General features: G+C 43.4%; 4 protein-coding genes and 1 long non-coding RNA gene across 14 annotated transcripts; 1 reads left to right on the top strand and 4 right to left on the bottom strand.

The window, feature by feature from the left end:
* Positions 1-5184: 5184 nt before the first annotated feature.
* On the bottom strand, positions 5185-9656 carry LOC308664420. Its single transcript, XR_014025668.1, has 3 exons — positions 9342-9656; positions 7634-7756; positions 5185-5377 (listed from the first exon to the last, which is right to left on the bottom strand). It is a non-coding gene; the product is annotated as an uncharacterized lncRNA (long non-coding RNA).
* Positions 9657-22175: 12519 nt separating this feature from the next.
* Positions 22176-38114, top strand: LOC308661880 (C-type lectin domain family 2 member D-like). Of its 4 annotated transcripts, XM_081317102.1 has the most exons (8): positions 23323-23440; positions 24024-24234; positions 28271-28331; positions 29618-29731; positions 31003-31095; positions 32773-32957; positions 33569-33672; positions 37495-38114. In XM_081317102.1, the coding sequence occupies exons 3-8, from the start codon at positions 28313-28315 to the stop codon at positions 37646-37648; spliced, it is 669 nt and encodes a 222-aa protein (XP_081173228.1). In that variant the 5' UTR covers positions 23323-23440; positions 24024-24234; positions 28271-28312; the 3' UTR covers positions 37649-38114. The 4 variants fall into 4 exon arrangements, with proteins under 4 accessions (XP_081173227.1, XP_081173228.1, XP_081173225.1 ...); XM_081317101.1 differs by lacking the exons at positions 23323-23440; positions 24024-24234 and adding an exon at positions 22176-22237; XM_081317099.1 differs by lacking the exon at positions 24024-24234.
* Positions 38115-40541: 2427 nt separating this feature from the next.
* LOC308662200 (C-type lectin domain family 2 member D-like) lies at positions 40542-64730 on the bottom strand. 4 transcript variants are annotated; one of them, XM_081317753.1, is made up of 8 exons: positions 64438-64730; positions 57595-57699; positions 55277-55357; positions 52261-52445; positions 47338-47441; positions 43715-43832; positions 42752-42837; positions 40542-41220 (listed from the first exon to the last, which is right to left on the bottom strand). In XM_081317753.1, the coding sequence occupies exons 1-7, from the start codon at positions 64508-64510 to the stop codon at positions 42763-42765; spliced, it is 741 nt and encodes a 246-aa protein (XP_081173879.1). In that variant the 5' UTR covers positions 64511-64730; the 3' UTR covers positions 40542-41220; positions 42752-42762. The 4 variants fall into 4 exon arrangements, with proteins under 4 accessions (XP_081173879.1, XP_081173881.1, XP_081173880.1 ...); XM_081317755.1 differs by adding an exon at positions 58493-58553 and having other exon boundaries at positions 40542-42837; positions 64600-64725; XM_081317754.1 differs by adding an exon at positions 58493-58553 and having other exon boundaries at positions 40542-42837; positions 64438-64486.
* Positions 64731-76093: 11363 nt separating this feature from the next.
* LOC308663274 (C-type lectin domain family 2 member D-like) lies at positions 76094-101616 on the bottom strand. 4 transcript variants are annotated; one of them, XR_014025342.1, is made up of 8 exons: positions 101303-101616; positions 95417-95475; positions 90767-90877; positions 87892-87984; positions 83837-84027; positions 79025-79128; positions 77715-77830; positions 76271-76371 (listed from the first exon to the last, which is right to left on the bottom strand). XR_014025342.1 is itself a non-coding variant. In XM_081319568.1 (7 exons), exons 2-7 carry the CDS (start codon positions 95433-95435, stop codon positions 76248-76250), a joined length of 630 nt encoding a protein of 209 aa, XP_081175694.1. In that variant the 5' UTR covers positions 95436-95475; positions 101303-101604; the 3' UTR covers positions 76094-76247. The 4 variants fall into 4 exon arrangements, 3 of the variants coding, with proteins under 3 accessions (XP_081175694.1, XP_081175693.1, XP_081175695.1); XM_081319568.1 differs by lacking the exon at positions 77715-77830 and having other exon boundaries at positions 76094-76371; positions 90779-90877; positions 101303-101604; XM_081319567.1 differs by lacking the exon at positions 77715-77830 and having other exon boundaries at positions 76094-76371; positions 101303-101602.
* An 8426-nt stretch (positions 101617-110042) lies between these two features.
* LOC308664159 (killer cell lectin-like receptor subfamily B member 1B allele C) lies at positions 110043-125079 on the bottom strand. The gene is made up of 6 exons (XM_081321180.1): positions 124987-125079; positions 118900-118998; positions 117068-117244; positions 114367-114521; positions 113744-113853; positions 110043-110464 (listed from the first exon to the last, which is right to left on the bottom strand). Exons 1-6 carry the CDS (start codon positions 125075-125077, stop codon positions 110353-110355), a joined length of 744 nt encoding a protein of 247 aa, XP_081177306.1. The 5' UTR covers positions 125078-125079; the 3' UTR covers positions 110043-110352.
* Between the last annotated feature and the right edge of the window lie 3786 nt (positions 125080-128865).

Here is a 128865-nt window from a genome sequence, read left to right as displayed (position 1 = left end):
ACATTGGAGGGAATTCCCTCATTGCATAACTATTAAGCATGCGGCAGCTTGGTCCCCTCTTTCTGCCTTACCACCCCCCAGTGGTGTGATCATATTTTGGGTGCTGGGCAACCAGCTCAAAATATTTGAGTTTAGAAGAAGACATAATGGCACAGTCCTTCTCCATCCAAACCTTGAATCATAAGATGCTGTGTCGGTGTCAGATAACTTCGCCTATTCAATGTCCGTCAATTGAATTACCAACCTTGATTGAATAATAATTAAAACGTTGACATTCATTTATCCATGAGAACAGAACAGAACAGAATAACAGAGTTGGAAGGGACCTTGGACATTTTCTAGTCCATCCCTCTTACACAAGCAGGAGACCCGATGCAGGGGTAGGCAACCTCGACTCTTTTATGACTCATGGACCTCAACTCCCAGAATTCCTGTCAGCTATCCTGACTCAGGAATTCTGGGAGTTGAAGTCCATGAGTCATAAAAGGGCTGAGGTTGCCTACCTCTGCTACCATTTCTCCAATCTCTTCTTTAAAAATCTCCAGAGTTGGAGCACCCACAACTTCTGAAGGCAAGCCATTCCACTGGTTATTTGTTCTCACCGTCATGAAATTTCTCCTCAGTTCTACCTTGGTCCTCTCCTTCATTAGCTTCCATCCATTGCTTCTTGCCCTGACTTCAGGTGCTTTGGAGAATAGGTTGACCTCCTCTTCTTTGTGGCAGCCTTCAAATATTGCAACACTGCTCCAATGTCTCTCCTAGTCCTTCTTTTCATCAAACTAAACATACCCAATTCCAGCAACTGTTCTTCATATGTTTTATTTTCCAGTCCCCTAATCATCTTTGTTGCTCTTTTCTGCACTCTTTCCAGAATGCCAACATCTTTTTTAAATTGTGGCAACCAGAACCGGATGTAGTATTCCAAGTGTGGTCTTACCACAGCATTATAAAGCGGGGCTAGCACTTCACAATGATATTTGGACTCCTGCCCTGGGCAGGGGGTTAGACTAGAAGACCTCCAAGGTCCCTTCCAGCCATTCTTTTCACTGCATGAAGTTCCTCCTCACGTTTCACCAAGCCTGGCTTCCTTGCTACTCCCGACTGCTGGTTGTTGATCAGCTCTACAGATTAAGGACACTCGAAATGGACACTTCACATTGTTTTTTTGTGAATTCTTCCCTCTTGCTTCTTTGGCCTCCTGAGAAAATCCTGGTGGTGATCATGTCTAATGTCTCTCGTGGCAGCTCCAGTCGATTTGGAGAAGGCAGAATTTGGCAGAGACTATACGGTGCCCAATATCATCCGGCTGAGTTTAGCTGGCCTGATTTTCTGCCTCCTGGGATTCATCATAGCAGAGGTAAATGGCTGTATGCTGTGTTTGTCATGGTTCCGGCAGATGAAACCCTTCAAAGAGCTTTGAGGCATTGTTTACCTTAAAAAATCTTTATTTGAGCAGCATGGCATCGGCACATACAAGCCAAAATCTGAATTCCCCTCCCCTTAGCACATAGTATCAAGCACAATTCCCTCCTCTAATTAACAATCATAAATCACATCCTCCAATTAGTTTGAAATGCAGGCCTTCCCTCCAGTTCTCCAACCCGCCATTTCTTATCATCTCTTATTTCAAAAACCCTGAGTTCACACACTATTACAATATTGTTGTGTCTAACTAACTCCCATCACATTCCTCCTCCTCCTCCCCCAGTATCATCTAATTCTAACTCTAATTCTAAGTGTAAAGCATGAGAAAGAAAAAGGCTGCATCTGCACCTGTTGTCAAAGCAAGAACATCCGATATTAGCAGCGTTGACAGGGTTTCTCCTCCAGCCCTCCGCCATGTTGCTTCTCCAATTTGCTGAATGGAGAGTTAAAGATGACCTTGAGATGCTCTTTCCTTGGGGGAAAGAGACTGCAGGTAGTCCTTGACTTATAACAGTTTATTTAATGACCATTAGAAGGTATAATGGCACTGAAAAAGTGACTGATGACCGTTTTTTACACTGATGACCATTGCATCATCCCATGGTCACGTGATCAGAATTTGAATGCTTGGAAGTTCTAGTTCAGATTTATGACACTCCTGGGGTCCTCTGATCACCTTTTGCAAACTTCTGACAAGCAAAGTCAATAGGCAAGCCAGATGGCAATAGCACTTAGACTTATATACCGCTTCACGGTGCTTTACAGCCCTCTCTAAGCGGTTTACAGAGTCAGCCTATTGCCCCTCAACAATCGGGATCCTCATTTTACCAACCTCAGAAGCATGGAAGGCTGAGTCAACCTTGAGCCAGTGAGAATCGAACTGCTGAACTTCTGGCAGCCTGCCTGACTCTTGAAATTCAGTCACTCCATCTTTCAGTCACACTAGATTTGGGGGTGGGGTGGGGTTTCTAGATCTCAGCTGCATCTTGATTGCTGTAGCTAATTGCAATGAGAGTTAATGAACTCCACAGCTCAATGATAGAAGACGTGCCTTTCCCTCTTATCAAATCCCATGAAGCTCAAGAAAATGAATGATATGCATTTCAACAAGAATATTTTATTTATTTATTTTATTTTAATTCCATTTATATCCCGCCCTTCTCCGAAGACTCAGGGCGGCTTACAAGCTTAGCAGTAGCCTTCATTCTATGTATATGCCTGCTTATTAGGGCTTTCACACACACCCCAAGCGGCATTATTACAAAGTCAGCTTAATTGCCCCCAACAATCTGGGTCCTCATTTTACCTACCTCGGAAGGATGGAAGGCTGAGTCAACCTTGAGCCTGGTGGGATGTGAACCTGAACTAATTGCAGGCAGCTGGTGTTACTTAAGGAGGCATTTGGGGTAAACACAGAATCTTGGAAAACTGTAAGATAAATTTCTCCGCTTCACGGAGTCTCTTTGAAATGCTTTTAGCTGCTGTATTTCTGGAAGGGTATCCCCAGAAAGGCTCAAAAGAAGCAAGATGGTGGTTATAATCATGCATTTGAGATCACCGTCTTTACTTTTTTGACCCTACTGCTATGGACTTTTCTAAGAAAAGGGTCTGTCTTAAAGATATGATTTGTCAATTTTCTGTTTTAATTAATGAAATCACCAAGGAAATAGATTCCAATCTAGATATTTATCTATCTGTGCATATTGGGAAGGGGAATCCCCCAAGGTCCTAGTGAAAAGCCAACATGTGATGCTTGATCCAAGAGATTAACGCCTCCTGGACAGAATGCAAAGGCAGCATCTGTGACTTCCTTGTGCACCCTCAAGGCAGGCAGATGTCAAAGTGGTACTTATGGACCACAACCTGTAATGTTTTGGGGTTTTCCTGCCACCCAGCATCCTTAGGGAGGCAACCTTCTATTGCAGCTTGGAGAGGATCTAAATAGGAGGATGAACTGGTTTATTCCACCTTTCCACTAGGCTGGAGAAAAAAAGGGCTGAATGCAAAGCCAAGCTAAGGTTCTGTGGGAGATATGTAAGCTTCTGCTGATTTGCAGAATCAGCATTGATCTAATACACTTTCATAAAGATGCAAATATGAAAACAGACAAGATTAGCCTTCAAATGCTTGTTCCTTCCACTTGCCAGGTGTTGAAGAAAGTCAGGGATTGTTCTTCTTTTCACAGAACGTTGCCTCCTCTTACTCCAGACAGCGAGAGACAAGGGTGAATCAGATGGAAATTCCCTTCTCCTTCTCCTCTGTTGAGCAATGTTTCCTGACTTATGAAAATTATCCAAGTTAGGTGATGTGGACAAACAGCTTTGTAAAATTTGTTGCTGATCTTCTTCAGTCCTTCTTCGCAACGGGCCAGATCCTTGCCCTCTCAGCCACTAAAGTGTTTGTATGGGATGACTCAACGCTAGGAAGTCTACCATTGCACCACTTTGCCCTTGCTCTACAGCTTCTGGAATGGGATTGTATGTACACTGCTGGCTAGAATGCACACATGAATCATTTTTGGCATTAAGAGCATTGGCACGTGACACAAGGGTTATGTGCTTAGAAGACTGCACTCTCAGAAATGGGAGTTTGCTAACCTGCTACCCAGAGTCCTAACCACTCAAGCCACTGTGCTCCTCCTCACTGGGGGTGACATTTAGTATTTTGAGATGAGGGCAAATGCAGCTCTGGGATCCAAAGTTGTGCATTCTGACCTAAGCCAGAAATTTTTCCTGGTTTATCTCGGTATCAAGTTTCAGCCTGGTGCTTTATGAATCTAGCCGATTGTGGCTTATTTGGTGAAGCATGGTGAAGCAACCTGTGGTTTATTGAGATATGAGAATGTGCTTATTATTTTCCATTGTTTAAACCCATTATCATAGATTGGATTTAATTTTCTGTAGCCTGTCCTTCTCCACACTAGATGAGAGATTTCAGCACTGTTGATTTATTTTAACCATAATTTGTTGAACAAGCTATAGTCTCCAAGTTCCTACCAAACAAATCACGTTATGGTTTAGTGCACTGTAATTAAACCATTATTTTTTCATTTTCATCAATGGTTTTCCAGTTTATTGCACAACCTTGGCCTCCCATGTCCAATGTCTATTTCTATTTTTATTCTTCGGTAGCTCACCTCCTGCTTCAGATTGCCCCTTTCCTTCCAAAGTTTAAGGTTGCAATTGCAAGTCTTATGACAGTAACTGAGTACAAAATTGTACTCATGTCAGTCATTAACTGGGTCATCAGCTAACTGATCTGATTTTATGACTGTCTATGATGTTCATAAAGCAAATCACCATGTTTGTTAAGGAAAACTGCGGTCATTAAGCAAACCCATTTTAGCCAATGGACATGTTTTTGCCATAAACCAGTACCTTTTGTTGAGTCCATTGCAACGTTGCATTATTAACTTGTTGATGTAGCTCCAACACTGGAAGTTTTTAAGAAGAGACTGGACAGCCATTTGTCCGAGGTGGTATAGGGTTTCCTACCTGAGCAGAGGGGTTGGACTAGATGACCTCCAAGGTCCCTTCCAACATTATTATTATTAATATTATTATTATTAATATTACTATTGTTATTGTTATTTGCTGAGAACTTATATAAATAAGATGTGCATCCTGAATATTGCACTTTGGGAGGAATGGTGATAAAGGAATTGGGGTCATCTAAAGTGTGGAAATGGTAATTATTAAACGTTAAATTTAAATATTAATGGAAAATTAAAACTGAGAAAAATTGATTTGATCATTGTCAATGGAAACATTTTCTTTGAAACGAGTAAGAAATGGCTTGCAAACTCTGTGAGAAAAAGAGCAGAGATCTTCCCAGTTTGATGTTTCATTGTTCCAGATGCAAATATCTTCTATTGTTCCAGAAGCATTAAGGGGTATTTTCACTGATTTTCCTTCTTCCACGGATATGGTCACATGAGGGCAGTCATTATGATCTGTTAAGAGAATAAGAAATTCTTTATTTCCTACCATCTGAGGCAAACAAACCTGTTTGGGTCAAAATTATACAGCCTTTGGCCTGGAAGCAGCAATGTCTGTATTCATTTGGCAAAAAGCAACAAATTAATATTTGAGAAAAAATAACTCAGCTTCAAAAGAAGGGATGGATCTGTATAAGAGGAGGTTAGGACACTGAGCTTGTCGATCAGAAGGTTGGCAGTTTGGCGGGTCGAATCCCGAGTGCCGTGTAACAGAGTGAGCGCCTGTTACTCGTCCCAGCTTCTGCCAACCTAGCAGTTTGAAAGCATGTAAAAATGCAAGTAGAAAAATAGGGACCACGATGGTGGGAAGGTAACAGCGTTCCGTGCGCCTTTGGCGTCTAGTCATGCCGGCCACATGACCATGGAGACGTCCTCGGACAAGCGCTGGCTCTTTGGCTTTGAAACGGACTTGAGCACTGGCCCCTAGAGTTGGAAACAAGTAGCACGCATGCGCAGGGGAACCTTTACCTTTTTTACCACAAAAGTAACAATTCTATAAGGCAGAAACACAGAATAAGAGGCCCCCAAACTGCACCCTAGAATAGGGTATTGAGACCTCTTCAAAAATTATCACCCAACTGTATTTGTGAGTTTAATAAAAGAAGCAGTAAATATTTGACAGAAGAATACTTGTAAAGATAGAAAGATGCAGTTTTGGGTACAGAGAGATGTAGATTGTAGATAAATTCCTGTCTAATTTAAATGTTGACACAGTGGTAGCTGAACATTGATTTTAAAAATTAAAAACTAAGCAGTGTTCTACCTCTGGTGCTCTATAATATTGAACAGGAGGAAGGAAAAGAGACATACGTTAGAAATACGTACAGCCTTGTCTTGCAGGAAGGGAATCCTGGAAATAATCTATATACTTTAAGGATAGGAGGAGTCAAGTAATTACAGGTGATCCTCAACTTCCAATCATTCATATAGGGACTGTTTGAAGTTACAAGAGCACTGAGAAAAGGGAATTAGTACTTATAGCTATTGCAGCATGCCCACAATCATCAAAATTCATATTCTCAGAAACTGACATGTGTTTACGATGGCTGCAGAGTCCTTTGGTCCTACAACCATGTATACGCTGAGATTGGCTGAGCCTCCCTTCGTGCCCCCATCCCCAACTCACAGTGACAACAAACCCTCCATCTTATTACATCATGTGACCTAATTGCACAACACACCGGCCTTACAAGTCAATCATACATAAAGTTTATAAAATTATTTCCCATTTAAAAGCCTAACAGCCCATGGATAAAAGCTGTTCTTCAGCTTGTTGGTACAGCTGGCTTTACTCCTATATCTCCTACCCGATGGTAGGAGAGTAAAGAGGTACAGACCAGGGTGTGAGTCGTCCCTGAGAATTTTCCTCACTCTTCCAAGGCAGCGAGCCCTGGCGATGTCATCCAGTGGTGTCAGGGGACAGCCCACAATGTCTTGTGCTGTGGTCACCACCCTCTGTAATACTTTCCTATCCGCGGCTGTCAGACCAGCATACCAAACCACAATACAATACGTGGCTGTCTTTTGCCACCTTCTGACAAGCAAAGTCAATGCGGAAGCCAGATTCACTTAACAATCATGTTACAAAATTTAACAACTGCGGTGATTCACTTAACAAACGTGGCAAGAAAAGTCCTAAAATGGGGCAAAATTCACTTAGCAAATTTCTCACTTAGCATCATAAAATCTGGGCTCAGCTGTGGTCATAGGTTGAGGACTACGATTCTTCCAGTTCCAGAATTTAAAATAAAGAGGCATTATCTTTTGCCCTGCTGTTAATTTCCTGAACAAACTCTTTAGTAAAATACAAGCCATTTTGCCAGGCCCCAAACCAAGAATAACACATGGCAATTCTTCCAGTGTGAATTCTTTTCCCACCTATGGACAGAATCTTGCTAGATGGAGGATTATTATCTGCATCTACCATATACTGTGAGAACTATTAGGGAGGGGCTGTCTTCACCCTCTTTTTCTTATACATGAGATTTGGCTGAGTTGTATCTTATTCCTCTGGAATACACACCTAGCCTCCTATGAATCCCCTCAAGCACTACATTGCATTACACATTTTAAGAAGAAGTTGCTAGATTTGATTCTTGGTATCTCAGCTAGAAAGATCCTTAGAAAAAGCCGCCTTGGGGGGCGAGGGGGGAAATAACAAGACCACAATAATCTGTTCGTTAGTGATGGCAACTGGAAGTGAATACTTACTTTGTTTAGTGTCGCAGGCAAGAGACAAGGAAACAGTGAAAACAAAAATCCAGATGAGAAAAAACCCACATTCATTTCCTTTCCTGAGTAGCATTGCCAGTAGTGCAAAATTCCTTGGAGAACCTGAAAGAAGTTGGTTCACAAAATCAATTTTTCAAAACACACGAATGGTAGCTCTTTTCAAGCCATCAGGGCAGATACGATGTTCTTAGCCCAAGCTGGCTGGTCCTTGCCTTAAAACTAGCTTGTCTAGAGAAGAGAGAGACAGATGTGCAGAACAAATAAATATGAAATCCATCTGTTGCAATGATACAGAACGTTTGATACTTAAGCACATTCTTTCTTTTAGGTTGGAGATGAATTATTTGTTAAATACTTTTAAAAAAAACAAAAACAAACCAGAAGTTAAGGAATTTAGCCAGTCTATTGAAAAAAACCCATAGCTATACAGTACTAAAACTCTCTCTGGATCTGTAACCTTCAATTAGCTGTAAGAGGGCAATATTTGAATCAAGGTACTTCAAACGGGCTAACTTAAAGGTGTCCTAATTTGGGATAGAGTAGGAGGTCTTCCTCAATGGAGCTGAACATTTACTGGCTGGATGCCATGTGGACTTCACAGCAGATATTTTTTTCTTTGTGCCCTAGGAGAGAAATATCTGCCGCTACATAGAATTGAACTCTCAACTTTCCAAGTGAGAGGTGAGAATCTTCACCACTAAGCCACCGTGCCAGTCAAAAGTGATTCTAAAATACACGTCAGAAAACAGGTCTTTGGAGACTTCCTCAAATGCTACACTTCCTCAAAAAACAGAGCCTTGGTGGAGCAGTGGGCTGATGCCTCCTTAAGTAACACCAGCTGCCTGCAATTAGTGCAGGTTCGCATCCCACCAGGCTCAAGGTTAACTCAGCCTTCCATCCTTCCGAGGTAGGTAAAATGAGGACCCAGATTGTTGGGGGCAATTAAGCTGACTTTGTAATAATGCCGCTTGGGGGTGTGTGAAAGCCCTAATAAGCAGGCATATACATAGAATGAAGGCTACTGCTAAGTTTGTAAGCCGCCCTGAGTCTTCGGAGAAGGGCGGGATATAAATGGAATTAAAATAAAATAAAAAAATAAAATAAAAAAACAAGGTTCATATTTATGAGCTGCTTTGTGGCTTAACTCAAATTTTGTTGGATGAAATAAAATTGGGTGAGTTTGCTGAGTGATAACTGACATTTTCAAACCACTCTGGCTGGTTTCACAGATTTTGCTAATCAAAGTCTTACAAAACATATGTTGCTACTGTAAGTACAGAACAATTTCCATGTTGACAAAGATCTAAGATGTTAAGAAATTTAAGAAATAGCCAAATCTGGAGCGTTAGAAATCAATGAGCAGGAAAAAGAAAAACCACAATCAGGTGTCAAAACTGAAGTAAGAATTCAACAATTACTTCTTTTCTAGAAAGCAAAAATATTTTGGTTTCATTAGTGATTTTAACCAGGGCATTCACTCAAAAGCTGAAAGGAGGAACTGGATGAATGGAGAAGGAACTCCACGGCACATCTACTTGCCTACATTTTTAATTCCTCATCAAGAAATTTTGCAGAAAATCCTACATCTTGAAGATTCGAACGGTATGGTACGCTAAGTGAACCCTTCCATTTCCCCTTCTCCTAAATCAGAAAACCAAAATGTCTGCAAATACTTTCCATTCCTCACCTCCTTGAAATGGCTCCATCAACTTCCAACCGAGGACAGATGACTCTACAGTAGAAACAAATTCGAACTGTCCTTCAAGTAGAGAGAACCACTCTTTAATACCGGCACACGAATAGCATATGACATCACCGGAAAAAGAGAAAAAAAAGAAAGCTGTGTTGCTCAACAAAGAAGTCACAAACTCTTCGAGAAGGTGTTTGATACAGTTTTTCTGTTCAATTCCTCTCTTCACATCTTTCCCACAACTATGCTGCAATCTGCTTGCTTTGAGGGCACAGGAAATCCCCATAACCAGATGCCCCACAGTTAAATCTATTGAGCCTTGCAGAGTAAAAAGGGTCGGATCTGCTTACCGTTGGAATGAAGACCACTGGAGCATCCAGACTGGACTGGACCATTTCAGAAAGGGGGCAGGGCATATGTGCTTCAAAATCGCTGCCAATTGGCCAAGTACAATTGGGAGATGGCCATCCTAATTTGGCAATTAGTTCCTCCGTTCAATTCTTTACTGGCAAGAAAAGAGGCTCCACAGAGATCAAAACAGAATAAGGTCTCTAGGCATACAGAAACCGCAGATGAAAAATTGGCTTTTCTGTACTTTCAATTATTCGTAGAAGCATTTACAGTAAAACTGAGGTACTTAAACAAAGAGGAACCACCATTTGAATCACAATTTCATATGCACGGATCACGATTGCAAATTAGGACATGTTTATCGAACAGATGTGTTAGGCTGATACATGAAGGATGTGATGAAGTCAATTCTGTTGAGGGTTTTCTCTAGATTCTCTGGAAATTGGGTAGCAAACATCACTTTCTGCAACATTCACTTCAGTTTCTGTCGGAAATCTTGCAAGCATTTTAATATAGAACAATTAACCAGTGGAACAACCTGCTTCCAGAAGCGGTGAATGCTCCAACACTGGAAGTTTTAAAGAAAAGACTGGACAGCCATTTGTCCAAAATGGTATAGGGTTTCCTGCCGGAGCAGTGGATTGGACTGGATGACCTCCAAGGTCCCTTACAACATTATTATTGTTATTTAGATATAGCTTCAGCAGAATAAGAGAGTGAGTAAACTTTTACAGTGATTCAAGTTCAAGCAGATGGCTCCAGCCTATCAAAAAAAGATCTCAGCACTCTGCAAATAGAAATAGTTGGATTATAAAGCAGCGTATTGAAGAAAAAAAAAGGTTCCCCAATTTTTACCAATTGGGGGGCTCCATGCTGGGGCAGTTGGTTGATTAACAACAGATGCCACCCTCTCCCCCTCTCAACATATTTCCCCCCTCCTCTTTTTAGCTAGGTTAACTTTATGGTATTTATAATATTGCATTTATATTAATATAAATTATATACTTTTATCTTCAACATTTTAAGCCAGCCAAAGTTACCATGTGGCAAGATGGGTGGCTAATAAATTTTTACAAAAAAACCCAAACAAATAACATGTCCAATGTACCCCAATTATATACAAGTTTATAATCTCCAATGAAGCAGGATAGATTGGAAGAGAATGGATTTCGAGAAGATATTTGTAAAATATGAGGTTATCAATGGCTATTCAATAGTGACTATATATTGTTGCGCTAGGGACGTGGTGGCTCAGTGGCTTAGGATGCTGAGCTTGTCGATCAGATGGTCTGCAGTTTGGCGGGTCGAATCCCGAGTGCCGCGTAACAGAGTGAGCGCCTGTTACTCGTCCCAGCTTCTGCCAACCAGAGCAGCTTGAAAGCACGTAAAAATGCAAGTAGAAAAATAGGGACCACTACGGTGGGAAGGTAACAGCATTCCGTGCGCCTTTGGCGTCTAGTCATGCCGGCCACATGACCACGGAGATGTCCTCGGACAAGCGCTGGCTCTTTGGCTTTGAAATGGAGATGAGCACCGGCCCCTAGAGTCGGAAACGACTAGCACGCATGTGCGGGGGAACCTTTACCTTTATTGTTGCGCTAGTTAACACGACAGTACTGAACACCCCAACCCAAAAGGGTTATGGAGTGAGTGTGGAGAAGAGAAGCAAAGATGTTGAAGGGCCTGGGGACTAAATACTTTGAAGCGCTGTTAGAATTTTGTGTCTTTAGCTTAGAAGGCTAAGGGGAATTATGATAGCAGTCTTCCCAATGGATTTTACCAGGAAAAGGGATTAGATTTATTCTTCCTAGCAACTAAAGGTTTTTTGTTTTTTTTTTAATCCCATTTATATCCCGCCCTTCTCCGAAGACTCAGGGCGGCTTACAATTTAAGCACAAACCAATGTGCTTAGCAATAGCCTTCATTCTATGTATATGCCTGCTTATTAGGGCTTTTGCCCCCCCCCCCCCAAGCGGCATTATTACAAAGTCAGCTTATTGCCCCCAACAATCTGTGTCCTCATTTTACCTACCTCGGAAGGATGGAAGGCTGAGTCAACCTTGAGCCTGGTGGGACACGAACCTGCACTAATTGCAGGAAGCTGGTGTTACTTAAGGAGGCATTAGCCCACTGCTCCACCGAGGCTCTTTGGTTTGACACAAAGCAGTGGGCAGAGGTTTTACAATGAGAAATTGAAACCCTGAATTAGGGAGGGATTTCTTGATTGGGTTAGCTGTTAAGCATGGAACCGACTGCCTCCTGAGGTTGTGGGTGCTCCATCTTTGGTGGCCTTCAAGAAAAAAGACAACATGGAGCATCTAAGCATCTTTGATGGCTTAGAAAACTTTGGAGCTATGAGGTATCAAAATGGCTTGAAATTTGGTCCTAAGGACATTAACTAGAACTGCTCTTCCCAACACATCTAGAAAGTGCCAGTTGGTGAACGTCCTAGAGATTACACGGTGAGACTTTTTGTTCCCTCTCTTTGTTTCTGCATTTGGAATGAAGACACGAGATTCGGCGTTTCTTCGCGCTCACTGATCAGCGCGTGCGGAGAAACGCCCATTCCCTCTGCTGAGCCATCCCAGTTACTTCCCTGGAGCACCTCCATATCTTGCAAGGGCGCACAGGGAATCTGCGTTCATCCCAAATGCAGAAAGCAAGCTGAAACACAGAATCTCGAGTCTTCGTTCCAAATGCTTGCCTTCTGCAACGCAAGCAACTGGGACGGCTCAGCAGAGGGAATGGGCATTTCTCCACGCGCAGGAGAGGTCTGTTAGGGAGCCGGTGGTCTGGCGTTGTTTATCTCCCTCCTGTGTGTGTGTGTGTCGGACCCCCGGGGAACGGCTGGTAGAGGTGACTGTCCGGCGTTTCCCCCCCTTCCTGTGTGTGTGTCGGGCCCACGGGCTCGACACACAGAGGGACACAAACACCAGACTGCCGCCACCTCTACCAGCCGTTCCCCATGGATCCGACACACACACACACACACACACACAAATGAGAGGGGGGAAAATGCCGGACTGCCGCCTCCCTACCAGCCATTCCCCGTGGGTCCGACACACACACACACACACACACACACACACACAAATGAGGGGGGGAAATGCCGGACTGCTGCCTCCCTACCAGCCATTCCCCGTGGGTCCGACACACACAGACACAGAGAGAGAGAGAGAGAGAGAGAGAGAGAGAGAGAGAGAGAGAGAGAGAGAGAGAGAGAGAGAGAGAGAGAGAGAGAGAAAGGGGGAAAAGAAGGAGGGGATCTGGCAGCACCCGAGACTCCATATGCTGCTCAGAAACACCACCACCACACCCGCACGCCCCATCCGACCGACCCACTACTTACCTTTCCAGCATTCCTCCCGTCTCTTCCTCCGCTGCCGCCATGTGCAGTCCAAAGAAGAAGAGGTTTGTGGGACTTCAACCAATCAATTCAAACTTCACAAGTTTTTTTTTCTTTTCCATGAGAAGTTTGAATTGATTGGTTGAACTTTTTTAGTCCCACTTTTTTTTTTTTGGACTGCACATGGCGGAGGACTGGGAACCATAGGAGACAGCTGAAAGAGCCACATGCGGCTCCGGAGCCGCAGGTTGCCGACCCGTTCTCTAGATGATTTTAGGCCAATCAATCTGTCTCAGTTCAGCCTACTTAAAAAACTTGTTGCTATAGGGGAAAACTAGGAGGAGAGACCTTTATATGTTGCCTTGTGTTCTTCAATGACATCTCTGCAGTGTTTGTCAACCTTGGTAACTTGAAGATATATGGACTGTGACTCCTAGAGCATACTGGCTGGGGAATTCTGGGAGTTGAAGTCTACACTTCTTCAAGCAGCCAAGATTGAGGAACGTGGATTTAATAAACTGACAGAATGGTGAGTCATGCATGCACAGAAATTTAAAGGACTGAGTAAATTCATGCAATGTCCTTTCCAGTGATTTTGTTTTATTGCCACATATTCTTCATTGGCAGAAAAACATTTTTTAAAAAATCTGAAGTAGGCAAATTTTCTTCAATCTTAAACCCTTCAGATAGATTACAGATTCCCAAACTCTTCAGCCAGCCAGCATGGTGTTGTGGGATTTGGGAAGTGCTCATGGCTGTGGGTGCTATAGAAGGCTGGTCGAGGGCCTAAGTCAATGGGGAAGCCAGCAGGAATTTGCAAGTCATTCCCACTACCACTGTTTTTTTTTTGTCTACCCACAGTCATTCTGATTCATCTCTTTAAGTAAACATTGACTTATTATTGAAGTCTGTTTCTCACTACAATTATTTTTCTATTTATGATATATACCGTACTTAGATGAGGAAGGGACATCTAACAATTATGGGAATAAAAAATTGGTCAACCTAAAATCTAATGTCCATTTTTGTTAAATCAGACTGCACTATTTTTCTCTCAAAGGTTGACCCAACAAATCACAGGATTGTTTAGTTATTTTTATTCTTATTTTCTGTTCACAACAATGTGAAGTCATAGCTGTCAGTTCTTTTGCTGGTGTTGGCCTTCGTATGCACTGGTTTCTTACCAAGAACCTTGATTGTTGTATAGTATCAGTGTAGTAAAATATGTGCAGATGTGCAGATTCTCTAAGTGCCTGCCAAGATTTTTTAGTATGGCACTCAGTGTGCTAATAACCAGGACCACCGCAGCTGGTTTATGCCATAATCTTTCCATTTCAGTTTTCAGATCATGATACTTTCTGATCTTCTCCAATTCTTTGTCTTCTATTCTACCACCTCTTCGTATTGCTGCCTCAATTATCCACACTTTCTTCTTTTTAACCACAGCTAGATCTAGTATGTTAGGAGCCAAGACTTTTATCAGTTTGCATTTAGCAATCTCACAATGTTTTAATCTGCTCATTTTCAACTACTTTTTCAACTTGAAGTTGCCACCGATTTTTCATTACTGGCATATAATAACTATTACAGGTGTTATTTTTGTTTCCAAGAAATTGTATTGGAGTTTATTATAATAAAAATACAAATGAAAATAAAGATCAGAAAAATGGAAAAGGGGAGTGCAAGATGAAAAAGGAAAGGAAAGGGAAAAAGGTAGTGACTTCTTATTCTTTTCAGTGCAGTAAAATACTAAATAGAGTTACAGCCTCATCTTTTTGCTTTTCATTTTCAGTAACTACAAGCCACTTCTGTAACTACAAGATTAATCCAATCCTCAAGACTTAAAGCCAAAGTTTCCTCCCCCCCTTCTATTTCAAACAGGAAGTCCAGAAGCAATTTGTAAATGGAAACAAACCTGGATAAAACTTTTGTTTAAATATGTCCACTAAGTCCTGTACTTTTTCCATCCATACTTCCATTGTGGGAAGTAACACGTATTTCAAATTTTCAAATACTATCAGCAAATGTAATGACAGTTTTCCTTCAAGTTCTGTAATGCTCTCTACATGGGGCTGCCCTTGAAGACCACTCGGAGGCTTCAACTGGTGCAGAATGCGGCCGCGCGAGTTGTAATGGGGGTTTCCCGATACTCCCATGTAACACCTCTACTCCGCGAGCTGCATTGGCTTCCGGTTGCCCTCCGGGTGAAATTCAAGGTGCTGGTTATCACCTATAAAGCCTTACATGGCCTGGGTCCGGGGTATTTGAGGGAACACCTGCTGCCGGCATCAAACGCCCTTCGCCCAGTGCGCTCCCACAGGGAGGGTCTGCTCAGGGTCCCGCCGGTAAGAGATTGCCGGCGGGTGACACCCAGGGATAGGGCCTTCTCAGTGGGGGCGCCTGCCCTCTGGAACCAGCTGCCGGTGGAGCTGAGGACTGCTCCCGACCTCCAATCATTCCGCCGGGGCCTGAAGACCTGGCTCTTCGAGCTCTCGGGCCCAGGCTGAGGAGACACTCATTTTAATTGGGGTTTTTAATAGTACAGGGTTGATTTAATATTTTTTAAATTGGGTTTTAACTTTTGTATGGTTGATTTTTAACTCCCTGTAAACCGCCCTGAGTCCTCAGGGAAAGGGCGGTATATAAATGCAATAAAATAAATAAATAAATAAATAAATTTAATAACCCCAAAGGGAAAAGTTCTAATTTCAGTTTGATATTCTTTTTAAAAACTTTTCATATGATCCGGTTCGCTTGGCTCCCATCTTTGTGATTGTTCTGATTTGATGTTTATCATGTTTATTCAGAAATTTAATACTCAAATGTGGCTTACACACTGTTTTCTAATCTTTGACTCCCTCCTGTGGTCAAAGAGCAGAGCTTTTAAATTACACACTTGCAGGTCTGAAGACTTGTATCTTAGTTAGCTCAGGGGTCGGCAACCTTGGCTACTTTATGACTTGTGGACTTCAACTCCCAGAATTCCTCAGCCAGCCTGGCTGAGGAATTCTGGGAGTTGAAGTCCACAAGTCATAAAATGGCCAACTTTCATTCTCCCACAACAAGCACCTCAGAGCCACAAGTATAAATTGCATTATCAAACAAGAATGGCTGACTATATGATTTACTGCTTCTTCTGCTCTTTGCACAACCTGCACTTTGAATCATTTGATGATTGTTCAATTCTGGCCTTGATTGCATTATTTCAAATCGGTTGTTTTTAAGCAGACAAAATCAAGCCTTCAGTTTCTTTCTGTTTTAATGTTCCAGTTGTAAGCCATTGCTAGCTTTCATCTTTATCCGCTTTCCAAATGATCTTTTATAGATATTGACCATATAATGCTTTCCCTTACCAGCATTCAGTTCGTGTTTTTATTATATTATTCTGATATTCATGTCTTGTTTTCTGCATATCCAAATGTTCAAATTTTTAACTTGTATTGGTGCTTGCTCTTGGCTATCTTTTATGTAATCGGTCAATGCATGCTTAACTAATTTGACACTTTGACTTGAAAGTAAACCTCTGCCTCAGTACCTGCAAGGGAGGTATAAATATCACTACAGGAATGCAATGCATAATGAATTCTCAGTAGCTTTCTTGTTTTTTGGTTCACACTGTCCTGTTCAGCTAATGTCCAGTTAATAATTCCAGCTGTGTATCATCTCACAGGTATAGGTAACTTTGATAGTGTTTCCACCTTCAATTTTACCTTTAGCATTTTTTTAATCCTTTGGATACATTTTTTTACTAATCACATTTTAAATTGTCTATGCTTAATGTTATCCGGCTGCAAAATGTTCAGATACTTGCAGGATTCACCCTGATGGCTCCTATTGGTTTTGCCAGTTGCCATTTCAATTCCCATTACTGTTTGGGATTTTATTCCAATTTGTGCCTATTGTCACAAATTTCTCTAAGCCGAATTCCCATTGTCACATCTGTGCTAAATATTCTTACAGTATTTATTAATGACTGGATTTCAATTTCTGATTTTCCATAAAGCATCAGATCATCAATATAAAGCATTTTTTGCTGTTTGGTAGCCAAGATTTGTTTTCTTCCATATCACTGAAAGTGGATCATAGCAACTGTCATCCTGACAGTTAGAACAATTAACCAGTGGAACAACCTGCTTCCAGAGGTGGTGAATGCTCCAACATTGGAGGTTTTTAAGAGGAGACTGGACAGCCATTTGCCTGAAATGGTATAGGGTTTCCTGCCTGAGCAGGGGGTTGGACTAGATGACCTCCAAGGTCCCTTCCAACTTCTTCTTCTTCTTCTTCTTCTTCTTATTATTATTATTATTATTATTAATAATAATAATAATAATAATAATAATAATAATAATAATAATAATATTGACAAATAACAAGGAAGGTGCCTCAACTAAAGTTGACAAGCCCATATTTTTCACTTCCAACCACAAATTCTATCTTTCCTTCCTTCATTATTTACTATTATTATTATTATTATTATTTGTCCTCCAACCTGGCGCTTCAGGTGTCCAGCAGTATATCTCTCATTCCTGTGAATCCATCTGTCTCGTTGCTGGTTGTCCTCTTCTTCTTCTTTCCTTCCAATGTTCCCAGCATTATAGATTTCTCAGGAGAGCTAGGTCTTCACACATTATGCCCAAAACATAAGTATATCATGGTGACTTGTACTTCAACGGCGAACTCTGGGTGGATTTGTTCTATGATATATTTCTTAACTATACATGGTGTTCTTAGGAGTCTTCTCCAACTTCAGTATTTGAAATCTTCAATATCACTCTATCCTATTTCTTCAAAGCCGAACTTTCATAGAGCATTACAGGGAAAAAACCATTGCCTGCACATTTCTGATTTTTGTAGGTGTAGCTAACTTTTCTAGGTATTGCATCTTGATTTTTTTTCCAGACCTTTCATGGTTGCCCTACCCATTGCTTGTCTTCAGTGCATTTCTTGATCAGTACATAATAATAATAATAATAATAATAATAATAATAATAATAATAATAATAATAATAATAATAATAATAATAATAATAATAATAATAAGTTGGAAGGGACCTTGGAGGTCATCTAGTCCAACCCCCTGCTCAGGCAGGAAACCCTATACCATTTCAGGCAAATGGCTGGCCAATCTCTTCTTAAAAACTTCCAGTGTTGGAGCATTCACCGCTTCTGGAGGCAGGTTGTCCCACTGGTTAATTGTTCTAACTGTCAGGAAGTTTCTCCTTAGTTCTAGACTGCTTCTCTCCTTGACTAGTTTCCATCCGTTGCTTCTTGTCCTGCTTTCAGGTGCTTTGGAGAATAGCTTGACTCCCTCTTCTTTGTGGCGGCCCCTGAGATATTGGAACACTGCTATCATATCACTTCCTTTGTTGAAAGTAGATCCTTAAAAAGGCAAAAGCTATTCACCACTTCAATAACTTCGTTGTCAGTTCTGCAGCTGGTTGTTCTGTCTGTTGTCATTAGTTTGGTCTTCTTTGTACAGAATTTCATTTTAGTCCAATTATTTCACTTTACCCCTTAACTTTTATTACCAACTTTTATTATTAAAGCATGCAGATCCTTTACATTTTTTGCTATCAGAGCACTATCAGCAGCATAGCAAAAGTTATTGCTACATCTTCCTCCGATTGCTAAACCACACTCAGCTTCTTCAATTCATTTTTTCTTGTGAACAGGCATAAATGTATATAAGATATAATCTTCAATTTACGAAATTATGACCAAACCAGAAAAAGATTACAGGGATTCGTATTTGAGGTTCTGACAGTGTGCCCTCCGTAAAACGTGACATTTCAGGCACTTGACAATATAATTTTGCAATGTCCTGTGGTCACATGAAGCTGTTTTATGATGATTTTGCAAAAACCTGGCACGTACTTTTAGTTTTGGGCAAAGCCACAGCCCTTGCGAAACATTAGTTCACATAACCAGGGCATTAGCTTAACAATTGTAATGATTTGTTTAATGACTGCAGTGATTTGCTTTAAAGATCACTGCAAAAAGGGTTGTAAAATTGGGTCGGTCATATGACCGACCCATTTAACTACTATTACGATATATACCAGTAATGGGCAGGCTGGATTCCAGTCATATGCTGAGGGCCACCTTAAAGACTCTTTCTTAAGTTTATAACCCTGGAAAAAGTCAAAGGAAAGAGAAAAAGAGGATGGCTATCAACAAGATGTACAATGAGTTATAGCAGCCACTGGTCCCCCATTGAAAGACCTCCTAGAGAAAGTGAAATCTATGTGATGCCAACATTAACCTGATGCCATAAAACCAAATAAATACATTATCTGCATAAAAGCTGCTACGACCATTTTTGTTATGTTGATGAGTCATTGATATTAATAAATATTTAAGGAGGGGTGTCATTATGAGTAAGACAAACTCATATATTCCTGCTGAATGCTGTGCAATGCACTTTAAATTTAAATAGAAATACGACTACGTCATTGTAGTAAAAAGTTTAATTTAACAAGACTTTCTTTAGTGGATTTTGGACGCAAAAGACCCAATTTCTGTATACATATCTCCCCAAAGCAATGGACAAGCCCACTGTCTCTAAAATAGTTCTGCAAAACAGGTACATATACATTAATTTAATTAATACATTAATTTTACTTTAATTTAATGATCTTGTATAAATAATAATAATTTGACAAAAAAGATGTATTTTGGCATTAAATAGTCAAGCAAAAATAACAGAAACTTTCTTCCCCCAATGTTAAATGAGGATTTTACTAAACATTTTCTCCCTTCTCGTAGGATTTTTGGGTAGAAATTTTCCCTCCGATTCATTACTGGTTTGGTCTCTCAAGAGACGTTAACAAGGTCTGGAAATGGTCCCAGTGGCGTAGCGTGGGGGGTGCAGGGGGGGCCGGCCGCACCGGGCGCAACATCTGGGGGGGCGCGCTCGCACTGAGCTGCTCAGGGAGCCCCAAGGGCTGCACAGAGTCGGCTTGGCTCCGCTCTCGAGCTGCTCTTTCTTGCAAAGCGAAACGAGTCCGGCAGGTGAGATGGGCGGCCACATAAACTGAATAAAATAAATAGAAGCGCCCAACTCTCCGCCCAGGCTCAGGCCAACCGCAAGCGCCCCGCAGGCGCCCCGGCAGGCTTGGCCGAGCGAAGACGGACCCGCCGGCCGGCTGGCCTAGCTTCGTGCGCATGCGTGGCTTTATTTAGCGGGGCTCACGTGCGAGCTTGAATGCAGCGGCTCTTGCAGGTCGGAGCCCCGCCCAGCCGCCCTCGAGAGGGACCCGGAAGCATCCCGCATGCGCGCGACTCTTCTTGGAAAGTCTACGCCGCTGCGGGGCGCGTCTTTTCGGCGGTGCCATGACGTCACCGGGTTAGGGGGTGCAAATTGCCCCAGGTGCTGACAACCCACGCTACGCCACTGAATGGTCCAATGGCAGAGAGTTTAAAAACCAGTATGATTTGTTTGTTTATTCATTTATTTATTTATGAGACTTATAGAACTATTTACCTATTCAAGCATTTATGTACATCACATTTCACCTTGAGTGGCTGAAAGAATAATAAGAATTGAGATAATTTTTGGCTAATCTTCTCTCCCCAAAATATGACACAGAAAGGGAAGGGGGGAGGGGGGGGGAGAGAAGAGATTTGCTCAGGCAATAGTATGTAACAACTGGTGGTCCTGCACTACAGCCAGCTGTGATGGAGTGAGATGCTCAGGATGGCTGAGATGATACAACATCTCCAAGAGCAGATGGTTCTCCTGCCAATTTTGATATTTTTGTAAGCAGGGAGGAACAGCCCCAGTTGGTCATAACATTGCAGAGTTCCCCCCACACAGACACACTTTCTATAAGGCAGTGTTTCTCAAATTTTAAGAACTCTTCAAGGATTCTCCAGTGAACCATGCTGGCTGGGGGATTCTGGGAGTTGAAGTCCATCCATCCCGGATTGAGGTATGCCCCCAAATGGATGCTTTCTGCTTTGTGTGCATGCATGGGTGCACACAAGAGGGAGTCAAGCTATTCTCCAAAGCACCTGAGAGCAGGACAAGAAGCAATGGATGGAAACTAATCAAGGAGAGAAGCAACCTAGAACTAAGGAGAAACTTCCTGACAGTTAGAACAATTAACCAGTGGAACAACCTTCCTCCAGAAGCAGTGAATACTCCAACACTGGAAGTTTTTAAGAAAAGATTGGACAGCCATTTGTCCAAAATGTTATAGGGTTTTCTGCCTGATCAGGGGATTGGGCTAGATGACCTTCAAGGTCGCTTCCAACTTTTTTTTTTTTATTTTATTATTATTATTATTATTATTATTATTATTATTATTATTATTATTATTATTATTATTATTATTATTATTATTATTATTATTATTATTATTATTATTATTATTCCTCAAACCATGTATCCTCCAGACATGTTTGTCAGAAAAAACTAACTCCAGACTCCATAAAGACTGAACGGGCTGCCTGGATAGGTGTGTCTAGACCGGGGATAGGCAACCTCGGCTCTTTTATGACTCATAGACTTCAACTCCCAGAATTCCTAAGTCAGCTGACTCAGGAATTCTGGGAGTTGAAGTCCATGAGTCATAAAAGAGCCGAGGTTGCCTACCCCTGGTCTAGACTTAGGGCCATCCCTCGGCCACACCTTATAAGAGATAGATAAGACAGGGTTGCCTGCCAGTGATCTCGCAGAGAGACAGCAGTTCCACGTGGGAGAAATACGCGCGGCAAAGAATTGACCCCCTTCGTAGCGTGAACGATCTCGGGCGTGCGACGGAAGTGACCTTGTGGGGACCCAAAAGAGCTGTAACAAGTTAAGGCAGGTGGTGATTTGGGCTCTGTCAATCTGAGCCTCTCAGCCGATGAATTCTGGGAGTTGAAGTCCACCCATCTTACAGTGGAACAAAGTTGCGGGATCAACTTTGCTTCTACGGGTTTTTTTTTTTTGTGCGGTTGGCCACGGGGTTGGGTTTCCCTTGCGGGCAAAGTCATCGGCTTTTTTCAAATTAGCCACGCCGATTTGATTGGATGGGGCGGCGACGGCGGAAAAAAACAACAATATCGCGGGAGGCTGTTTCTCCAGTAATCGCGGCCTCGGCGGGCTCCGCCTTGCCCCTTTTGCTGGCGACCCCGATATAGGCTGCCGTTTAAGGCTCAAGGCTGCAAAACGCGGGGAGAGGCAAGAAACTCTCGGGCGCTGCACGCTCAGGTGGAGCTCTGGGTCTGCCTAGGATGGGGAAGCGTCCCTCGCGGTCGTCGGAAGGCCAGCCCCGATCATGGCGCCTGGGGGATTTCTTCGCGTTTTTTTTCGGCTGTACCCTGCGAGGCCACCAAGCCGGAGCAAGGGAGAGGCAAATAATACCTGTTTCTCTTTCGCTACCGTTGTTAACTACGTTGTGATCTGCTGCCGGTGACACGCGAGGAGTAAAAAAAGCAGCAATTGCGGAGAGCTGTCCAATTTGGGGCAAAGCGCAACAGGAAAGAAGGGAGCTGGTGATCTATGGAGATGCTCAGTTATCCGGGTCATGGTTCTCTCAAAGGTGCTTTTTCACCCGGCAACTGGACTTTTGTTTTTCTTGGAATACGTTTGGCTTCACATTCCAAAAGCTTCTTCAGCTCTGGATGGTGGGGAATGGAAGAATTTTCAAAACTGAACATCCCTCTCTCAACAAGGGAGCAGGGACAGGACATCGTCTGTTTCCAGTCTACAACACAGTCCTTTCAACAGCTCCAAGAAGGCTCCACACCCATTTGCATTAATCAGCTGATCCTGAGGGCACAGATAAACCTGGAGGAGGCCTGAACGACTCTAAAAGAATGCAAAGGAGTATAAATCCTTCCATTCCCCACCATCTAGTCAGAGCTGAAGAAACTTACTGGGTGAGAAGTGGACCGTCTTCAAAGAAAAACCAAGTCCAGTTGCCTTGTGAAAAAGCACCTTTGGGACGGAGGGAGGGGTGGGTTACCTTGGCGGCATGAACAGTTGCAAGATGTGGAGGCCACAGTTGCAAGGTGTGGAGGCTGAGACAGTGGATTGCTTCTCCCGGGACTGGGAGTAAATACTGTGGAAGAGGTGGGATAATTATGCAAGTGTAGGTGGGCTCCTGGCTCAACCTAAGAAGGCTGAACGGGCTTCCTGGACAGTAGTTCGGCCTCCCAGATTTTTGCATACCGATAGTCCTCAGCTTAGACCATAATTGAGACCAAACTTTCTGTTGCTAAGTGAAATGTTTGTTAAAGTGAGTTTTGCCCCATTTTACAGTCTTTCTTGCCACAGGTCTTAAGCCAAATCACCGCAGTTGTTAGTAACACGGTTGTTAAATGAATCTGGCTTCCCCATTGACTTTGCTTCTCAGAAGGTCGCAGAAGGGGATCAATCACATCACCCCGGTACACTGCAATCGTCATAAATGTGAGTCAGTTGCTAAATGTCTGAATTTTGAACATGTGACCATAGAGATACTGGTCATTTTTAAAAAATGGTCATAAATCATTTCCCCCCCCCCCCCCGCCCTTTGAGGCTTGTGCAGAAGCATGCCAGGCTCCTTTGCCTGAGAGTTGCTTTCCAACAACAGCTTCACACTGGAGAGACTAGAATTTGTGCAGGGGCCCTCCGTGTTTGCAGGCTTTATTTTACAAGCAGGGTGTGCACTAGTTTGGGTCACACGTTTGCTAAGGATATTGTGGTGGAGTGATTAGTGGAACTAGTTTAGTGCATTTTGGTGAGTACACTAGGTGTGTTCTGTAGTCTTGTGATAGGATTCCTGCTGTAGGCAGTGTGAAGAAGCACAGCGCTTTGTGACTTTGAGGCATTGTGACTGTGAGGACTCCTGCTGCGGTGGAGAAAAAATAGCTTTCCTTGGAACTCTTTTGTAATAATTTTATTGAATGTTAAGAGTTAAGAAATAAAACCAAACTAAAAAAAGTAAATAAGAAGTGCAGAGAAGGAAGGAAAGAAGAAAATATAGAAAGAAATGACATCCCATTTATTGCAGCGGGAGACTTTAACCAAGTGGATTGGAAAGCTACCCTGCCACATTTCCATCAGTATATTTGCAACCAGAGGGGACAATACACTGGATCTTGCTTATTCCAACATGAAGAAGGCTTTCAAAGCTATCCCCCGCCCTCACCTGGGCTCCTCTGACCATCTCTCACTGCTGCTTATTCCAGCATATAAACCTTTATTAGTCAGAGTGAAAGCAGGTGAGGGTTTGGACAGAGAGAGCTATAGAAGCATTACAAGACTGCTTTGAGTGCACAGATTGGGGCATGTTTAAGGAAGCAGCTACTCATAACCAACATAACCACATAACCACTCGGAGGCTTCAACTGGTGCAGAATGCGGCCGCACGAGTTGTGATGGGGGTCTCCCGATACTCCCATGTAACACCTCTACTCCGCGAGCTGCATTGGCTTCCGGTTGCCCTCCGGGTGAAATTCAAGGTGCTGGTGATGACCTATAAAGCCCTAAATGGCAAGGGTCCGGGATATTTGAGGGAACACCTGCTGCCGGCATCAAGTTCCCTTCGTCCAGTGCGCTCCCACAGGGAGGGTCTTCTCAGGGTGCCACCGGTAAGAGATTGCCGGCGGGTAACACCCAGGGATAGGGCCTTCTCAGTGGGGGCGCCTGCCCTTTGGAACCAGCTGCCAGTGGAGCTGAGGACTGCCCCCGACCTCCGTTCATTCCGCCGGGGCCTGAAGACCTGGCTCTTCGAGCTCTCGGGCCCAGGCTGAGGATTAATTTATTTTAATTGGGGTTTTATTTATACAGGGATAAATTTAATCTTTTTTAAACTTGGTTTTTTAACTTTTGTATTTTTGGTTTTTAATTACCCTGTAAACTGCCCTGAGTCCTCCGGGAAAGGGCGGTATATAAATGTAATAAAATAAATAAATAAATAAATAAACATACAAATGTTGAGGAGTATGCCACCACGGTGTCCGCATATATATTCAAAAGTGCATAGAAGATGTCTGTGTCTTGAAAAAGCACTGTTGTGAGGGCGAATGAAAAACCGTGGCTGACTTATGAGGTCCTCAAGATGCTGAAAGCACGGAATGTGGCTTTTAAATCTGGTGACATGCTGGCACTTAGAACAGCCAGAGCAAATCTGAAAAATGCCATAAAAGGTGCAAAGCAAGCCCATGGCCAGAAAATTCAGAACTTTTTTTCAGGACCCAACAAACACCAGGCGAATGTGGCAAAGGATCCAGGCCATTACGGATTACAAGGTGACTCCATCGAGATGCAAGGGCGACACAGACTTCCTAAACAAACGGAATACATTTTTTGGTAGATCTGAGGCATCAAAAAGCACTCCTGCTAGGAAAGCTGTGCCCCATCCTGATGAGCAAGTGCTAAGCTTTGATGTCACCTCTGTCCGGAAAAGACTGCGGAAACTTAACATTCGGAAAGCAGCAGGCCCAGATAACATCCCTGGACGTGTCCTCAGGGAATGCGTAGATGAGCTGGCTTGTGTTCTCACAGATATTTTAAATCTCTCTTTGCAGCAGGCACTGGTCCCATCACGTTTTAAGATCATCTTGCCAGTGCCAAAAAAATCCACAATTACAGGCCTCAATGATTACCGTCCGGTTGCGCTGACGGCCACCATTATGAAATGCTTTGAGAAGCTGATAAAGGACATTATTGTATCTAGCCTCCCGTCAGCATTTGACCCGCTTCAGTTTGCCTACCGACCAAATCACTCTATGGAGGATGCTATTTCTTCCGTTCTCCATCTGAGTTTGAAGCACTTAGAGGAAAGAAATACTCAAGTGCATTTGTTGTTTGTCGACTTCAGTTCGGCATTTAACACAATCATTCCCCAGCATCTAGTAGACAAACTGGGCCTTTTAGGCTTAAACACTCCTTTGTGCAACTGAATTCTTGATTTTCTTAACAAAAGGCCTCAATATGTGCAAGTTGGAAGAAATACCTCTAATACCATGTTCCTGAGCACAGGTTCTCCTCAGGGCTGCGTCCTAAGTCCACTGCTGTTCACCCTGTTGACCCATGACTGTTGTACTAGGTTTGCCACCAACCATATTGTGAAGTTTGCAGATGATACAACAGCAGTGGGCCTTATTCATGATGACAAGGTGGAAGCTTATCGCAAGGAGGTTGAGGGGTTGGTGAACTGGTATAAGGAAAACAGCCTAGTTTTAAAACCAGAAAAACCAAAGAGATCATTGTCGATTTCAGAAAAGGCAGCCAAAACCACACTTCTCTGTGCATTAATGATTCACCTGTGGAGAGGGTTAACAGCATCAAATTCCTGGGTGTGCAGCTAACGAGTAGGCTGGCTTGGTCTCTCAACAGTGAGAAACTGGTGAAGCGGGCACAGCAGCGCCTGCATTTTCTGCGTTGCATGAGAAAAGCACATCTTCCTTCAACTGTCCCGACCACTTTCTACAGGGGGATGATCAAGAGCATCCTCTCACACAGCATCACAGTCTGGTTTGGAAGCATCACTGCTTCAGACAGGAAGGCAGTGCAGAGTGGTGAGGATGGCCAAAAAGATCATTTGGCAGTTCCCTCCCTCCCATCCAGGACATACTACATAAGCGTTGCTTGAGCAGGGTCCGTAAGATTATCTGGGACACTACTCATCCTCTTCACAACCTGTTTTCCTTGTTACCTTCTGGGAGGAGGCTTCGTGGTATCCGTAGCAGAACATCCAGATTCAGCCATAGTTTCATTCCATACAGCATTAACCTTGTGAACTCTCAGGCTTCCTCCTTCCGTTATGTATTCAAGATGGACAATATTTAATATTTATTTATTATGTATATGTAGCGATGTGGGTCTATACATATGTAGTATGTTTAGGTGTGTGTCATGTATGTGTTTCACTTTGAGAGCGGGCAACTAAATTTCGACATGCAGAAGATACCACTCTAATGGCAGAAAGTGAAGAGGAACTAAAGAGCCTCTTATTACGAGTGAAGAAGGACAGTGCAAAAATTGGGTTGAAACTAAACATTAAGAAAACCAAGATCATGGCATCCGGCCCTCTCAATTCCTGGCAAATAGATGGGGAAGAAATGGAGGTAGTTGACAGATTTTATTTTCCTGGGCTCCAAGATCATCACAGACGGGGACTGCAGCCAAGAAATTAAAAGACGCTTGCTCCTGGGGAGGAAAGCCATGGCAAATCTAGACAGCACACTAAAAAGCAGAGACATCACCCTGCCAACAAAAGTGTGTATAGTCAAGTCTATGGTCTTCCCAGTTGCAATGTATGGCAGTGAAAGTTGGACCATAAGAAAGGCTGAGCCCCAAAGAATTGAGGCCTTTGAACTATGGTACTGGAGAAGACTCTTGCGAGTCCCTTGGACTGCAAAGTGATCAAACCGGTCAGACCTAGAGGAGATCAACCCTGACTGCTCTTTAGAAGGCCAGATCCTGAAGTTGAAACTCAAATACTTTGGCCACCTAATGAGAAGGAAGGACTCACTGGAGAAGAGCCTAATGCTGGGAAAGATTGAGGGCAATAGAAGAATGGGACGACAGAGAATGAGGTGGCTGGATGGAGTCACTGAAGCAGTAGGCGTGAGCTTAAATGGACTCCAGAAGATGGTAGAGGATAGGAAAGCCTGGAGGAACGTTGTCCTTGGGGTCACGATGGGTCAGACACTACTTTGCAACTAACAACAACAACTAAATTTCATTTTTGATGTGTGCTGTTGTGCCCACAGTAAAAAAAAATGACAGTAAAGGTTGTCTTGTCTTGTCTCTGCATGACAAGTGTGAACAGTTTTAGTAAATTATCACTTTCTCTTCTTCCTGTATCCTGTATCTCTTTTCTATAAACAAATCTTTAAAACCTCTTCACTCAATCAGGTTAGCAAAAGTACATTAAAGGTTACCAAAGATAACATCTAGCCTTCATTGAATAAACCAACTTTTTACATTCCTTTTACTTTTAACAATCTTGATCCCTCCAAATAATGTCCTAGAAATTGATTTCTTGTTTTATTTTTATGGGACCTTGATGTCTCTTCTACCAAGCACTACTCTGATTAATTTTTTGACTGCTTGTTCCTTTTTTATTAATGGTTAATCCTAAAAGGCAGAAGCTGTCCATAACTTCCATATGTTCATTGTCAGTACTAAGGCTGTTTCTGATACCTGTTGTTATTGGTCTTTACAATTAATTTTTATATTAAATCTTAAGCATGTCAACAATATTGTATATAGGAATGAGTGATACCAATTTCTTTTCTTTCCATGCAGTTTGAATCCTGATTCCCCCAGCCCAGCCCATCAGCTTGGAACATGCCAGGAGAAATTAAAGGTGAAGCATTTCAGATCTTTTTTTCACCTAGCTGAGAATTAAAGCAAGAGCCAAGCCCTAGGGCACTGATAAAATCAGAGGAAAACTCTTATTGATTATATGGCTAAAAACATTGATTTCTATTCTAAGCAGCAATAAGTAAGGCAGACATGAGTTAAAAAAGCAAACTTTTTATGGATGGGTAAAAGTTTCAATCTGGGGATTGACTGTATTCAAGTTAGAATTCAGGAGAACTGGTTACCAGCAGGATTGTTTCCTTCAGTCATCTTTGCTTCTCATTGTAGGAGATGTATTGGAAGCAAATATTCTAAATCTGATGAACCAGGAAGAACATTTGAGAGGATTCTTCCAGATGATCTTCTAAGCTTTAAGCGGGTCACTGAATCAGAGACTATCAAACCTGGGATTCCGTGTGGAGTGTTAATTTCAAATAGAATTTAGATAGATAGATAGATACAAAGATACCTAGATATTCTTGTGCAAAAGCAAGGAGGTCTTCCAATGTGTACCAAAAAACCCCCAATGGAAATACTCCAGATATAGGCTCGTTCTTATCCTATGACCATGGTGGTGAACCTATGGCATGCGTGCTACAGGTGGCACGCAGAGCCCTCTCTCTGGGCACGCGTGCCATCACACCAATCCTAGGCCTTCAGCTGGGTTTTATAAAACCTTTTCGCTTTAGGCCTCCACCACCATGTGCAAAAAAAAAAGGTTCAGTCAATTAATCAATTTCAACTTCTCGCAGGAAAAAAAATATCTCTCAAAATTGGAATTGAACTTTTTAGTCCCAGTCTGCCATTACCAATGCAACCACGCCCACCCAATGGGCCACACCCACCCAGCACCCGACGATACATAAGTGGGTTTTGGGTTGCAGTTTGGGCATTTGGTCTCTCAAAGGTTCCCCATCACTGTCCTATGACATAGGCACCGCCCCTAATATAATCACCTGAAATCTTGCAAGATGATCAACTCTCATGAGATTTTTGGCAGTCCTCTTGAATTCTGCCTGGGAACATTCAGCAGTGCAAGCTTTGGGGAGAAGTTTCAGCTACTTAAAATATTTCTTTAAATTGTTTTGACTGAGAAAGATAAGGAAGGCCTGGTTGGGTATTGGGGGCAGTGTCTTCCCAAGAGCAAAACTAGAGCACAATACACTTGTGTATTGTCATTCTTGGGGTTTTCTGCCTTCCTTTACGGGCAGAAGGAGATTCTGGGTGTTGTTATCATTTGACTCCTGAGGTGACAACTGCATCTTCCCTGTATTGTCTTCTGCCTTCCAGTACTGGTAGAAGGAGTTTCTCGATACTGTGATTGTTTGACTCCTGAGATGACAAGTGCATCTTCCCCTGGAAGCTATGATGCAAAGAGTGCAAGAAATGCTGGTCAAAACAAAGGTGAACGCCTGTCTGGGGCCTTTTGTTATCTTTGAGGGGTGAATAATAAAACAAACTGGGTGGAGCTGTGCCACACCTAAGTAAAAGGATTCTTTATTCCCCCCCCCCTGGTTTTATGGAGAAGACGTTGGGTCTGTGCCTTCTTTTGAAAAGGAGCACCTCGCACAAAACTGACTTTAAGGCCAACACTGTACCTTTGGTGGGTTTCCCACATCACCTTGGTGGGTGTTTCCCATTTCCAGGGCAGAAACCCTGCCAGTGACTTTTGGCCATTAGGGTTGGAGAGAGAGGTCCAGATCATCCATCCGAGGGGGAAGGAATTGATGTTGATACCCTTGTCTCAGGGACGCGGTGGCTTAGTGGGTTAGGACGCTGAGCTTGTCGATCAGATGGTCAGCAGTTTGGCGTGTTGAATCCTGAGTGCCGTGTAGCAGAGTGAGCGCCTGTTACTCGTCCCAGCTTCTGCCAACCTAGCAGTTCGAAAGCACGTAAAAATGCAAGTAGAAAAATAGGGACCACTACGGTGGGAAGGTAACAGCGTTCTGTGCGCCTTTGGCGTCTAGTCATGCCGGCCACATGACCACGGAGACGTCCTCGGACAAGCGCTGGCTCTTCGGCTTTGAAACGTAGATGAGCACCGGCCCCTAGAGTTGTGCGGGGGAACCTTTACTTTTACCTTTACTTTACCCTTGTCTCAAAGAACAAGATCAGGTTAATTTTTGTAAGATGAGGAAGCTGGGGTGGCATATTCTATTTTTCACTGTGCTGTCCTATGTTTGAACTATGTTGCAATATCCCTTTTAGGACTTGAACATGATACTCTCCCGAGTGTTGTCAGCTTTTTCTTCTAGCAGGGCTGTTGGGCATTTAAGAGCAATGGGATTGAGATTGGCTTTGTGTCTCCCACAAATGCAAGAAGGATTTGGCTATTAGCCACTCCAAAGCCACTTGATATGTTCTGTGGGAAAAGAAACAGGAAAAAAAACCCCCACCAAGGCTGTGCTTCTGGAGCTCCTTGGAAGCACTTTTGACTGCCTTTTGTTTTTCCTTATGGAAAAATGGGGAGGAGGATGAGGGATATTCAAGGTTTGTCAGGGTTTATCCACGGTGGGGTCAGCAGTTGCAAGTCGGACCACAAAAATCTAAATATGCTGTAGCCTGACTACAACCCAGAGTGGTTTTATAAATCAATGAAAACATTAACAAAAATTTAAACAATCATAATAAAATCATGAACGTCATCTCCTAATATTTTCTTGCCTGTTTTTCAGCTCTCATACCTAAGTGCATTTCAGACAAACTATTCACTGTAGGAGCTGTTGTTGCAATTGCAGCTTTGATCATTATTATAATTTCATTGGCTGGTAAGTAAGGATTTAACTTTCTCCATTGTTTTATTGTTATTGTTTAAATCAAAATCATCCCATGCACTAATGATTACATTTAAGGCACAGAATGATTTGGAAGGAACTAGCAGCAATTTGGAGTGGTGAGTGTCAAATAAGTCAAAATGATGTTTGGGCCGGTGCAATTGAATCCCAGTTGAATCCCAGACTATTTGTATTGAAAGTTAGGGCAAGTCAACATAGATATAGCAATAGCAGATTATATACCGCTTCACAGTGCTTAGACTTATATGCCACTTCATATTGGTTTACAGCCCTCTCTAAACAGAAGGCTGAGTCAACCTTGAGCTGGTCAAGATCGAACTCCTGGCAGTCGGCAGAATCAGCTTGCAATACTGCATTCTAACCACTGGCCACCATGGCTCTCGGAAAAGGAAGAAGATAGCACGTTCCAACAAAAACAAGTTTGCATTTGATTTAATGGCTTTTCATTCCTGACCATTTCTCTTGTTTTATTGCACAACCTAACGACCTCAATTGAGTCTCAGATTTACGTTCCCAAGTGAGACGTTTGTTAAGTGAGTTTTGTCCCATTTTGCGATCTTTCTTTGTCATTGCAGTGTTAAGTCAGTAACATGGTTGTTAAGTGACTCTAGCTTCCCCACTGACTTTGCTTGGTCAGAAGGATCGCAAAAGCTGATCATGTGTTACCCTGGGATGCTGCAACCGTCTTAAACGTCTTAAACCAGTTGCCAAGTATCCAAATTTTGATCACATGACCAAGGGAATGCTACAATGGTTGTAAATGGGAAAAATGATCATAAGTCGCTTTTCTCAGTGCTGTTGTAACTTTGGATGGTCACTGAATGAATTTTTGTAAGTCGAGGACTACCTGTATTAGGTTTCTGCTGTAGGTGGGTGAGTGGGTGGCCTTTGTGTCAATTGTGACTGCTAACAACTGCCTGGACTAGTCCCTGTCATTTTGGGGGCAAGATTTTGGAAGTGGTTTGCCCCTGCCTCCTCCTTCTTAGGCCTGAGAGATAGATGGTGACTAGCCCAAGGTCACTCAACCATCTTATTTATCTCTTGAGAAACCTATATGCGGGTCAAGAAGCAACAGTGAGAACTGGACAAGGGAACCACTGACTGGTTCAAAATTGGGAAAGGAGTCCGGCAAGGCTGTATACTGTCGCCCTGCCTATTTAACTTATATGCAGAGCACATCATGAGAAAGGCAGGGCTAGATGAATCAAAAGATGGAATTAAGATTGCCGGAAGAAATATCGACAACCTAAGATATGCAGATGATACCACTCTAATGGCAGAAAGTGAAGAGGAACTAAAGAGCCTCTTGTTGCGGGTGAAGAAGGAAAGTGCAAAACTTGGGTTGAAACTAAACATTAAGAAAACCAAGATCATGGCATCCGGCCCTCTCAATTCCTGGCAAATAGATGGGGAAGAAATGGAGGTAGCGAGAGATTTTGTTTTCCTGGTTTGCCTCTGCCTCCTCCTTCTTAGGCCTGAGAGAGAGATGGTGACTGGCCCAAGGTCACTCAACTGGGGTTTGTGTCTAACCCAGGATTAGAACGCACAACAATTTAAGTGAGGTAGCTTAATGTTAACTATTCAAACCTTGTTGTCAGACCTGTAGTTGATTCTGAGTTCTGTAATCTGTCCATTTTGCTTCATTTCTAGTTAAAAAGACAGAAACGTGTCCCCCTTGTCCTCCCCTTGTAAGCGTTGCCTGTCCAGATTCATGGATTAGATACGGTGGAAAATGTCTCTATATATCAAAAGAAGAAAAAAACTGGTCTCTCAGTTTAATGACCTGTTCCTCGTTTAATGCAACCTTGGCTGTGATTGACACTCAGAAGGAATTGGTAAGCAATAAGCAGTAATAAGCAATAATTGGATGATTGTCCTGGCATTCACAAATATAAAAACAGGCATATTTATTAATATAATAATAATGTATATACTACTAAAACTCATTGTGTTTATCTGTTTGTACTCTCATGTTAGCCCAAGGAATTTTTGAATCAAGATAACTAAAATCCTGGGGAAGAAATTGAGGTAGTGACAGATTTTATTTTCCTGGGCTCCAAGATCACTGCAGACGGGGACTGCAGCCAAGAAATTAAAAGACACTTGCTCCTCGGGAGGAAAGCCATGGCAAATCTAGACAGCACACTAAAAAGCAGAGACATCACCCTGCCAACAAAAGTGCGTATAGTCAAGGCTATGGTCTTCCCAGTCGCAATGTATGGCAGTGAAAGTTGGACCATAAGAAAGGCTGAGTGCCAAAGAATTGAGGCCTTGGAACTATGGTGCTGTTGTCATAAGTTTGGTCTTCTTTATGCAGCATTTAATTTTAGTCCAATTATTTCATGATGTATTTTGGCATTCAACAGACAGTCAAAAATAACTGACACTTTCTTTCCCCAATTGGTATTTTAAATGAGGACTTCACTAAACATTATCTCTCTTCTAGGATTTTTGGATGGATATTTTCCGTTCCTCTCATTACTGGTTTGGTCTTTCGAGAGAAGTTAACCGGGTCTGGAAATGGCCCAATGGCACAGAGTTTAAAAATCAGTAAGAAAGGTTTTATTTATTTGCTTATAGGATTTATAGAGCTATTTAACTAAAATATTTACATACATCCTACTTCAGTTTGAATGGCTGAAACAATAATAAGAAGGTAGTTTTTACCTAAGGTTCTCTCTCCAAAAAATAAGGCACGGAAAGAGGAGGAAAAAAGAAGAAAATTGCTCGGGCAACAGTGCATCCATCTGGTGGTCCCTGCACTGCTGACCAGCTGTGATGGACTAGATCAGGGGTGTCAAACTCGATTTCATTGAGGGCCACATCAGCATTGCGGTTGCCCTCAGGGGGCTGGGTGGGTGTGGCCTGGGTGGGTGTGGCCTACTGGGTGGGCATGGCTAAAGTGCGTATGGCCTACTGGGTGGGCATGGCCAGCTCTACATCGTTCGCATCAAGGGTGCCTATGGGGGCCTGGGCAGGAGTGGGACAGATCTGAGGGTCTCTGGCTGGAGGAGGGTCTCTGGGCCAGGGCCAAGGCAGTGGGGGCCGTTCCCTCACTGTTTCCAGGACGGCTTCACGGGCCGCATGAAACCACTTCGCGGGCCGGATCTGGCCCCCGGATTGTGTTTGACATGTCTGGACTAGATGTTCAGGATGGCTGAGATGATACACCACCTCCAAGAGCAGATGGTTCTCCTGCCAATTTTGACATTTTTGTAGCAAGGAGGAACAGCCCAGTTGGTCATAACACACTATACGTGTGATCTGATTCAAATCCTTAATTCAAAATGTTGGTTTAGCTCCCTTTAGGAAAGGATACTTATTTTTTTTTAATCCCATTTATATCCTGCCCTTCTCCGAAGACTCAGGGCAGCTTACAATTTAAAGCACAAATAAATGTGCTTAGCAATAGCCTTCATTCTATGTATATGCCTGCTTATTAGGGCTTTCGGGCCCCCCAAGCGGCATTATTACATAGTCAGCTTAATTGCCCCCAACAATCTGGGTCCTCATTTTACCTACCTCGGAAGGATGGAAGGCTGAGTCAACCTTGAGCCTGGTGGGACTCGAACCTGCACTAATTGCAGGCAGCTGGTGTTACTTAAGGAGGGATTAGCCCACTGCTCCACCAAGGCTCTTTGAAAAGTAATCGGATCAGATCAGGACAGTTGGATTGGGTGAAGGGATCTTATGCTCCCTCAGCATTTAATAGATTATTAAGTTACAGCTATTTCATTTATTCATCTAATTTATATGCTGCCGATTTTTCTCTCCAGAGTGACTCAGGGCAAATACAGGTAGTCCTCCACTTAAAACAGTTTGTTTTAGTGACCATTCAAAGTTACAACAGCACTGAAAAAAGTGACTTATGACCATTTTTCCCACTTATGACCATTGCATTAACCCTAACCCTGTGGTCATCTGATCAAACTATGGATGCAACTGGTTCATATTTATCACGGTTGCAGTGTGCTGGGGTCACATGGACAGCTTTTGCATCCTTCTGACAAGCAAAGTCCACAGGGAAGCCACCTTCACTCAACAACAACCATGTTACTAACTTAACATGACTCGCTTAACAACTTTGACCAGAAAGGTCATAAAACGGGGCAGAACTCCCTTATAACATTATAAATTTTGGGCTCAGTTGTTGTAAGTCGGGGACTTCCCATATAGCAGACATGTCAAACACAAGGCCCGGGGGCCAGATCCGGCCCGCAAAGTGGTTTCATGCGGCCCGCGAAGCCATCCTGGAAACAGTGAGGGAACGGCCCCCACTGCCTTGGCCCTGGCCCAGAGACCCTCCTTCCGCCAGAGACCCCCAGATCTGTCCCACTCCTGCCCAGGCCCCCCATAGGCACCCTTGATGCAAATGATGTAGAGCTGGCCACGCCCACCCAGTAGGCCATACGCACTCTAGCCACGCCCACCCAGTAAGCCACGCCCACCCTGGCCATACCCACCCGGACCCTTGAGGGCAACCGCAATGCTGATGCGGCCCTCAGTGAAATTGAGTTTGACACCCCTGTCATATAGGGAAACCAAGTACCATAGCCAAATACCTACTATTTGGGAGGTGCTCACAGCTTGTAACATTCAGATTTAAAATGTATAGGGGGTTCTGAGGACAATTTCTGGGAGGCATTTCAAGTGTCATTAAGGTTTGATTAGTCGTCTCTCAGGTTCTAGATTTCCCCTGAGGATTTAAAAATATTCTGAAATCTCTTCTCATAACAGAAACTAGAAATAGCTGCCACGTTTCAACTACTATGTGATTTACGCTTACTTTTTAGTCCTCTGTGCGGTGGAGAATATGACCACCGCATGCTGAGCAGTTGTGATATGCAGGTTCTGAGGTTTTGCTGGTAAAAAATACAGGAAACCAGAAGTTGCCTTCAAGCTTTACGTTTTTTATTCAGCTGAACAAAAAGACGGGCTCCTCTGAATGAGAGCAGCCCCTAAAGACAAGAAATCCTTGTATTTATTCTTTCTGGTTACATAAGCAAGCCAACCAGCAAAGCTGACATGGATATGATAAAGATTTCACCCAGTAGGTCTGGCATACTGTAGATAAGAGAGCAGAAGTAACAAACATGTTCCCTTCTGGGTGTTTCTCTATAGCAGGGCTTTTCAACCAGTGGTACGGGTACCACCTGTGGTACATTGGCACCTGGCAGGTGGTACGTAACCATCCTAGAAAAGTGGTAGCGGGGGAGGGGAATGAGCTGAACCGGTGGCAGCACTGCACAAGCCTGAGTGAGAGATGGCTGGAGCTGCAAGGCTGTCAGGGCTCAGCAGAAGCGCCAGGATCAGCGCTTCTTCGGGGCTGTCAGGACTCAGTGGGAGCGCCAGGATCAGCACCAGGCTCCAGCTGGAGCTCAGTGCTGATCCTGGTGCTACTGCTGAGCCCAGAAGAAGCACCGATCAGCTGGAATGTTGCAGCATCTCCAGGGTCTTGTGTTTTACCTTCAGATGCTTGGCAACTGGTTCATATTTATGACGGCCACAGTATCCCAGGGTCAAGTGAAGTGATCAAAACCACTCAGGAGAGGGGAGGGAATAAAAACCAACACCCCACCCCCACTGCCAATCCTCAACAGAAATGCTCACAACAATGAAAACCTCGGACAGGAGGAAGAGCGCCACCAGGTGGGCAGGCAGGTGTCTTGCTCGGCTGAGGCTTGGGGGGCATTTTTTTCAGTGCCATTGTAACTTTGAACAGTCACTAAGCAAACTGTTGTAAGTCGAGGACTACCTGTACTTCACTTTTTTTTTTTGGTCATCACATCAAGTTTTTGACACCTTGCTAGGCGACTGGTGGTACTTAGATGTTGCCATATCCTAAAAGTGGTACAATGGGTGAAAAGGTTGAAAAGCCCTGTTCTATAGATATCGTATGTTCTTGGGTGGGTTAGGACATTGAGTATTTTCCTTGCTGGCTTTTCATGACCCTCCATCCAGGACTTTGCAAGAGCCCAAAGACAGTAGGGCCATCTGCACATTCACAATTGATATTTCCTATACTGTCCCCTAATTCCGGGTCAACAGTTGTTCCAAGAATGAAAAAATGCCTTCAAATGAATACTTTCTGCTTTAGGTCTGTGTGTGTGTGTCTGTGTGTGTGCGTGCGTGTGTGTGTGTGTGTGTATTATTTATACTCCAGCTTTGCTCAGTCATGTGGCCTCCAGACTCCAAATCTGTTGGAGAAAACTATAAAGGCCAGGCTTTATAATTAAGCTGATCCAGCGCATTCTGGAGGGACAGTGTTGGCTGGTGTTCCTTATGCTTTAAAGCTGGGAATCTTCCCGAAAGGATCATTTTTGCAGTGCCAATTTCTGCCCGTGCAGATAGTAATTCCTTGTTCTTTTCCAGATTTCCACTACAAGGAGGCGGCTTCTGTGCATATCTAAATGGAAAAGGGGCCAGTAGTACCATATGCTCCATGGAGAAACGTTTTCTCTGCAGCCAGTCAGAAAGTTTCACCAAGGCTGGAAGAGAAGAGAGCTCATGGCTTGGAGAAATATGAGGGGAGGGGGAGGGCAGAGCAACCTGGTCATCAAGTGACAGCATTTCAGTGAGCGATTAACTTTTTATCTAAGCTTTTAGTAATTTTTGCTTTAGAATTCAGAATAAGCCAGTATTTTTAGAGCCTGGAGTCCAATAGCACTTCACGGCTGCCAATGATGTGAGGCAGCAAAACTATAAGACAAAAAAAAACAACCAAAGAGAAAAACAAGCCTGAAATGCCACAAAGAGAAAATTTCAAACATTCTGAACATTCTAAATCTCTAGTGTATTTTTTTTTTAATTTTAATCCCATTTATATCCCGCCCTTCTTTGAAGACTCAGGGCGGCTTACAATTTAAGCACAAACCAATGTGCTTAGCAATAGCCTTCATTCTATGTATATGCTTGCTTATTAGGGCTTTCGGCCCCCGCCAAGCAGCATTATTACAAAGTCAGCTTATTGCCCCCAACAATCTGGGTCCTCATTTTACCTACCTCGGAAGGATGGAGTCCATCTTGAAGTACACATTCTGTATGTTCCTGTTTTGGATGGCAAACAGACAGGGACTGCAAAGGATGTGTACAGAGTGGGCTTGAGATAACATGCAAGAAACAAGATCTTAAATTAGAAAGATAAGCTTATGGAATGCAGGAAACTGGATCCTATATTAATCCTTGTGTTAATTGAAAGGGATAAGCAGTAGATAAGGAAAAACAACCAATTTCGGGATGGCATGTAAACTGTTAATGCTTAAGTGCTAAAGCTATTGTTTAAGACATACATACCGTATTTTTCGGACCATAAGACGCACCGGACCATAAGACGCACCCAGTTTTTAGAGCAGGAAAACAAGAAAAAAATTCTTTCTCCTTCTCTCTCTCTCCCTCTCTTTCTCTCTCTCTTTCTCTCCCTCCCTCTCCCATTGTCCCTTCCTTCCTTCCTTCCTTCCTTCCTTCCTTCCTTCCCTCCCTCTTTGTCCTTCCCTCTCTGCCTTAGAGCAGTACCCGTGGAGGCGGCCCTGCAGCCCGGCTTTCTCTTGCAGAAAGCAAGCTGAAATGGAGTGAGGGAGATTGCCAGAAATGCGAATCGGCCGATCTCGCGCTCCTGCAAACTCCCTCGCTCGGTTTCAGCTTCCCTTGCTACAAGAGAAAGCAGGCTGAAACGAGGCAGATTGCAGCAGCGCGAGATCAGCCGATTCGCATTCCAGGCAATCTCCCTCACTCCGTTTCAGCCAGCTCTACATCGTTCGCATCAAGGGTGCCTATGGGGGTCTGGGCAGGAGTGGGACAAATCTGAGGGTCTCTGGCAGGAGGAGGGTCTCTGGGCAGGGGCCAAGGCAGTGGGGGCCGTTCCCTCACTGTTTCCAGGATGGCTTCGCAGGCCGCATGAAACCACTTCGCGGGCCGGATCCAGCCCCCGGGCCTTGTGTTTGACATGTCTGGTCTATACTATTCCAGACAAATGGGTGTTCAATCTCTTCTTGAAGACCTCCAGTGATGGAGCACCACAACTCCTGAAGGCAAGCCATTCCACTGGTTTATTATTATTTCCTTAATTCTAGGTTGGATCTCTTTGATAATCTTCTACTTCCCACTACTTCCCCTGCTTTAGAGAATATCCTTTTCTCTGTGACAGCCCCTCAAGCATTGGAAGACTGCTATCCTGTCACAGTTCTTCTCTTGGTTAGATATACCTAGTTCCCACAACTGCTTAGCTTGAGTCTATCTTCTGAAGTTATTTTACCCGTCTTGATGTCGACTGCAAATTTATGAGTTCTCCTCATACCCTCTCATCTAAATTAGTTATGAGGATGCTGAAGAGTTCTGGACTAAGGCAGAATCTTGGGGTACTCCCTTGCATGCTTTCCTCCATTTAGATGTAGTGTAGTGTAGATTACACACTTAGTGGGTCGGCTAACCAGTTGTGCATCCATTTGGTGGTGATACTGTCTAGCCCACATTTTTTCTGTTTTACCAAGAAGTAGGCTGTGGTTTATTTTGTCAAATGACTTACTGAAGTCATAAGCCACTTTTTTCAGGGCCATTTTAATTTTGAACAGACACTAAATGAACTGTATTAAGGATTACCTGTAGGTTTCTTCTAGTCTATCATGAAAGGTGAGTTTCCTTGAAGCATCCTGGGAAACAAAGCAATTTGTCACAGTAGTTGGTCTTCTGATCTGCTCCATTTAGTTTAATCATTAATACAGCTGCTCCTCTCTTACAAATGATACAAATGGCTTTGGGTGGCTTACAAGATTAAAAACAAACAACCCTCCAAAATATAACACCGCCCACAAAAACATGCCCAAAGACAAACTATTAACTAATAAGCATCAATAGTAGCAGAACTCATCTCTCCCCCCACCCCACCCCCTGCAATGCTTGGGGAACAGATGCGACTTCATGCCTTGCAGAAGTTTTAACAGTTGAATTCTTCCTATATTTTTATAATATTTAATTTTGAAGACAACAGCATCAGATTGCAAAGCATTTTTTCATTCTGGAAAGGCAGCTTATACAGTATAAGGGTTGTTCAAATCATCCCAGTAACATGTCTGTGAGCTATGTTGGGCTTGGAGTGAGACACCTATCATGAACTTCCGTGATGGAGGTGGGATTTGAACTGGGATATCTCACCCAGAATTCAACATCTGAACCACTGCTCCATGCTAATTCACTTTATTTACCTTTGTGAGTCTACGACCTGGATTTCAAAATGTGATCTCATTTTTGTTTCTTTATTCTGGGTGAGAACATTTAAGATTTACAGTGCTTTGGATATGGTTTGCTTTGCAATACTGGAAATAAAATCAGCTACTTTAGTTATGCAGTGTTTTGGATATGCTTTGCAGGCAGATTCCATGCTAGCACTTCTCCACCTTCCTAATAAAAGTCAAAACATTCTCTGGTGTAGGAAATATAAGTGTTATTTATTAAAGTTATATGCCAGCCATTTCAAACAAAGAAAAAACATTAAAATAATGAATATTCATATTACAATAACTTGAATATTAGCAAAGATGGCAAGAAAGGGAGTAGAGGTAGAAAGAACGAGTAGAGGTAGAAAGTTCTTCCTTCAAATCTTCTCAGAAACACCTGTCAGTCATGCTGAGCTTAGAGTGAGGCTCCCATCCTGAGCTTCCATTGACGGAGAATGGATTCAACCTGGGATTCTCAACCAGAATACGACATCTGAACCATTGCTCCATGCTAATTCTCATCATTTACCTTTGTGAGGCCACAACCTGGATTTCAAAATGTGATCTCATTTTTAGTTTTTTTTATATCGGGTGAACATTTCAGTTATGCAGTGTTTTGGATATGCTTTGCTTTGCAACCCTGAAAATGGAAGCAGCTGCTTTAATGGGTTGCAGATGCTAATTCTCATCATTTACCTTTGTGAGGTCAGAACCTGGATTTCAAAATGTGATCTCATTTTTGTTTTTTTATATCGGGTGAACATTTCAGTTATGCAGTGTTTTGGATATGCTTTGCTTTGCAACCCTGAAAATGGAAGCAGCTGCTTTAATGGGTTGCAGATGCCATGTTAGTTCTTTTCCACCTTCCAAATAAAATTCAAAACATTGTCTGGTGCAGGAAACACAAGAATTATAGGATTATTATTTATTAAATTTATATGCCAACCATATCAACCAATTATCAAATAATAATCAAACATTAAAATCATAAATATTGACTTTAAAAATAACTTTAAAGTTAACAAAGATGGCAAGGAAAGGAATAAGGCACAAATGGTGTAAAGGCAGAATCTTTCCTCAGACCATTAAGAACCTTCAGTATGCTCTGAAGAGAGTAGAAGAGGGGGAAGGAAGCAGGAAGGTTGGAGGGAAAGAGGAGGAGAAGTGGGGAGAAACGGGAGGGGAGTGGTGAGGGAAAAAGGAGAGGAGAGGAAGAAGAGGGAAGTAGGAAAGAAAGGAGAGAGGGAGAAAGAAAGTAGAGAAGAGGAAAGAGAGAGAAGGAGGGTGGATACAATGAAAGGGGAAATGGACGAGCAGCACCCAAACTTACGTGTATGTACAGTATTTATGTATGGCGATATATAATACCTACAGCATTACTGATATAACAAATGTTAAATACTTGAAAAAATGTTTATATTTCATTGTTTGGTTTGTGGTATATGAAAGGAACTGTGAAAAAACACACACACACAAAAACAACCTTCAGTATGAAATGCCTCCATTATGGTTCCAGGCCAATCGGCACAGATTATAACACCCTGGAAGACAGTGAGAAATCACTACCATTGTCCTGATACACAACCTGCATGATTGTGTCCATGAAGTCAGCAGGAATCAATCTTGTTCAAAGGAAACTTCTATATGACAGTGTAGAAGCTGGCCAAATAGCAAATTCAATAGGATAGTGAATAAAATATGCAAAAGACACTATTGTCTTAAAATTACAGACTGTAAAAAAGGATCATTAAAATAAGTTGGGTAGTTGAAGAAATAAGTGTTGAATTAAAATGCATGTTAGATAAAAAGGTTTTTAGGAGGGGCTCATAATGAGGACTGTAACATACAGCAAATGTAAATATTACATGTAGTTTTATATTTGTTACATGTGAAAAAGTGTACCGTATAAATAATGTAAAAAATAATAACAAAGACAAATAATTAGTGTAACATAAAAGGAAATAAATTCTTTCTCCCAAAGTGATGAGCAGATCTGAGTGTAGAGAGCTTGTGAGCACTTTTCCCAGAAAAGCAAAAATAAAATGTTGGGTTGCAGTAGATGAAATGAATCATTTTTTTGCAAGGACAAAATAGGCCCATCCAGTCAGTTTCCAATCTTGATGTGACTCTCAGCTTCTTTAGAAGATTATGGAGGAAGAGTTTTATACAGATGCAAATGTGACACAGTGAGAATCAGTGATATAACATGGGCCTATCAGGGAAATATGAAATTGCCCCAAAGGGTCAATAGATGGGGATAGGACAACTCATCACAGCCAACTCTCTATGGCTGTCTCACCGGAGCTGACTCATCCTAGCCGACTCACTGCAGCTAACTCACCACAAGACAGCTTGCTGTGGAACAATTCAACACGGGATAACTCAAAAGAGAGACCAGTAAAAAAGCAGCTCATCCCAACCTCAAGGAATGTCATGGCTCCATTGGAGGAATGACCGGAGGAGCAGGACGAGGCAACCCGGTTCCTCGGGCCTCAGAAGGATTGCTAGAGAGGAAGAGAAGGCACAGAATGACAAGAGTGAGGGGGGAGGAGATGGAAAGGGCAGGCCGTGGAGCAGAAGAGTGATGGAGCTCCGGAGATGAGCAATTTCGCCCCCCCCCATCCCTAAGCACAGAGAATGGAGAAGGCTCACCTGGAGAATAGGATTTAAGACACCACGGTGAGGGACTTTTGTCGGGAACAAGTGTTGTATTTGCCAGCAACACTTGCCATGATTCAAGACTTGCTGTTTGCTCTGCTTTGCCTTGCCTAGCCTTGCCGTGTACGAGTTCACAGTGACCCAGCTCGGCTCTGGCCATGGCCCCGGCGAACTCTCTGTGCAAGAGACTCATGTGACCGAGTTTCCTGAACTGTTTTTGCTGTGTTTCTCTCTGTGTTTCTCTCTCTGTGTTTCTGTGTTTCTCTCTCTGCTAGCTTCAAGGAACTGCTTGAGGTGTGTGCATATGTTAGAGCCTTGCTCTTGGGCTTAAAGTGAAGTGTGGGGATTTGGGGGAAGGTTGGTTCAATAAAAGGGATCCAAGCCTTCGCATTCGCGGCCGTTTACTTATGTGCCTCGCCCCGGATCATAATAAGGACTTTTAACCTGAGAAGATTTAAACCTAGATGAAGACGAGGCGCTGAATTGTCCTGCGGTGAGTTGGCTGGGGCAAGTCAGCCATGGTGACTTGTACTAGTCCCAGAGGAGGAACAGAGCAACTTTGTTAAGCTAGGATTTCAAGACGGATCCTCAGATTTACAACTAAAATCTATGTGGCAACTAGCAAATCTGGGTGTGACAGAAGATACTACGCACACAGATGCTTCTCCAATAAACTCTGCTCAAGCCAGGAGCTCCCTTTATTTTTTAATGAGGTTGCATTATCCGGGCTTGTAACAACTTTCTGGCCGGCTGCAGAGAAAACGTTTCTCCATGGAGCATATGGTACTACTGGCTCCTTTTCCGTCTACATAAGCACAGAAACCTTCTCCTCGCACTGCAAACCTGAAAAAATACAAGGAGTTACTATTTGCCTGGGCAGAAAATAGCATTTGGAAAAAAAATAGCATTCCAAGAACGTTCCCATATTTAGAGAATAGGGAACATCTACCAACACTGCACTTTCAAACGCACTTGATCACTATTTCTATTTTCTGTTATTTACAGGGGTGTCAAACTCAATTTCATTGAGGGCCGCATCAGCATTGCGGTTGCCCTCAGGGGGCCGGGTGGATATGGTCAGGGTGGGCGTGGCCTACTGAGTGGGCGTGGCTAGAGTGCGTATGGCCTACTGGGTGGGCGTGGCCAGCTCTACATCGTTCGCATCAAGGGTGTCTATGGGGGCCTGGGCAGGAGTGGGACAGATCTGAGGGTCTCTGGCAGAAGGAGGGTCTCTGGGCCAGGGCCAAGGCAGTGGGGGCCGTTCCCTCACTGTTCCCAGGATGGCTTCGCGGGCCACATGAAACCACTTCACGGGCCGGATCCGGCCCCCGGGCCTTGTGTTTGACATGTTTGTGTTATTAGAAGAGATTCCAGAATGTTTTGAATTCATCAGTGGGTAGCTAGAACCAAAAAGACAATTAGCCAAACCTTAATGAAGTAACTTCCATGAACTGTTTTCAGAATTCAGTGAACACTTTAAATCTGAATATTGTAAGTTGTGAGCACTTCCTAAATAATAGAAATTTGAGTATGATACTTGGTTATCCATATATTTGCCATTTAATAATCTGAGCTATTTAGTATCAAGGAAGCACATATGGATTTTGTTGTTGGGTATCTGTGAAAAACTTCAGGAAGTTTACAGCATTTCGTCTTTGAAGTACAAAGCGCAAAAGGAACTTTTTGGTTCAAAATTTCAGTGATCAACTAGACCAGGGGTAGGCAACCTTGGCTCTTTTATGACTCGTGGACTTCAACTCCCAGAATTCCTGAGCCAGCCATGCTGAGGAGAAAGGGAGATGTTTCCATTCTGAGCCATGCTGGCTCAGGAATTCTGGGAGTTGAAGTCCACGAGTCATAAAAGAGCCAAGGTTGCCCACCCCTGAACTAGACAGTTAGGGATGTTCTTGCACCTCTGAAGTACTGCACTGAAACACTGAAATTTTAAATTCAATTTTCAGATCCATACTTTGTAGTTCAAATTCCAAATGTTGTAAACTTGCTAAAGTGTTTGATATATACCTAAGTTCAAATTCATTAAACTTTCAAGCACCTGACTTTCTAAGAAACAAGAAAAAAGTTAAGGAAATGATTGGTCCATTAGTGGGGGAAAGTGGGAAGAAGGTGACAAGCAACAGGGAGAAAGCAGAACTATTTAATTCATTTTTTGCATCTGTCTTTACACAAAGGGAAAAAACAGTGCAACCTACCAAAACCAGTGCCATAAAAAACAGAATAGAAACGCAAGTTAAGATAGGCAAGAAAATGGTAAGTGAGCACCTGTCCAGCCTAGACGAGTTCAAATCACCAGGACCAGATGGATTACACCCCAAGGTTCTCAAGGAACTGGCAGACGTGATCTCAGAACCACTGAACTATATTTTTCAAAGATCCTGGAGCACTGGGGAACTACCAGAGGACTGGAAGAGAGCTGATGTAGTTCCCATCTTCAAAAAAGGGGAAAAAACAGATCCAGGAAACTACAGACCTATCAGCCTGACCTCAATACCTGGGAAGATTCTGGAAAAGATAATCAAACAACAAATCAGCGAACACCTTGATGTGAACAAAGTTATCACTAAAAGCCAACATGGGTTTGTCAAAAACAGATCGTGCCAGACAAACCTTATTGCATTCTTTGACCAAGTGACAAAACTAGTGGACCAGAGGAATGCTGTAGATTTAATTTACTTGGATTTCAGTAAGGCATTTGATAAAGTAGATCACAACCTACTACTTGATAAGATAGAAGAATGTGGGTTAGATAGCATCACCACCAGATGGATTTGTAGCTGGCTGACAGGCCGTACTCAGTGTGTGGTCCTCAATGGAACTGCATCTACATGGAAGGAAGTGTGTAGTGAGGTGCCCCAGGGCTCTGTTCTGGGCCCAGTGCTCTTCAACATCTTCATCAACGATTTGGATGAGGGGATAGATGGGGAACTCATCAAATTTGCAGATGACACCAAGCTGGCAGGAATAGCCAATATTCCAGAAGATAGGCTTAAGATACAGGAGGATCTGGACAGACTCGAACACTGGGCACTATCTAACAAAATGAAATTCAATGGTGAAAAAAGTAAGGTTCTGCATTTAGGCAGGAAAAATCAAATGCACAGGTATAGTATAGGTGGTACCTTGCTCGATAGTAGTAACTGTGAGAGGGATCTCAGAGTCCTAGTGGACAATCACTTAAATATGAGCCAGCAGTGTGCTGCAGCTGCCAAAAAAGCCAACACAGTGCTAGGCTGCATTAACAGAGGGATAGAATCAAGATCACATGAAGTACTAATACCACTTTACAATGCCTTGGTAAGGCCACACCTGGAATACTGCATCCAGTTTTGGTCACCACGATGTAAAAAAGATGTCGAGACTCTAGAAAGGGTACAGAGAAGAGCAACAAAGATGATTAGGGGGCTGGAGGCTAAAACATATAGGGAACGGTTGCTGGAATTGGGTATGTGTAGTTTAATGAAGAGAAGGGTGAGGGGTGACATGATAGCAGTGTTCCAGTATCTCAGGGGCTGCCACAAAGAAGAGGGAGTCAAGCTATTCTCGAAAGCACCTGAAAGCAGGACAAGAAGCAATGGATGGAAACTAGTCAAGGAGAGAAGCAACCTAGAACTAAGGAGAAACTTCCTGACAGTTAGAACAATTAACCAGTGGAACAACCTGCCTCCAGAAGTGGTGAATGCTCCAACACTGGAAGTTTTTAAGAAGAGACTGGACAGCCATTTGTCTGAAATGGTATAGGGTTTCCTGCCTTAGCAGGGGGTTGGACTAGATGAACTCCAAGGTCCCTTCTAAATTATTATTATTATTATTATTATTATTATTATTATTATTATTATTATTATTATTATTATTATTATTATTATTATTATTATTATTATAACTGAGGACTTGATTATAATCAGTCTTAAAGGTAAAAGGTAAAGGTTCCCCCGCACATACGTGCTAGTCATTTCCGACTCTAGGGGCCGGTGCTCATCTCCGTTTCAAAGCCGAAGAGCCAGCGCTTGTCCGAGGACGTCTCCGTGGTCATGTGGCCGGCATGACTAGACGCCAAAGGCGCACGGAACGCTGTTACCTTCCCACTGGAGTGGTCCCTATTTTTCTACTTGCATTTTTATGTGCTTTTGAACTGCTAGGTTGGCAGAAGCTGGGACGAGTAACAGGCGCTCACTCTGTTACGCGGCACTCGGGATTTGACCCGCCAAACTGCCGACCATCTGATCGACAAGCTCAGCGTCCTAACCCACTGAGCCACCGCGTCCCTTTTTAATGTCTATAAATGCTTCAAAAAGAAAACAAACAAACAAATAAATAAACACAACATACTTACTGGTTTTTAAACTCTGTGCCATTGAACCATTTCCAGACCTGCTTAATTTCTCTTGAGAGACCAAACCAATAATGAAAGGGATGGAAAATTTCCACCCAAAAATCCTAAAAGGGAAAAAAATGCATAGTACAGTAAAATCCTTATTTAGCACACTAATCGGAGAAAGAGACTGTTATGTTCATTGGCACAAGAACATAAAATTAAGATAATACTAATGTATTAACTGAAATGATGTATACAGTCATATGAAAAAGTCCTTAGCAATTCTTAAAAAGTACATAAATACAACCTCTGATGAACAACAACACATGACATATTGTATCGTGTCATTGTTTATTTTATGAAAAAAAATCAAAATGGAGAAGCCCTGTGTGAAAAATGAAATAACCCTTACTGCTTTCTAGAGCAGGGCTTTTCAACCTTTTTACCGATTGCATCACTTTTAGAATATGACAATATCCAAGTACCACCAATCGCGTAGCAAGGAGTCAAAAACCTGATGACCAAAAAACCCCGGAAAAGTAATGAAGTACAGGTAGTCCTTGACTTACAACAGTCTACTTAGTGACTGTTCAAAGTTACAACGGCACTGAAAAAAAGTGACTTATGACCATTTTTCTCACTTGACCATTGCAGCATCCCCAGGGTCATGTGATTTACATTCGAATGCTTGGCAACTGATTCATATTTATGATGGTTACATTGCCCCAGGGTCACGTGATCGCCTTTTGCAACCTTCTGACAAGCAAAGTCAGTGGGGAAACCAGATTCACTTAGCAACCGTGGCAAGTAAAGTCATAAAATGGGGGCAAAAGTCATTTAACAAATTTCTCTCCCCCCCTTTTATATCCTCTCTTCTCTCCCCCTCACCTTTTGCTTTTCACCTTTTACCATGCCTAGCCTTGAGAACTGCCTTACGCCTTTTACCTTGCCTTTGCCTTAAGGACTGCCTTTTGTTTTGTGCCTTGACTTTGTGCCTTGCAGACTACAGTTTGTCTCGTGGACTCACTTTGCCGGGTAGACTTGTCTTGGGACACTGGACCTTGCCCAGTGAGCGTCCTCCTACTCTGTGGATTTCTTTGTTATATACGGCCTGTTGTTTGGTTGCCTTTAGGGTAGCGTAGGGTGCAGCCTTCAAGGGACACGGTGGCTCAGTGGGTTAGGACGCTGAGCTTGTCGATCAGAAGGTCGGCAGTTTGGCGGGTCGAATCCCGAGTGCCGTGTAACAGAGTGAGCGCCTGTTACTCGTCCCAGCTTCTGCCAACCTAGCAGTTCGAAAGCACGTAAAAATGCAAGTAGAAAAATAGGGACCACAACGGTGGGAAGGTAACAGCGTTCCGTGCGCCTTTGGTGTCTAGTCATGCCGGCCACATGACCACGGAGACATCCTCGGACAAGCGCTGGCTCTTCGGCTTTGAAAAGGAGATGAGCACCGGCCCCTAGAGTCGGAAACAACTAGCACGCATGTGCGGGTGAACCTTTACCTTTACCTTTAGGGTGGAGCCTTACCGGTCATTGGAGGGCCGTTTGTTGGACCATTTACATAGAGTAATAAAGGACTCTTTAGATAAAAAAATATCAAATGCCATGACATATGTACACTTACAAAGATCATGTGCAGGCTATTTGAATTACTGCAATCAATGCAAAACCAGAACTGAAAAACTGTCAAATAATTCAAAGTGCAGGTTGTACAAAGAGGCAGAAGAAAAAATAGATCATATAGACAATTTGTACAAGAAAACTGGGCTGTATTTGTGTTACGATGTACTGCTGTAATTATTAATAGCACACAAACTGAATTGGACAGGAGAAAGTGACAATTCACTACGCATTATACCCTCTTAGTGACATTGAAAGATTATATCTGTCCTGCAGAGATGGAGGCAGATTTTAAGTCAAAGTGTCAAAGAAAAGCATGCATTGGCTGATTACATGATAGACATCCAAGAATACAGACGGATGTAAGTTAAAAATTGGAACTTAAGAATCGGCAGAAAGTAAAAGATGAAAATCAAAATAATGTAATAAACAAACAGAATGCTAGCAAGGAAAAGCATTACATGATCAATTTCTACCAAAAATGGAAGGGAAAGTGGATAAAGATGAAACCTGGCAATGGCATAAAACTGGAAATGAAAAAAAAGGAAAACAAAGAAACTAAAGCCTTGATTTTGACTGCTATTTGAACTAATGCAATCAAGGCTAGAATTGAAAAAAATTATCAAATGATTTATTTATTTTTTTAATTCCATTTATATCCCGCCCTTCTCCGAAGACTCAGGGCGGCTTACAAGCTTAGCAGTAGCCTTCATTCTATGTATATGCCTGCTTATTAGGGCTTTCACACACACACACACCAAGCGGCATTATTACAAAGTCAGCTTAATTGCCCCCAACAATCTGGGTCCTCATTTTACCTACCTCGGAAGGATGGAAGGCTGAGTCAACCTTGAGCCTGGTGGGATGCGAACCTGCACTAATTGCAGGCAGCTGGTGTTACTTAAGGAGGCATTAGCCCACTGCTCCACCAAGGCTCTTAAAGTGCAGGTTGTGCAAAGAGGCAGAAGAAACAGTAGATCATATACTCAACTTGTGTAAGAAAATCACACAAATAGATTGTAAACAATGAGATAATACAGTTGCCAAATGATTAACTAGAATATGTGTAAAAATTATGTGACAGTAATGAAAATTTGGTGGGAACTTGTAAGAGTACTTGAAAATAAGCAGATTTAATTACTGTGAGATTTCCAAATACAAACAGACAAAGTGTTGGCTCTTAACGCTAGATTTAACTGTGCTTGAAAAGAAAGAGTGGCTAATTTATGCAGCAATACCAGGAGATAGTAGAATACAAGAAAAAGAATTGGAGAAGATCAGAAAATATCAAGATCTGAATACTGAAACTGACAGTTTATAGCATAAACTGACCAGGATGGTCTCGGTTGTTATTGTAACACTAAATAAAGGTAAAGGTAAAGGTTCCCCCGCACATGCGTGCTAGTCGTTTCCGACTCTAGGGGCCGGTGCTCATCTCCGTTTCAAAGCCGAAGAGCCAGCGCTTGTCCGAGGACGTCTCCGTGGTCATGTGGCCGGCATGACTAGACACCAAAGGCACACGGAACGCTGTTACCTTCCCACCGGAGTGGTCCCTATTTTTCTACTTGCATTTTTACGTGCTTTCGAACTGCTAGGTTGGCAGAAGCTGGGACGAGTAACAGGCGCTCACTCTGCTACGCGGCACTCGGGATTTGACCCGCCAAACTACCGACCTTCTGATCGACAAGCTTAGCATCCTAACCCACTGAGCCACCGTGTCCCTTAATACCATATCCCAAAATCTTGCATGGCTCTTAGAAAATCCACACATTGAAACAATATCCATCTGTCAATTACAAAAGGCCATGCTGCTGGACCTGCAAATATACTACACTGATAGAACTGGCAGATGTGACTTCACGATACAAATCTCCTCTCAGAAACTAAAGACTTGGAACATCTGATCAAGAAAATCAAGAGAACAAAATGAGAATTTTGGTCTCTTTCTGAACATCAAAAAGGCCAAACTCATGACCCACTGCAAGGAATGGAAACATCAAAAGAGAAATTGAAGGGGAAGTGATAGAATGTGTAGAAAAATTCAGTTTCCTACGATCGCAGATTGCTCAAAGCAGTGAATGCAGCCCAGAAATAAAATGTGAGATTGCACTGGACCACACAGCAATGATGAACCTGAGCCAAATATGGGGAAAAAAGCAAGGACATCAGCCTGGGAACCAAACGTAGGTTAGTCTGTTCTATAGTGTTCCCTGTAGCTACTTATGGCTGTCAAAGTTGGACCTTAAAAAAGCAAGATAGGCAGAAAATAAACTTATTTGAGCTGGGGTGCTGGAGAAGACTCCTGCATATTTCTTGGATGACAAAGCTGACTAACAAGCAAGTACTGGAGCGCGTAACACCAGACATGTCACTGGAAGGCAAAAACCACGAAACTGTATCTCACTTACTTAGGCCATGTTGTGTGTGAGAATTCACTAGAGAAAGCAATTATGTTTGGAAGAGTTAGCGATAAAAGGAAATTAGGCTGTCCAAGAATATGTGGCTGGACACCATCAAACCTGAGACCTGCTAGAACATAGAGAAAAAAATCAAAGAAGTAAAGCAAGATTGGAAGATGTCGGGACCTGGCCCACAGAACTGGCAAGAGTCAAACAGGATTGAATGGATAACAACATCATGATCAATGGCTTCCGGATTTTTTAACCCATTCTTTAAGTTAGCTGAAACTGTTGCAATGTAAAATATCGTTTGGATACCTTGAGGGTATACCCAAACAGAATGAGAATTTTAGTAATATATAAGGTAAAGGGAAAGGTTCCACCGCACATCCGTGCTAGTCGTTTCCAACTCTAGGGGCCGGTGCTCATCTCCGTTTCAAAGCCGAAGAGCCAGTGCTTGTCCGAGGACGTCTCCGTGGTCATGTGGCCGGCATGACTAGACGCCAAATTTAAAAAAAGAATTAAACAACAGATACAATAATTGCAAGACAATTTAACCCAGTAAAAAGCCTACTTAAAAACCGTAGTCAGGCCAGGCCTGCTTGTTGGAACAACCAGGTCTTCAGGTGACAGCGGAAGGACCGAAGGTCAGGGGCCGTCCGCAGCTCCGGGGGCAATTCATTCCAGAGGGTCGGCACGCCCACAGAGAAGGCTCTCCTCCTGGGGGTCGCCAGCCGGCATTGCCTGGCCGACGGCACCCTAAGGAGGCCGACTCTGTGGGAGCGAACCAGGCGATGGGAGGTTGACATTGGCAGCAGGTGGTCTCGCAAGTACCCCGGGCCTAAGCCATGTAGGGCTTTAAATTGTAGGGCTTTAAAGGTTATTACCAGCACCTTGAATTGCATGTCTAATTATTCCTTACCAATTCCTTCTGTGTATCAATCACAGCCAAGGATGCATTAAATGAAGAACAGGTCGTTAAACTGAGAGACCAATTCTTTTCTTCTTTTGATATGTAGAAACATTTTCCTCTGTATCCAATCCAGAAATCAGGGCAGGCAACGCTTACAATGGAAAGGCAAGGCAGACATGTTTCTGTTCTATAAACTGGAAAAAGAAAACCAAAATGGACAAATCATAGAGCTCACAATTAACTACAATTCTGACAACACAGTTTGAATAGTTAGTATCAATCCACCTCATTTAAACTGCAATTCCAGGATTTAAGGAAACCAAGTGAGTTAACCTGTAAATACAGCAAGTGTTAAGTGCAGAATATCAGAAGCCAAGGTGATTCAAATGAATGCAAGTTTTATTTCATGTAAATCCTCTTTATTGTATGTAGATTGCAGGTAGATTCCCTACAAGTATCTGAACTACCAACAGTAAAAGCAAATTGGCGATAGATAAGAGTCAATTGAATTCAAGGTGGGGTGGACTTAAATCTCTTGTGGGTGCAAAGGGACTTAAGGCTGATGATGTGCTTGACTCCTCCCTCAGCGTCAGCCTGGTCATCTCCTACAAACAGTTCTCAATTATCGACCACATTTGGGCCTAGCAATTCCATCACTAACAATAGGCTTGTGAAGTGAAAAATCACATGACTGCCAAAGGTATAAAGGCAGTTTGTCAGTTTCAGCTGCACTTAAACAAATCACCACAAGCAACATTACATGACTGCAACTTGTGACTTCCTAATGGCTTCCCCATTGACTTTGCTTGTCAGAAGCTGCCCAAAACTGAACTAGTAGATGAATTTGTGTACCTTGATAAAAAAATTATTAAACGCGAGAAATGGATGGAGAAAATTTAAGACTGCAAATACTGATAAAAAGGAAGGATATGCGGTTTGTTGTTGTTGGTTAGCTGCGAAGTCGTGTCTGATCCATCGCGACCCCATGGACGATGTTCCTCCAGGCCTTCCTGTCCTCTACCATCTTCTGGAGTCCATTTAGGCTCATGCCTACTGCTTCAGTGACTCCATCCAGCCACCTCATTCTCTGTCGTCTTCTTCTTCTATTGCCCTCAACCTTTCCCAGCATTAGGCTCTTCTCCAGTGAGTCCTTCCTTCTCATTAGGTGGCCAAAGTATCTGAGTTTCAGCTTCAGGATCTGGCCTTCTAAAGAGCAGTCAGGGTTGATCTCCTCTAGGACTGACCGGTTTGATCGCCTTGCAGTCCAAGGGACTTGCAGGAGTCTTCTCCAGCACCATAGTTCAAAGGCCTCAATTCTTTGCCTCTCAGCCTTTCTTATTGTCCAACTTTCACTGCCATACATTGCAACTGGGAAGACCATAGCCTTGACTATAGTCCATTGTAGGGAGTAAATATCAACAAAAGTAAAAATAGCTTGTGCATAAGAGTGTAGTTCTACCTATTCTGTTGTGTTCTTTGAAAACGCCATCAAATGGGACTTAGGAGGTGCCTTTTGTATTGTGGTGCCTGCTCTCAGGAATTAGAGCTGTGATGACGCAGTGATTAGAATGCAGTATTGCAGACTAATTCTGTTGACTGCCAGCTGCCCACAGTTTGACTGTTCGATCTTGACCAGCTCAAGGTTGACTCAGCCTTCCATCCTTCTGAGGTCAGTAAAATGAGGAGCCAGATTGTTGGGGGTAATAAGATGACTATGTAAAACTGCTTAGAGGACTGTAAATCACTATGAAGTGGTATATAAGTCTAACTGCTATTGCTATTAAGTCCCCCCACACACACACACCCTGATATCTGACTGGCCTGAGTTGGCTTTTGGGAAAGCTCTGAAGATCTGGCTATTCTCTTGGGCTCTGGGGCCAGGATGTTACATGAGCTTCTCCTGGGAGGTGTAATAGATGTTGGTGGGTGACCAACTGTGTATTTCATTGTGACTTTATGTTTTTTAACCAAATATATTGTAATTTTATTTCTATAGCTATAGATTGCCTGGAATCCTACTTCTTGCAAGTTGGATGACCATGTATATTCTTTAAATTAATGCTCCCAAAACTGTTTCTTTAATCACACAAAACCATTTATCTGAAAATCCTTTTCATCCAATGTAGGGTACTCTAAGTCAATTTAAATGTCTCTGTTGGGATAGGGTAATAGGTTCTTACGTCATTACCCAAAGAAAAACAACTTTCACTCAGTTTGGGGTAATTTGCCCAGGTTTGGGTAGCACTGCTTAAAACAAAATAAATAACTAAATATGGAAGTGAGAATTCAGCACAAAAGGAGAAACATAAAAGTAGATTAGCTATCATAGGAAAAGGACCAAATTTGGTGTAGTGATTTAAGACATCAGGCTAAAAACTGGGAGACTGGGAGTTCTAGTCCTGCCTTAGGCCCAAAGCCAGCTGGGTGACCTTGGGCCAGTCACTTTCTCTTAGCCCAGGGAAGGAGTTGGAGACAGGGGCAAGCTACTTCCAAAATCTTGCCCCGCAAAGTGCAGAGACTTGTCCTGGCAGTTCCTAGAGTTAAGATTAACACAAAGGTATCATAAAAGAACTTCTCAAAAAAGCTACACTAAGAATGGATTATTTGAGCGTGTGTCATAAAACAAATCAAATGCAAATTTGTTTATGTTGGATTGGGGAGTCTTCTTTCCTTTCCTCTCTTCACTCTGTACCTGTTTTGGCTTGTCACAGAACAACCTTCCCTTCCTGGGACATTTGTGAGTGTCAAAAAAAAAGTCTAGATGGCAATCAACAGCAGTGCAATTAAATTCCTGCCTTTTGGATACGCAGGCAACATTTGACACACGTACAAAGTCTAATTTTCAACTGCACTGCAGCAGTCCTCACCTTAACTCATTTGGCATACCTCACCCCCAGTCGCTGTGATTTCCTTCCAAATTGTTCTGTGGTTTAGATTCATGCATGTGGTGATCTTCATTTAAATGACAACAACAGCAGCAACAAAACTAAGGAGAAAGGTAAAACAGAAATCTCTCCTTACTTACCTGCCAATGGAATTGTAGCAATGATCAAAGCTGCGAATACAACAGCTGCTACAGTGAATTTTTGGCATTTAGTTATGACCGCTGAAAAATAGACAGGAAAATATTAGGAGACGACGTTCGTAATTTCATTAAGACTGTTTTGATTTTTTAATGTTTCACTGTCTTATAAACCACTCAGGGTTGTAGTCAGATTACAGCATACTAAATTAGATTTTGTTATCGGATTTGCAGCTGTTGATCCCACCAAGATTAATCCTGAATGTCCCTCATCTCCTTCTCTCGCCCTCCATAGCAAAGGTAGGGAACTATGGTCCTTCTACGACAAGTCATAAAGGAGTCATAGTTCCCCATCCCCCCTCTATAAGGAAAGAATAAAGAAGCAGTTAGTGTGACTTCAAGGAGCACAAAAGCACAGCCTTGCTGTCTGTTGTGTGTGACCTTCAGATTTCTTTCTCCACAGAACAGATAAAGTGGATCTGGAATGGCTTACACCAGACATGGCAAACCCAAGGCCTGGGGGCCAGATCCGGCCCGTGAAGTGGTTTCATGTGGCCCGCGAAGCCATCCTGGAAACAGTGAGGGAACGGCCCCCACTGCCTTGGCCCTGGCCCAGAGACCCTCCTTCTGCCAGAGACCCTCAGATCTCTCCCACTCCTGCCCAGGCCCCCATAGGCACCCTTGATGCCAACGATGTAGAGCTGGCCATGCCCACCCAGTAGGCCATACGCACTCTAGCCATGCCTACCCAGTAGGCCACACCCACCCTGGCCATACCCACCCGGCCCCCTGAGGGCAACCGCAATGCTGATGCGGCCCTCAATGAAATTGAGTTTGACACCCCTGGCTTACACCCTCTAGTAATGGTATTTAAGGCCCTACATGGCAGGGGTCCGGAGTACCTTAGGGAACACCTGCTGCCGGCATCAACTTCCCTTCGCCCTGTGCGTTCCCACAGAGAGGGCCTCCTCAGGGTGCCACCGATCACAGAATGTCGATTGGTGGCCCCCAGGGGGAGATCCTTCTCTGTGGGCGCCCCGGAGCTATGGAATCAGTTACCGGTTGAGCTTCGGATGGCGCCCGATCTTCGCTCCTTCCGTCGCGATCTAAAGACATTCTTATTTGAACAAGCCAGCCTGGCCTGATGGGGGATGGGCGGGTTTTTTTAATGGTTATTTTAATATTTGTACTTACTGTTTTTAGTGGGCATATATTTAATCCTTTTTAACTTTTGTAACTCTGTATTTTTATGCCTGCCCTGAGTCCTTCGGGAGAAGGGCGGTATATAAATAAAATTATTATTATTATTATTATCCTTCTCATAGTTGTGAGACACACAAAGTCAATCTCAATCCCACTACTCTTAAATGCCTAACAGCTCTGACAGATGAGAAAGCTTGGCAACACTTGTGAGAGTGCTAATTTCCAAGTCCAAACATTCTGTATCGCAAAATACAACTCAAGTGCTGCATAGAGCGGTGGCCCCCAAACCTTTTGGGCAGAAGGGACTGTTTCTGTGGAGTTTTTCTGCAGATTGGAGAGGGGGGGCATGGTTTGGTGCACTGTCTGCATCCCAGGCATGTGTGGATGGGCTTTGCTTGTTTGCACGACCCAGTTTCTAACATGCTGCAGACCAGTGTGGTTTGTGGCCCGGGCCTTGGGGGACCCCTGGCAGAGGACAGCAGTGAAAAACAGAGCATGCCATCCCAACCTAATCATCACGACCGTAGTGGTGCAATGGTTAGAATGCAGCACTGCAGGCTACTTCTGCTGACTGCCTGCAGCCAGCAGTTCGAGTCTCACCAGCTCAAGGTTGACTCAGCCTTCCATCCTTCTGAGGTCGGTAAAATGAGGACCCAGATTGTTGGGGGGAATATGCTGACTCTGTAAACTGCTTAGAGAGGGCTGCAAAGCACTATGAAACTGTATATAAGTCTAGGTGCTATTGCTATCTTCTCCAACAGCATTACAGCAGTTAAACAAATCTTGTTCTATGAGGCGAAGGTATTAACATCAATTCCTTCCCCCTTGGATGGATGATCTGGACTTCTGTCTCCAACCGTAATAGCCAAGTCAGTGGCAAGGTTTCTGTCTTGAAGATTATGTGGGAAACTCACCAAACCTCCCATGTTGGCCAAAAGTCAGTTTTGTGCGTGATTTTTTATTTTCAAATAGAGGAACATCCCAAATTCCTCTCCTCAAAACCAGGGAAAAAAAGTAAAATAATATCCTGATTTTCACATAGGGTGGCCCAGCTTCACCCACTCTGTTTCATTACTTCTCCCTTCAAGATTACAAAAGATCCCAGGCAGGCTGTCTACCTTTGTTTTTACCAGCATCACATGGACTCTCTGCATCAGAGCTTCCAGGAGAAGATGTACTTGTCATCTCAGTAGTCAAAGGATCACAATATCCAGAAACAACTTCTACCAAAATTGAAAGGCAAAAAGTTAGGCTTTAGTTTTGCTATTGAGAAAACGCTGCTCCCCAATACCCAACCAGGTTTCCCTCTTTCTCAGACAAAACCACTTAAATATTTTAAATAGCTGAAACCTCACAAAATCCTCAAATCTTGCATTGCCGAATATTCACAGGCAGAACCCAAGGTGACTTGCAAAAAAAAAATCTCATGAGAGTTATCATCTTGCAAGATTTCAGGTAACTGTAGTCGTAGGAAAAACTGGGCCTAGATCTGGGATATTTCCACTGCTTTTGTGGTGTACATTGGAAGATCTCTGCTTTTGCACAAGCAGGTATGTATACTGCTGAATTCTATCTGAAACTGACACTCCGCACAGAATCCAAGGTGTGAAAGTCTCTGATTTGCTCAACAAGCCTCTTAAAGCTTAGAAGATCATCTGGAAGAGTCCTTTCAGCTGCTCTTCCTGGTTCATCAAATTTAGAGTAGTTGGTTCCAGTACAATTCTTACCATAAGAAGCAGGGATGACTGAAGAAAACAATCCTACAGGTAACCATTTCTCTGACCAGTTTCCCCCAATTCTAGCTTGAATCCAGTTATCTCCAGATATTCAGATCAAAACTTTTCCCAATTCATGTTTTTTCAACTCATGCCTGGCTTACTTATTGTGATTCCTCCACTTAATGTAGCAACCAACGTTTTTAGCCATATAATCAATAAGTTTTCCTGATTTCATTAGGGCTTTTCTCCTGCTTCCTGTAGTTCTCAGCTGAGTGTAAGAAAGATCTGAATGCCGCACCTGTAATTATTCCTGGCATCTTCCACGCTTTATGTATTACAAAAACATATCAGGGTTCACACTGCATGGAAAGAAAAGAATTTGGTATTACTGTACTCATCCTTGCACAGGAACATATATCTATATTTATCATATTATTTTTTTAGTAAGTATGGCAAGGCTATGGATCAGAAAAATGCATTTTAGAATGATGGAAGAAATGAAGGTGAGAGAGACATATTGATATGAAGACAGTTGCAGAAACATGGCAAAAGAAAGCAACAGACAGTTAAGACTAAAAAAAGCAGAGAAACAAAGGAGATTGCGGTAGAAATAAATTGTTTTAGAAGTGGATGAGAAAAATTAGTGTTTAAAAGAGTGAAATAAATATAAAAAGTAATGAAACAATTCAGAATGGAATAGAGATGGAATGACTGAAGGAAGATTTTGGAGATGTTTATGAAAATAATATGATAAAACATGTAAACGAAGAATGCTTTAAAATAAGTGTTCCCCCCCAAAATGCTGAAAACAAATGATGTAAGAATACTGAAAACTACATGATGTAACTGGACTAAGAGTATAAAATAAGCACACAATGTAATTTATGAAATGCACATTCAATTTTTAATTTGTGTGGGAAGACTGCATCTGTGACTGATGCTTCAAAGAACCCCATATTTATTATTTATTTATTTTAATATTATGCTATGTTAGTTTTTATTTTATTATTTTATTTTATTATTCCTATAGCCACTCATCTCAACCAATGATTCTAGGCGGATCACAATTCAGAAACAATTAAATCTTAAAAATATTTCAGAACAATAAAAACAGTAAAAAAAATCCTCATTAAAACAATAAAAACATTAAGACGTCTAATTTGAGTACAAAGTAAGACAGCCGGTCTGTTAACAATATAGCGGGGAGAGGGGGCGGTGGCTTGGTCCATGTAGTTCTCCAGACTCAGGAGCATAACCAGGTTTTTAAAGCTTTGGCTGATGGGCTCTGCACCAAGCAAACTCTGGGGAAAAAGGCGATCCCTCAGGTACCATGATCTCTATTCAACAGAAAATTGGCTGGAGTGATGGTTAAAAGTACAGAGAGATTTGTTTGCAAAACATGCATGGAAGGTGTTCGGCAGAATTCTAACATGATGCAAGAAGGACCTTTGTTGTTGTTAGCTGCGAAGTCGTGTCCGACCCATCGCGACCCTATGGACAACATTCCTCCAGGCCTTTCTGTCCTCTACCATCTTCTGGAGTCCATTTAAGCTCACGCCTACTGCTTCAGTGACTCCATCCAGCCACCTCATTCTCTGTCGTCCCCTTCTTCTATTGCCCTCGATCTTTCCCAGCATTAGGCTCTTCTCCAGTGAGTCCTTCCTTCTCATTAGGTGGCCAAAGTATTTGAGTTTCAACTTCAGGATCTGGCCTTCTAAAGAGTAGTCAGGGTTGATCTCCTCTAGGACTGACCGGTTTGATCGCCTTGCAGTCCAAGGGACTCGCAGGAGTCTTCTCCAGCACCATAGTTCAAAGGCCTCAATTCTTTGGCGCTCAGCCTTTCTTATGGTCCAACTTTCACTGCCATACATTGCAACTGGGAAGACCATAGCCTTGACTATACGCACTTTTGTTGACAGGGTGATGTCTCTGCTTTTTAGTGTGCTGTCTAGATTTGTCATGGCTTTCCTCCCCAGGAGCAAGCGTCTTTTAATTTCTTGGCTACAGTCCCCATCTGCAGTGATCTTGGAGCCCAGGAAAATAAAATCTGTCACTACCTCCATTTCTTCCCCATCTATTTGCCAGGAATTGAGAGGGCCAGATGCCATGATCTTGGTTTTCTTAATGTTAAGTTTCAACCCAAGTTTTGCACTCTCCTTCTTCACCCGCAACAAGAGGCTCTTTAGTTCTTCTTCACTTTCTGCCATTAGAGTGGTATCATCTGCGTATCTTAGGTTGTTGATATTTCTTCCGGCAATCTTAATTCCAACTTTTGATTCATCTAGCCCTGCCTTTCTCATGATGTGCTCTGCATATAAGTTAAATAGGCAGGGCGACAGTATACAGCCTTGCCGGACTCCTTTCCCAATTTTAAACCAATCAGTAGTTCCATGTCCAGTTCTCACTGTTGCTTCTTGACCCGCATATAGGTTTCTCAAGAGACAAATAAGATGGTCTGGTACTCCCATCTCTTTAAGAACTTGCCACAGTTTGTTATGATCCACACAATCAAAGGCTTTAGCATAGTCAATGAAGCAGAAGTAGATGTTTTTCTGGAACTCCCTAGCTTTCTCCATGATCCAGCGTATGTTGGCAATTTGATCTCTAGTTCCTCTGCCTCTTCGAAATCCTGCCTGTACTTCTGGTAGTTCTCGATCCACATACTGCTGAAGTCTAGCTTGTAGGATTTTAAGCATGACTTTACTAGCATGAGAAATGAGTGCAATGGTGCGATAGTTTGAACATTCTTTGGCACTGCCTTTCTTTGGAATTGGAAGGACCTTACCAACATTTAAAACAGTAAAATCAATCCAGTAGTTAGCGTGCTAGAAACCAACAACACAACTCCTCCCCCCCCCACTCCCGGGGTGAAACAGATCTATCTTAATTTTGTTCCTAAAATGGAATAGTGTAGGGTTATTGCATCCAAACTCAGGCATCCAGAGTTTGGTGTGGAGCAGCCAAAAATTACAATTTGGAAGAGAGAATTTTACCTTTATTAAGGGGCTTCTCTGCCCATCTGAAAATTAGAATCATCAACTAATTCAGGCAAAGCAAAAACATTTATTAATATAATATAAAGTTGGAAGGGACCTTGGAGGTCATCTAGTCCAACCCCCTGCTCAGGCAGGAAACCCTATACCATTTCAGGCAAATGGCTGTCCAGTCTCTTCTTAAAAACCTCCAGTGTTGGAGCATTCACCACCTCTGGAGGCAGGTTGTTCCACTGGTTAATTGTTCTGTCAGGAAGTTTCTCCTTAGTTCTAGGTTGCTTCTCTCCTTGACTAGTTTCCATCCGTTGCTTCTTGTCCTGCTTTCAGGTGCTTTGGAGAATAGCTTGGCTCCCTCTTCTTTGGGGCAGCCCCTGAGATATTGGAACACCGCTATCATGTCACCCCTCACCCTTCTCTTCATTAAACTACACATACCCAATTCCAGCACTGGTTTACATGTGTGACTTGACCAATACAAAACATTGGTTCTAGATAATATTCCCAAAGTGGCAAATTTACCTTGCATTATTCTTTCCCAGCTGGGTTTGTATCTTTCTTACAATTTGCAAACTTATTCAAGGACTTTCAGAAGATGCTATTGTGCAGTTGCCAAAAAGTAGTTCTCACATGCCAAAGAAATGTCTTTGACTAAGAAGGGAAAAATATGTTTTCTTAATTTTTTTTTAAAAAAAAACTGGGTTAAACGTGCAAATACCACATTTTAAAATGCTAATAATGAAGTCTGAAATTCGAGAGAACAGGGCCACCCTGTTCCTAATGCCTGTGACTCACAACAAAGGCTGTTCCTTGGAAAATCAAAATCAGTAGGTCATGTCAAATATATTCACAGCAGGATCTATACTATACAACCCAGCAAAGACTCATATGGGCGGCATGGAACAATACAGGTAGTCTTTGACTTATGACCATAATTAAGCACATTATTTATGTTTCTAAGTGAAACATTTGTTAAGTGAGTTTTACCCCATTTTATGACTTTCCCCACATGTTACGTGAATCACTGCAGGTGTTAAATTAGTAACACGGTTGTTAAATGAATCTAGCTTCCCCATTGGCTTCGCTTGTCAAAAGGTTACAAAAGGTGTTCATGTGATCCGGGGACACTGCAAAGTCATAAATATGAGTCAGTTGCCAAGCATATGAAATTTGACCATGGGGATGTTGTAATGGTTGTGTGAAAAATGGCCACTTTTTTCAGTGATGTTGTAATTTCAAATGGTCACTAAACATATGGTTCCAAGTCGAGGACTATCTGTATTTAAATGGTTGTGTGAAAAATGGCCACTTTTTTTCAGTGATGTTGTAATTTCAAATGGTCACTAAACATATGGTTCCAAGTCGAGGACTATCTGTATTTAAATGGGCAATATACTGAAGAGTTTATAAGGTTGACTAGCCTTCCATTCTTCTGAGGTCGGTAAAACGAGGACCAAAATTTTGGGGGCAATATGCTGACTCTGTAAACTGCTTAGAGAGGGCTGTAAAACACTATGAAGCTGTATATAAGTCTAAGTGCTAGTGCTATACACCACAGTAAGTCTCTTGAATTGGGACCAGAAAGCTTTGAGAAAGGTTAAAATAAATGTTACCCTTGGTAACCTTAATGGACTTTTGCCACCCAGAACTGAAAAATTATGCTTTAAGGATTTGTTTATAGATAAGAGGTGAGATACGGGAATAAGACATTTTCCACTGAAATACTAGAGAAGGTGATAAGTTATTAAAATATATACTTATCAGTGCTTTTTTTGTAAAAGAAAAAGGTGCTGGAACTCACACATGTCATACAACCCACCTTGCCTATCCTACAAGGTTCCATCCAAAAAAGGTGCCGGAACTCCGTTCTGAGCGTTCTATGAGAAAAATAGCCCTGCTTGTTATAGAGGTGAAGTCATTTCTTTAAACATTTCCTTCCTTCCTTGCACATTTTAATTTCTCTTTTGGTTTTTAGTTGGTATTAGTTCTTCTCTTTTTAACGGCAACGGTCAGTAACATTATTACATAAGTGCTTTTTCTTCCACGTCCTAGTCAACAAAAAGCTATTATTGTGCTTCGTGCTGCCTGCAAGCAGGAACCTCATCACAAGGCTAGAGTAAATACACTCACCAAAATGTACCGCAGTGCTAAACTAATCCTACTAATTATTGTATAATGTATATCATTAACAGGTGTGTGATCCAACCTAGTGTACCCCGTTTGCAAAATAAAACCCCAAAACCCAGAGAAGGACCTACATAAATTCTAATCACCCAGAAGGACAATTAACGATTAGAACAACTAACCAGTGGAACAACCTGCCTCCAGAGGTGGTGAATGCTCCAACACTGGAGGTTTTTAAGAAGAGACTGGACAGCCATTTGCCTGAAATGGTATAAGGTTTCCTGCCTGAGCAGGGGGTTGGACTAGATGACCTCCAAGGTCCCTTCCAACTTCTTCTTCTTCTTCTTCTTCTTCTTCTTCTTCTTCTTCTTCTTATTCTTATTCTTATTATTATTATTATTATTATTATTATTATTATTATTATTATTATTATTATTATTATTATTATTACATGAATTCTAATCTCCCCGAAGTTATTGTTGAGGGGGGATTAACCTCACACTAAAGGACTGGCACGCTTTTTGACAAACTTCAAAGGGGGCGGGGGGAGGGAAGCGTGCGACCCCGCTGCGAGTCCTCCGCCAAATATGGGAAACATCCGCGAGGCCCAACTACAGCTCCATCCAGGCAGCCCCTTCAGACTTGTTAGGCCTCGAAATCTTCCAGCTCCTCGGGCTAAAAAAAAAAAAAGCTAATTTGCCTTGCCTTTCCTATCAATTGCCCTGCGGCCAGCCTCCTCTCGCCTTCCCTTTTTTGCTCTAGGGCACGGGGGTAGGCAACCTCGGCTCTTTTATGACTCGTGGACTTCAACTCCCAGAATTCCTGAGCCAGCCATGGCTGGCTCAGGAATCCTGGGAGTTGAAGTCCACGAGTCATAAAAGAGCCGAGGTTGCCTACCCGCTGCTCTAGGGCGTCTGGCAGCAGATCGCTCGGTGAAGGCCCTTTGTAAAACTTGCTCGCCTCTCCCTTCTTCCGACCTGCCCATAAAAAGACGCCCCCGCATCGTGGAGCGCAGCATTAAAGACGCGGGGAAACCCCGACACCCAACAGACCAGGCGCCAAGAGCGGGCCTGGCTCTCCGCGAGAGATGTTTCCCCACCACCGGCAGACCTCGGAGCCCCTTCCCCACCTGAGCGTATAGCGGCCGAGGGTTTCTTCCTTCTCCTCGCCTTTGGCGCCTTGTGCAGGCTAAATGACATCATGGCGGGCTCGCCGCCAAACGGGGAAGCTGGCGCGCTTCCGCGCGCAGGGTCGTTTGCAAAACAACCTCGTAGCCTCCCCGTTTCCTCACCCGATCAAATCGTTGGGGCGACTTAAGAAACGCAGAGGCCGGCGCCGCTTTCGCTTCCCGCAGAAGAAGCGGCTACCCCCTCGAGTTGCGTTTCCCAAGTTTGTCAAATGTCGAATTTCAACTCTCAGAATTCATTCCTCAGTCCGTACGTCTTAAAACAGGGGTCTTCAAACTTGGCCCTTTTATGACTTGTGGACTTCAACTCCCAGAATTCCTCAGCCAGCATGCCTGGCTGAGGAATTCTGGGAGTTGAAGTCCACAAGTCATAAAAGGGCCAAGTTTGAAGACCCCTGTGACTTAAAAGTTGTCGAGGTTGGGAAACGCGACTCCAGAGCGCTCTCCTTCCCCCCCACTCCATATTTGGGATTTTCCGATTTGTGTCTTCTCCGCTTACGTATCTGCAGCTCCCTAGTTATAGGCTGGCTAGTGCCGCCGCACCCTCTCCCAAAGAAATCATACCCATGTTGATGCAGGGGGGGGAAAAAAAAGCAAAGGCAAAGATCTGTGCGTGGACAATACCTTTTATGGAACCAAATCTAAGAACAGGCAACCTTGAAGTTCCTTTAGGAAGCCATATTAAAACATCCCAGGCAGATGACCATTCACACTTTTTTTTAAATTCCATTTACATCCCACCCTTCTCCGAAGACTCAGGGCGGCTTACAAGCTTAGCAGTAGCCTTCATTCTATGTATATGTTCTATATAAGTCTGCTCAGTTCATAACAATTCTGGCCCGCATACAAATTAAAGCCCTAATACAAAAATGGAAAAAAGAAGATGAAAACCCTGGGACCCAACACATTCATATAATTCATTCAGAAAACTATTATTTTTGTAAGAAAGGAGCCAGGTCTTCAAGGTTTCTCTGTGGGCGCGCCGGATTTGTGGAACCGTTTGCCGGTTGAGCTCCGGATGGCGCCCGGCTTTCGCTCCTTCCGACTCGATCTGAAGACCTACTTGTTCAAACAAGCCGTCCTGGCCTGATGGGTGATGGGTTTGGGTTTTATTATTGTTTTAATGTATTTTAACTTACTGCTGTAAGCTTTTGGGCACCCTGTTTAATCTCTTTTAATTTTTGTATTCTTGTATTTTTGTATGTTTGCCCTGTTCACCGCCCTGAGTCCTTCGGGAGAAGGGCGGTATACAAATAAAATAATAATAATAATAATTATTATTATTATTATTATTATTATTATTATTATTATTATTATTATTATTATTATTATTATTATTATTATTTATATGCCTGCTTATTAGGGCTTTCACACACACCCCAAGCGGCATTATTACAAAGTCAGCTTAATTGCCCCCAACAATCTGGGTCCTCATTTTACCTACTTCGGAAGGATGGAAGGCTGAGTCAACCTTGAGCCTGGTGGGACGTGAACCTGCACTAATTGCAGGCAGCTGGTGTTACTTAAGGAGGCATTAGCCCACTGCTCCACCAAGGCTCTGCACTAATCCTCTCAGGGAGTCAGTTTGGTGTAGTGTTTAAGACATACGGGTAGAAAAGGGGAGGTGATGAGTTCTACAGGTGACACTCGAAAAATTAGAATATCGTGAAAAAGTTCATTTATTTCAGTTAATGCAACTTAAAAGGGGAAACTAATATATGAGATAGACTCATTACATGCAAAGCAAGATAGTTCAAGCCGTGATTTGTCATAATTGTGATGATTATGGCTTACAGCTCATAAAAACCCCAAATCCACAATCTGAGAAAATTAGAATATTGTGAAAAGGTGTAATATTCTAGGCTCAGTGTCCCACTCTAATCAGCTAATTAAGCCATAACACCTGCAAAGGGTTCCTGAGCCTTTAAATGGTCTCTCAGTCTGGTTCAGTAGGAATCACAATCATGGGGAAGACTGCTGACCTGACAGTTGTGCAGAAAACCATCATTGACACCCTCCATAAGGAGGGAAAGCCTCAAAAGGTAATTGTAAAACAAGTTGGATGTTCCCAAAGTGCTGTATCAAAGCACATTAATAGAAAGTTATGTGGAAGGGAAAAGTGTGGAAGAAAAAGGTTTACAAGCAGCAGGGATGACCGCAGCCTGGAGAGGATTGTCAGGAAAAGGCCATTCAAAAGTGTTGGGGACTTTCACAAGGAGTGGACTGAGGCTGGAGTCAGTGCATCAAGAGCCAACACTCACTGGCGGATCCTGGACATGGGCTTCAAATGTCGTATTCCTCTTGTCAAGCCGCTCCTGAACAACAAACAACGTCAGAAGCGTCTTACCTGGGCTAAAGAAAAACAGACCTGGTCTGTTGCTCAGTGGTCCAAAGTCCTCTTTTCTGATGAGAGCAACTTTTGCATCTCATTTGGAAACCAAGGACTCAGAGTCTGGAGGAAGAATGGAGAGGCACACACTGCAAGATGCTTGAAGTCCAGTGTGAAGTTTCCACAGTCTGTGTTGATTTGGGGAGCCATGTCATAGGCTGGTGTTGGTCCACTGTGCTTCATTAAGTCCAGGGTCAACGTAGCCATCTACCAGGAGATTTTGGAGCACTTCATGCTTCCTTCCGCAGACGAGCTTTATGGGGATGCTGACTTCATTTTCCAGCAGGACTTGGCACCTGCCCACACTGCCAAAAGCACCAAAACCTGGTTCAATGACCGTGGGATTACTGTGCTTGATTGGCCAGCAAACTCGCCTGACCTGAACCCCATAGAGAATTTATGGGGCATTGCCAAGAGAAAGATGAGAGACACGAGACTGAACAATGCAGAAGAGCTGAAGGCCGCTATTGAAGCATCCTGGTCTTCCATAACACCTCAGCAGTGTCACAGGCTGATAGCTTCCATGCCACGCCGCATTGAGGCAGTAATTGCTGCAAAAGGGGCCCAAACCAAGTACTGAGTACATATGCATGCTTATACTTTTCAGAGGTCCGATATTGTTCTATGTATACTCCTTGTTTTATTGATTGCATGTAATATTCTAATTTTCTGAGATTTTGGATTTGGGGTTTTCATGAGCTGTACGCCATAATCATCACAATTATGACAAATCACGGCTTGAACTATCTTGCTTTGCATGTAATGAGTCTATCTCATATTAGTTTCCCCTTTTAAGTTGCATTACTGAAATAAATGAACTTTTGCACGATATTCTAATTTTTTGAGTTTCACCTGTAGAAACTTGGTTATGCTTTACAGAAGTCCGCAAAAGTTTAATGAGTGCAAGGAGAGATAAAACATCTCCATCTACTTCCCATTATATGTCATTTACTGATTATCTTTTATCCCTTTTGTAACAAGACACAGATTTCCATGTGTTTTCTGAAGGAATAGAGAAATAAAAATGAAGATTGGCATCTTGTGCTTTACTAGATGATATCTCAGCTTCATCAACTTTTCTTCTCCTGGAGTCAGAGGCTTTATTCCCCCATCCACACTTTGTTATCTTCCCAACAAAATGATGAAATGATTGTTGTTGTTCAAAAGCTGCACTTTAGAATTGCTTAAATTCATATATATGTATATATGTGTGTATATGTATATATATGTATATATATGTGTGTATGTATATGTGTATGTGTGTGTGTATGTATATAAATGTAAAAGTTCCCCCGCACATGCGTGTTAGTCGTTTCCAACTCTAGGGGCCGGTGGTCATCTCCGTTTCAAAGCCGAAGAGCCAGTGCTTGTCCAAGGACGTCTCCGTGGTCATGTGGCCAGCATGACTAGATGCCAAAGGTGCACGGAACGCTGTTACCTTCCCACTGTAGTGGTCCCTATTTTTCTACTTGCACTTTTACGTGCTTTCGGACTGCTAGGTTTGCAGAAGCTGGGACGAGTAACAGGCGCTCACTCTGTTATGCGGCACTCGGGATTTGACCCGCCAAACTGCTGACCGTCTGATCAACAAGCTCAGCATTCTAACCCACTGAGCCACCGCGTCCCTGTATGTATGTGTGTGTGTGTGTGTGTGTATACGTTTCGACGAGGTCCCACTCGTCATCTTCAGGCTGGTGTCTTCAGCTTCGTACTTGTGTGAGCAAAGCACGAAGCCGAAGACACCAGCCTGAAGATGCTTGTGTGAGCAAAGCATGAAGCCGAAGACACCAGCCTGAAGATGACGAGTGGGACCTCGTCGAAACATATATATCAGGGCTTTTTTTCTCATAGAACGTTCAGAACGGAGTTCCGGCACCTTTTTTGTATGGAACCTTGTAGGGTAGGCAAAGTGGGTTGTATGACATGTGTGAGTTCCGGCAACTTTTTCTTTTACAAAAAAGCACTGATATAGATAGATAGATAGATAGATAGATAGATAGAGAGATAGAGAGAGAGAGAGAGAGAGAGAGAGAGAGAGAGAGAGAGAGAGAGAGAGAGATATTAATAAAACTAAAATACAAACCAGAAAAATAAAACATCCAGCACTAGCAACTGTCTTGCTTCTGACAGATGAAACTCTTCAAAGAACTTCGAGGCATTGTTTAACTTAAAAGAATCTTTATTTCAGTAGCATAGCATCTGCACTAACATAATTGAAACCAAAAACTGACTTCCCCTCCCCTGAGCACATAGTATGAAAGCACAATTCCCCCCCCCCCCCAACAGTCATAAATCACATTCTCCAATTAGTTTAGAGCTCGGGCTTTCCCTCCAGGTCTCCAGCCTGCCAATTCCTTATCTCTTATTTCAACAACCTTGGTTCTCACACTAGATCAGGGGTCGGCAACCGGAAAAAGGAAAAGAGCCACTCAGAACCGGTTCCGTCACACAAACAAAAAAGTGGGAGCCGCAAGTGTGCGCGTGTGCGTCCACTCACGCGCATGCGCAAAAAACATTTTGCGCATGCGCAAAATGGAAGGCACCTGCGCGGCGACGGGTCTCCCCTTTGGAGAGGTGCGCGCCGTCCCGTCCGGAGACCTGCCGCGTTCGTCAAACAGGGCCAGGCCGGCGCGCGCAGGGGGGAGGGGGCGACGGGGGCTTTTCTCCTAAGAACAGCGGCTTTTAAAAGTGGGAGGGTCGGAGCACAGCGGGCAGGTCCGGAGAGGCGGGGGACGAAGCCCCGCTTGCCTGGAGGGGGGGCAGAGAAGCGAGTTGCTGCAGCCCACCTTGGGCGGCTCCCGCCCTTTGTTCAGGCGCCAGCATCCCAAAGAAGCCCGGCCAGGAAGCCCGCCCCCCTGCCCGCTTTTCCAGAGGGGGGCAGAAGGAGGGAGCACGTCCCTCCCTTCTTTGTCTGCTCCGCGGCTGCCCTGCGGGAGGGTAACGCCTCGTGTGCCCAGCCTGGCCCCTGGCCCCGGCGCAGGGGGCGAGAGAGGCGGCGTTTGGGCCGGGCCAGAGGACGAAGCTGCGCTCCCCCCTCCCTCCGAGCAGAAACCCGGTCCTTGCCGCTCCCGAGGATCTGCGAGGCTGGGGGAGCCGCCCTTCCCCTCGTTTGCCCCGGCGGACGTTCCTGGCGCTGCTGCTAACGGGTGCGATTCCAGCCAGAGGCATCAGAAAGCTGCCGCCGTCCTTGGGAGAGGTGCGCGCGCACTCTCCAAACCGCCGCCATCCCGTTTGCACAGCTGCCATGTTCGTCAACGCGGCAGGTCTCTGGGCTTCCTTCGGGGGGCCTTTCATTCCTGTACAAGGGGGAAGGGGAACTCTCTGTGCTTTTGTGTGTGCATGTGTGTGTGTGTGTGTGTGGGTATGTAAAGCACGAGAGAGAGAGGAAGAGGGGGGGAAGTGAGATCTCAAGCCCCGATGTTTCCTGCCTTCCACTGCCGGCGGCCGCCCCACATTCTTAGCATTCCTAGGCTGTAACTCCGAGGTCGTCGTCGCCGTCTCCGCTGAGCAGCGCCGCTTGGAAGAGAAAGGGAGCAGGACAGGCACGCTCGCCCCAGCGGAGTGGCCGGCCCTCGTTTTAGTAGCGAGACAGTAATCGCTCCCCTCTGCCCCCCCATGCTCCCGGTTCTCCCGTTCGCCCACCGGCCCGCTTTCCTTCCTGAATTTTGCGCTTCCTTACCCAACTCCAAACTTTCTCTAGCGCCCCTGTGCTTTATGAGGGGGAACCAAAGGCGGAGCCGTTTCTCTCTCTCCCCCCCCCCCCGCTTTTGCCGCTCCCCCACCCAACCAGTATCCCGCTTCTCCTTCCTCGGCAGCTTTGCAGATGGGCCACACACACACGCACACACAAAAGCACAGAGAGTTCCCCTTCCCCCTTGTACAGGAATGAAAGGGCCCCCGAAGGAAGCCCGGCCTCTTCACCGCACCTTCCCTTCCAAGCGGGAGCCCCGCAACAAATGACCAGCATTTGGACAGCGTGTGAATGGGCGAGCGTCGCCGTCCCCAAACAACGCAATTCCTTGCAGCAATGCGGACAAGAGGGAAAGGAAGCCCAGCGGCCAGACCGCGCTCCCACCCCGCCTCCCCAAGGGCTCGCGCGCGTTACCTAATGGCTTGCGCACGGCCTCTCGCGAGGTTGCTGCCCCTCGTGAGCCCGCTGGCTGATGCTGGCTCCGTCTCTCTCTCTCTCTTCCTTCCTCCCTCCCTCCCTCCCTCCGTCCCTCCCTCCCTTGGTCTCCCCCTCCCCCTTTTCCGGCTCAGCCCCACGTCACCAAGAGACCAAACGGGGACATCATGGCAGAGCGGAGGAGACACAGGAAGCGGATCTAGGTACCGGGCTGGCTTATCTCCTCCCTCTTTTCGCAACCGCTCTGCGGGATGAGTTTCCCTTTTCCTTCTGGCTCACCCCCTCTCCCCCGCCCGGTCACCCTTCCCTCCCTCCCCCCCCTCGGTCAGCATCTCTCCTGCCGTTTCTGCGACTTTTCTGTCCCCCCTGCCGCCGCCCCCCCCTTCCCCGCGGGGCCGGCCGCATCCAGCGCCTTCTTCCTCTGGAGGGGAAATCGTGGCCCCTCCAGTTCCCGCTTCTCTGGGCCGAGCGCTGCCTTGAAGGTTTGGAGAGCTGCGCGCGCACCTCCACCCGTTCGGAGAGGTACGCGCGCACCAGGCGACTGGGAGCCGCAGGAGACAGCTCAAAGAGCCGCATGCGGCTCCGGAGCTGCGGGTTGCCGACCCGTGCACTAGATCCAGTGTTGTTATGTCTAGCTAGACTCTTGTGCACATCCCCCCTCCCTGTCCTAGCATCATCTAACTCTAAAAGCAAAAAGAAGAAAATGGCTGCATTTCCATCTGTTGTCAATGCAAAAACACTTAAAATTACAGATTGCTACTTTATTTGGAAAAGCTTGCTTCATGAATGAATGAACCTTTATTGTCAAAGCACAACCATATATACATTGAGATTAGCTGAGCCTCCCTTCGTGCTCCCACCCCCCAACTCACAGTGACAACAAACCCTCCATCTTATTACACCATGTGCACCACACACCGGCCTCGCAAGTCAATTCTGCATAAAGTTTATAAAAATTATTTCCCGTTCAAAAGCCTAACAGCCCACGGATAAAAGCTGTTTTTCAGCCTGTTGGTGCGGCTGAAAAATATATTAAATAATAATTTCAGAAATATATTAAATAATAATTTAAGACAAGTCATATACTTAGTAACATTAAAAAAAATATTCTTCCAAATTAAACAAGCAGATCTGGACTTTGCCCACAAAAGCAAAAGTTACAACTTGGGTGGTAGGAGAGCAATTGAGTCAGCCTTCTGCTGGGACAAAATAGGCCTATCCAGCCAGCTCCCTTCTTGATGTAACTCTCAGCTTCTCAGGTTAAGGTAGCCTTTATTGTCAATTTTTTACTGCGGGCACAACGGCACACATCAAAAATGAAATTTAGTTACCCGCTCTCAAAGTGAAACACATACATGAAACACACCTAACATACTACATACAACATATGTATAGATCCAAACCCCTGCATATACATAACAAATAAATATTAAATACTGTCCATCTTGAATATATAATAGAAGGAGGAAGCTTGAGAGTTCACAAGGTTAATGCTGTATGGAATGAAACTATGGCTGAAGCTGGATGTTCTGCTACGGATACTACGAAGCCTCCTCCCAGAAGGTAACAAGGAGAACAGGTCGTGAAGAGGATGTGTAGTGTCCCAGATAATCTTACGGATCCTGCTCAAGCAACGCTACTGTGCTATGTCCTGGATGGGAGGGAGGGAACTGCCAATAATTTTTTCGGCCATCCTCACCACTCTCTGCACCGCCTTCCTGTCTGAAGCAGTGATGCTTCCAAACCAGACTGTGATGCTGTATGACAGGATGCTCTTGATCGTCCCCCTGTAGAAAGTGGTCAGGACATGGGAAGGAAGATGTTCTTTTCTCATGCGACGCAGAAAATGCAGGTGCTGCTGTGCCCGCTTCACCAGTTTCTCACTGTTGAGCGACCAAGCCGGCCTACTCATTAGCTGCACACCCAGGAATTTGATACTGGTAACCCTCTCCACAGGGGAATCATTAATGCACAGAGAAGTGTGGCTGTGCCTGTCTTTTCTGAAATCAACAACGATCTCTTTGGTTTTTCTGGTATTTAAAACTAGCTCAAGGGAAATGAAATTATTATACGGATAAAAATGTAACACAGTGAGAAGCAGTAATGTCACATGGATGTATCAGGGAAATGTGAAATTCCCCAGAAGGGACATTAGATAGGAAATAGAACAGTTTTGTTAAGCTAAGATGTGAAGAAGGATCCTCTATATGTTATTGGCGAAATGTGATTGGAGACACAGAAGGAATTTGTCTCTGGTGCATAAGTTCTCAGTGTACATACAACCAAGAAGTGATAATCATCATAATAAAGTACAATCATCATAAATCACAGATACAACACAGTGATAGTCATAGGATACTAAAGCAATCAACACAAATCATAATAGGACACTAAGTAAAAGCAATCAACATAAATCCCGAGATACAACGATAAAGTTATAGTCATAAGACTGTAAGAAATAAATAATAGGACAGATGAGAGAATAATAAGTAATACAATCCTACTAGGTGGCTTGACGTCCAGGGTATAGACGGTGTTTTGGAAATTAGTTGTGTAACAGAATGATAACATGGGGGGTGGGGGTGGTAAACTGTCTTTGTGTCTGGTTGTTTTGACGTGCAGTGCTCTATAGCATGGGTGTCAAACTCAGCGTGTCACGTGAAGTGTCGCAATGTATCGTGATTTGTTTCGCATTGCCAGAGCTGAGATCAGCCCATGGGTCGGCAGTTTGACACCCCTGCTTTATAGCGTCTTCTTAAGGGAAGAAGTCTAAACAGTTTATGTCCAGGATGTGAGGGGTATAGATGTTTTCATAGCCCTCTTTTTGGCTCATGCATTAAACAGGTCTTTAATGGAAGACAGGCTGGTTGCAATTATTTTTTCTGCAGTCCTAACTATCCGCTGAAGTCTGTGCCTGTCTTGTTTGGTTGCTGTGCAGCCAGTTAAAAAGGTAAAGGTTCCCCCGCACATGCGTGCTAGTCGTTTCCGACTCTAGGGGCTGGTGCTCATCTCCGTTTCAAAGCCGAAGAGCCAGCGCTTGTCTGAGGACGTCTCCGTAGTCACGTGGCTGGCATGACTAGACGCTAAAGGCGCAGAGAACACTGTTACCTTCCCACCGTAGTGGTCCCTATTTTTCTACTTGCATTTTTATGTGCTTTCGAACTGCTAGGTTGGCAGAAGCTGGGACAAGTAACAGGCGCTCACTCTGTTACACGGCACTCGGGATTCGGCCTGTCAAACTGCCAACCTTCTGATTGACAAGCTCAGCGTCCTATCCCACTAAGCCACCGCGTCCCTATGCAGACAGTTACAGAGGTGTAAATGACAAACTCAATAATTCCTTTGTAGAACTGTATGAGCAGTTCTTTGGGCAGTCTGAGCTTTCTGAGTTGGCCCAGGAAGAACACTCTTTAGAAGTAATTCCCGAGTTATGAGCGTTTATTTAACGGTTGTTCGAAGTTACGTGATCAGCGCCCCTTAATGTTTAAGAGCAAGTTCCAAAATTACAAACATTGCAGCATCACAGCAGTCATTCGCCCTTACGAGTGACTTCAGTGGCACTGCAACATTCACCCTATTCCCCCCCATTCCTCACAACTACATCCCCCTCCCTTCCAGCCACGCCAGACTCACTTACTTCGCAAAAATCCTGCCTCAGTTTCTTTCCCTTTGAGGGAGAGTCGAGTCGGCTTGGAAATGCTTTTCGCACTGAGAATGGAAGTTTCTGAAGTTTGTGATCTTGCCAAATCACAGACCTCAGAAACTTTCATTCTCTCCGGGGAAGGTGCCTGACTCCTGCTCCTGCCCCCAACTCCTATCTGCCTGAGGGCAGGCCTGAAGCCTTCAACTGAGGGAGAAGGCCAGGCCCCTCACACCCGTATACAGCCCACCGGAGCTCACCGCGCTGGAGGAGAAAGTGACCCGTTGTCCCCAGAGCCTCAGAAGCCTCCTCCAAGCTGCCTGGAACAGAGCCTGGGGGAGGCTTCTGCATGTCTCCGGTGGTTGGATCCAGGCCTCGGAGGGGCCCTCTAAGCCGTTTGCACCTGGAATGGAGATTGGAGGAGCTTCTGCATGCCTTTGGATGTTGGATTCAACCCTCGGAGGGGGTCCTCCAAGCTGCTGCCGCCCGGAACAAAGCTTCCGGAGGTTGGATCCAGGCCTCAAAGGGGCCCTCCAAGCTATTGGTACCTGGAATGGAGATTGGAAGGGGGGATTCTGCATACCTCTAGAGGTTGGATCCAGCCCTTGGAGGGGTCCTACAAGCCCGGAATAGCTTCCAGAGTTTGGATCCAGGCCTCAGAGGGGCCCTCCAAGCCGTTTGTGTCTGAGACAGAGATCGGGAGGCGGGGGCTTCTACATGCTTTCTAGCAAGAAGAAGTTACCTGGTGCTTTTCCAGGCTTTTATCTGTTGAAATAGACCTCACACATCTTTTTTTGTGATCATCAGAGGTGGGATGGGATGGAGTCAATTGTAGGAGACTTGGCTGTTGTTGGTGTATCTGAGATGGAGAGGGTGGCGATAGCTGACAGTGGTTTCCTCTCAAAACTACAGTAAAACACATTGAGGTGATCTGCCAGTTGTCGATTCCCTTCGCCATGGGAAGGAGGCTTACTGTAGCCAGTGATATCTTTAAGGGTTTTCCACACATGTATGGCATGTGAAAGCTGGACCATAAGAAAGGCTGAGCGCCAAAGAATTGAAGCCTTTGAACTATGGTGCTGGAGAAGACTCCTGTGAGTTCCTTGGACTGCAAGGCGATCAAACCGGTCAGTCCTGGAGGAGATCAACCCTGACTGCTCTTTAGAAGGCCAGATCCTGAAGCTAAAACTCAAATACTTTGGCCACCTAATGAGAAGGAAGGACTCACTGGAGAAGAGCCTAATGCTGGGAAAGATTGAGGGCAATAGAAGAAGGGGACGACAGAGAATGAGGTGGCTGGATGGAGTCACTGAAGCAGTAGGCGTGAGCTTAAATGGACTCCAGAAGATGGTAGAGGACAGGAAGGCCTGGAGGAACATTGTCCATAGGGTTGCGATGGGTCGGACACGACTTCACAACTAACAACAACAACAACATCTCTAAGTCATCATCACACAATTTCTTTAGTGTAGTTATATTTTTACATCATCGGTTGTTGATGGTTAAGACCAAATGCAGGTATGCCAAAAGAGTCACTTACGCTTCTTCAATAAATTCTGGTCAAGCTAAATGTTCCCTGTTCTTTTGATGAGGTTGTCTCATCCAGCCTTGATGCAGCTTTCTGGCTGGCTGCAGAGAAAATGTTTCTCCATGGAGCATATGGTACTACTGGCCCCTTTTGTATCTATATAAGCACAGAAGCCGTCTCCTCGCACTGGAAATCTGGGGGCAGAAAAAAGGCAAGGAGTTACTATCTGCAAGGCAGTGGTAACTAACAGCAGAAATTAGTATTGCAGGACTACCCCCTTCCAAGAAGATTCCCAGCTTTAGAGCATAGAGAACTCTACCTCTAGGATGCACTGCATGAATCTTGGGGAAATGCTGGCTAGGCTTAAGGGAGGGGTCAATCGAAGACCCACCTTGGAGTTACTGAGCAGTTGCAAATGGCATAAGCATGACCTCACCCCAAATCCATAAAGTCTTATCTGGTTGTTCCCAGGACAAGGCAAGTAGTCTGGTGAGATTCTTGTAACATAGGTACAAACAATAAAGTTCAGATTGAGGCTATTCACAATTAGTTGTTGTCTGTGCCTAACGATCAACTTGATCATGAAATCTGGAGTTTGCACGAGTTCTGTCCAACAAATTTGCAGCTTGGAAGACACATGGGTGGGAAAAGCTGTAGTATAATATGCATACGCAGGCCAATACACAAAACAGAAAGCATCATTTGAAGAGATCTCTCACGCTTGGAACATCTGCACAGCTTATGGTGGTCATATTCTCAACTTCACAGAGGATTAAAATTTTCTTTGACAAATAAAAATGACTTGATAGTTGTAACATGGCAGCTATTTCTTATTTTTGTCATGAGACGAAATTTCAGAATATTTTAAACCACCAATAGTAGCTAGAATCTGAGACTTGACTAGCCCAAGTGAAGCTTAATGAAACCTGAAATTGAAACTTGAAGTTTAGGCAAGCTCCTGAGGTATTGTGCCCAATCACTGAAATTGTAAACTGAAGTTTCAGATTCAGACTTTATAATTTAAATTTCAAATGTTGCAAACTTGTAAAATGCTTAATATATACCTAATTTCAAATTTATTAGATTTTCCGACATCTGTCATGCCCAATGAACAATCTTAAAGTATGACAAATAACTTAGATATAAATGAATGGTGCAGTTTGATTTCTTTTATAGAATTGCAGAATATGAAGTTTAGAAGGAGAATTGTGGATAATACACTCACACACTGGATTTTAGCACAGGAAACCCTTTATATCCTATTAATTTATCTCTTTTGTATGCATACTCTGATTATTCGATTAAGACACTCAATTTAAAAGCCATCTGAGCAACTCTCCAAATCAGATCCCTTCACCCAATTCAAGTGTCAAATCACCCTGATTTATTTGCTTTTCAAATAAGCTTCTTTTTCCAAAAACGACTGTGTCAACATTTTGAATTAAGGATATGAATCGGATCAGAGATAGCATGATACATCATGCACACAGTACGATCCTTAACACACAAACACTCACATTTGCCATTTTAGTATTACCTTGTTAATACTTTAAACCAGTGTTTCTCAACCTTGGCAACTTTAAGAAGTGTGGACGTCAACATCTTAAAGTTGTTAGGATTAAGAACCCTGCCTTATCGATGGAGCCTCCCTACCTACAAAAATATAAACATTAGCATCAGACACATCTGCTCTTGGTTAGTGTTTATCATCTCATTTATCCTGAACTTCTCAATCCTTCTAAGGTGGCCAACAGTCACCAGACACTGCATACTATTGCCTGAGCATTTTATTCTCTTTTTCTCCCCTTTCTGTGTCTTTGGGGTAGAGAAGCTTAGCCAAAAATTCTCTCAGTTCTTATAACAGGTAGTCCTCGACTTACAGCAGTTCATTTAATGACCTTTTAAAGTTACAACATCACTGAAAAAAGTGACTTATTATGACAGTTTTTCACAATCACAACCATTGTAGCATCCCCAGGGTCATGTGATTTACATTTGGATGCTTGACAACCGACTCACATTTATGACAGTTGCAGTGCCCAGGAGTCATGTCAATGGGGAAACCAGATCCACCTAACAACCATGTTACTAATTTAACAACTGCACTGATTTACTTAACAAATACAGCAAGAAAAGTTAATAATAATAATAATAATAATAATAATAAGTTGGAAGGGACATTGGAGGTCATCTAGTCCAACCCCCTGCTAAGGCAGGAAACCCTATACCATTTCAGACAAATGGCTGTCCAGTCTCTTCTTAAAAACTTCCAGTGTTGGAGCATTCACCACTTCTGGAGGCAGGTTGTTCCACTGGTTAGTTGTTCTAACTGTCAGGAAGTTTCTCCTTAGTTCTAGGTTGCTTCTCTCCTTGACTAGTTTCCATCCGTTGCTTCTTGTCCTGCTTTCAGGTGCTTTGGAGAATAGCCTGACGCCCTCTTCTTTGTGGCAGCCCCTGAGATATTGGAACACTGCTATCATGTCACCCCTCACCCTTCTCTTAGTTAAACTAGATATACCCAATTCCGGCAACCGTTCCCTATATGTTTTAGCCTCCAGTCCCCCAATCATCTTTGTTGCTCTTCTCTGTACTCTTTCTAGAGTCTCGACATCTTTTTTACATCGTGGTGACCAAAACTGGATGCAGTATTCCAGGTTGTTAAATGGGGCAACACTCATTTAACAGATTTCTCAATAACATAAATTTTGGGCTCAATTGTGGTCATATGTTGAGGACTACCTGTATTCTTTCAGCCATTCAAGCTGAAGTGCAATGTCTATAAATACTTTGAATAGGTAAATAGCTCTATAAGTCCTATAAACAAACAGACAAACAAAATATACTTACTGAGTTTTGAACTCTGTGCCATTGGACCATTTCCAGACCTTGTTAGCTTCTCTTGAGAGACCAAACCAGTAATGAAAGGAATTTAATATATCCACCCAAAAATCCTAGAAGAAGGGAAATAATATATAATAAAATCCTCATTTAGCAGACTAATTGGGGATAAAAGTCTGTTGTCTATTGAATGCCAATGTACACCATTTGTGTCAAATTATTTCATATGTACAAAATCATAAAATTAAGGTAAAATTAATTTGCAACCGCCTTGTCAGAACTATTTCAGATACAGTGGGATTGTTCATTATTTTAGGGAGGTTTCTACATAGAAATTAGGTCTTTTGTATCCACAGTCTGCTAAAAGGTGGTCTATAGTTTTCTACTGCACTGATATACATATCTCTGTATTTAAATTTAAATTAAATGTAAATACACTGCGTAGGATTCAGCAGGAATATATGAAAATAACAACAACAACAAAGTTGGAAGGGACCTTGGAGGTCATCTAGTCCAACCCCCTGCTCGGGCAGGAAGGTAAAGGTAAAGGTTCCCCCGCACATGCGTGCTAGTTGTTTCCGACTCTACGGGCTGGTGCTCATCTCCGTTTCAAAGCCGAAGAGCCAGCGCTTGTCCGAGGACGTCTCCGTGGTCATGTGGTTGGCATGACTAGACGCCAAAGGCGCACGGAACACTGTTACCTTCCCACCGTAGTGGTCCCTATTTTTCTACTTGCATTTTTACGTGCTTTCGAACTGCTAGGTTGGCAGAAGCTGGGACGAGTAACAGGTGCTCACACTCTGTTACGCGGCACTCGGGATTCGACCCGCCAAGCTGCCGACGTTCTGATCGACAAGCTCAGCGTCCTAACCCACTGAGCCACCGCGTCCCTTATTCGGGCAGGAAACCCTATACCATTTCGGACAAATGGTTGTCCAGTCTCTACTTAAAAACCTCCAGTGTTGGAGCATTCACCATTTCTCTTACTCATAATGATATCCCTCCTTAAATAGTTATTAATATTAAAAACTCATCAAGATAACAAACATGTTTATGGCAGCTTTTATGCAGATAATGTATTTCTTTCTTTAGGTTCATTCAGGCTGATGTTGGTTCTTGCTGATCATTTAGATTGACCTCCTCTAGGAGGACCTGTCCCCAACCTGGCCTTTCAGGTTTTCCAATGGCGGACCACTTGCTGCTATAATTGATCATACGTCTTGATTTTGATCACACTAGTCTTGCTGCCGGTCACCCTCTTTTTGTCTTTCCTTTGACCTTACCCAGATTTACAGATTTAAGAAAGCAGAATCTTATATAAAGTGTCCAAAATTTAAGCCTGGCACAAGGAAAGCTGAATAGGAAGAAGATGAGTCTGGTTTAATAATTGGAGGAAGAAAACAACAATAACCTGTGCTATGCGGATATTACCCTGAGAACCAAAAATGTAAGAGATTTGCATGCTGCAGTAATAAGTCAGGGGCTACAGTGTAATAATTGCATTAAACTGGAATGCTATATAAACACGACCAAACCTTTGATAACAACCAGTCTTAGAACTGACAATGAAGATATTGAAGCGGTGGACAGTTTCTGCTTTTAAGAGTCTATAAAGGAATCATCAATCAAGAAATGCACTGCAGACTAGCAATGGATAGGGCAGCCGTGAAAGCTTTGGGAAAAATATCAAGATGCTGTGACATGTCTACACTTAGAAAGATCTGAACTGTGTAGGCAATTGAGATGTGTTTGAATAAAGAACTCTCTGATAAATGGAAAGACAAAAAAGACAAGTATAACAAGTGGAAAGAGGGGCACATAACTAAGGCAGAATATCAGCAAATAGCCCGAGCCTGCAAAGATGAAGAGAGGAAAGCTAAGGCTCAAAATGAACTAAGGCTTGCAACAAAAGTAAAAAATAACAAAAAAAAAAGCTTTTTTCAACATGTAAAAAACAAGAAAAAAGTCAAGGAAATGATTGGTCCATTAGTGGGAGAAAGTGGCAAGAAGGTGACAAGCAACAGGGAGAAAACAAAACTCGTTTTTTTGCATTCGTCTTTACACAAAGGGAAAAAACAGTCCAACCTATCAAAAACAGTACGGTAAAAAACGGATTAGAAACACAAGTTAAGATAGGCAAGAAAATGGTAAGTGAGCACCTGTCAAGCCTAGATGAGTTCAAATCACCAGGACCAGATGGATTACACCCCAAGGTTCTCAAGGAACTGGCAGATGTGATCTCAGAACCCCTGAACTATATCTTTCAAAGATCCTGGAGCACTGGGGAACTACCAGAGGACTGGAAAAGAGCTGATGTAGTTCCCATCTTCAAAAAAGGGAAAAAGAATGGATCCAGGGTACTACAGACCTATCAGCCTGAACTCAATACCTGGGACGATTATGGAAAAGACAATGAAACAATGAATCAGCGAATACCTAGAGGCAAACAAAGTCATTACCAAAAGCCAACATGGGTTTGTCAAAAACAGATCATGCCAGACATACCTTATTGCATTCTTTGACCAAGTGACAAAATTAGTGGACCAGAGGAATGCTGTAGATATAATTTACTTGGACTTCAGTGAGGCATTTGATAAAGTAGATCACAACCTACTACTTGATAAGATAGAAAAATGTGGGTTAGACAGCATCATCACCAGATGGATTCATAGCTGGCTGACCGGGCTGTACTCAGCATGTGGTCCTCAATGGAACCGCATCTACATGGAAGGAAGTGTGTAGTGGGGTGCCCCAGGGCTCTGTTCTGGGCCCAGTGCTCTTCAACATCTTCATCAATGATCTGGAAGAGGAGACAGATGGGGAATTCATCAAATTTGCAGATGACATCAAGCTGGCAGGAATAACCAACACTCCAGAAGATAGGCTTAAGATATAGAAAGATCTTGACAGACTTGAACACTGGGCACTATCTAACAAAATGAAATTCAATGGTAAAAAAAGTAAGGCTCTACATTTAGGTAAGAAAAACCAAATGCATAGGTATAGTATAGGTGGTTACTTGCTCAATAGTAGTAACTGTGAAAGGGATCTTGGTATCCTAGTGGACAATCACTTAAATATGAGCCAGCAGTGTGCTGCAGCTGCCAAAAAAGCCAACACAGTGCTAGGCTGCATTAACAGAGAGATAGAATCAAGATCATGTGAAGTGTTAATACCATTTTACAATGCCTTGATAAGGCCACACTTGGAATACTGCATCCAGTTTTGGTCACCATGATGTAAAAAAGATGTTGATACTCTAGAAAGATATCAACAACCTAAGATATGCAGATTTTATTTGCAGAAAGTGAAGAGGAGCTAAAGAGCCTCTTGTTGCGAGAGAAGAAGGACAGTGCAAACGTTGGGTTGTAACTAAACATTAAGAAGACAAAGATCATGGCATCCGGCCATCTCAATTCCTGGCAAATAGATGGGGAAGAAATGGAGGTAGTGACAGATTTTATTTTCTTGGGCTCCAAGATCACCGCAGACGGGGACTGAAGCCAAGAAATTAAAAGACGCTTGCTCTTGGGGAAGAAAGCCATGGCAAATCTGGACAGCACACTAAAAAGAAGAGACATCACCCTGCCAAAAAAGTGCGTATAGTCAAGGCTATGGTCTTCCCAGTTGCAATGTATGGCAGTGAAAGTTGGACCATAAGAAAGGCTAAGCACCAAAGAATTGAGGCCTTTGAACTATGGTGCTGGAGAAGACTCCTGCGAGTCCCTTGGACTGCAAGGTGATCAAACCGGTCAGTCCTAAAGGAGATCAACCCTGACTGCTCTTTAGAAGGCCAGATCCTGAAGCTAAAACTCAAATACTTTGGTCACCTAATGAGAAGGAAGGACTCACTGGAGAAGAGCCTAATGCTGGGAAAGGTTGAGGGCAATAGAAGAAGGGGACGACAGAGAATGAGGTGGCTGGATGGAGTCACTGAAGCAGTAGGCGTGAGCTTAAATGGACTCCAGAAGATGGTAGAGGAAAGGAAGGCCTGGAGGAATGTTGTCCATGGGGTCACGATGGGTCGGACATGACTTCACAACTGACAACTACAACAACTCTAGAAAGAGTACAGAGAAAAGCAACAAAGATGATTAGGGGACTGGAGGCTAAAACATATAAGGAACAGCTGCTGTAATTGGGTATGTCTAGTTTAATGAAGAGAAGGACAACGGGGGACATGATAGCAGTGTTCCAATATCTCAGGGATTGCCATAAAGAAGAGGGAGTCAAGCTATTCTCCAAAGCACCAGAAGGCAAGACAAGAATGGATGGAAACTGACCAAAGAGAGAAGCAACCTAGAACCAGGAGAAATTTCCTGACAGTTAGAACAATTAATCAGTGGAACAACCTGCCTCTAGAAGCTGTGAATGCTCCAACACTGGAAGTTTTTAAGAAGAGACTGGACAGTCATTGGTCTGAAATGGTATAGGGTTTCCTGCCTGAGCAGGGGCTAGACTAGATGACTTCCAAGGTCCCTTCCAACTTTATCATTATTATAGTGATTGGGCTGTTGGCTTGATCTCTGAGCTTGACATTTTGGCTGCAAACGTTTCATCTCCGTTCAGGGGGACATCTTTGGTGCGCTTTCAATTGTGCTCATCTGTCAGAGCACTGGCCTTTTAAATACCTTTTGGTGGGATGTAATGTTTTTGTGTAGGCAATGATTGTCCCTGTTACACTCCGAGAAAATTGGACTTTGAAGAACCAGGATAGAGAGATATTAAAGCATTTAACTGTTGAAGTTGGAGAAGATTCCTGAGAATACCACGAATACTTAAGTAATATGCAATTAACCATGATGGGTAATTACTCCTTACCAATTCCTTCTGAGTATCAATAACAGCCAAGGAGGCATTAAATGAAGAACACGTCGTTAAACTGAGAGACCAATTCCTTTCTTCTTTTGATATATAGAAACATTTTCCTTTGTATCCAATCCAGGTATCCGGGCAGGCGACGCCTTGGCTTGGAAGTGAAGGACAATGCGGACATGTTTCTTTGTTTTTAACTGGAAACAAAACAAAATGGACAAATTATAGGGCTCACAATTAGCTATGATTCTGTAGTAGTGAAGTGGCTTAATATTAACTATTAATAGTTAACTATATTAACTATTAAGGGACGCTGTGGCTCAGTGGGTTAGGACGCTGAGCTTGTCGATCAGAAGGTTGGCAGTTTGGCGGGTCGAATCCCGAGTGCCGTGTAACAGAGTGAGTGCCTGTTACTCGTCTCAGCTTCTGCCAACCTAGCAGTTCGAAAGCATGTAAAAATGCAAGTAGAAAAATAGGGACCACTACGGTGGGAAGGTAACGGCGTTCCGTGCGCCTTTGGTGTCTAGTCACGCTGGCCACATGACCACGGAGACGTCCTTCGGACAAGCTCTGGCTCTTCGGCTTTGAAACGGAGATGAACACCGGCCCCTAGAGTTGGAAACGACTAGCACGCATGTGCGGGGGGAACCTTTACCTTTTATATTAACTATTAAGCCACCTCACTTAAAATTGCAATTCCAGAATTTTTTAAGGAAGCCAAGTGAGTTAGTCTGTAAATACAGGTTGTCCTCACTTACCAATCACATTTGGGACTGGCAATTCTATTGCTAACTGATGCAGTTGTAAAGCAGACAATCACATGACTGTGCCGAAGTGTTTTTTTTATTAATTTATAATGTAAAATAGAAAAATACAAAAGAAAATACTAGGAAAGATAGGGGAGGAAAAAAAGGAAGGGATCCCCTTCTGATTCCGTTTGGTGCAGTAGAGTAAGATAATAATATCAAACCTCAACTTTTTACTTTTACATAATAGTATAAACCAGCCATTTCTACAACAACAAACCTATCTAATCGGTAAAACCCAAAATCAAAGTTTCATTTTTCCCCCACCTCAAGCACAAAGTCCAGAAGAGGTTTCCAAATAGAAATAAAAATAATCATGTTTTTTTCTTTAATCAAAGCAGTCAGTTTAGCCATCTCTGCTAACTCCATCAACTTTTGCAGCCATTTTCTCCATTTTGGGAATCAAAGTATCCTTCCATTTTTTGTATAAAGTAATCTCTCTGCTGCCAACGTACATAGCATCAAAGTTCCTAATTTTTTCCCAAGTTTTTTTCCATTAAACCCAAAAGAAAAGTTTCTGGTTTTTTTCTTCTTTATATTCACTTTGAGAAATTTCAGTATTAGGATGTGAAGCTTATTCCAATATGTCTCTGTTTTGTCCACCATAAGTGATAAAAAGTCCTTTCTTTTGCATTTCCAACATTCATTTAAAATACCTTTATACATTCCTGACAACTTACAGTATCTGGTGTTAAATACCAACCATACATCACTTTATAGAAGTTTTCTTTTAAATTGTAATTTCGTGTAAATTTTAAACCTTCCATCCACATAGTCTCCCATTGTTCAAGCAATACTTTATATCCAAAGTTCCTTGCCCACTGAATTATGCAGTGCTTTACATATTCATTTTTCAAATTCAAATTCAATAACAATGACTGTGCCCAAGTTATGACAACAGTTACTGTAGTTTGTTAGTTCCAGTTGCAGTTGTTAAGCAAATCATCATGGATCATCATATGTTATGTGACTGCAACTTGCAACTTCCTGCTAGCTTGCCCATTAACTTTCCTCATCGGAAGCTAGTTATGACAATCATATGACCATGGAACTTGTGACTATTTTTTTTTAATTCCATTTATATCCCGCCCTTCTCCGAAGACTCAGGGCGGCTTACAAGCTTAGCAGTAGCCTTCATTCTATGTATATGCCTGCTTATTAGGGCTTTCACACACACACACACACACCAAGCGGCATTATTACAAAGTCAGCTTAATTGCCCCCAACAATCTGGGTCCTCATTTTACCTACCTCGGAAGGATGGAAGGCTGAGTCAACCTTGAGCCTGGTGGGATGCGAACCTGCACTAATTGCAGGCAGCTGGTGTTACTTAAGGAGGCATTAGCCCACTGCTCCAACAAGGCTCTTTTAAATTATAAATTCATTATAAATTCATGCAGGTTGCCAGGAGTCCAAATTGCCATCAGGTGATTGTGAAATGCTACGACAGCCACAACTTCAAGGACCGTTCATAAGTCTCTTTATTCAGAACTGTTATAACTTTGAACAGTTGCTGAACGAATGTGTGTGTGTGTGTGTGTGTACATACACACCATATATACTTATACACAAATATGTATATAACTTTATAATAAGCCCTAAATGGCGAGGGTCCGGGATATCTGAGGGAACACCTGCTGCCGGCATCGAGCTCCCTTCGTCCAGTGCGCTCCCACAGGGAGGGTCTTCTCAGGGTGCTGCCGGTTAAAGATTGCCGGCGGGTAACACCCAGGGGGAGGGCCTTCTCGGTGGGTGCACCTGCCCTCTGGAACCAGCTGCCCGTGGAGCTTAGGACTGCCCCCGACCTCCGTTCATTCCGCCGGGACCTGAAGACCTGGCTCTTCGAGCTCTCTGGCCCAGGCTGAGAATCTTAATTTTAATTTTAATTGGGGTTTTTATTTGTTCAGGGATTGATATAATTTTTTAATTGTTTTTAACTTTTGTATTTTTTGTTTTTAATCACCCTGTAAACCGCCCTGAGTCCTTCGGGAAAGGGCGGTATATAAATACAATAAAATAAATAAATAAATAAATAAATAATGTGATTTTAGATTTGCATCCTGAATATGTATCAGTACACTTCCTGTATTTCCTAGCTGATGCAAACAACCATACGATAGCTTGCAAGATAGTTTCCAATTTAGAGATCTTAGCTTGCCCAGAATAGTATGAGCTTATTTTGAAGGCAACTAAGATTTAATTGTACTAATAGCAATCTAGCCAAATGTGCCAGAAGAACTAATCAATACTGACCTTACCATTAGCCGGAAATGTTGCATGTGACACAGATATGACCAAATCTACAACTCTATCTTACAAAAACATGTTATATAGACAATTCAGTTGTCCAAAGCCACGATGGGTACTAAAGCCAATATTTATCGGCCATGATGTGGTGGTGTTCATGACATATTTAAGATTGAAATTTGGGATACAAAAGGAACAAATGCTAAAGAGGATTGATCAAGAAATGACACTGTTAAAAACACATTTGTATTTCTGAAACTAAGAGAAACTGAAAGAACACATACACCCACACGCTAATTATGGAAGTGAGAGCTGTGTATGTCAGGAGAAACATAAAAGTAAGCTAAGCTAAGCAGGAAAAGATCCAGTCTGGTGCAGTGGCTAATCTAAGGCAGACTGTGAGTTCTAGTCCTGCCTTAACCACAAAGCTAGTTGGCTTCACTCTCTCTCAGTCCTAAGGAGGAGGAAGAGGCAGGGACAAACCATTTCCAAAATTTTGTCATGAAAACTGCAAGGACTTGTCCAAGCAATTGCTATGAGTCAAAAACTGACTTGATGACACCACTTGAATGTGTGTGATAAAACCACACACACTCTTAACCTGGTCAAGAGCGAAAGGTTATTGAATCAAATGCCAATTTATGTTGGATTATACTATTTTCTCTCCCCCGCCCCCCCCCCCAATCTGCATTGTGCTTCTCCTGCCTTTCATATAATAATCCTTCCTTCCTGGAACATTTGTGAGTGTATCAAAAAAGATGGCAATCACAGCAGTGCAATAAAATTCTTCCCTTGGTGGATATGCAGGAAACATCTGACATGCCTACAAAAATCCTAGCTTCAATTGCACTGCCGCAAGCATTTTTTTTTACTTTTTTGACAAACATACACACAGTTGCTGCCTTCCTCCTTCCAAATTGTTCTGTGGTTTAAATGCATGTGGTGATCTTGAAGTAAACAATAACAACAACTATGGACAAAATTAAATAGAAATTTCTCATTACTTACCAGCCAGTGAAAGTATAATGATAATCAAAACAACGACCAGAATAATAGCTGCTATAATGAATTTTTTGTCTGAAATGCACTTAGGCACGAGAGCTGAAAAACAGACAGGAAATATGAAGAGATGAAGTTCAAGATTTTATTGTGATTGCTTTGATTTTTTGTTGTCTTGAAAGCTGCTCAGGTTGTAGTCACACTATGTAGGACAGACAGGCATTATGGCACACTAAGACAGGCAGACAGAGACAGGCAGAGACAGGCAGACAAAGGGAAAGGATCAGCTACTCTTAATGCCAAAGATTGCACATTTACCCCAACAGTTGGCTGTAATTTATATCAACAGTTTTCATGTTCTGTGTTTTCCTTCAGCTTTGTGTGTTCCACCTGGCCTTTGAAACTGTAATGGAGGGGAATTTGGGAAAGGAAGTTCAAAATATTTGGACAGCTTTTGGTTTGAAAAATCTGTACTGGCAATTAAAGTTTTTGGTCTGACTCACAGCAGCTGATCCTGCCATAAATAAACGCTGAATAACCCTCATCTTCCTCCCTTTCTCTCCGTCCCCAAGGCGGCAGTTAGCGTGACTCCACAGAGTGTGGTTTTCGGGTTTCTTTCCCCAAAGAACAGATCAAGTGGATCTGGGAGTGAGTGGCTAAGATCCTCCATCCTTTTCAAAGTCGTGGGAGACATAAAGTTAACCTGAATCCCACCACTCTTAAACGCCCAACAGCCCTGCCAGAAAGAACAGCTGGAAGCTGTTCTTGGGAGAGTGGTCCAAGTCCAAAAATGTAATACCCCAAAATTCAACTCAAGGAACTTTTCCATCACAGCTAGTATTTTTCCATAAGACCACGTGGGAAGAAGTTTGACAAGAATGAACACATGTAGGAGGGAGGAGCTGGAAAAATAGGTTAAGCAAAACAAAAACAAACTACAGCTGCCAAATATAATGCAAAAAAAGAGAGAGGAAATATCTACAAACAAGATAATAAAACAAGGAAGGGTATTGTTGCGTAGTGGGTTCTGGAGAGCAGGAAGGACGCCGAGATGATGAGTACAGCATAGCCGCTCTTTATTAGGTGAAGGGGCTGTACTAGGGAATAGGGGTTACCTGTGCCCTTTATATACCTGGCCAGGTACACATCCAACCAATCAGGGTGAACCTCTGTTTCCCTCCGAAAACTGATCCCGGCCACAACAGTTTTGGTTCAGCGCCACCTGGTGGTATCTGTTATGTCAGCGCTCACGGTGTTCCCTTAAGCCAGGGGTCTTCGAACTTGGCCCTTTTATGACTTGTGGACTTCAGCTCCCAGAATTCCTCAGCCAGGCACGCTGGCTGAGGAATTCTGGGAGCTGAAGTCCACAAGTCATAAAAGGGACAACTTTCAAGACCCCTGCCTTAAGCCCAATACATAACAGGTATGTCTGAATGGAATCCTCCTAGAGGCAGCAGCAGATATTATAGGCCCCAGCTCTGCCTTGAAGGCCCTAAAGGGGTTTCCCAGCAACGGTGGCATCCTTGCAATTCTTGCAAATACGTAACATACTTGGGATTAAGTGCATCTGTACTTTGGCTTGCTAAAAGTTGGTATGAATGTCCCAGAAAAAAGTACCAGAAAAAACTTGCCTCTTCTAAAGAAGTGCTTGCCTCTTCTAAAGAAACGGAAACCTCAGCTGTGCAACAACAAAAGTTTGTTATGAAAAACAACTGAGGAGGAGGGAAGTAAGAAGTACAGACACTTGAAGGAATATTTAGAAACCCCTTTATGCAGTAAAGCATCACGAAAAATAGAGCAGGGCATATCAACCTCCTCATATCCCCCAACAGCACTACAGCAATTAACCAGATCTTCTTCTTTCAGACAAAGGTATTGACATTAATTCTTTTCCCCCCTTGATCTGGATTTCCCTCTCCAACCCCAACTGCCAAAAGTCAATAGCAGGCTTTCTGCCCTGGAAATGGGAAACTTACTAAAGCTACAGTGTTGGCCCTAAAGTTGACTTTGTGTGAATTTTTCCTTTTCAAAAAGAGGAACAGCCTCAAATTCCTTTCCTCAGAACCAAGGGGGAAAAGATAAAGGTTTCTGGTTTTTACATAGAGGTGGTCCAGTCCCAACCATTTTGTTTCATTAGTTCCCCAATCACTTCAATATGATCCAGCAGTGTGCTGCAGCTGCCAAAAAAGCCAACACAGTGCTAGGCTGCATTAACAGAGGGATAGAATCAAGATCAAGTGAAGTACTAATACCACTTTACAATGCTTTGGTAAGGCCACACTTGGAATACTGCATCCAGAGTTTTGGTCACCACGATGTAAAAAAGATGTTGAGACTCTAGAAAGGGTACAGAGAAGAGCAACAAAGATGATTGGGGGACTGGAGGCTAAAACATATAGGGAACGGTTGCTGGAATTGGGTATGTGTAGTTTAATGAAGAGAAGGGTGAGGGGTGACATGACAGCAGTGTTCCAATATCTCAGGGGCTGCCACAAAGAAGAGGGAGTCAAGCTATTCTCCAAAGCTCCAGAAGGCAGGACAAGAAGCAACGGATGGAAACTAATCAAGGAGAGAAGCAACCTAGAACTAAGGAGAAACTTCCTGACAGTTAAAACAATTAAGCAGTGGAACAACCTACCTCCAAAAGCTGTGAATGTTCCAACACTGGAAGTTTTTAAGAAGAGACTGGACAGCCATTTGTCTGAAATGGTATAGGGTTTCCTGCCTGAGCAGGGGGTTAGACTAGATGACCTCCAAGGTCCCTTTCAACTTTATTATTATTATTATTATTATTATTATTATTATTATTATTATTATTATTATTATTATTATTATTATTATTATTATTATTATTGATCACAAAGGGCTCCAGGCAGGTGACTACCTTTGTTTTTACCAGCATTTCTTGCACTCTTTGCCTCAGAGCTTCCAAGAGCAATTTCAGTTGTCACCACAGGAGTCAAATGATCACAACATCCGGAATCTTCTTCTGCCCCTAAAGGAAGGCAGAAGACCCCATTTATGACCATAAATAGAGATATGGGCTAGTTTTGCTCTTGGGAAGACACTGCTCCCAATACCCAACCAGGGCCCCCTATCTTTCCCAGTCAAACAATTGAAAGAAATGTTTTCATTAGCTGAACTCACAAGAGCTGCAAATTTTGCACTGCTGAACATTCACAGGCAGAACTCAAAGCAACTGCAAAACATCTCATGAATGTTGACCATCTTGCAAAATTTCAGGTGATTATTTTATCGTGGTTGTGGTCGTGTCATGTGGGGGGGAATGGGCCTTTGATCTGGGGCATTTCTACTGCTTTTGTGGTGCACATTGGAAGACCTCCTTGCTTTTGCACAAGCATATACATATATACATATACATATACATATACATATACATATACATATACATATACATATACATATACATATACATATACATATACATATACATACTCGGGAAAGGCAGGCCTTCCAGCTACCATAACGCAGGCCAGGCCTACGACCATTCGCGATGGTGAAAAACGAGGACCAGTCGCCGACAAAACCCAGTGGCGAGCTGACGATCAGCCTATTCCCAGGATGGTGGGGAACGGCAGAAGGTGCACAAACAGAGGGCCGTATCGTCACCGGGAGTGTCATCTCTGCTCTGTGCAAGCGGTGAGACGCTCCGACCCTCTGTACTTCCCCGGAGGACCCGGGAGCAAAGGTGTGCAGCCTCCTATGCTAAGGCTGGTCTACCTGAATGCCAGGTCCGTAGCTAACAAGGCTCACCTCGTTCGTGACCTAGTGGAGAGCGAGCACGCGGACCTGGCTTGCATCACGGAAACCTGGCTGGGCCCAGAGGGTGGTGTCCCTCTGGTTGACCTCTGCCCGCCAGGTTTCCAGGTGCTGCACCAGCCTCGGACCCATGGGAGGGGCGGGGGAGTGGCAGTTATCATCAGGGAATCCCTTAGCCCGCGAGAGACCACCGTCCCTCAGATGGTCGGGTGTGAGTCTCTCCTTCTGAGATATGGCCTGGGGGCGCAGTTGGGCCTGCTGCTGGCGTACCTACCACCTAATCGTGCAGCGGCAGCCCTGCCCGAGCTACTCGATGTCCTCTCAGGGTTGGTGGTTGAATTCCCAAAACTCATGGTCTTGGGCGACTTTAACCTACCGTCCCTGGGAGGATCGTCCGAACTGGCTCGGGAGTTCATGGCTTCCATGGCGGCCATGGACCTGTCGCAAATAATTTCTGAACCGACTCATGAGGGAGGCCACACCCCAGACTTGGTGTTCTTGTCTGGACGGTGGCGTGATGATATCAGTGGGGGTGCCACGACTGTTACGCCCCTGTCATGGACCGATCATCACCTCCTACGGCTAGACTTCCCCTTTGCCACCCCCCGCCGTGGGTGCACGGTGCCAACCAGATGGTACCGCCCTAGGCGCCTAATGGACCCTGATAGGTTCCAGGCAGCGCTTGGGGACGCACATGCACTCCCTGCTCACAGCTCGGCGGATGCCTTAGTGGAAGCCTGGGAAAAGGCAGCCACGGAGGCTCTGGACCGAGTTGTACCCCTGCGGCCTCTGACCCGGCGCAGATCCCAGCGAGCCCCATGGTTCACCGCGGAGCTCTGGGAGATGAAGCGTCGGAGACGGGGCCTAGAGAGCCGTTGGAGATCCAGTCGATCCGAATCCGACCGATTGCGATTAAGAATCCTCACCAGGTCTTATCTCGCTGCGATAAGGGTGGCAAAATCCAACTACTTTTCCACCCTCATCGCGTCCGCAGATAATCGCCCGGCTTCCTTGTTCAGGGTGACTCGCTCCCTACTGAACCAAGAGGTGAGGGAGGAACCCCTGCAGGGTCGAGCCGAGGAATTCGGTCAATATCTGCTGGATAAAATTGCTCGGATTCGAACCGGCCTGGACTCCAACTGGGCTGAGTTGGAAGAACAAGACATGGACAGTCTTGTCGACGTCATCTGGGAGGAATTTTATCCTGTGACTCCTAAGGAAGTGGACAGGATTATGAGGAGGTTGAGCTCCTCCACATGCTTACTGGACCCGTGCCCTTCCTGGCTGGCTTATGCGGCTCGAGAGGGGACACGAGGCTGGTTCCTGGCGGTCATCTCTGCTTCTCTGAGTGAGGGTCACTTCCCCACCGCCTTGAAGGAGGCGGTGGTGAGACCTCTCCTCAAGAAGCCCACCTTGGACCCATCCTCATTGAATAACTTTCGTCCAGTCTCCAATCTTCGCTTCCTTGCGAAGGTTGTTGAGAGCATGGTGGTGCACCAACTTCCTCAGGTCCTGGATGAAGCGGTTTATCTAGACCCGTGCCAATCGGGCTTCAGGCCAGGCTACAGCACGGAGATGGCATTGGTCGCTCTGATGAATGATCTCTGGAGAGCCCGGGACAGGGGCCATTCCTCTGTCCTAGTCTTATTAGACCTTTCGGCGGCTTTCGATACCATCGACCATGGTATCTTGCTGCGGCGCCTCAGAGGACTGGGAGTGGGAGGCACGGTTCTGCGTTGGTTCTCCTCCTTTCTCCAGGGTCGCTCGCAGTCGGTGCTGGCAGGGGGACAGAGGTCGACCCCGAGGTCTCTCGTCTGCGGAGTCCCTCAGGGGTCGGTCCTCTCGCCTCTCCTGTTCAACATCTACATGAAACCGCTGGGTGAGATCATTCGTAGCTTTGGAGTAGGGTACCATCAGTATGCTGATGACACCCAGCTTTTCATCTCAACTCCAAACAGCATCAGTGATGCCCTCGACGTGATGTCCCGCTGCCTGAAAGCGGTCCGGGAATGGATGGGGAGGAACAGGCTTCATCTGAACCCGGACAAGACTGAATGGCTGTACGTACCGGCAAGCCAGGTTACTCAGAGCATCCCATCCCTTAACATCGGGGATGAGTTACTACCCCCTGTTGATAGGGCCCGCAACCTGGGTGTCCTCCTAGACTCACAGCTTTCCCTGGAAGATCACATAGGAGCTGTGACCAAGGGGGCCTTCTCCTGGGTTCGACTGGTGCGCCAACTACGGCCTTATCTGGACCTGGATGCCTTACGTACAGTCACCCATGCCCTTGTGACCTCTCGCCTAGACTACTGTAATGCTCTCTACATGGGGCTGCCCTTGAGATCCACTTGGAAGCTTCAACTGGTGCAAAGTGCAGCGGCACGGACACTTTTGGGAGCCTCCCGATACTCCCATATCACACCTCTCCTCCGTGCGCTGCACTGGCTTCCAGTTGCCTTCCGAGTGAAGTTCAAGGTGCTAACAATGACATACAAAGCCCTACATGGCATGGGTCCGGACTACCTACGGGAGCACCTTCTGCCAATGTCAACACCCCACCGCCCTGTGCGCTCCCACAGAGAGGGCCTCCTCAGGGTGCCACCGCTCAAGGAATGTCGGCTGGTGGCCCCCAGGGGGAGGGCATTCTCAGTGGGTGCGCCAGCCCTCTGGAACTGCTTACCAACTGAAATCCGGATGGCCCCCGACCTCCGCACCTTCCGGCGCGACTTGAAGACTTACCTATTCCAGCAGTCCGGCCTGGCCTGATAGCTCTAATTGGGGTCCCAGTTTGTTTTGATTATTGTTTTTCAGTACTGTTTCATTATGTTTGCCTACCTTACTCTGTACACTGCCCTGAGTCCCTCGGGAGAAGGGCGGTTTATAAAAACAAATAAAATGATTATTGTTTTTCAGTACTGTTTCATTATGTTTGCCTACCTTACTCTGTACACTGCCCCGAGTCCCTCGGGAGAAGGGCGGTTTATAAAAACAAATAAAATAAATAAAATAAAATAAAAATACACATATATGTTGCTGAATTCTATCTGAAGTCTCCGATGTAGTGAGGCTCTCTCCAGCTTATAAGATCATCTGGGAATGGTCCTCTCATGTGCTCCTTCTGGTTCATCAGATTTAGAGTATTTGGTTCCAATACAGTTCTTACCGTAAGAACCAAGGGTGACTGAAGAAAACAGTCCCACTGCTAACTAGTTCTCTTACTAGTTCTCCCTAATTTTAGCTTGAATCCAGTGATCTCCAAGTGTTGCAGATCAACTTTTGCCCATCCAGGTTTGCTTTTTTCAACTCATGCCTGCCTTACTTATTGTGATTCCTCTGCTTAGAATAGATACTCATGGTTTTAGTCATAGACTCTGTTAAGTCGTGGGCTCTTGGGTGCAGGAATGACGACACGAGGCTGAGTACAGGATAACTCATACTTTATTCTTGCTGGAACTGTACTGAAACTTGGGCTGCAACCAGCCACAATATATAGTCTAGCCCCTAGGCAGCAGCCAATGGGTTTGAACCCACTCTTGCCGCCTGGGGCTAGCCAATTGCAGGACCGGAGACAGCCAGTCTGGGTTGCTGGAGAGCCATTGGCTGCTCCAGCAACGCACGTGGTGTATCACCACAAGCCCAGTACATAACAGACTCAATAAAGAGTTTTTCTCTGCCTTCATTAGTACCCCAGGGCTTTTCTCCTGCTTTCTGGAATTCTCAGCTAGATGAAAGAAAGGGCTGAATGACTCACCTGTAATTTTTCCTGACATCTTCCAAGCTTTCCAGGTCACAAAAATATCAGAATTCAGACTGTATGGAAAGAAAAGAAATTGGTATTACTCATTCCTCCACAGGAGTATATCAGTGATGTTACTGTAGAGAAGATACTTCCTTAAACTAAACTTATTCAATGAGTCTTGAATACTGACTGGAATAGCCAGACATTATGAAACTTGAAATTTGAAACCAAGATTGATACATTTTCAGGGAGCTACTATTTTTTGAAATGCCTTAAAGGTCTGTTCCTTGAAGAATTTCAGTATTCAGGTCAGGCATATTTTCCCAATGGCAATAAAAATTAAGCTTCCAATTACTATTCCTCATCTAGTCCTTTATAATGCAGAGACGTGGACAGACTCTGGAGAGAACCAACCCTGAGCTTAAAGGGAAGAAGTCCTGCTAAATATCACATTGTTGTTGTTAGTTGCGAAGTCGTGTCCGACCCCTCCCAACCCCATGGACAACGTTCCTCCAGGCCTTCCTGTCCTCTACCATCTTTTGGAGTCCATTTAAGCTCACGCCTACTGCTTCAGTGACTCCATCCATATCACACTACATGTTACAATTATCTCCAAACTTTTCCAACAGTTTCACAGAAACACTCGGTAATATGAAACATCAGCTTTGCAGGACTTCCCAAGATGATTCTTAAGGGACCGAGAAGTCTCCCAATGCTACTATCTGGATCACAAGTGTAGGACTGAAGCCACCACAGAAATATCAGTCAGAGGATATATAAAAAGCTAATGTAATGGTATGTGGGAATGACTTTAAGTGATAGCGAAATGATGCTGTTCTGGGAATGATCAGATAAAAGAGGCAGGAGCCCACAGTTGCTTATCAGTCAGAGAAAGAAAGTTAGGAAAGATCCACCTTAAATTGATCAAGCTGTAAAAAGAGATAGCAGAAGAATCTTTCAAACTTGCAAGATTCTTGTTAATATAGCCTGATGGTAAAACAATTTGCACATCCTGTCTGGTTTACATGGAAAGGTAAAAGTTATTTGCTACCAGAGGGTTATTTATATTTTATTTTATTTTATTTTATTTTAATTCCATTTATATCCCGCCCTTCTCCGAAGACTCAGGGCGGCTTACAAGCTTAGCAGTATGTTTGTCTTGGATTTATTGTGCTCAGTTTAATCATATTTATCTGTTAATTTTCATATTCTACTTTTCCCCCCCCCAAGTATTCATCTTCCTGAAAGAATTCACATAGTTGATCTTCCCATTCCAGTTTCCAGTTTCACCCTTTGGACAATCCTCTGAGTAGGATGGACTGTAGCTATTCCAAAGGTCACCAAATGAAAATCATGGGTGACCACAGACTTGAACTTCAGGACTACATGAGACCAGCTTTCTCCTCATTAAGAACCATACAGTACATATTGTCTGGAAATACTAGGTATCCTAAGGGGCAGAGTGCACAATGATGGAAAAAATCCACACAAACACACAAAAGGGGAAGAACTGCCTTATTTGCCTAGAGGAATTTAGCTTGCAATTCCCCGCCCCCCTAATCTTTAACAATAAACCCATTCTGATTCCTCCTCATGTGAGCCATATTTCTGGTCTGGTGGATATGATCAACATTTTCCTCTGTTGTGTAAATAGCCTTCTGTTCTGTGATAACTGAAAACGGAATGTGAACAAGATTTAAGCCAAACGCCTTCTCGAAAAAGCTTTCATTACTTCTGAAGATTTCAGAGTGTAGGTGGAAAACGTCTGAAATGAGTGGAAAATGTAAGAAATTCGTATCTTTTATTTTGTGCTATGCCAGCCCCCTTGTAGAGAAGCTGGTTATATTACTCAAGCTTATTTTCCTTTTAAAGGTCAACTGTAAAGATCAACATGAGGCAAAGCACCAGCTTGCATTTATCTTGGTTTTTTTAAAAAAAGTTTTAAGCTATCCTACAAAGCAATATTTCCCAAGTTTAAATTATTAAATGCCCACATTTCTTAAAAAAAGAGGAAAAAAAATCAAAAGGATGCTGGCTAATAGGAAGGGCTAGATGATCCCTGAGGTCCCATCAATACTCAGTTATACATGGAAGGAAGTGTGTAGTGGGGTGCCCCAGGGCTCTGTTCTGGGCCCAGTGCTCTTCAACATCTTCATCAACGATTTGGATGAGGGGATAGATGGAGAACTCATCAAATTTGCAGACGACACCAAGCTGGCAGGAATAGCCAATACTCCAGAAGACAGGCTTAAAATACAGGAGGATCTGGACAGACTCGAACCCTGGATGCTATCTAACAAAATGAAATTCAATGGTGAAAAAAGTAAGGTTCTACATTTAGGCAGGAAAAATCAAATGCACAGGTATAGTATTGCTCAATAGTAGTAACTGTGAGAGGGATCTCGGAGTCTTAGTAGACAATCACTTCAATATGAGCCAGTCGTGTGCTGCAGGTGCCAAAAAAGCCAACACAGTGCTAGGCTGCATTAATAGAGTATCCGTCCATGAGTCATAAAAGAGCCGAGGTTGCCTATCCCTGGGGTAGAACAACAGCTAATGACCCTCTTTTACCGATCTATTATAGAGAGCGTCCTCTCGTACTGTATTGTGGTTTTGTATGCTGGATAGGAAAGCATTACAGAGGGTAGTGAGCACAGCACAAGACATTGTGGGCTGTTCCCTGACACCACTGGATGACATCGCCAGGGCTCGTTGCCTTGGAAGAGTGAGGAAGATTCTCAGGGACGACTCACACCCTGGACGGTATCTCTTTACTCTCCTACCATCGGGTAGGAGATATAGGAGTATAGCCAGCCGTACCAACAGGCTGAAGAACAGCTTTTATCCATGGGCTGTTAGGCTTTTGAATAGGAAATAATTTTTATAAACTTTATGCAGAATTGACTTGCGAGGCCGGTGTGTGGTGCACATGGTGTAATAAGATGGAGGGTTTGTTGTCACTGTGAGTTGGGGGGTGGGGAGCACGAAGGGAGGCTCAGCTAATCTCAATGTATACATGGTTGTACTTTGACAATAAAGGTTCGTTCATTCATGAAGCAAGCTTTTCCAAATAAAGTAGCAATCTGCCTCTGTCTGATAGTTAATCGTTTTCCAACAACAACTTTGCGATGGAGAGACTAGAATTCACGCAGGGGTCCTCCGGATTTGGGGGTTTTATTTTGCAAGCAGAGGCTGCACTAGTTTGGGTTACGCATCTGCGCTGCTAGTGCTGTTAAGGACATGTGTCATGCGATGATTACGAGGACTGTTTTATTGCATTTCTGATGAGTACGCGTGTTTTCTAGTCTTGTGATAACTTTCCTCTTCTGGGCGGCATGAAGAAGCAAGAGCCACAGCGCTTTGTGGCTGTTGGGCTGTGGAGGAAAAATCGGTCTTGGAACTTTTGTTAATAATGTTATTGAACTCTACAGTTAAAAAGATAAGATACCAAAAAGAGGAAGTAGAAAGTGCAGAGAAGGAAGGAAAGATAAATGACTTCCCCCTTCGTGACAAATATCAACAATTATCAACGTATCACCTTCTGTTATATTTCAACAAAGATCTCTTCTTCCCCTATCTCATCTCTTTATCTATAAAGAAACCCACGAAATCTTGTCATTAAATCCCGGTCAGCAAATATCTGTTAAGGGCTACAAGGAATAAGATACTTATTTTAACCTTGATCAAATAAACTTTACGTTCTTTTACTTGTAACAATCTTGTTACTTAATCCTTTCAATATCCTAGAACAGACATGTCAAACACAAGGCCCGGGGGCCGGATGCGGCCCGCAAAGTGGTTTCATGCGGCCCGTGAAGCCATCCTGGAAACAGGGAGGGAACGGCCCCCACTGCCTTGGCCCTGGCCCAGAGACCCTCCTTCTGCCAGAGACCCTCAGACCTGTCCCACTCCTGCCCAGGCCCCCATAGGCACCCTTGATGCGAACGATGTAGAGCTGGCCACGCCCACCCAGTAGGCCATATGCACTCTAGCCACACCCACCCAGTAGGCCACGCCCACCCAGGCCATACCCACCCGGCCCCCTGAGGGCAACCGCAATGCTGATGCGGCCCTCAATGAAATTGAGTTTGACACCCCTGTCCTAGAATTTGATTTCTTGATTTATTTTTACGGTTTTACACATGGAAGTTTCTCCTTAGTTTCTAGGTTGCTTCTCTCCTTGACTAGTTTCCATCCATTGCTTCTTGTCCTGCCTTCGGGTGCTTTGGAGAATAGCTTGACTCCCTCTTCTTTGTGGCAGCCCATCAAATATTGGGACACTGCTATCATATCACCCTTCATCCTTCTTTTCCTTAGACATACCCAATTCCTGCAATCATTTGAATGTAATAAGATTTGTTTGACAAACCCATGTTGGCTTCTGGTTATATATAAACTTTGCTTGCTTGTTCACAGATCCTGTGTTTGATTATCTTTTACAGGATCTTCCCAAGTGTTGATGTCAGGCTGATTAGTCAGTAGTATTCTGGATCAATTTTTCCCCTTTTTTGAGGATGGGAATCCTGTCAGCTCTTTTCCAGTCCAGTGGTATTTCCCTGGTTCTCCAGGATCTTTGAAAGATATGGTTCAGTGGTTCTGAGATCACATCTGCTAGCTCTGCTCCTTCAGAACTCTGGGATGTAATCCATCTGGTCCTGGTGATCTGAACTCATCAAGGGTGGACAAATGTTGTCTTACCATTTTCTTGCCTATTTTAACTTGCATCCTTAGTCTATCTTTCACGGTTCTGCTTTGGTAGTTGAACATGCTTAAACCACTTTCATTAAGATACATATTATCCAATCTCTATGGCAATAATGGCAAACCTTTTAGAGACCAAGTACCCAAACTGCAACCGAAAACCCACTTATGTATCTTCGGGTGCCAAGTGGGCATGGCCCATTGGGTGGGCATGGCCCATTGGGTGGGCGTGGCTTCGGTGGTAACGGCAGACTGGGTGGGACTAAAAAGTTCAATCAATTCCAACTTTGTGTCATTTTTTTTCCCTGCGTGAAATTGAAATTGATTGCACACAGCGGCGGAGGCCTAAAGCGCAAAGGTTTTATAAAACCCAGCTGATTGCCTAGGACTGGGGCGACAGCGCAGGTGCCCATAGAGAGGGCTCTGCGTGCCACCTGTGGACACGCATGCCATAGGTTCACCACCGCGGCTCTATGGTGTAGACCAGGGCTTTTCAACCGGTGGTAGGCTTACAATGGGTTGGAGAGCACTGTAAAAAAATGTGTAAAAAAACGTAAAAGTGTAGGGTGGGGATGAACTGAAGCGGCAGCAATGCAGCACAGGCCTGTGGGAGAGCCAGCTGGAGCCGCAGTCTTGCTGGGGCTCTGCTAAGTGCCCAGGAGCCAAGCTGACTCAGGAATTCTGGGAGTTGAAGTCCACGAGTCATAAAAGAGCCAAGGTTGCCTCCCCGCCCCCCCTTCTACCCTGTTCTTCCGCAAGACCCTGAGAAAGTGAAGTCTTCGGGTTTGTTGTCACTGTGAGTTGGGGGGGTGGGGTGGGGAACGAAGGGAGGCTCAGCCAATCTCAATGTATCCACGGTTGTACTTTTGACAACCAAGGCTCATTCAAACGTGCTGCCGAAATAACCCGCCCCATCCTTCCTGCGACACCTGGCAGCCCTCCGCGGCTGCTGCTTTCCGCTCCTCCCGCGTCGTCTCAGCCGATCACAAGGTGGCTAACGCGGCCCACCCAAGAGAAAAAAAAGAATCGGTCGGGGACGGAGTTTTCTACCGGTCTTTGCCCCTCCCTTCTTCTCCCCTCGGAATAAAAAAAAGCCGAGGCCGCACCGTGGAGCGCGGCTTAAGAAAATGCGAAGAAGTCTCTCCCACCCACCCCCAGCACACCCAAAGCCGAGCCGAGCCGAACCCCCCTCCTCACCTGAGCGTGCAAGCGCCCGAGGCTTCTCTTCTCTCCCCACGTTTCGCAACGTTGATCCTAAACCACCTTCAGGGGGGGAATCCCCACCGAAAGAGCAAGCCGCAGCCTGCCGAGCCCCGGGAGCATCTGCAGTGTTTACCTTCTAAGCACCGCCCCTTTGCAAAAAAAAAAAAAAAAAGCGAGCAGAACAAAAGTGAGGCTTGTCAATGAGAAGATCCAATCTAGAAATAAACCAGCATTTTTTTTTTGAGATCAATTAATGGAACTCTAGCTTGCCACCCAGAGTTGTGGCTGCTGCATCGCTGGAGCTCTTCAAAAAAATAGACTGGGTCACCCTTTGAAAGGGATGGAATAAGGCAGGGGTAGGCAACCTTGGCTCTTTTATGACTCGTGGACTTCAACTCCCAGAATTCCTGGCTCAGGAATTCTGGGAGTTGAAGTCCACGAGTCATAAAAGAGCCAAGGTTGCCTACCCCCTGGAATAAGGGCTCCTGCCGTGAGCTGGGGGTTGGACTAGAAGACCTTTAAGAGGCCCTCTGACCCTGTGGCTCTGTGTTCTATGATTCCAGAACCTAGAGGAGCACAGTTTCCCAACCTTGTCATTTTTAAGGATTATGGAGTTCTGTTCCCAGAATTTCTCAGCCCCCTTGCTGGCTGGGGAATTCTGGGAGTTGAAGGCCACACATCTTAAAGTTAGCAAGTTTGGGAAACGCTGCCCTAGAGGGCTCTCCCTTCTCCCTCAATCCTGGGAGTTTCCTAACCCAAGGCCAATAAGTGTGCAGCCAACTGTTCATAGGCTGCTCCCAAAGTAATACCAATACTGATCCAAGGAAAAAAAAGCAAAGACAAAATCTATATGTGGAAAAAGCCTTTTATTGGGCCAAATCTCAGAATGAGCAAGGTTGACGTTCTCCAGGACTCTTCTTCAGAATTTTCTGGTTTCTGAAGGGTAAATAAATTTCAGGATCAGGAGGTTTAATCTCCAGCCTCTTGTTTTTAAATATTTATCTTTGGGATCATGAGGCCTGAACTTGAGCATTTTGCCTAATTAACAGGAAGCAGCTTTAAAGTGTAAACAGAGATGTCTTTGTTAGGTCTACTCCAAACATTGAAATCCCCAGCTGTGTGTGGGATGGATGTGAGAAGTATAAAATCCAACCAGACATGAATAAAAAGATGGTCCTGATGTTGCACCGCTTGCTTCAATTCCAAGCCCAAAAGGTCTTAAACTAGGTTGCATTCTCACCACTATTTAATTGCTGCATACGTGTTATGGGTCATGTGTTTACCTAAGCAGGAATTCCATCCTCCAAAATTATAGTCTGATTTCTTTGTTGCTATATGCCAGACATGTCAAACACAAGGCCCAGGGGCCGGATCTGGCCCGCGAAGTGGTTTCATGTGGCCCGCGAAGCCATCCTGGAAACAGTGAGGGAACGGCCCCCACTGCCTTGGCCCTGGCCCAGAGACCCTCCTTCTGCCAGAGACCCTCAGATCTGTCCCACTCCTGCCCAGGCCCCCATAGGCACCCTTGATGCAAATGATGTAGAGCTGGCCACGCCCACCCAGTAGGCCATATGCACTCTAGCCACGCCCACCCAGTGCGCCACGCCCACCCTGGCCATACCCACCCGGCCCCCTGAGGGCAACCGCAATGCTGATGCGGCCCTCCATGAAATTGAGTTTGACACCCCTGCTATATGCCATCAACACTATAGTTTTCTTTATCACAAGCAGGTATTTTCTGCATGTTCAGAGTAGAGATAGACATACGTCGAGGACTCTATGTATTATGAATATTGATTCATTTAGTTGCAAGATCCAGTCTGGGTCGGTCACCAGGACCAAAGGTTTAGTCTTCCGAGCTTTTGGACCGTGCTGGAGCCCATCCATCCTGAGGATGAGCTCCAATATGAGTCCAAAAGCTCAGAAAATAAAAGTTCTAATCCCAGTGATTAACCCAGATTGGATCTTGCAATATTATCCCGGGGCACGTATATTTGCCTTCATTCATTCAGTGACAAAGGTTACAATGATGCTGAAAAAAGTGACTTACGACTGTTGCACTGCAGCATCCCCATGGTCACGTGATCAGAATTCAAATGCTTGGCAACATATTTATGACGATTACAGTGTCCCAGGATCATGTGATCCCCTTTTGTGACCTTCTGACAAGCAAAGTCAATGGGGAAGCTGGATACACTTAACCACCATGTTACTAACTTAACAGCTGCAGTAATTCACTGAACAACCGTGGTAAGAAAGGTTGTAAAATGGATCCAAAAGTCACTTAACAACTGTCTCGCTTAGCAACAACAATTTTGGATGGCCTGTATTGCTATGCTGGAAGGCAGTAATCTGAAACAAAGCTGGTGCTGCTTTTACCAAAGAATAGTCTGCATAAATAGACTCTCAGTGGTTTCCCTCTTCAGCAGGTGAAAACCTTGAAATATCTAGTGCAGTGTTTCTCAACTTTGTTAAAGTTTGATAACTTTAAGATGTGCAGACTTCAACTCCCAGAATTCCCCATTTTAAAGCTTCCAAGGCTGAGAAATACTGATCTAGGGTCCGCTTGTTTCATTCTCAACCTCCTGGACATGCTGAATTCATGCTGCATGCCCTGTACAATTATTAACTACTCTAGTTGTTATGGCAATAGTCTCAGTGGCTAGCAAATTGTTTAAACCAAACAGTCTTTTGCTGTTTGGTGCCAGATGGTGCACTTACGGTATACTCTGTTACTTCTTATCTTGAAGCTATTTCCTTTATTTAAAAAAAGAATTTTTTTATGACTTCCCTGTTCTATCTTATTTATCTTTCTTCCTTTTTCTTATTATTTAGCCCTGATAGAGTTCTTCAAGTTTTACTTATCTATTTCTCTTCAAGATTTATAAGCCCCATCCCAAATAACTGCATGTACATGGAGGGAAGTATGCAGTGGATTATCTGTCTTAGGCCCAGTAGTCTTCAATATCTTCATCAACGATTTAGATGGGGGGGGCGGATAGAAAGAGATCAAATTTGTAGATGATACCAAGCAGGCAGGAATAGCCAAAGTTCTAGAACGGGTAGGCAACCTTGGCTCTTTTATGACTTGTGGACTTCAAGTCCCAGAATTCCTGAGCCTAGCACTGAGCAACGTGCATAGAGCAACACTGCTTTGCAAAGTAAGCAGAGGTACGCAGCCCCCTCACCAAATCAGATAGAAAGAAGAAGGCAGGAGGTGGCCAAAACACACGAGGCATCCTTGAACATCAAAACAAAAGGAAAAAAAAAAACACAAGTTGAAGCACAACTTGGAAAACTAGAGAGGGATTCCCTTGGAGACATAACACTTAAGGGGGAATGTGCTGGACCAGTATACTTTCAGCTGCTCCATTTTATATCTAATTTAGGAATTAAGAACTGTGTTAGTGTATTCAGCATTTACAGGGCTAATACTAGCAGCAATGTATGTAAGAACATTTACAGCGGTTGGAACGTGGCTTAAGATCCAAAACAAAACAAACTCATTTGGAATTCCAGCAACAAAAGTTTTTATTTCAAAAGAAGCGTTTGCAAAGGCTTGGTGGACTGAAACACACACAGGAGTTCAGCCACACCTTTCAGAGCTGTTTGACACATTTTTATATCCTGTCCCCGATGGAGGTTCCACCTCCCCTATTGCACTCAACACCCCTTCCCTAATCATCCGATAAACTTTCCAGACCGCCTAAACCCACTGTCCCTCCCATGTTCCAGGAAGCCCCTTTGTCCATAGCCTATCTTTCACCATCTGATTTTCTGTTACCACAGGCCGTCTCCTATGTTTCAAGAAGCCTTTTACAATTTGTAACTTCTGCTTTTCGTATTTGTACTTGTCAATACTTAGATAAAATATTATTTCTGATCTTCAGCTGGCTTCTGCTTCAACCTTTAGACTCATTAGAAATTTCTGAATAATACTTTTATTCCTTTCAACAGGGTTAAACGTTATTTCCTCAAGAGATGCTTTATGTGAATTGTAGTCTGACTGTTTAGTGAGTACCATGCTTCATGGATTACTGCCTTGTCGTGGCGAAGGGGCTTGCGTAATTCAATGAAGCTATGAGCTATGCCGTGCAGGGCCACCCAAGACGGAAAGGTCATAGCAGAGAGTTCTGACAAAACGTGATCCACTGGAGAAGGAAATGGCAACCCACTCCAGTATCTTTGCCATGAAAACCCTATGGACAGTACCAAAAGGCAAAACGATATGACGCTGGAAGATGAGCCCCTCAGGTCGGAAGGCGTCCAATATGCTACTGGGGAAGAGCAGAGGGCTAGTACTAGTAGCGCCAGAAAGAATGAAGCGACTGGGCCAAAGCCGAAAGGACGCTCAGCTGTGGATGTGTCTGGTGGTGAAAGGAAAGTCCGATGCTGTAAAGATTTTCTCTCCATAGGAACCTGGAATGTATAGGGTCGCGACGGGTCGGACACTACTTCGCAGCTAACAACAACATGCTTATCTAGTTAAATGGGTGGAGTTTTAAGTTTTATGGTAGGACTTCCTGCCTTTGTCTTTGTACTATCTCTCTGGAATGAACCCTGGCGTGGCTGGGGATCTCGCTCCGTCTTCAACATGTAGCTTTGCACAAGATGGAAAGATCACCATTTTTTCACCTAATGGGATGGACTTCAAATTACAATCTTGCATTCCGAATGGACCAGTGCTGTAACCGTGAGTTATTGACATTGGAAGCATGAGAAATAAAAGTAGTTTCTTTATTCCATTTCATTTGAGTTTATTCTGGCTGTTTCAAGAGGGATCAGCATTCACATCTCTACGTGAAACAGTACAGGGAAGGTAGCTTCTCCCTGCCCCTATTTGCACCTCAAGGAAAAGACACCACCTCTACACATATCTTGGGGGAGGGTCCCCCTCCAACGAGGCTTTGGGGGAGCTATTGGGTGCAAGCTGGGCTAGCTCATGTTTGCAAACCTAGAGAGCTCCTCAAAGGCAACGTGAGCCCCGTTGAGGTGCCAGGAGAGAAGGAGAAAGAAGAGGTAGTAGGAGGAAGAGGAAGCATGACCAGGAAGAGGAAGACGAGGAGGAAGAAGCGATAGCAGAACGGGAGGAGGAAGAAGAGAAAGGATGTGGAGCCCAGGAGTGGCAAGCCATTTGCAAATGCAGCCAGCGAGGAACCTTTGAACTGGGCAAGATGGCCTCTGCCCCACTGCTCTCCCACCCCAGTCCCCAGCCCTGCAGACTCAATGCATGCTGGGAGGTGGAAAATGTGCCTTCAGCTCACCTCCGGCTGCATGCCCCAGTTCCTAAATGGCTGCAGACTGGTACCAGTCAGTAGATTGGGGGTTGGGAACCCCTGCCCCGATCTAATAAAATGAAATTCAATGGTGAAAAAAGTAAGGTTCTACATTTAGGCAAGAAAAATCAAATGCACAGGTATATTATAGGTGGTACCTTGCTCAATAGTATCAACTGTGAGAGGGATCTTGGAGTCCTAGTGCACAATCACTTAAATATGAGCCGGCAGTGTGCTGCAGCTACCAAAAAAGCCAACACAGTGCTAGGCTGCATTAACAGAGGGATAGAATCAAGATCAGGTGAAGTGTTAATACCACTTTACAATGCCTTGGTAAGGCCACACTTGGAATACTGCATCCAGTTTTGGTTGCTACAATATAAAGATGTTGAGATTCCAGAAAAAATGCAGGGAAGAATAACAAAGGGATTGGAGGCTAAAACATATGAATAACAGCTGCAGGAATTGGGTATGCTAGTTTAATGAAGAAAGGACTAGGGGTGACATGATAGCAGTTATCTCAGGGGCTGCCACAAAGAAGAGGGAGTCAAGCTATTCTTCAAAGCACCTGAAGGCAGGACAAGAAACAATGGATGGAAACTAATCAAAGAGAGAAGCAACCTAGAACTAAGGAGAAATTTCCTGACAGAACGATTAATCAGTGGAACAACCTGCCTCCAGAACTTGTGAATGCTCTATCAGTGGAGGTTTTTAAGAAGAGACTGGACAGCCATTTGTCTGAAATATTTGTCTGAGCAGAGAGTTGGATCTCTAAAGTCTTTCCAACTTTGTTATTTTGTTAAAATAGCACACAGCATAAAAAGTGGCACACAGCATAAAAAGCAAACAACACCCTCTACCCCTCAAACCATGAGCATTTAAGCAAAGAATCCTAGATTAAGAAGCTCAGAATGATGGAGCCCAAATCTTACCTTACATTACTTTGAGGATCTTTTTTGCAACTCTTTAGGATCCCCACAATACCTCTCTGAGATCATGTCTATCACATGCCCAAGATTGTTCACGTAGAAAGGGTCAATTCTTTGCCATCAATGCTGACAGAGGGGAGGTGTCCTTCATTAAACCTCCATTCAGAGAGCTGCTGGCGTTTCTTCCAAGTCAGCTGCTGTTTTGCTGTGGTCATTGTTTCTTGTCAGCTGTCCCAGAGGTGAGTGGGAAGTCCTCCACTTCCTATTTTCATTCTTTTCACTGGAAGGTTGACAGAATATCTCCAGCTGCTGCACTCTTACCTGTGCATTAGGTGTTTCTTGCCTAAATGTAAAACTTACTTTTTTCACCATTGAATTTCATTTTGTTAGCTAGCACCCAATGTTCAAGTCTGTCAAGATCCTCCTGTATCTTAGCCCTATCTTCTGGACTATTGGTTATTCCTGCCAGCTTAGTGTCATCTGCAAATTTGATGAGTTCCCCATCTATCCCCTCATCCAAATCATTAATGAAGATATTGAAGAGCACTGGGCGCAGAACAGAGCCCTGGGGCACCCCACTACACACTTCCCTCCATGTAGATGCAGTTCCATTGAGGACCACACGCTGAGTGCGGCCTGTCAGCCAGCTACGAATCCATCTGGTGGTGATGCTGTTTAACTCACATTTTTCTATCTTATCAAGCAGTAGTAGTAGTGTAGCATTAAAGCAGCAGCAGAGTGTTTTTTAATTAGGGTGTCAAGTTCAGAAATTTCAAATTCTTTCCTTTCCTTTCCTTTCCTTGTTTGCTCTTGCTTTTGAAATCACTTCCTCTTTTTGCTTTCCAACGGTTGAAATGTATTACTCCCACACCTGCGGTTTATCAAATCCACCCGTTAAGTCAGGGGTCTTCAAACTCGGCCCTTTTATGACTCATGGACTTCAACTCCCAGAATTCCTCAGCCAGCATGCCTGGCTGAGAAATTCTGGGAGTTGAAGTCCATGAGTCATAAAAGGGCCGAGTTTGAAGACCTCTATGTTAAGTTATGAGACAAGAAATTCTGGTTCACGTTGAGCTCCGTGTAATATTATTTCCCCTGTGATCCTTAAATTAGACAACCTACAACAATCTGCTGCAGAGACCTGGATTCTTTCTACAGTCCTCTTGTCTACCATTTTTTTTGCATCTGTGGACTGTATCTCCTGACTTAACTTAGCTGGCCTGAACACTAGTAGGTTCCTAGATCTTCAAAATGCTATTTGACCAGCTTTTTTTTTCTTGTTACAATCCTGTGTAATCCCTTAATTTGCGGCAGAGTCAAAGAGACCAAATGAAGCTGAGCATTTACTGGCCAGATGCCCTTCCTGATGCCTACGTGGAGTTCACAGCAGACTCTTTGCTCCCAGACTCTTACTCTTGTGTCCTGAGAAACATCTGTCACTGCCTAGGATTGAACTCTCAACCTTCCCAGTGGGAGGTGAGAGTCTTTACCTCTAGGCCCCCACACATCAATATGGTTGTTTTTTTTTAAAAAAAATAGGAAGTTCCCCCTCCTCTGCAGCACTATTAAAGGTGTTAAAGATGGAGTGATTCCTGGGGGGGGAATTTGCACAAAAATTGATTCCTACAATGATATCATATCAAATGTGTGACATTTATGACATATAGATTCCAGGGGGTATATCCGTGCCTCTTCAAAGAGACCATGTGCTGCAAAGGAATGGCAAGTAGTCCTCAACTTAGGACCACAATTGCTACTGGAATTAAGTCACTAAGCAATGTCATGAAGTGATTCATACTTGACTTTACAACCTTTTTTGTCATGGTTGTTAAACAAATCACCAGGGTTGTGAAGTGAATCTGGCTTCCCCCACAGACTTTGCTTGTTGAAAGACTCGTGGGAAGGTCATAAATGGCAACCAGTGGCCCTAAGACACTGCAGTATGCTGCTTGCCAAGTGCCCACATTTTGATCACGTGAGCATGGGGCCGCTGCAACGGTCAAATGTGTGAACACCAGTCATAAGCCACTTTTTTCAACCGTGTTGTAACTTCAAACATTTATTAAATGAATGCAAGTCAAGGACTACCTGTATTATGATATTTTTTCATTAAAGGGATGGATGACAATAACTGAGAATCCTTGTTTTCATGGATAGCCAATGGGGAGCACTGACAGGTAATTACAATCCAGCATTTCTAACCTGATTTTATAATGGTGTCCACAAACAAGCCTTTTCTGTCTCAGAAATTAATGGGGGAAGAGTAAGAAAGATGGAAATTATAAATATGAACCTGAAGATGGTTGTGCGTTGGGAGGCATAAAAACAGATGCAGTAAAAACAACTACAACATCTCTAAAGGTAACCAGGGGTTTCTTTATTTTTTTTACATGCTGTATTTAAAAATACAAGTATAACTTACTCTATTTCATCTATTGAACTCTATTTTTAAAGTAACATGTGTGCTCACGGGCCTTTTTTGTGGGCTCACGTATTTGCTGGGGACGCCACAAAATCATCTTCATTTAAAAGTCACTTCTCTTCATGCTTCTTTTTTCGTCTACAACAGGCTCAGGGGTGGGATTCAAATATGTGGACAACCGGTTCTCTGTGTGGATGCCGCTTCCGGAAGTCCAGCCTGGGCCCGGGCAACAAAAAATTAGCTACGGGTTCTGCCGAAGTGGTGCGAACTGGCTGAATCCCACCACTGAACAGGATTTAGCAGTTCTTTCCTCCGATGGTACCTCTTTGCTCCGGGGTGAAACAGCCATTGCTGAATAAGGCAGCCCACGTTATTGGGGGGAGTGGGGATATTTTTAAAAATTCTGCATGCAAATCCTCAGATGAATACAGACGGTTTCTGGCAAATCCAGTAAAGCTCTGTAAGGCACATATCTGACGTAATTCCCTTTTTTCCTATAATACCACAGTCAGCCATGAAGGGTTGAGATCTGTGAAGGGAAAGAGAAAAACGCTTTCACTTTGGGAAACAGTAAACAAATGCCACCTGTTCATCAATAGAGACACCTGCCTTCTGCAGTCTTCCCCCGTTCTCTCTCTCTCTCTCTCACACACACACAGGCACATATACACACACGCATACACAAACACACACAAATGTGCACGAACACATGCAAAATGATAATACGTAGGAAGGTGAGGCCTCCATAAATATATTACATTTAGCAAATCAGAGTCTTTGTTGTTGCAACTGCAATAAACTAAGGAAGCAATTATTATTAGAATTTTTTTATCCTGCCTTTATTATTATTATTATTATTATTATTATTTATTATTATTATTATTATTATTATTATTATTATTATTATTATTATTATTATTATTATTATTATTATTATTATTTTAAACCCATTTATATCCCACCCTTCTCTGAAGACTCAGGGCGGCTTACAATTTAAAGCACAAACCAATGTGCTTAGCAATAGCCTTCATTCTATGTATATGCCTGCTTATTATTAGGGCTTTCACCCCCCCCCCAAGCGGCATTATTACAAAGTCAGCTTAATTGCCCCCAACAATCTGGGTCCTCATTTTACCTACCTCGGAAGGATGGAAGGCTGAGTCAACCTTGAGCCTGGTGGGACTCGAACCTGCACTAATTGCAGGCAGCTGGTGTTACTTAAGGAGGCATTAGCCCACTGCTCCACCAAGGCTCTTTTATAGATAACTCAAGGTGGTAAACGTATACAGTACTCCTACCGCTTCCTATTTTCCCCACAACAACAACCCTGTGTGGTGAGTTGGGCTGAGAGTGTAACTGACTCAACGTCACCTAGCTGGCTTTCATGTCTAAGGAGGGACTAGAACTCACAGTCTCCTGGTGTCTAACCTGGTGCCTTAACCGCTAGATCAAACTGGCGCTCTCAAATCATTAAAAGTTACTGTGAGTTTGGAACTTGTTTCTGGATCCGGTTGATCTTGCCATACAAATAACATTGGCCTGGAAAGTTATAAAGTCCAGATGTTTACCAAGTGATCCATCAACACAGTGGTTACCATGGTTCTCAAATAATAGATTCCCCACCCTCTTTACCTCTAGTACCAATTGGAACAGAGGCACTGTCTACAATGAAATGAAGTATAGGTAATCCTCAACTTACGACAACAATTGAGCCCAAAATTTCTGTTGTTAAGTGAGACATTTGTTAAGTGAGTTTTGCCCCATTTTATGACTTGTGCCACAGTTCTTAAGTGAATCACTGCAGTTGTTAAAATAGTAACATGGTGGTTAAGTGAATCTGGTTTCTCCATTGACTTTGCTTGTCAGAGGGTTGCAAAAGCTGATCACATGGCTCCAGCTCACTGCAACCATCATAAATATGAAGTAGTTGCCAAGTAGCTGAATTTTGATTACATGACCATGGGGATGCTGTAATGGTGTGTGAAAAACGGTCAAAAGGCACTTTGTTCAGTGCTGTTGTAACTTTGAATGGTCGCAAAATGAACTGTTGTAAATCAAGGACTACCTGTATAGCAGTTGGACCACCTGGGACTATGCCAGCAGAAATAATAATAATAATAATAATAATAATAATAATAATAATAATAATAATAAGAAGAAGAAGAAGAAGAAGAAGAAGAAGAAGAAGAAGAAGAAGAAGAAGAAGTTGGAAGGGACCTTGGAGGTCATCTAGTCCAACCCCCTGCTCAGGTAGGAAACCCCTGCTCAGGTAGGAAACCCTGTACCATTTCAGGCAAATGGCTGTCCAATCTCTTGTTAACAACTTCCAGTGTTGGAGCATTCACAACTTCTTGAGGCATTTTGTTCCACTGATTAATTGTTCTAACTGTCAGGAAGTTTCTTCTTAGTTCTAGGTTGCTTCTCTCCTTGACTAGTTTCCATCCGTTGCTTCTTGTCCTGCCTTCAGGCGCTTTGGAGAATAGCTTGACTCCCTCTTCTTTGTGGCAGCCCCTGAGATATTGGAACATGCTATATCATGACACCCTTAGTCCTTCTTTTCATTAGACTAGAATATACCCAATTCCAGCAACTGTTTTTTTTATATGTTTTAGCCTCCAGTCACCTAACCATCTTTGTTGCTGTTTGCACTATTTCAAGAGCCTTGGAGAATCAAAGAAATGCATGGCACAACCTAGGACAGGGGTAGGCAACCTTGGCTCTTTTATGACTCGTGGACTTCAACTCCCAGAATTCCTGAGCCAGCACAGCTCAGCTTGGAAACCTCTCCCTGAGAGTTGAAGTCCGCGAGTCATAAAAGAGCCAAGGTTGCCTACCCATGACCTAGGACAGGGGTAGGCAACCTTGGCTCTTTTATGACTCGCGGACTTCAACTCCCAGAATTCCCGAGCTCAGGAATTCTGGGAGTTGAAGTCCGCGAGTCATAAAAGAGCCAAGGTTGCCGACCGCTGACCTAGGAGAACAAATCTGTCAGGACAAGATTTAGCATTCCATCTGCATTTGAAAGAGAAAGCTCACTCTTTTGAAGAGAGCAAAGTCCACATTCAGGACAGATAGGATGTCTGGTCTGAAAGAGGGGTCAAAGAGGTGATCTACATTAAGATTGAACAGGCCTCTCTCAGCAGAGGGGGGTGGGATATGACACCACCTATCTCCTGTTTACTACACTGTCCTTTCAACAATTTCAAGAAGTTCTATTCCCATTTGCGCTATTCAGGTGACCCTGAATGCACAGATAAACCTCCAAGTGGCCTCAATGACTCTCAGAAAGAGTGCTAATCACCAGATGACTGCAAGGAATATAAATCTTTCCATCTTCCACCATTCAGTCAGAACGGAAGAAGCTTCTTGGGTGAGAAGTGAAACATCTTCAAGGATTAAAAAAAACAAAGTCCAGTTGCCTTTTTTTTTTAAAAAAAAGCATCTTTGGGACATTTTTTAAAAGTGTTTTTATTTATGAGCCCTTCTCCACCCACTGCTCTAGTAATTGGGAGTTGAGCAGCATACAAAATGAATGAATACAGGAAAGAATTTCCAATAGCAGCAGAAAACCCAAAATAATGAAATGAAGCCATGGATCCTGTATTAGACATGGGTTTTTCCCAGTTGTACTGAAGTGGTTCCTTCACTGATGAAATGAAAGCTGATCTTACAATCTCTTTAAGATGCTTCTAGAGTCCTTAATGACTCTAGGTATTTATATTATATATACTTCTCTCTCTTTTTTACTTTATTCTACAAGAAGCACTACATTACAGAAGTTTTCTTCCATGGCTATTGGAATACTCACGGTGTTTGGTTTAATGGTGAGCCATTGACCCACATCCACTTCTTCTCTGGCGATTTGAATCTGAGCCCAATCCACGTATTCTTATTCTTTGTGATGTCCTGGATGAATTCCTACAAAATATCATTTCATTTTCATTACAAGGCTGGCTGCTGGAATCCCTAACCGTGTCCTATTATTGAGATTGTGTTAAATTCATCCAAATGAATTAATTGCCAAAACAGGTCTCTTATTTTCTGCCAGTTCCGCCTCTGATGTGGTGGGGAACTCTAACAGGTGGATTTTGCCCCATCTGCTTATCCTTGAGTGGGGAAAGGATGGAGTAGATGGCTATTAAGCATCAAAGTAAGATCAATAGAAACAACCAAGTGAGAAAGTCCGCTCTACCTGTATGTATTCATTTGGCTAATCCTGGGGTAGGCAACCTCGGCTCTTTTATGACTCATGGACTTCAACTCCCAGAATTCCTGAGTCAGCATAGCTAATGGCTAATCCCACTTCACCTGTAGTATCGCCTGAAACCTGCTGGTAAATGCTAGTCCAACCACTGAAATCTTTTTATTTAAAATTAAAAATAAAAAAAGTAAGAAAGCTAGGGATTCTTCACCCACAACAAATTCTTTTACCTGCTCTCCTGTACTAGAAATCACCAATAGCTGAGCTCTTTTTGCCTCACAGTCCTTGTGGCTTTGCATCCAGGGCAGGATTGAAGTAGAAAACCAGTAGCATTTGTCCTCATAAGAAACCCATGTTACAGGGCACACACTGCAGGATCCATTCTCTAGGAAAGGAAATAAATCTTTTTCTTAAAAAGTATGTCTGTAACCAACTCCATACGTATAGTGCAAGCTCTTAAAGTCACTTTGAAAATTAAGGAGAGGATCCCATTTAAAAATATGATAATTTTTACTGGGTTAGGGTCATTCATTCATTCAATCAATCAATTTTATGGTGACTTTGCATAGGTTAGCATTTCCTTTTTTAAAAGAATGTTATTAAATTTCATAAAAGGGTTAAAATAAAAGAACAAAAATAGTAAAGGTAGGGGAGGGGAACAACAGGGAGAGTTTCAGAAGTGACATTAGAAAAATACACACCAAAAATAACATTTAAAAAACGTTACTTCTAACTCTCTTAATTGTGGATGCAGTAACTTAATACAATATACTCTTATTTTAGATTAACAAAAAAAGAAACAAAATTATAAAAATATACACACTAATCAACTAACAACAGCAACAATATATATCATAATCACTTAATTTGCATAAAATTCGCAGCTCATAAATGCTTGGTATTCTCACTACCAAAAACATATTACTAGATATTTCTACAATAAAAATCTATAATAAAACCTCCTCTACTTTAAAATTAGACGAAGGCATAAAAGCCTACAGTAAAAATGCATATCTGTTAAACTTCAACAATATACAAGATTTCTATATTCAAAACATATCTCATTATCAGATCCCAATATCATGGTTTCATTTTTCACTTTACCAAGCGCAAAGCCCAAAAGTAGTTCCCATGTAAAAAAGAAAAGCAGTCAAACGGCTAACTTTAATTGAAGTAATCAATTTTGCTATCTCCCCCAGCTCCATTAATTTCAAGATCCATTTCTCCATTATGGGAATGTTTCCTTCCCCATCTGTGCATAGGTTTGCATTCTCAAGTCTGAAATCACTGGGGTTATTTGCAACTGTGAGGAGTTAAAGTAGACCACCAAGTCACAACAGGGAGCCAGCTTCACTAGGTCCAAGGAAGGAGTCTAAAGTCCATGGGTTAGTGTGCTTTCAGACAGGTGACTGTCCAGTCTCCTCTTAAAAATCTCCAGGGATGGAGCACCCACAACTTCTGAAAGCAAGCTGTTCCACTGGTTAATTGTCCTCGTTAGGAAGTTGCTCCTTAATTCCAGGTTGCTTCTCTCTTTGGTCAGTTTCCAACCATTGTTTCTTGTCCTGCCCTCTGGTGCTCTGAAGAATAGTTTGCGCCCTCATCTTTGTGGCAGCCCCTCAAATACTGGAATACTGTTATCAGGTCGCTCCTGTTTCTTCTTTTCTTTAGACTAGCCAAGTTCTGCAGCCGTTCATCATATGTTTTAGTCTCCAAGTCTTTGATCATTTTAGTTGCTCTTCTCTGAACTTTTTCCAAAGTCTCAGCATCTTTTTTGTAGTATAGTGACCAAAACTGGCTGCAACATTCCAGGTGTGGTCTTACTAGGGTTTTATAAAGCGGTACTAATGCTTCATGTTATCTTGATTCTGTGCCTCTGTTTATGCAACCCAGGATTGTATTAGCTTTTTTGGCGGCTGCTGCACACTGCTGGCTCATAAGGCAAAGTAAGCCCTGCAGATTTCTTCCACTTCATCTTCAGAACCTGGACTCTGATCCGCACCAACAGAACCATGAGGTTTTTCTCCCTCTCTCTGTTTCTCTTTCTGTGTTTCGTGACTCCCTCAAGACTTAGCAGTTTATCACTGCCTAGAGGTTAATGGATCCTACTCTATCTGACTAGATAGAGTGCACTTCTGAGAAAGGGGCCGGATATGTACAAAAGAGCTGTTAGAGTTCAGGGGGAAAAGAAGGATGATGATGTCTCTTAGAGGGAGATGAGCAGCCCAGAAATGCAATTAAACAATCAATCAGTAATAAGAGATAATAGACATTGTTGTTGTTAGCTGCGAAGTCGTGTCCAACCCATCGCGACCCTATGGACAATGTTCCTGTCCTCTACCATCTTCTGGAGTCCATTTAAGCTCACGCCTACTGCTTCAGTGACTCCATCCAGCCACCTCATTCTCTGTCATCCCCTTCTTCTATTGCCCTCAATCTTTCCCAGCATTAGGCTCTTCTCCAGTGAGTCCTTCCTTCTCATTAGGTGGCCAAAGTATTTGAGTTTTAGCTTCAGGATCTGGCCCTCTAAAGAGCAGTCAGGGTTGATCTCCTCTAGGACTGACCGGTTTAATCGCCTTGCAGTCCAAGGGACTCGCAGGAGTCTTCTCCAGCACCATAGTTCAAAGGCCTCAATTCTTTGGCGCTCAGCCTTTTTTATGGTCCAACTTTCACTGCCATACATTGCAACTGGGAAGACCATAGCCTTGACTATACACACTTTTGTTGACAGGGTGATGTCTCTGCTTTTTAGAGTGCTGTCTAGTTTTGCCATGGCTTTCCTCCTGAGGAGCAAGCGTCTTTTAATTTCTTGGCTACAGTCCTCATCTGCAGTGATCTTGGAACCCAGGAAACAGACATATTTGGGGATAAAAATGTCTAAGAAATTATAACAAGGGTCACAGGAACATTTCAATTAAAAATATGAAGAATTACCTGTTGTTGCATTTGTAGCCTCACACAAATGTTGCCTTAGACAAGTCCTGAGTGCTTGTAATTGGCTATTTGTTTTATTTTCATCTTGATTGCATTGATGCGCATTTGAAATTCCAGTCATTTCCTCTGGATTTTGTGAGCTTCTGTTTGTCGCTGTTGAGGAATTGCAGCCCAGGCCTATAAAACATTAAGCCAAAATTATAGTTACATAATTAAAACTGCACAATATCACAGATATTGTATTCTGGATAAAGAGAGAGAGCCCCATCTGGATTCTCCCAGGGATTCATAATACTACTCAACCAGTACTAGGGATCCATTTAGCACTTTTTGATAGCCTCTCACAAGCTTTATTTTATTATTTTATCAATATCCTGCCTTTATTGTTTTCATACATAACCCAAGACAGTGAATGCACACAATACTTCTTCCTTCTCCTATTTTCCCTGCAACAATTACACTGTGACATGGGTTGGGCCGAAAGAGTGTGAATGGCCCAAAATCACCCATCTAGGTTTCATGTTGAAGGCAGAACTAGAACTCACCGTCTCTTAGCTTCTAGCCTGGTGCCTTCACCACTACACCAAACTGGCTCTCTTTAGTATTTTCACTTGGGGCAATTTCTTCATTAAACGATCTGAGAGATTACAAAACACTATGCAATTGTTTGCTTTCTTCTGACTTCTTTATTAAGTAAGATGAGTGCCTGAGGAAAAAGATGATGGACCAGAAGAAAGGCCGAGAGGATTGTCTGCAAGGAGCATCAAATAATTAAGATGGGATTGCCCCGTTTTACATTGCTGTGGCCAAAACCTAACTCACTGAAAGCAATCAAATCACTTTGAAGCTGCAGCATAAATGTATTAAGCCTGCACACAAAGATAAAGAGGTAGACAAGGTGTAAATATTTTTAATAAGCCCATCTCGATAGCCTTCTCATTATTTATCTTATCCTACTGGGTCAGAATGGCAGCTGTGTTTTCTTTGAGACTTGGTCACTGAATGTAAACAATGTGATTTATTGGGTCACTGATTCCTGTCTGATTCTCCCACCTGTGGCCACTCAGGATCAATTCATCTTAGAATAGAATAGGATAGAATAACGGAGTTGGAAGGACTTTGAAGATCTTCTAGTCCAACCCCATGCTCAAGAAGGCGATCCTATATCATTCCAGACAAATGGCTATGCAATCTGTTCTTAAAAGCCTCCAAAGAAGCCCACAACTTCTGGAGGCAGGTTGTTCCACTGTCTCACTGTCAGGAAATTTCTCCTTAATTCTAGGTTGGATCTCTCCATTACTTATTGTCCTGCCCTTAGGTGCTTTGGAGAATAGGTCAACCCCCTCTTCTCTTGACAGCCCCTCAGATATTGGAAAATACTGTCATGTCACCTAGTACGTCTCTTTTTTAGATGAGACATACTAGTTCCTGAAATTGTTCATTGTACGTTTTAGCCTCCAGTCCCCCGATCATCTTTGTTGCTCTTCTCTGCACTCTTTCTAGGGTCTCAACATATTTTTTATATTGTGGTGCCCAAAACTGGACCCAGTATTCTAGGTATAGTCTTACTAATGCAGGATAAAATGATAATCACTTCATTTGATCTTGATACTATCTCTCTGTTGATGCAACATAGGACTCTCCTTAACCTGGATGGGGAGGAGGTAAGTTTTGATGGATGCTAGAAGGCTGGCTCCACTGTAGTTTATAAAAAAAACTGGGCCTATTTGCACTTCTATGAGAAGGAATGCTTTTAATCCTTGAATCTTTGAGTGTCTGCTCAGTACATTTGATTCTTACTTCATCATGCTCTCTCCTTCTACAGTACTCACCATGAAACCCCATCAGTATCACAGTCACCATCAAGATAACATTCCCAGTGCAGGAAAGCCATAGAACAATCCAATGCCAATGAGGGCATATTCGGTGAACTGCAAAATTCAAGCAAAACATTTGGAATGTTACTCTAATGGAAGTGGTTAGGAGCCTATTATCTTATGTATTTTGCAGATCACCCGACACTTCTAGTAAATAATAACAAAGTCACATTAGAAAGGCAATTTATTGATTCTCTCAGCTCAGCATGTTCTCCTTGACCTTCTGTTTGACACATGTGATATTCCAAGCCTTTGCCAAGTAAACTTTCACTTTCTTATACCACATTCCCTTTCTGAATGTTATAAGCTTCCTCCCTGTCATTTTGCCACTCACATTTAAAAATATGTATTATAGGATGTTTCGATAGATTTTAATGTTTTCCCCCTCCGTGGGACCCTGGAGGCATGCCTTCTTTGTTACTACTCTGTCCCCTTTTTCACCCCAATCTGTGTAAAAAACTTGGCTTATATTACATAATGTATATGCATTTGTTTCCCTTTTCTTAATTTTTGCTTTTTTTATTTAATTAATAAAAATGTCGTTTTAAAACCTTGGATTTTCCTGCAGTATTAAATCGGGGTGATTTACGAGTGATTTGAATGGTTGCTATCTGAATTTTAATATATTCCCCAGCAGACTGCATTTTGTCCTATATTGTTTACGTTTTTTTTAAATGCTTTTAATCCAATTTGTTTAATCCAAATGTTACCAATAGAAAAGAATATTTGCAGCTCAGGGTTGAACTGTTGAGTCCTTGGTGCTCTCTGAGTTTGGTTATTTTCTTGCAGACATTTCATTACTGAAGTAGGTAAGACCATCAGTGCTGGAAGGAGTGGATTTGCTCTCTGTTTATATACAATGGCTTGCCCTGTTAGTGTTGGTGGGAGTGTTGTTCTCTTCTTGCTAGTTTCTTGATCAAGCTGATGTTTAGGGCTTGATTTTTATCTGAGTTGGTAGTTCCTTAATTGGGGTATTGTTTATTGCTTGATTATTAGTGTGGTATTAATCCTGTTGTTAATCCCTGTTTATTTGGATCTTGATTGCTGGATGAGGAGATGATGCTTCCTTTTTAGTTTTTTGACTGTCTCTTTTGAATGGTGTGCAAATGTTGTTTATATCTACGTACCTGTTGATGGCTGATTTGTCTGAGTGCCAGGCTTCCAGGAATTCCCTAGCGCAGTGATGGCAAACCTTTTAGAGACTGAGTGCCCAAACTGCCACCTAAAACCCACTTATGTATTGCCGGGTGCTGGATGGGCGTGGCCCATTGGGTGGGCGTGGCCCATTGGGTGGGCATGGCTGCAGTAGTAACGGCAGACTGGGTGGGACTAAAAAGTTCAATCAATCAATTCCAACTTTGTGAGATCTTTTCTTTTCCTGTGAGAAGTTGAAATTGATTTATTGATTGATTGAACCTTTTTTTTTCTTGCACATGGTGGCAGAGGCCTCAAGCGAAAAGGTTTTATAAAACCCAGCTGAAGGCATAGGACTGGGGTGACGGCGCACGTGCCCATAGAGAGGGCTCTGCGTGCCACCTGTGGCACGCATGCCATAGGTTCGCCACCACGGCCCTAGCGTTTTGGAACTTAGCTTGGTTTAGGATGCTCACTGATTCCCAGTTGAAATTATAGTTAAATTTAAATGTTAATTGTGGTAAATTGTAAGGACATAAAATATATTAACATAAACAAACAAACAAATATCCAAACAATGGAACTGGTTACATTTAAATTTCTTTTTGCCCCATAATTTTCTTAAAGATTATATTATACGAGTAAAACCTATACAGTTACAGAATAAATTAAAAAGTCCGAAGAAAAAAAAATAGAGAGGAAAAAGGAAACAGGAAAAGAATCCTCCCCTTTCATTCCAAGCAGGTATAATCTTTTACCTTAACAGCTTATACCAAACATCTTTTCCTTTCATATCTCACCCAAATTCTATCTCAACTCTCTCTATTAAACAGCAAAAGTCCATTATGAGATAACAAAAATAACCACACTATATTACAATTTCAAAATCAACACATGCCAAATTATTTTGCTCCTTATACTGCAATTTGTGTCGGACAAAGAATTTTAAATCTTACTTGGATTAAATAAATGACTTTTTCTCCAGTTCCACTTTTCTTAGTAGTTTCTTGTTTTTGCTAATATGACCTGTTAAGTTGCTTGAACTAGAGATTTCAAAAGAGTTTGAAATAAATGCATTGAAACTGATTTTTTTTAAACAACAACAACACAAAACAGTTCTGAACTAAAATGTGAATGTATTTTGGGAGACATGCCTGAATATCACCAGGTTCTGAGATGTTGCTTGATAAAAAAAAATACAGAAAGCCAGAAGTTATTATTATTATTATTATTATTCAGCTGAACAAAGACGGGCTCCTCTAAAAGAGAGAAAAGCCCCCAATGTCAGAAAATCTCTATTTTTATACCTTTTTATAATAATAATAATAAAGTTGGAAGGGACCTTGGAGGTCATCTAGTCCAACCCCCTGCTCAGGCAAGAAACCCTATACCATTTCAGGCAAATGGCTGTCCAGTCTCTTCTTAAAAACCTCCAGTGTTGGAACATTCACAGCTTCTGGAGGCAGGTTGTTCCACTGGTTAATTGTTCTAACTGTCAGGAAGTTTCTCCTTAGTTCTAGGTTGCTTCTCTCCTTGACTAGTTTCCATCCGTTGCTTCTTGTCCTGCTTTCAGGTACTTTGGAGAATAGCTTGACTCCTTCTTCTTTGTGGCAGCCCCTGAGATATTGGAACACTGCTATCATGTCACCCCTCACCCTTCTCTTCATTAAACTACACATACCCAATTCCAGCAACCGTTCCCTATATGTTTTAGCCTCCAGCCCCCTAATCATCTTTGTTGCTCTTCTCTGTACCCTTTCTAGAGTCTTGACATCTTTTTTACATCGTGGTGACCAAAACTGGATGCAGTATTCCAGGTGTGGCCTTACCAAAGCATTGTAAAGTGGTATTAGTACTTCACTTGATCTTGATTCTATCCCTCTGTTAATGCAGCCTAGCACTGTGTTGGCTTTTTTGGCAGCTGCAGCACACTGCTGGCTCATATTGAAGTGATTGTCTACTAAGACTCCGAGATCCCTCTCACAGTTACTACTATTGAGCAAGGTACCACCTATACTATACCTATGCATTTGATTTTTCCTGCCTAAATGTAGAACCTTACTTTTTTCACCATTGAATTTCATTTTGTTATATAGCGCCCAGTGTTCGAGTCTATCCAGATCCTCCTGTATCTTAAGCCTATCTTCTGGAGTATTGGCTATTCCAGCCAACTTGGTGTCGTCTGCAAATTTGATGAGTTCCCCATCTATCCCCTCATCCAAATCATTAATGAAGACATTGAAGAGCACTGGGCCCAGAACAGTTTTTTGATTATATAAGCAATTCACCCAGCAAAGCTGACACACATAAGCTAAACACTTTGCTCTGTAAGGCTGGCACACTATAGATAAGGAGGGAGAAAGCTGAAGTAGCTAAAAATGTTCCCTTTGGGGTGTTTCCCTAAGACACTGTACATTCCCGGGGGGGGGGTTAAGATATTGGGTGTTTTCCTTGCTGTCTTTTCATGACCCTGCATCCATGATTCTGCAAGTGGCCAAAGACAGCGGGGCCATCTGCACATATTCACAGTTGATACTTCCTATGCTGTCCCCTAATTCCGGGTCAACATAATGGGCGGTATATAAATTTAATAAATAAATGAACGCACGTAAAACAATGATAATGAAAGGCACAGGGAACCAAGTGTTGAACTGACAGAGATGAAAGAAAAAAGAACAACCTAGGCTCAGAGGACGGTAGAGAGGACGATCCCTGCTGAACTGCCTTTTGTTCAAAGTTTTTGCGAGAGGTGGACGTGGGCGGGTGAAGAACAGACTTTCAGAACCAACCCACATAAACTTTTAGAGGCGATGGCTGGCAGCTCTTAGAATTTTATCTGTAAAACCACAGGAGAATAAAATGCGCCTATCTCTTAGCACAAAACTGACAAACACAGCACTCCCTTCAAGTAGTACTTGATACCTGGTCCCTGTTGCATTCCTGCAAGATTTTTATACAGCCACATTGCCAGTCATCCTTCACGTTTCACGCGTGGCAGAACAATGTAACCAAAGTTGTTGTTTTTTTTTATTAAAGAGTTTTACAGATACATTTTAAACATAAAAAACATAAAAACCCATCCCCCCCACCCAATTCCCCCTCCCTCTCCTTCCCCCCCCCCCCGACTTCCCAAAGCAAATACAGGGTATTGACCCTAACAATCTTAAACTATAATATGCAAACTAACTATAATAACACTTTTAAGTCCTATCGCACTTTAACTCTCCTTAAAAATAACTAAATAATAACAAATCTTCTAAATCTAATACTCATTCAAATGCTAAATGAAAATTTTTGGTCCCATATTTATTCTGGATATAATCAATCCATCTTCTCCATTCCAAAATATATCTTTGTTGCGAGTGGTCTTTCAAATATGCTGAGATTTTCGCCATTTCTGCCAGGTTCAAAACTTTTAAAGTCCATTCTTCTATAGTAGGCAAATCCTCCTCCTTCCAATATTGCGCAACCAAAAGTCTTGCTGTCGTTATTAAATTCAGCATCAATTTAGTTTCTATAGCAGTAGAGTCAATAGTACGGTAATACCCAGCAAAAATAATTGTGGAGAAAATTTTATCTTTTTCTTAAATATCTTCTGCATATTCCACCAAATTTTAATCCAAAAAGCTTTTATTTTTTTACAAGTCCACCATATATGATAATACGTTGCATCATCACAACCACACCTCCAGCATTTAGGCTGATAATTTGAATACATAGATGCCAATTTCTTAGGATCTAAATGCCATCTATAAAACATCTTATAAAAATTCTCTCTTAAATTTTGTGCCTGTGTAAATTTTACATTTCTGACCCATATTGTTTCCCAAGTATCCATCCTTATTGGTTCTTTAATATTCTGGGTCCATTTTATCATACAATCTTTAACAAGTTCTGTTTCTGAATCTAATTCTATCAATGCATTATATATCCTTCTTATATGTGCAGGACCTTGATCTCTAATTTTTTTAACCAAATTTTCATCTACTATAGAAATACCAGTTTCCTGATCCTGTTTCCATCTAGCTTGTAACTGCCCATACTGAAACCAAGTTTGTACTATCTTCTTCTTTTAAAATATTAAATGGCTTTAATTGCCAGACATTTCTTTCCAATCTATATGTAGTCACATCATGCTTGAATCCCACATTTATATTTTCTATCGCATGTTTAGGTATTGCCCAAATTGGAATTTTGAAGTTATAACGATATTTTTTCCACACTCGCAACAGCGCATATCTTAATATATCTATCCTAAAAACATTATCCACTTTTTTATCATACAATAAATAAGCATGCCAACCATATAACAAATCATATCCTTCAATATTCAATAATCTCTCTTGTGTTGAATTGAACCAATTACTAATTGATGATAATACCACAGCTTCATAGTATAATGTCACTGGGAACATCAAGGCCCTCCAAGCTGTGATTAACTTTTGTACAGTTACTTGGGAGCAAAACACATCCAATGCAAAGAGCTTCCTTCTGTTTTCTCTATGACAAGATGCAACAAATCAGATCCAGTCCTATGTGCAATATTTTGGATATTGTACATGCTTCTGTTACAATGATCATTATTACATTATAGCTCAGGGTTTCTCTACAAGCTCAATGCAGCATATATAATGGGCCTCCCCTCTGTTACCAGCATAGTAATGGATTCTCAAAGAGAAATTAAGCTGGGAAATATTGTTACCGGCTCAAAGTCACTGAGGGAGCATTGTAACCAAGCAGCAACTTAAATCTGGGTCCTCATCTGCACCCTTAATCCCTACTCCCTACTGGCTATGTGGGCTTCTACTTATAGTCTGTATATATATAAAAAGGATGAAATGGAAGGCATTTCAGAGAATATGTCACCTTTCTCAGTCTGGGAGGCTGTCCTGAAATTAGTGAACTTACCGGCCTGTTGAACAACAACGGAATTTGCACTTCTTCTGGATAAGGAATCTTCAGAACATCTGATGTCTGCATAGACCAGACTGGCATCCATAGTCAGCTGCAACCCAAAATAAATGGACTATATGTAAGTAAGACGTTCTTAATATGCCTGCATATGAGTAACGGAAGTGTTGTTGATCTATTCTACTCAACCTATCACTCCTCCTAAATGTAAGTATATTCTCTCTGCCCATGTATAGTTGTGGTTATGTGCTCCTACGCTGAAAGGAGGAAAATCTCTACAGAACACGACTGTAATAAAATGTCTTTTCCTTTATGTGGTTTTCAGACGACGGTACAGATGAAACTAAAAGTCACTTGCAATTTACAAAAGAAAATAAGATTAAAAGTTTGATTCCTGACCCCCCTTTTCTATGTTTGTAATCTCCAGTAACAGGCCAGGAGATTCAATATCCCCACCCGCCTGAAATAAACTACAGTCGATCAGGATGGCAATCATGTCCCAATCAGTGGCGTAGCGTGGGTTGTCAGCACCCGGGGCAATTTGCGCCCCCTAACCCGGTGACGTCATGGCACCGCCGAAAAGACGCGCCCCGCAGCGGCGTAGACTTTCCAAGAAGAGTCGCGCGCATGCGGGATGCTTCCGGGTCCCTCTCGAGGGCGGCTGGGCGGGGCTCCGACCTGCAAGAGCCGCTGCATTCAAGCTCGCACGTGAGCCCCGCTAAATAAAGCCACGCATGTGCACGAAGCTAGGCCAGCCGGCCGGCGGGTCCATCTTCGCTCGGCCAAGCCTGCCGGGGCGCCTGCGGGGCGCTTGCGGTTGGCCTGAGCCTGGGCGGAGAGTTGGGCGCTTCTATTTATTTTATTCAGTTTATGTGGCCGCCCATCTCACCTGCCGGACTCGTTTCGCTTTGCAAGAAAGAGCAGCTCGAGAGCGGAGCCAAGCTGACTCTGTGCAGCCCTTGGGGCTCCCTGAGCAGCTCAGTGCGAGTGCGCCCCCCCCAGATGTTGCGCCCGGTGCGGCCCGCCCCCCCTGCACCCCCCACGCTACGCCACTGGTCCCAATCCAGGACATGCCATTTCATCTGCCTTCTTCTTTTCTCATTTTCTCCCTCCCCCTTTTCATCCACTCAGTATGATGTGCCCATGGAGTATGAGTGGCTGTTATTTGTCTATTTCTGAAATTCCCCCTTCACATAATATCACTATCTTGTCCATTCTCGCCCCCTAGAGAAAGTAGTGCAATGTCTTACATAGCCTAGCCATGTTTTTCACAACAAAAAACAGATGTGTATTTCTAAGTTCCATTTAGGAAGTCCCTGAGAAGCAGTCCTTGACAAGTGGAGATTGCTGCAGCCTTCTCTTTTGATAAACATTGCTATTTGTATTATTCTCCATGCTTACATTTGCTGCATAATCCCAGCTCTTCGCTCCTGTTGCTGTTTTTTCAGTCCCGGAGTTTTGTCCAGAGGCTGTGCAAAGAGTGTTTGGAAATGAAACCCTGCAGTGATCGGGTAGGCTGGGAACCATTCCCTTTGCTTAAGGACCAGTTCTGAAATGGCCAGACTATTGTGCATTCACATGCCTCCAATCCCTTGCTTGCTCCAATCCCTCCAATCTGGCTTTGCAGCAAGCAAGGGGATTGGAGGCATGTGAATCCGTGCTACTGTGGAGTCTAAAAAAAAAGGGTTTTTTCCCTCAACTCCTGGATTTTCGCTGCCAGACTGTTTAGCTTTCTCTAAAGTTTTCTTGACGCAGAATGTGGATCCTTCCCATTCTGCATCACATTAAACAGTCCAGCAGTGAAAAGCCAAAGGGAACAGAGAGAAAAATAAACCAGTGTCCCGTACGGGGAGGATTTTCGCTGCCAGGAGCGGGGAAAAAACCCCGGTTTTTTGAGATGCCAGACTAGTGTGCAATCACATGCTTCCAACCATCTTGCTTGCTGCAAAGCCGGATTGCAGCAAGGAAGGGATTGGGGGCATATGAATGCACGCTAGTCTGGCCATTTCAGAGCCGGTTCTCTGAACTCCAAAAAAAAAAAAAAATTAGGTATCAGTTCTGCCAAACTGGTGAGAACCGTCTGAATCCCACCACTGACTTCACTCCTGCAGTTTTACGTGGTTTCTTGCAAACCTTAGAAGTGAAGAGAGTAGAAAGCTCTGAGGGAATTATATGTAGATCAACAAGACTTTTCTATTATAGTAATCGTGCCTAGATAGAATCATTTTTCGTGTGTTGAAGGAAAAGTCTTCATCAGGGTTCAGTCCAAGCTGGGAATAAACAACGTGGCGACTGCTTTAGAAAGAAGGTTGCAGTTCATTGAAGAGGAGAGCCAGACAGAAAGATGGCTCTGGAAGAAAAAAAAAAGGGACGAGCACATGTAGGGAGTGGGTTTTTATGCCCTCTGGAGCCTTTTGTTTGGAGTTGTTCCTGTGGCATGAACTTTGACCTGAGTCTGAGTGTGCCTTTCTGGGATTTTGATGGTGATGGGTTAATCCTATTATGTCCCATGGGTCATATCCTGCTTCCCTGGGGCTGTGGCTGATGACACTTAGATTTTTGGTGTTGATTCTAGGGATCTTTTTTCCTAATCCCAGTTTCCTGACTCCAGTGTTTCTGACAAGATTATCATCTGCAATTCTGCAGAGCTGGTTTCTGCTTGCGGGAGGGAGACTTAGGGCTATTAAGAAAACTGGGCATGCTTTCCTGCCTCTTTTAAGATCCTTTGAGAAAATATATATATATATATTTGCCCTTTTAATATTTCCTTCTCTGGGGGACTGACTTCCCACACGTGCCTGCCTCATTCTAAATGGAATATCTCTCTCGCTTTCACTGCAATGTCTCTGGAAGAAACTACTGTTGTAACTTGTTCGTTGCTGAGTCTATATTTGCCTATCTATTTGCCTTACCTTCTGCCAGAGCTTTATCAGCCACACGTGGAAATGTAAACTCATTAGAAGAATTCAGATCCACCTTTACTTTCTACATCTGGCAGCCAATATGGCATTTCATTTTTATTTGTTGCCTGAGCAGTCCTTTATTGTCAATATTTGCTTGTCCCCATAACTCTCATGCACTTCCTGAGCAGGTCTGATTATTTAAGGTAAAGATCCTGTGGAAAAATCCCTATTGCAAATGCTGCCTGCTGTTATCAGTCCTGAAATCCTTTATTCAGCTTAATAGGTTTAGGTTTAGGTTTTATTAAATTTTTATACCGCCCTTCTCCCGAGGGACTCAGGGCGGTGAACAGGGCATATCATAAAACTACAAAAGTACAAAAGTTAAAAAAGAATTAAATTATTGCCCAAAGTAAAAACAATAAAAAATATATACAAATATTAAAACCCTAAATAACTCCCCATCAGGCCAGGCCAGCCTGTTCAAATAAATGGGTCTTTAACCCGCGCCGGAAGGAGCGGAGATCCGGTGCCATCCGGAGCTCAACCGGCAGTTGATTCCATAAAGCCGGGGCACCCACAGAGAAGGCCCTCCCCCTGGGGGCCACCAGCCGACATTCTCTGACCGGAGGCACCCTGAGGAGGCCCTCTCTGTGGGAACGCACAGGGCGGAGGGGAGTCGACGCCGGCAGCAGGTGGTCCCTGAGGTATTCCGGACCCATGCCATGTAAGGACTTAAAAACCATCACTAAGACCTTGAACCTCACCCGGAAGACAACTGGTAACCAATGCAGCTCACGGAGCAAAGGTGGAACATGGGAGTACCGGGAAACTCCCAAGACAACTCTCGCGGCCGCATTCTGTACCAGTTGGAGCCTCCGAGTGGTCTTCAAGGGAAGCCCCATGTAGAGAGCATTGCAATAGTCAAGATGAGAGGTCACGAGCGCATGAGTGACCGTACACAGGGCATCCCGGT

This window comes from Vipera berus, assembly GCF_964194415.1.
Source record: "Vipera berus genome assembly, chromosome: 2".
Lineage (NCBI taxonomy): Eukaryota > Metazoa > Chordata > Lepidosauria > Squamata > Viperidae > Vipera > Vipera berus.
This window is presented reverse-complemented; position numbering and strand designations above follow the sequence as displayed.

Coding starts and splice junctions, on each gene's coding strand:
- LOC308661880 (XM_081317101.1), top strand. Junction 29,732..31,002: donor AAATGCTGGTCAAAACAAAG/GTGAACGCCTGT, acceptor CCTGTTTTTCAG/CTCTCATACCTAAGTGCATT. Junction 31,096..32,772: donor TATTATAATTTCATTGGCTG/GTAAGTAAGGAT, acceptor CTTCATTTCTAG/TTAAAAAGACAGAAACGTGT.
- LOC308662200 (XM_081317752.1), bottom strand. CDS start 64,510: ATGATGTCATTTAGCCTGCACAAGGCGCCAAAGGCGAGGAGAAGGAAG. Junction 47,442..52,260: donor TTGATACACAGAAGGAATTG/GTAAGGAATAAT, acceptor TTTCCCTTTTAG/GATTTTTGGGTGGAAATTTT. Junction 43,833..47,337: donor GGCACAGAGTTTAAAAACCA/GTAAGTATGTTG, acceptor GTATTTTTTCAG/GTTTGCAGTGCGAGGAGAAG.
- LOC308663274 (XM_081319567.1), bottom strand. Junction 79,129..83,836: donor TTGATACTCAGAAGGAATTG/GTAAGGAGTAAT, acceptor CCCTTCTTCTAG/GATTTTTGGGTGGATATATT. Junction 76,372..79,024: donor GGCACAGAGTTCAAAACTCA/GTAAGTATATTT, acceptor TTCTGCCCCCAG/ATTTCCAGTGCGAGGAGACG.
- LOC308664159 (XM_081321180.1), bottom strand. CDS start 125,077: ATGGATGCCAGTCTGGTCTATGCAGACATCAGATGTTCTGAAGATTCC. Junction 117,245..118,899: donor GATACTGATGGGGTTTCATG/GTGAGTACTGTA, acceptor AATGTTTTATAG/GCCTGGGCTGCAATTCCTCA. Junction 110,465..113,743: donor TCACCATTAAACCAAACACC/GTGAGTATTCCA, acceptor TTCCCTTCACAG/ATCTCAACCCTTCATGGCTG.